Source organism: Ahaetulla prasina, chromosome 5, assembly GCF_028640845.1.
Source record: "Ahaetulla prasina isolate Xishuangbanna chromosome 5, ASM2864084v1, whole genome shotgun sequence".
NCBI classification, from domain to species: Eukaryota; Metazoa; Chordata; class Lepidosauria; order Squamata; family Colubridae; genus Ahaetulla; species Ahaetulla prasina.
The window spans coordinates 103,050,120-103,176,817 of NC_080543.1; the positions used below are offsets into that span (position 1 = coordinate 103,050,120).

A 126,698-nucleotide genomic window follows, 5' to 3' on the forward strand; every position below is an offset into this window, starting at 1 on the left:
GTAGTTCTTCTTACATCTTCAGTACCATTTCTCTTCAATATTCTGAAATATATCTGTAGAAACAACATAGCAAGAATATTAGGAAGCAGTGCACTTCAGCTCATATCTTATATATGTGGCCTTACGGGTCAGTTAATGACCACATTGATTTATTTGCCTAGACTAGTAGTATTTCTATATTAATCAGTCTTTCCCGGGTTAGAAACAGGTGCTTTTTCCAATTCTATATAAAAATGCTGAAGTTGGGATCTTCTACATTGAAAGTATGTGTTTTATATATTATATTATAAGATTATAAGATTTTTTATAATCTTATAATCTTTTATCACAGAACCACCGATCTTAAGCTTTCATTGCTGAACAATAAAATGCTAGTGTCACTAACTGAATAGCTATGATGACTGGTGTAGAGGCTATAATACAGGAATTGGCATCCTGGAGAACCCAGGTGTTGCTAAACAAAGGCTACCAGCATTCACAGAAAGTAGGGCCAGTGGGAAGGAATGCCGCTCTCCTCTAAAAATTATTTTCACCTGAATGCTTCAAAGCATGTTAGCGTAGTGTAATAAAATGAAGGAAGAAAAAGTGCTAGTGAGATGTTCTTCCTTCTATATTGTTCTTCATGGTACAGCCACTCTCATATATTCAAATTGTGAGATGAAGAATCTAAGGCAGTGACGGCTAACCTTTTTGTTTTTCAAAAGCATATGCAAGCGCACGCAACAGCACATGCACGTGCCTTCACCCATAATGCATTGCATGTGCGTCCCCCCCATGCATGCATGCGCAACCCCCTGTGCCCCATTTTGGGCCTAGCAGACCTCCCTGCAGCCTCCTGGGACCAAAACCAGGCCACGGGCGGGCGTGCTGAACCCCCTCGTATTCTCCCCCACCCCCATGCATGGACTCATGATCCCACACACATGCGCACGTGACCCCCCATGCATGCATGTGTGTCTCCCGCATGTACCGTCCCCCCCACTCGTGCATGGCAGAGACCTGAAAATCAGCTGGCCGGCGGGAGGCGCATGTGCATGCGGGGTGGAGCTAAGCTGGGTGATGGCTCACATGCCAGCAGAGACGGCTCTGTGTGCCACCTGTGGCAGGCATGCCATAAGTTCGCCATCACGGATCTAAGGGATACTTAAGTCAAGTAACTTAGGATATAATCTGCCATTGAAATGAATGGAAGCAGATGAATATTCATTTGGGCTGCACAAATTGTATCTAAATCAAGTTTTACATCTCTTGGTGAGTCAGTGATTGAGAACTAAGAATTTTATGGGACATTTATTGACTGTTTCACCAAATGAGTAAATCTTAAAGTTTCATGCATATATTAATTCATTAGCAAGTGGGAAAATAGGCACAATTTCCCAAACAATCTATTGATTAACAGATTTACTCTCTATAAAGGATTTGCATTTTTTAAAGAAAGGAATAATAGCAGGAAAACAAGGGATGTTATTTCTAGAATTCGAACCAGCTGCCTTTGCAAGTGTGTGCCGCTTCCATCTCCACTAAAACTTCTGGCTTAAGCAAAATAACAATAGAGAAATAGCACCACTATAAAGATGGTGAATGGACTACAAACTAATTGAGCTCTCCTACAGCCTTTGTTCCCATGTTGAGCCTTGCAGAAAACTCCAATTAACTTACATCATAACAGTCACTGCAAAATTTCCAGCTGCTTTGAAAACTACCAGAGTGCTTTCTGTAAAGTTCACTAAGATAGAAAATAATACAGCATAGTCTAAGCAAGGCCAAACAGGGGAAGGTCAATGGAATTTTATTTTCATTCATTACACCAGTGGTTCTCAACCTTTATAGTGCTGTGACCCCTTTAATACAATTCCCCATGATGTGGTGACCCCTTTAATACAATTCCCTACGATGTGGCGACCCCTTTAATACAATTCCCTACGATGTGGCGACCCCCAACCGTAAAATTATTTTCGTTTTGAATTTATCGCGCCTGAAGTCATATTGGCTAGCGATCTGAACTGCTTGCGATTGCCTTGAGGACGGAGGCATTAAAGCGGAGACTCCTCCCCTATTAAGTTTATCGTGCCTGAAGCCAGATTAGGCTAGCAATTGGGAGTGATTGCAGCTGGCTTGAGAGGGAGACATCAGAGCAAAGATTTCTCAATTTTTTAATTGATCATGCCTGAAGCCGAATTCGGCTAGTGATTTGAAGAGCCTGCAGCTGGCTTGTGAAGTTAACCATTGGAGCGCGATTCTTCAACTTGCAAGTATACTTTCCATATTTCTGATGGTCTTAGGCAACCGCTGGCAAATCGTCATTCGGGGTCCCGACCCACAGGTTGAGAACTGCTGCATTACACAATTATTATGCAAATGGCAGATCACAAGGCCCAGAAAAAGGGGCAAAAGATGGACGTTCCCAATTAGTATAGTCTGTATATTAAGATACTGATATTTTTCTCTTGCACAGCATTTGCAGAAAAATATAACGGTTAATAATATGTAAATTCTAGAAATATTAAATTATCAACATCAGCAAAAATTAACATCTGATAAAATAGAAAGCTACAGTGGGTCCATAACAAGCCATAATAACCCCAGAAGGATAATGTGCTTTATTAAATGACTGGGTAAATTGCTCCATTATTTAGTGAAGTCTAACACCAGAATATAAATCACATCATTTGCCTTCTGATGTCAGGACACAAACCTCATAGTTTGCTGTTCTTCATCTCCCAGAAAATGCTTGTGTTTCAGGACAAACTAAATTATCTCAGTTATCTCTACTGAATAAGATCATAATACTCTTTCAGTTTAGCAGGATACATAATATGCTTACATTTCAAAGCATCAACCTAGTCTTCTTCATCTTCCTCCTCTTCAGATTCACTTGTACTCTCTGTATCAGCTACACTTTCTTTATCTTCTTTTTTCTTTTTCTTTTTCTGGGCTGACAAGTTTTCCGTGCCACCTAAACAACTTTAGTGACATTCAATTATTTGATATTTATAGTTTTAACCATGTTTCCCTTTTTCTTCTTTTACTTCATGCCTTAATATTGTTGGCTTACAATCTCTTCTTTTCTATGTCTTGCATTGCATAACACTGTTTATCCCAAACAGAAATAGTATGATGGTATATAAGTATGTCTGTACATTTATTAGTAGTTTTATTTATTACTAAGTAGTAATAAATAGCAACATAGCAGTATTCTGCAGTGGAATCTTGCTTAATTGGTGGGTTTCAAAATAGGGTAGGAAACCTAGGATTTTTCTAAAGTTCATTACCAATTCCAAAATGACAAGCTCCTGAAAATCAGTTTGTTTATTACTTTCACTAGCCTGCATAGGCATTAATCACCTATTTGTGTCTTGAGCTTGGACTGTCCAATACAGGAATATTATGAAAGTAATCCTGGATTTTGTAAGACCTAAAAATCAATTCATCTACAACACTTATTTTCCAAACAAATGTTACCTGCATTTCAGCTACAAAAAATTATCCACCTTTATGATTAGTCATGATAAGCAACCTTATGTCTTAAGATATTTAAGTATATGTATTTGTGTGTGTGTGTGTAATTTCTTTATGTTTTAAGATATTTAACCTTATGTGTAAAGATATTTACCGTAATAGGGCTGTATTACTATTATCCCTTTCATCTTTTCATCTTTAATATTACTACTATTACCTTTTCCTATTGATTATAATACTTTGTTGGTTGTATGTACACTGAGAATTGATATACCAGAGATAAATTTCTTCTGTGGCCAATCACACTTGGCCAATAATTCAATTCAATTCTATTCTATTCTATTCTATTCTATTCTATTCTCCATATTCTGTATTATACTCTACCCTACCATATCCTTTTTTTTTTTTTTTTTACATTTATACCCCACCCTTCTCCGAAGACTCAGGGCGGCTTACAATGTATAAGGCAATAGTCTCATTCTATTTGTATATTTTTTTTACAAAGTCAACTTATTGCCCCCCCAACAATCTGGGTCCTCATTTTACCTACCTTATAAAGGGTGGAAGGCTGAGTCAACCTTGGGCCGGGCTCGAACCTGCAGTAATTGCAGCCTCTGTGTTCTAATAACAGGCTTCTCTATTGCCTGAGCTATCCCGGCCCCTATCCTACTCTATCCAAGGGCTACGCTTAAGTGTTCTGGAGAATTGAAACATCAAAATAATTGAGAGTGTAATGCTTGTTTTGTTCATATTCTGTGAAGATATGAGGAGTCCTACAATACAGTCTTCATGGTTTTCTTGCCTCAAAAGGATGAGAAATTGGTCCACCAATTTTTATCAATATTGAACAAAATGAAATGCTCAATACTACATAGCCCTGGAGTCTTTGGCTGCTATTCCACTGCCATAAAATATGATTTTAAAATGATGCATTAGTCTGAACATTAGTTTAAAGAAGGTGCATCAAGCTATATAATGTGCTTGGGTGGCCAACCTGGAGTCTTAGCTGCATCTGGCCTTCAAACCAATATTTTTCTGAGTTGTACAACCTTCTTTAAATGTGATAACCAACTATTGGTGACATGATTTCCCACTATTCTGAGACATACAACACATAGAAACTCTAATATAAATTATGACTGCATAGATAGTCCTTGACTAACAACAATTTGTTCAAAGTTACAACAGCATTGAAAAAAGTGACATAATCATTTTTTATACTTGCAAATGCTTGGGGGGAGCATCCCCATGGTAACCTGATCAAAATTGGGATGCTTAGCAATTGGCATGTATTTATGATGGTTGCAGTGTCCCGGGGTCATGTGATCACCTTTTGTGACCTTCTGACAAGCAAAATTGTGGTGATTTACTTAACCATTGAGGCAAGAATGGCTGTAAAATGGGACAAAATTCACTTAACAATTATCTTGCTTAACAGTGGAAGTTTTGAGCTCAATTGTGGTCATAAGTCACAGACGACCTGTACATTGCTTTGGCCCTAAAGACCAAATATAAAATACTATCTATCTATCTATCTATCTATCTATCTATCTATCTATCTATCTATCTAGTAATATATATATATATATATGGGCATTCGAATAATATCTCTCAGCAACTCCTTGAAATAACTGTCTCTCTTCCTAGCATTGTGTGGCAACTGCAACACAATCCCAGGAAAAGACACATTGGTTTAAGTTGCACAAGTGCTACCTGTGTGTTCTGGTCCAGTAACTTTTTGCATTTGAATTGGGGGTACTGTTCTGTGCTTGTGTAAACTCTAAAATAATTTAACATAGTTTTATAAAGTAACCTCTCTACCACTCGTTTGATTACAAAATAAAAAAAACCTTAGCCCAATCAATGTACATGACATAGGCCTGTGCACTTTACATCATTATCTTGCTCATTGTGACTTTCAACTCTCTTATGTGCAGCCTTAGTCCCTAGCATGGTACATTACAGGAATCAAGCATTTATGCTTAAATAAAGCTTTTCACAAGTAAAATAATGCAATAGAAATTTCATATAAATGTATAGATACTAGACTGACTTCTTGTAATATTTTAAAAAATTCCTTTATAAAAAATTACATCCATCAGAATCCATCAATGTACATATGCACACATAAACATGAGCAAAAAAATCTTCCTTCTCTGCACTATATCCTTAAGAATATTTTCTTGAATTTTCTTTTCCTGGAATACTGCCAGTAATCCATGGAAGGTCAACTTCTGAACAATCAAGCCTATCGTATTTAAATCATCAGCTTACCTTTTCAGCATAAATATAGTGAACACTGCCAGTATAATAACTATTAAGGCAACAAATGCTTTCATATAACCTAAAAAAGTGAAAGAAAAATAAAAATAGAAACACTTATTTCTAAAATATCAGTAGCTTTTAATGATTGTAGCACTACCTGCATAATAATAAAGCTAAAATAATGATCTGTGAATGGTGATTCTAACCCATGGAATTTGCACAGTATCATTCATCATTCCACAACTAAGGATGGACGTGACCACCTGGGGATGATTTTAAAAAGCCAGAATATTCCACTCAATTGTAATATACTTTCCTTTATTTACTTATTTGAAAAGAGTGGAAGATGACTCTTCAAAAAAGAAAAAGAAACCAGCATATTAGTCTATATATTACAAAAAGTTGTGTTTTAAGCCACTTACTATTTGAAGGAGGGTGTCCTGTACCCATTTAAAACTAGACAAGCATAAAAGAGAATAATATTCCTAATTCTGCCAACAGGTATTCAAATCTTCTGAATGGCTGGCTAATTCCTTTTTTACCTAGGGTTTTCCTCACGATTGATTGTGAATGACATATAAGTACACATACTAAATCAGTAGTTCTCAACATTTTGTATTTTATCATTCAGGATCATAGAACCTGGGTTCTTCCAGTATTGAAACAAAAGGCTCACTTTTTAAGAGAAAGTCCTCCTACAAATGAAGGCTAATTAGAATAAGATTATTTTATTTCATTCATAAACCCAGACTTTCCAGAGGCTCTTCCAAGGAACAATATTTAACAGGAGATGGGATGGTCCCCTCCCCTCTTTCTCATTGGCTCTTGGAAATAAGGACTCACAATTCCTCTCAAATATTTCTGCAAATCACCATAAGACTACTCTGATCTTCTGTATAGTGACAGAGGACTTTGTCAGGACATGGTTAAGACAGAAACTGTGTAGATTTAATTCAGTCCAGCAAAGCCCATGTTCATTTGCTTTTAAAGTATTTTACAAATTTCTGTCATTAAATTGCAATACAGTCAAGATATTCAGTGTAAGTGCTTCTTAGGTAGTTTATAAAGCCGCTTGACTTGTCCACTCCTTGACCGCACCTGAACTGCTGATTATGGACTTTTATATTAAGTTCACAGCCTTTTAATCTGCCAGATCCAAGAATAATAATATATTTATTCTACAGCATTTCTAAGCCATTTAAAGAGACTCTGGGGAGTTTAGAGAAAATGGAGATGTTATCTTAAAAACATAGTAATTAATTCCTTAAATCAATAAATAATTACACATTATTTGTTTCAAATATTATCCAGAGAATTCTTATTATTGGGCAGCAAATAAAGACAAGTTCTTTAGAATGTTATATTCTGTATCTTTTCTGTTTTGGCTAATAAATAATTCAGAACTTTGTTGGCTTAAATGCCTGTTTGTTTATATGAAATTGAAGAATCTCTATCATGAATCAGACACTGCCTTCTGTCATCCAATGCTAACAAAGCAAGAAAGAAGAGAAATGGAGTACGAAGTTAACCAAAACTGCCTTCATAAAGTATAAAGTAAATCTGATTGTAAAAATTATGACAGAGAATTGTTGCCCACCCATTAACTCCCAGGCCAAGTAAAAAATGGGCTTTACTAGACTGAGCTTTTTTTCCTGTGCTTGGCAAACAGAGCTCTGAAGGAGAATGTTATCTACTGTACTTTTAAGTAAAACTCTCCTTCATGACTTCCTGCCCAATGTGAAAAATCTAAGGCACTGGCACACCTGCAGGGTATTTATGAAGTTTTGCTATCATTTGCAAAGTGGAGAAGACTCTTGTGAGTCCCTTGGACTGCAAGGCGATCAAACCGGTCCGTCCTAGAGGCCAACCCTTACTGCTCTTTAGAAGGCCAGATCCTGAAGATGAAACTGAAATACTTTGGCCACCTAATGAGAAGGAAAGACTCACTGGAGAAGAGCCTAATGCTGGGAAAGATTGAGAGCAAAAGAAGAAGGGGATGACAGACAACGAGGTGGCTGGATGGAGTCACTGAAGCAGTCAGCATGAGCTTAAATGGACACCAGAGGATGGTAGAGGACAGGAAGGCCTGGAGGAACGTTGTCCATGGGGTCCCGATGGGTCGGACACAACTTTGCAACTAACAACAACAATTATGGTTGTTTGCCTGCTCACTAATAGTCTTCCAGAAAAGGAAAATGTTTTAACATCCACTTGCTTTGCGGCAACACTGGTTCCTCAGAGAGAGAAGAGCAAGGTACATTTTGAAAGCAAGAGGAAAGGGGGAGGAGAGATGACGTTTCCCGTTTTTTTAAAAATGGGGAAGATTGATAAATCCATTGTTTACCTTTTCTAGCTTTGTTTTGCATATTTTTATGTCTTTTTCATTTTATAAAAGAGAAATAACTCAGAGGTTGTAGAAAAACATCCTTTTAAAAGGTTCTGGCGATCAGGCAACTCAGCTGGGATCGTCAGAAGCCTTTCAAAACATTTTTTCTACAAGCTGTTTGGCGGAAGAGGCTGTAAAAAATGCTTTGAAAGGGTTCTGGCGATCAGGCAACTCAGCTGGGATTGTCAGAACCCTTTCAAAGCATTTTTTCTACAAGCTCTTCAGTTGAAGAGGTTGTAGAAAAAATGCTTTTAAAAGTTAAAAAAAAAAGGTGGCCATGTCCACCCACTCACATTACCCCACCACCACCAAGTCACGCCCACAGAACCGGTATTAACAAATTTTACATTTCACTCATGTTTAGGACCCATGTTTGTAGTCATCCCAAATTTGTAGCTGTTGTACATTATAAAAATATATCAGTTGTTTTAAAGGATACTTAAAAACAATTCCTATTTATTTTTATTTATACTGTCTTAATTACTTTTAAACTAATTCAAGGTAGTAAACATATCCAACATACCTTCCTCCTCCTGTTTTCCCCACAGCAACAACCTTGTGAGGAATAAGAGAAAATGACTGGCCCAAGGACACCTAGGCTAGGCTTTTGTAGCTAAGGTGGGAGTAGAACTCCTGAATTTCCAGTTTCTAGCCTGGTGCCTTAACCACTAGATGAAACTGGCTTTAATATATATTTATGTTGTACAATATAAGTGTCTCTTTTCACCTTTATTCCCCTTAATATCAGATCTGTTTTCCACTTGAAACAACAAACAATAGCATTATATTCATTTCAAAAATTAACAACCTTACTAAGAGGTTGCAAGAGTGTCATAGGGAGGCAAGTGATGCCATGTACATCATGCAACGTTCAAATAAAAAAGATTTGTTGTCTTTTGCATAGTGTCATGACACACGTGACATCACTGTAGTTTCTATCAAATGGATATTGTTAAACTACTGTGATAATTACTTACTTGGTACAGCTTTCTTATAGCATGTCTCTTTGTGGTAACAGCATCCTAGCTCTGTACACTCAATCCTTGATACATTTGTCTGGCACACTTCATAGAAAGGAAGTTCACATACTTCAAAAAAGAGAAATACCTGAAGTTGTATGTATATATATATATATAGATACACACACACACACATACACACACACACACATATACATATACATATATGTAGGTCTTTGGTTATTCGGGTTTTCTCCCGCGTAAAATTGGAAGTGTCTTGGCGACGTTTCGACGAAGTCTCATTCGTCATCTTCAGGCTTCAGCTTCGTGCACCAACTGTGGTGCAAATGTTTACTGATTGTCTAAATGTAAAATATTCCATATTTTGTCCAGGAATTCAAAACAGCATATATATCACTCTCTACTCTGACTTTTTACAACTAAGTTGTAAAAAGTACAAGAAGCAGGAACACTGAGTTGAGAGCCAAGTGTATGAGCCCAAGAGATTCCACGGCTAAAGGCAGGTTTGAATTTAAGATGCTCGTGTTCAACAATTCACTCTCCCACCCAGACTCCTCCTGGATTCGCATCTCCTGCTTGAGGAACAGAGAGCTGGGGTGGCTGGGATGAGCTTTGCAGAATTTCATTTTGTGCATCAATTGCGCCCTTTCCTGGATCAGAAGGCTCGGCTAATAGTCATTCATGTCTTAATCACCTGCTGGTTGATCTATATGGGTCTGTCCTGGAAAACCATCCTGAAGCTACAGTTGGTTCAGAATGCAGTGGCATGCAGGGTGTTTCTTGCTTGACACAACTACTCCACAAGTTGCATTGATTCCCAACTGGTTTCCAGGTACAATTTCATGATGCTAATTATCATGAAGCAGTGGTGGGTTGCTACCGGTTCGCACTGGATCGGGCAAACCGGATCAGGCAAACCGGTAGTGGTGGGAGGCCTCGCCCACCTGTCCAGATGCTTCTGTGCATGCGCATAAGCTTCTGCACATGTAAGAAGCGTCGCGCACATACACATGCACAAATCTTAACCCTAATCCTGCCTTTAAGGCCACCTATGCCATAGAACCAGGTTATTTGAGGGACAGACCTCTCCCAGTGTTATTGCCTACCCTATGTGCTCTGATAGAGAGGGTGCAGTTCAAGTCTTTTCATTGAAACAATGTCATCTTGAAGGACCCATAAGGTATGCATTTTCAGAGTTGGTCCCTATTTTACGAAGCTACCTTCTTCTTGATTTATGGCTCTGATCCTACTTTTCTTTGGAAAGATATCAAAACCTACCTCTTTACCTGTACCTTTTAATTATTAAAAGCCCCAATTGGATAATGTGCTACTGATGCTTGAATTGCATTGCTTTAGTGTTTCAGTGTTTGTAAATATAATGATTTTGTATATATTTTGTTGTGTTGATTTTTTTTAAGAACTGGGGTTTCAGAAGCCAAGAATCAATTTGTTTAAGTTGATAAGTCATATAAATGTTTTAAATAACTTAAAAAAACCACATTACTTATACATTGCTTGGTAGACAGGTAAGAGGATATTGATGGCCTAGTTCCTGGCGGTCATCCTACCTTGTGAATTCTCTTGATGATTACATTGATTTTTTTTTACTAGTTTCTGTATTTCTCCCTCTTTCCATATTTAGATAGTTCAATTATTAATGTTTGCCCCAAGGACTATGTTTTCATCAGTAGCTTCTATGTTTAGGGCCTACAACTTCAAATGCTTTGGTACATTTGGGGCTCGTAACATACATAGCATTCAAAAACAACTTCTTAAAACATGTCATTTCCAGGGATTACATGGGAGCTGCAGAAAGCCATATAATCCTGCTTTAAGGAGTTGCTAACAGGTGCTACTAGAGCAGAGGTCTCCAACCTTGGCAACTTTAAGACTTTTGGACTTCAATTCCCAGAAGTTGAAGTTCACAAGTCTTGAAGTTGCCAAGATTGGAGACCCCTGTACTAGAGCACTTTGTTCTGAGGCCCATTTTTCCTTCCAAAGCTAAAGTATGACAAAGGCCTACTATCTGGAGGCAGGTGTCTGCAGCAATGGTCACTTAGCTACAAGTAGACAAAGTCCTGGCCTGCCTTTTCTGAAGGGTATTTAAGTATTAATTTTTTACCTTGCAATTTTGCAAGGTTAAGTTATAAAATTATTTCAGTTATATATTTGCTAAATTTTATTGTATTCAGTTCTTATTGTATATATATATATATATAGATGGTGTAACCTGTCCAGAATCCAATTGGATTGAGGTGATGAATAAATTTCAGAGAGAAAAAGAGATGGAGAGGATCTGCATCGTCAACACTTTTGATTTCAGTGACTGCTAAGAGTTCCAAAGAATTAGTCAGTGGTGTGTTAGCTTTGGAAGCCATACTAGGGCGAAAGCTTCCATACGCTGCCACAATTCTCCTCTGTGGGAAAGGAGGGTAGTAGTGCAAGGGATGATTAGACATAACAACATATTTTTCCTGCCGGTCAAGGGCAGGCTGGGTTCGCATCTGGAGAAGGAGTGGCTGGAGTGATGTTTCGACATGGGACGATTGAGGATTGGAGCATGTGACCGGCAAAGGGGTCATGAGGGTGGAGATTTTGGGATTTGTATTACTGAGGGACGAACCAGAATCCCAGTTTCGGTTTTCACCCAACTGTGCCAGTTTACCTATGCTAGTAAAAAGAACTTTGAAAGATGTTGGTTTCGGAGTCTTTTCTGCAGGAGGGGTTTTCTGGAACGCTGACATTAAACTGACACGGTGATAAAGAGAATACAATAAACTTTCACTTGAAATTAGAGAGGAATGGACATAGAAATTTAAATTTCACATTGTATCTGCTTTAAAATATTTTATGTACCCATAACAAAATTTAAAGCCAGAACTCTTAAGAGGAACTTGCATGTAGAGCCTCATTATTAAATTAGTAAGAATTTGTGCGCTCTTCCTATTTTCAGAGCTTCATCCTATTTATGGTAATTCAGATTTTTAGATAATTACCACCAGAGAGCGCTCCTCGGCAGTTTATAATATCTGAAGAATTTAGTCCACAGATCCTAACTACTTAAAGGGTGTCAATGTTAAAAAATGATGGGAAAGTATTCTGAAATCATTATTCATAGAGCCACCAAGTTCATAGCAATTTTATAGAATATAGATGAATTTTAGATGAAAGGGATAATAGCTTTGGTATATATTATTGTTCATGTTGCTACTATAAAACGTCATGATTATTCAGCTACCATAGTACCAACAGTCATCAGCTCCAAACTTACCTGCAAATCCATAGCGAAGAAAATTACTTCTTTTTTCTAGCTGAAGAACCCTTGATGGTGACTGTGTTCCATTGTTGAACTTAAAGGACAATTTAACGCATGCACCTGAAGGAAGCCACAGTAGGCAAGGTACTAGAAAAATAAACATTTGATTCTGATCCTGTTTTTCTATGCATTTCATTAATGAGGTTATTGAGATCAATCTATAAAAAATACCTAATATCGCTGTGAATAAAAAGAGATGCAGGTGGAATAGCCATTAGCTTGCTTTCAGAAACACTTAGCAAAATCAGTATTTACATTTACAAGTAGTAAGACAATTTAAGAAGTATAGCCACGCAATTGGCTCATCAACTCAGTCTACTTAGTCCTCTCCTCCTATTGTGAGGACCAGAAAATGTAACTGTGACATCACAGTTCTGTTTTGTGTTGTCATTAAACTGGTCGCCAAGGAAACTGATTATTGAGATGACAGATACAAGGGGGAAAATGGAAAACCAAAAGGAAGAGGGTCTGGTTTACTCTAAGAAAGATGTAGAATGAAATGTGTTGCAATTAGAAGGCTCCTCTGAGTATATCAGCTGACAGATAACTAAGGAAATGAGTAGGACTGCCAACAGGTAGGATGAGAGTCAAATAACCTCATATGCTACAGTATAGTACACCTAACTCAATATAGTAAACTAACTATTCCCAATGCTTTCCTGATGGCATATTTCTTATGAAAACCATGAGTTCCATTATCTCTTTTTAAACATTTCATTTTCTAAAATGAAAACATGTAATCAGCAAACTAATTGATGACCAAATGCTATTCGCCAGCACATTTTTCATATTTAAAATGTTTCTGGATGGTACAGCCCCTAAAGTAGACAGTTCACTTTTTTAAGGAATATAGCCAACTATTTAGAAAAAGTGTACATTGTGGACCATATCCAAGACAACAAGGAGTCTAGAAAGATTTTGGCTGTCATGCTGCATATGCCTTTAGGCATTATTATCACTTTGTCTTGTGCAAAAAAATGTTTTTTTGTGGGTCTTTTGGCTGGACAACATGCTTAACAACCAGCTTGCATTTTCAATGGTTAGTGTCTTGCAGTCAGGTAATTACACATTGCAATCTTCCTAGCTGGCTTCCAACAAGCAAAGTCTATCAGGGAAGCTGGATTCACTTAACGGCCATATGATTCACTTAATAGCCATATGATTTGCTTAACAAGCACATGGTTCACTTAACAACTTTGGTAAAAATGGTTGAAAATCAGGTTTAGTCACACAATGACTTGCTTAATGAACACAATGCTTAGTGACCAAAATTCCAATTCCAATTGCAATCATAAATCAAGGACTACCTGTAATTGTTATTCAAGCTGATTTCTTATGCTACATAGTAACAGCTTCAAAAAGGAAAAAAATGATACAATTTGTATAAAAGAAATTGAAGAGGGGAATTTGATGATTAACTGATTTTCCTTTAATTTGGCAATTTTTTGATTATCTCATTAATTGGGTCAGCTATTACTGGGCCCTTCTATTTCCATGGCCTCTAATCCTGTCTTTGAAGGATACTGGACAGTTCCCACACAATTGTGATATTCACTTTAATTAAGGTTGAATAAAGCTATTTTATAAAATAAGAATCCACCTATGCCCTCTGCCGTGACAGCTGTCATGATAATTTTTAGTAGATATTTTAAGTTGTCATCACTTGAAATAATACACAGCTCAAATCTTATTGCTTCATGAATGGAGGAGACATGCTTTACTATTTTGCTGAATACAAGAATTAGACAGTTATAAATTATGACAAACACAGAACTGCCCTTTTATAATATGGCCATGCTGAATTCTCACCCCACCCCACCCCCATTACATGAACCAATTTAAAATTTATATTGCGTTATAAATACGATGTTTTCCCTATTTCTGGTCATTAGCTGAAGTTTGAAGGTTTTACCAATTCCAGATTAATAGCTGACAACAGAACTTTATGAGCTAAAAATGTGGAATGTAAAAAAATTAAAATATAAAGAAGGCTGGCAGGGAAGAACGTTTCTCCCAACATAATGTGAAATCCAATACTGAGAGACTAGCTTTATTTAAAAACTGATTTATTCCCACTTTTTTTTTCAGGGCTATCACACCTTTAAGTAGAACATAGTTTTATACTATCCAAGAAGCAAGAAGAAAATTGAAAAAAGAAAAAGCTGCTTTTAGCACACATACAGTTTGTGCATTATTCTTAGTATATACTTGCCTAAATTCAGCAGAAAGTTATTCTTAAAGTATTATAACTAGATTTAAGTTTTCATTAACTGATTTTGAATACCAAATACCTTAAAAAATTATGGAACATTGAAAAATGTATTACATGACCAAAATGTAATTTAAAAGAATCCATAAGTACTTTCCCATATCTACATGCATTTCAAACAATCAACATAAAGTTACAGCACCATAGATGACTGCTTTTCAGAAAGCCATTTTTAGTGTGTTTTTATATATATATATATAAATAGAACAGAGATCAGAGGACTATTATTTTTTTTAGATCGTAGAAGGAAAAAATATTATGTTTGCAGTAAAATAAGATTTGACTTTAGAACACTACAGACATACGTTAACCTAAAACTTGCTATGTTCCTGCTAAAATAATAAATAAATAATACATTTATTTCACAAAACAAACACATCATGGACTTGTACTTCTCGTCTGACAACAGTACCAAGTGATTCATTAAAACATTCACCAGTTGTTTAATATAGGCACAGCTATTGCAAACTCTAATATACAAATTATCTAAAAACTAGCCACTAAAAATAAGAGCAAGCACATTTCTCTTAACTTGACTATTCTGCATTTTAACATGCCAAAAAGAAACATGTAAGTCTTGATTCTTAAAATATTTACCTTTAATATGAAATTATGCCAATTGACACTTTACTTACTGCATTGACAGTTGGTAGTTTTAAAATTCATGTTAAAATGGTGTCTGAAGGTTTAAACAGACATAAATAAATTTAATTAAATTATTAAAATAGGCTGAATACTGGGAAATATGATGGGAATTACCAAAAATGTTTCCTATCTGATGCCTGAGAATGAAAAATTCAAAACAATTCATCTAACAGTATATAATTTTCAGTAAATGTTAGGAGCATATCATCAGCCAATGCTATGCTTGCTGCTTAGCTGAAATCATTACAGGAAGACAATAGAATACTATATCAGTCCTGATACACGGATCACATACAAATTCAAAATTACAAATATTTACAAGAGGAACATGGATTTTTTAGCCAACTGTTGCACTTGCTGCAAAATGAGGCAGTTTAAATGGAAATAAGTAAAGATAGCTCAAGTTCAGGGTCCACGCTATCTACACTTAAGTAAAGACAGCTTCATAAATGGACTGAATTTTATTATATATAGAGAGAAACACAATTCAATCCAGTTTAATCCTGGTTTGAAGTGCTCTATATGCAACACTGACTAAATATCAGAAGGTTTCCACAGTTAGATTTGACAACTGGTCTTTCAATAGAAAGAAAAAAAATAATATATTTTTTTTATAAATTGGTTTCATCCCAAGAAGGATCGTTCATACTCTTTAAAACTTTCCGGACAAGCTTTTCAAGCTCCTTGCGAGCTCTTTGCTCTTCTTCCAGTGATTTCTTCATCTTTTTATTATCCTGACAAAAACAAAAAACCCACAATACATTATGACGATTTGCCTTAAATGAGTAAAAACATGAAGAAGTTGGCTTCTACAATGAGGAGATTTTCAGAGTATATTGCTATAGATTTGTGCTCTCTTGAAATAATAGCTTGGGGTTTAAAGAAATCTTGTTTGTTTTGTTCTGAGCTCAGCATAATATTTTCATTTTGTAAAATCTTCTAAAAATGTTATAAATGCAGATTAGGAAAAGAATTATCTTTCTTATTAGGAGGAGCTCCAGTTAATGTTTGATAGATGCAAAGTGAAAAATAAGATGAAACATTACGAAATATATTTTACAGGAAAATAAGGAGTCAGAGTAACAAAGTAATTCTCATGTTCAAGATTTTATTAATTTAAAAAATCATTACTAGCTGAAATTAGAGCATGTGCTCAAGGGAAGATATTTCTTCCACCTCAAATAATATTTCCTGCTGACTTGTATTTGTACCACATTTTGACTCGCTGACTCACCCCAATCTCTTCATCGAGCCTTAAGAGCCTTCACTGAGCCTTGCAGCTGTGTTGCTCAGTCCAGTTTCTGATAATCCCTATCTCATCCATGATCTAATGTTCTGATATATAGGTGTGAGATTCTACATGAGCTTGTGCCTCAGAGATCAGCTGGAGTTGCTGTTGCTACTATATCAACCCCCCCAATGAGTAGCAGCTTTCATGCTTGTGTTCCTTGTGTGATATCTAGACTGGCAGTGCAGTTACTGGGCTTAAGTTGTTGGGGGACACCATCCAGCTTTTTGTAAGTACAGACTTGGAGGCAGACAAGATGTTCATGGCTCTCAGAGCAACTATGAACTTGATCCAGTTTACTGAGGGCCCAATCCACACAAGATCTGCTAGGCCTGGGTTTCATTTCAGGATAATAGCAATATCATCTGGAATTGAGGGATATTGTTATCAGTCCCTTGTAAAGGAAGAATCAGTCCCTGTTGACGCTGAAGTTTTCCCTGGGTACTTTTCACTGCAAGGAAGAAGGACCTAATTAATCTGTTCCAGAGATATAATTTGCCTAATAGGATTTCCCAAGAAATTTGTTTCTAAGGCTTTAATCAGTAGTGGGTTTCAATTTAGTTTGCTACCGGTTTGCTTGTGCTTATGTGATGCTTCTGCACATGCGCAGAAGCTTTTGCGCATGTGGAGAAGCGTCCTGGCGGAGCCTCCTGCTGTTACCAGTTTGCCTGATCCGTGGTGAACCAGTAGCAACCCACCACTAGCTTTAATGTATAGTTGAAGTCAGGTCTTAGTGGCTGAAATGATAGGAGATGACCGTCTTAAACTGGATTGTGCTTGGGAGGATTCTCTCTGCAGAAGCTACAATTGGTGCAACAGTGCACTCATAAAACACCACTATTATATTAGTGTGTTGGCTCCAAATAAACTTCCAAATGCAATTTAAAGTGCTGGTTATCTCTAATAATTCCTAGGTAACACTAGACCAGGTTATTTGCAGGACTGCCTTTCCACAATATCAGCCAACCCACTTATTCTAACCAGGTGGGCACACTTCAAGTCCCTTCTCTAAAACAGGGCCATCTGTTAGGACTACAAAGGCATTCCTTTTTTGTCAGCCACCTGTCCTCTGGAATTATCTCTCCCTTCTCTTCTATATTAGTCTGTTCCTGAACCCATCTATTTCCTTGGGCCCTGGGGTCAGGATGATGAGTCTCCATCCGATGGAAGTTAATAACTGAATTGAATATTTCCTTCCGTTTTAACAGAATTGTCTACCTATATTTTTATATTCTTGATTTATTGTAAACTGTCCAAAATCATAGTTAGGTGTTCATACAAATTTTATAAATATTGAATTCCTATTCATATTTTTACTTATAAACTACACACGCACAGCTTAAATTGCCAAGATTTATAATACTCGTGTTGTCCTGAAAATAAGACCCTGTCTTATATTTTTAACACAAAAGAGGCACTTAGGTCTTAGTTTTTGGGTGGGTGTCATCCACTGACTCACCTCACTTGCGTGTGTCACACCCAGCCTCCTTTTCCCTATCAGAGACTTTCAGGAACTTCTTCTGCGGCCAGCAAGACCGGCAAGGTTTTCCTGAACGCCTCTCCAGTCGATAACAGAGCTTTGGATCGGATAACTCTGTTGTCAGCTGCAGAGGCCGTCAGGAAAGCTTTGCCGGCCACAGAAGAAATGGGCCAGCAAAGCAGATTCAGGGTGTGCAAGGCCTGGTTGCAACTGTCCGAAGGTTAAGTAGCAGGGTAGCTCCACCCCCACTATCCTAGCTTAATTTTTACCCGTGCATCCTGGAGCGGGCAGGATCTTAATTAGGGCTTATTTTGGGGGTAGGGCTTATTTTGGGCACATGTGTAAAAACCAAGCTAGGACTTACATTCGTGTTAGGTCATATTTTTGGGGAAACATAGTATTAGATTAAATTACCTATACGATCCATTATGCATGAAGGCTACTTAATTTCTATTTCATTAGAGAACTAATATTACATATTGATTCTGCTGCCAATTCTGAAGCACAATTCTAAAAATAGCCACCCTGTTTTTGACATAATTGCCATATTTTACCATCTTTTTCTTAATTATAAAATGTATTATAGTATGTTTTACTAACCTGTCTTAATTCCTGTACTTCATCCTTCAATGCATATACTGTGTCAACAAGACTTCTAAAACAGAAAATTAAGATAAAATACTATAAACATATATAAAGTTGTAAACAAATATATAAAGTTGTATCAATACAGATGATTTTACATCAAAAAGTATATAATGTGGGATGAAAAAGACACAAAAGAAGCTATTGAACCTGCCCTATTTGCAGTAAATTTAGGGCTTTTCTGGTATTTCTTTAAGTAAGACTTTTGTGGGCATGGGAGAGGAAATAAGCTTATGAAGGTAATTACTATAAAGTAACCTGGATTAGGGACGGATCTGCTATTAAATGCTGTTCAAGAGCAATTCTATTTGTTGCAAACTTTTTTTGAAATAAAGCAGCTCTTCAGATGTACATTTATATAAAAATAATACAATTGACCACACTAAAATGCCTGCAATCCTACATACAAATAAAAACAGAAATCCCAGGGTACTCAAGAATGCCACCTTACCACAACATTGATCAATCCCCAGCTGGCACAAGGACAAAGGAAAAAAGATGCAAAAGAAAAGTTAGAAAACCCAAGATTCTTAGAATTGGTCTAAATGGGCAACAGTGGACTGATGATCCATATTTTAGGCAATTAAGTAATGAATTTCAATAGGATATACATATATACAGTCACATAAAAAGTAAGTACACCCCATGTAAAGTTTTTTTATTTTTAGCATATGGGGACATATTAATATTTCACCTTCATTCAAATAGCATTTAAAGATAAAGTTGATGTAATTTAACAATAAAACTATAAAAACTATGACTTAATAATCATTTATTCAATAAAAATTTAACAGATGTGCCATTTCCTTCTGTGGAAAAAACAAGAACATATTTGGCAATAATACCTGGTATTACTCCTTTTTTAGCAGAAATCACTCCAGGTAGGCATTTCTTATCTATCAGCCTTTGACAATGATTGGGAGGAATTTTTCCCTATTACTCCATGCAGGATTTTTTCAGCTATGCAATTTTCCCTACATGTACCAACCATTAGATCTGGTCCTTCCAGAACTCCATTTCTCTCTTTTTTTTTAAGCCATTCTTTGGTAGATTTACTAGAATGTTTGTTGTCATTATCATGATGTAAAATCCACTTTCAGCTGAGCGTCAGTCTTCTGACAGATGGCCTCAGCTTATCCTCAAGCACCCTTTGGTATAAGGAAAAATTCATAGTGGATTCTGTGAGGGTTAGCTGCCCAGGCCCTAATGAAGCAAAGTAGCCTCAAATCATTAACATTTTCACCAATGTGCCTTACCGTTGGTGTAGATTCTTCTGGTGAAAGGCTATCTTTAGTTTTGCCAAGCATATCTTCTGGTATTATAGCAAATAACTCTAGCTTGCCTCTATTGCCCAGAGTGCATTGTTCCAGAAATTATAAATTTTGCCTATGTATTCATGAACAAACTTTTGTCTTGCCCTGATTTTTTTCTGGGCAGCACAGGTTTCCTCCTGGCATACTTCCCATGTAAAAGTAATTTATGCAGCATCTTTCAAATGGGAGATTCATGCATTTTGACATGAATAATGTTGAGAGCCATCTGTAAATCAGATGACAAAACTCTGAAGTTCTTATGAGACTTCTTTCATGCATCCTATGTTCTGCTCTTGGGTTGAACTTATAGGGACGACCACACCTGTGCAAGTTGGCAGTTGCTTGAAATCTCCAGTTGCAGATGATTTTCCAGATTGTGGAATGGTTGATATCCTATTGCTTGGCAATATTTTTAAATCCCTTCCAAGACTCATAGGCATCGATAACCTTCTTCCTGAAAATCTCAGAGAGCTCTTTCAAATCTAGGCATGGTGATACTTCAGCAACAAAGAGCAAATCAAATTAAATGTCTGAGGTTTCAGTAAGACAACTTTGTCCCTAGCCTCTCAAACAATATTCTAATCATTGGCACCTCATCTAGTACACCAGATTCTAAGGTAGAATTTTAGATATGAGAGGCAGAGACAAATGTAGAGTGTACTTATTTTTTCCACATGTGAAATCTTGTTTATTTAAACAAATGGAGTACAAAATGTAAATGGTGCAGGATATGTTACATTAGATCCCCTTTATCAATATTGTTGAAATGAAGATTAAATATCTGTATGTTGAAATATGATGAAAAAGTCAACAATTTCTATGTGGTGTACTTACTTTTGGCACATGACTGTTTATTCCATACTTCCTTATTATTGTGATATGTACATGACTAATGCATAAATTGTACTGTAGCATTGTACAAAAATACAATACACTGTACAATATATATATATACTGTTTAAAACTTTTGTTTTAAAGAAACCATCTTACTTTTCTTCTATCACAGTTTGACCATTACTTTTTGTTTCTTCTACAATAATTTTCTCTTCCTCTGGTAGTAGTACTTGGGGAGCAGATTCTTTACGTGAGTCTAGTATAAATAATAGATAATAGAATTAAAAGACAAAACATACTTTTAGGAAGATATTATAATTAAAGTTCATAGGAGCAGTTGATCTTTTATTTGCTTGTTCTCTATTTTATATGTAGCAGTCACTATTATAAGTTTATTATCATTGGCTTCAGTAAGAATGGTCGACAAACGATGATTTAGGTTTTTCAACCAGTATTAAATTAGTCAAAAACTGCCAAGTTAAGCTAACCGTGTAACTGTTAGATATAAAGCTAGTAAAATAATAAGCAATAAGCAAATAATAAGCAATGATGATTGTGAAATATTCTGTTGATCAAGAAATTATTATGTTATTAATAAATACATTCAGTGAAGATTATTATTTTAGAAAGTGTTTAAAGATGTTGCTGATAGCTCTAAACCTGGTTATATATAAAAACAAAATTCAGATTAGTACTTCACTGCTATCAAACACAATTCAAATTAAAAATTACTAGAATTGACTTCAAGTGCCTAAATGTCTTGAACTTTAAATGTCTTTACAAATACGATAACCATATTTTCCTGGGAAAAGGATAAACCTGAAAAGGGGGCAAATCTGAAGGAGGTTCATAAGGATAAAAGCAAATGTTTATACTTATAACTTTGCTTTAGAGAAGAAAATATAAGAGCAAATCCAAAAAAAAAAATTACAAAAATGCATTTTCTAATAAAACTATCCAAATCAATTTATGTAAACTCATTTTTAAAAGACAATTCAATTTCCATATTTTTCACATAGATGTGAATGGCTGTGTATCAAAATCAGTATACTGTTGTATGTTAGAAGTTAAATAACCAAAATAGAGGAGAAAAGAGATTTTTTAAAAAAAAAATCTAAGACAGTTTTGTGAAATAAAGGATTGTTTTTTTATAATAAAAGACATACGGTCCCTGTTCATAATCTCCAACCAAAATAACCATTTGCTGCTTCTCTTCCCACTGTTTATTCTGTGGTAAAAGACTAGTACTTTATTGATAACATTTTCAGCATATTCAGAGGTGCTATTCCACTGCAAAAAAATATTACTATCACATAACCTGTAAAGTTAGCTTGTATAACTAATTATAATTCATAAGTGTTGTGATAGCAATATTTTCCTGCAATGGAGTAGCATTTCTAATTCGACAGAGTTTTTTTATACCTGACATGAAGTAATATTCTATTTATCATTGGAGAAAGCATCAACTTATCGATTATATAGCCGGGAAAGGCTCATTATGATACAGACTGAGTCAGAAATATTTTTAAAAATATTAATTATGCATAAAGAATTAAAATAAAACTTCTACGGTACAAACATAATGCAAGTAAATTCAAAGCAAAAACTTAAAAGTGGGGATAGGTAGGTTGAAAAAATAGTGATCTGTAGCAAGACAGATGTTAACTGAAGGACAAACTACATAAACAATGTTTTAATGCTGTTACTCAAACTACTCAGAAAAATTATTTCAAATGTAAAAACATGGCAAAAAGCAAAAGAGATGGATTGAAATTAAGTAATGGAGGCACAATCCTTGGTTTATGAGAGAAAAACTCAACAGTATGTAAAACTATTACTAGAAAAATACCAATAATTTTAAAACAGGATAATTCCTGAGAAAAAATATTAACTTTATTCTGAGAGCCACACATAATTCACTTAATATTAAAGGAGGGGGGGATCTATTATCTTACAAATGGTACCACAACCCAGTTAGCCTTTAAATAAATAGTAATTTATATCCATTGAAATTAATAAGAAAAGACATTTAATAAGGTATATAAGATCAAGTTTTCAAAGAGGTTGATGACAGTCTGTTAATGCAAGCCTCAATTAATTCACTGTTACTTAATCCAGTCTTCCTTGGAAGTGTGTGAAACCATGTGTAAATGTCATTTCTGCTGCAAATACATATTACCCAATATAGAAACAGGTTTAAAGTTTTGATTCCATTAACACAGAAGGAAATTTCACCAGGGAATGTTTTGCCAAAAAATCCAATAAAATATAAATAATACATGACTGAACTTCAATATACAATGCAATTTTCAAAATGGCAATTTCCTTCTGCAATATAGCATAAACTTCCATTCCTACCTGCTATAATCCTCATTATCACATAAACACACCTGCTCAAGTACTTTCCGCTTGCAGGTTTAAAAACATCCCTCTTAATGTTACCCTTAGTTTCAACCTTACTGCAGAAATAAAGGCAAAAGACAAAGATAAAAATTCCAAGAACCTGAAAGAAGTCTGTAGATAGCAGCACTTTATTAGTAATTGATTAGCTCAAAGGAAAAAAAAGAACAAATTGTTAAGACAGCAAATAAAACAACCACAATAAAAGCCAATAATTATAATACTGGAACAGTCAAAATATGGCTTATTTTAAAAATAGTAAAACAAAATTTAGCTAGATTAAGGGAAATAACATCACAATAATTTATTACAAACATTAATAAACTGGATCTAGATAAACTGGAAATCTGACTAGATGGGATATTATTACCTGCTGGGTGTCTTTATAATGTCAGCAATATAACAAAACATGGGTTTAATGTTTCAGGAAGTCTGTAACATATTGTCCAGTAAAAGAATTTTTGCTGCAAGCCCTGAAAAATAAATGGCTGGTATTTAGGATTCCTTTATTCCTCTTAAAGTATGATCAGGCAACCTTTGCCAAGTTGGTTAGATATATATATTAGATTATGTATGGATGATCTAGAAATCTATTTCCTGTATGTAAAGAGTCTCTTGGATTTTCATGATGGAAAAGAAAAAAAATGCAAGGATTCTAGCTCAGGGTTTCTCAAATTCTTTTGTATCTGAATCCCTAAAATGAGATACAGATTGATGTGAATAACTCTATGTATTCATTGGCATTTCAGATTGAAAATTTATTCTCAATTGTTAAATTTTTATGCTTATGGGTTCTCAGACTTTGTAGAACTGCCTGCTTCAGACTTGCACAGACTTCACTTCAGACTCCCACTCTGCCTTCACAAGTCTAACCAGATTAAACATTAAAAATCTGTGGACTCCCCTTTGTTTTGTGTGATTCCCCAAAGATCCCAATTTACTTCCTTAGATTAACTTTTTAGTGTAATTACAGCATGCCAGGAGTTGTTCAGGATAAGCATACCCATTAAAATTTTAAGTTAGGTGGGATTAATAAATACAAATACTTGTATCACAAAGCACTCACACTCAAATATTCCTTAGATAGAGATAACTGACATTTAAAAAGAGGAAACATATTTGATAAGACACAGTGGCTGTTATAATTAATGCATTTTGCCAAGCATCTGTGATGAATTGAAGAACTCCAAGAGTGAGATCTATGTCTACGTTGGATCACAGCCCCAGTGGAGCATAAATCTTATTCTTCCATACATTTCTGTGTCCCTAGTCATTTATTTCCAATGATTGCCCTACTGTTGCTGTCAGTGTTCAAAATTTAGGCCTGCTAGCTTCATCTTGCTAGAAAAAGAGGTTTAATTGAATATTGTAACAATATTGGACAGGACAAATAAGGCATCACAAAAGCTACTGTATATCTCACCAAATAAGTCTTCTATATTTTTGATAATAGAGTGAATTTAGTAATTGCTGTTGAGAAATAAATACTTTGGAGCTTTCACAGAACAATTTATTCAGACAACTCTCTAAAATTAGATGTAACCTATATTAAAACCTGATACTGGAAAATGTCCTTGAGGTTCTTGATGTGGATTCATGTCTCTATGAGGAAAATGCTAAGATATGAGATGCAGGAGCCGATGATGGACATGCGTGTATGTATTCTCTTAAAGTAATGCACTTCTAAGCAATCCAAAAAGCAGAAATGAAAACCTGCAGGTTTTTCCCCTCATATTTTGTAGAATTTAACATTTTTCCTATTCTACGCATTTCCTTTTAAAATTTGCTTGAAAAGGAGATAAGACTAAAGCTTAACCTCTAACCATGTTTTGGAAAAAGCTTTGGCAGTAGTGTCATTGGACTAGCCTATTATACATGTGTGTTTGAAATCTGTAACTAAGATAATGTATCTTTGGATTGTCTTAATGTAGCTATATTTATGAGCACAATATGGTTCAGAACCCAGATACATCTGTTTGGAGGAGGAGAAGAGAGGATGAGACCACAGGAATCAAAGTGCCACCTAAGGCACTTTCTTTCATTGGTTTCACTTCATCAATGGGCACAGTTTCCAGATCTCTTGAATGCAACAATAAAAAAAATTTTTACAAATAGTTTAAGACATTTAACAGAGATGAAGTACCGATTGCAATACTTTCTTTATTGCAACTTATTATTCTTTAAAAAATGACTTACATAGAAAGTTTAATAGGGAGATAGAGCACTTTGGATTTAAGCCAAAAAAAGATCCTTCAGAGCATTCAGACCTGTTCAACTAACACTGTCAGAACTCTTAAAAGAAGCAGCAAAAGTGATTTCGCAGTGACAGCTGCCCCACAACTAATGACAGTATTGTCCACAATAAAAATAATAGGCTAAATTAAGGAAAGTACAGAACACAGGACACAAATAGACCAACCATATTCATTTTATTCACATTAGAACTAGCAGTCTAGTATTGTTAAAGTACTGTATCATCCCATAAAAAAGGAACTTTGAAAAACAATCATACATTTAAAAAGGAATATTCTTAAAATGGAATTAGAAGTCCACAAACTTGGTTTCAGCTTGGCAATCAGATAAATAGTAACAAATGCAGAGTCAGAATCCATTTGAAGACATCCATTTTAAAATATATCAAAATTAACGTTCACAAAAGATTCAAAGTCCCCATCTTACATCATCAAGTTTCAATTAAACCATGAAAACAATGAGAGAAAATGGGGGGGAAAGAGAAATGGAACAATTTTCAATCTGTAGAAAATTATCTTAGAAGCATAAAGTCACTTAAATTAAAATAATACCACCAGTGGGTTTAAGACTGTTCTTAGGATTAGTCTTTTGTATATAAGTTTAATTCTCTACTGAGCACCAAAAAAAGGGAGATGAAACATTTTCGGCATATCTCTAAGAAAAATCAATATACTAGTAGGCACCATCAAGGCTTCACTTACATACAGATTGTCCCTGAGTTAAGAACATCTGACTTAAGCTGAAACTTCACAGGCTTTCAGGAACCATGAAACTGTTTTTAATATACAGCCTGTTTTCCTGAAAGCATTACACAAGTTCAGCACTTCACTGACTAGAGGAAGGACCATGCTGTCCACCGTTTTTAGTAATTCGGCAATCTGTTTTTAAGTACAAATTCTGATTTAAATACAAATTCAAGTTAAAAGCAGAGTTAAGGAATGGAACGGTTCTTAACTAGGGACTGTCTGTGATATAAAATTAAATCTGTAAAAGTATGAGTAAGTCCCTAATATAGGTTACGATGGATTATTTATTTATTTTTATTTGAACAAAGAGCAATTCAGAAGCTATGTTTTGACTTATATGGAAAACTGTTTGTGGTTGTATAAAACTCATTAATTTATTTCCATTCTTGCAGTTAGGCTTTTCCAAAGCAGTGTTAATAGTTCAGAATATTCTGCCAAAATTTGGATAAATATTTGTATTTGGTATAAACGTAGAAATGAAATGGATATGTATTTCTATTTTATCTACTTTATTCCACTTAAAATAAGTGTGTTGAATTTTATTTTTAAAAAGATGGAATACCAGAACAAATATAAGTTATTCAAATCAGAAGGGGTTTCAAGATGGGCCTTTCATCATCAATAATTAAAAATGATCTCAGCTGCCCATAACTTCTCAGCCTTTTGACTAAGATCAAGTAGTATCTCAGTTACTACAGTTTTCTTGCTTTGGGCTTAATGAAAGTATCATTTATCCATTTTTGAACTGACAGAGAAATATCAGTTTAAAAACTGCTGCCCCATTGCTGATTCTGTCCTGACATAATTATTTTCTTAATTACAATATTTAAATACTGTTAATTCCATAAGGTTTTTAAACATCTAATGTAAAATCAATACAAACCAACCAATACAAATTGATCATCTACAGGACAAGTTAAGTAAAGGGACTGGTGGATTTCCCCAGCTGTTTTCTCTCATCAACTATTATCAGCTAAACAAAAAATATTCACTAATTAGTCTCAGGTTTTGTACAATCATTTTGCATGGGGGGGGGGTGTCCAAAAACAATCCATGAGGTGACAGAGTGGTGGTTATCAGGTGAAGCAATAGGAAACCCTCCCATTGTACTACAACTCTCCCAATATCTATTGGACTACTAACAGCTAACAGGAACATGGAGTGGTTTTGAGGTATGGAGGAAATTTCCTTCCTGCTTCACAGCATAGCCTTTCACTCACCCATAGCATCCAACTGAGGAACTTTTGAATTTAGTCCAATTTAAACATTTGGTTTCTCCCGCAACTCACAGATTTCATGGGAGGGGCATGTCCCGTAGCAAACAACAGTAGTCAACAAATGTTGGGCTGATTCAACCCCCTAAGACAGAATGTTTGATGAAGCATGTCAAATTGTATCTACAACTAAAAATATTTCAGGATAAGAGAAAAACTTTAACATGAGAACAGCTAATGCCCACTTATAGTGCCTCAAGAGTGAGAAAGGGATCAAATGAGGGCTTATGGCATCAGAAAAAAGAGAGGAAGGGCATTTTTTAAATAATGAACCAAGTAAGAAAAGACCCCTAAAATAATTTCTGCATCTACAATCCTCTGACAGTTGAAATGCAATCAACCAAGAATCGAGGACATACTTTTCAGTGGAAGGGAATAATCAAAATTACTTCAGCTTAAATGCACCATTATCATGCAGTTAATTACAAAATACAGACTCCTACCCAAGCCAAACTAGAGACAACAAGAACAACAGATGCAAATCTGTAGATAAAGCAGCTGGCTTATTTCCTTTATTTTGTCTCTGATGATTAATTAATTCAATAAGTAAACAAATAAAATATATGATAAAGCAACTGAGAGGAACACTTTTTTCATGTAGGATGTCATAGGTGAAATCACTAAGATGATCTGGTAATGATTTTTCACCAAAATCAACATGACTTTGGACCAATCTCTGCCAATCACCCTATCTATGCCATGAAATGGTTGTTGTGGGGAAAAAAGTAAAAGAAATACTATGTATGCTGTGCCTTGTACTTCTGAACAAAAGATGAGATGTACTTCTAAATCAAATAAACAAATAGGCTGTATAAGCTACCCCATGTAGCTACAAAGAGAATTAAGGCTATATAGTGCTAATTGAAAAGCAGGATCATTTATTACTAGTTTGCATTATTACATGTACTAGTAAAGGAATTATTCTGGGAGTTCCCAAACTAAATATACTAAGACCTCATACTTTTTATTTATCCATGTGCACCATCCTGTTCCTATAAGTTGATGAGGTAAGTTGACAATCTACCTCTCAACTTTCAAATCCAGTTTAAACATTCCTGATTAAATAATTAATTCCCTGTGTTTGCTGGCAGGCAAAGCTTACTTTCATTGATTACAGCCTTCCCTGTCTTCCCTGAAACTCCCACCCTCAGATGTTTTTGGAAATTGAGGGTGCACTGGGAATAGTATCAAACTACAGGTGAAGAGGTTTCTTGTAAGAAATAGTCACCTTTAACATGAGTAAAAAAAATTAAGACGAAAGTTGTGATATTTAATTCTCAGACACTTTCAATGTCAAATGTTCAATATATAAACTTACTTTTTTAAGGTGACTATAAAAACTAATTGTAGAAATTAAATTTTGAGATCTACATCTTAACAAAAAATATTTTAAGCATCTATTTGCACAATTGATTTTTTATTCATTTTATTCTACTTACAGTGGTTGTTTCACCTTCTAATCAACCATCTTCAATTTTTAGCAATGAAAATTTTCTTGTGAAAATAACTATCAAAATCCATGTAACTAAGCATATATATTAGAGACCATTTTAAGGCAAACAAGATTACCAAATATTCTTTATTACTAAGAATGAAACTGGGCATAGACTCAATAAAAGTTAATAAAATTCACTGCCTGATCATATGCATGCTTACTCATAAACACTGTCATTTGATAATTAGTAATTAAATATATAAATGATTGCAGCATAACAATATACACTGCTAAAATTCTATATTTACAATAATAGCTCCTAATACTTTGATAATTAAAAAATAATTTCTCAGATAAAGTTACATTCTTTTCACGTTAGGAATGAACAGTAATACTTCAAAATGGTACCCAGACCATAAATCCCTAACTGATGATGTTCACATAAAAAACAAACAAGGCAAATTGTATTAGTATAGAGGGGTTCCCAACCCCTCAGGATAACTGAATGTCTGCATATCTGAATCTTGGACAGTTACCCTGGTTTACACAAATCAAAAGTTTAAGAACAACGATATAGTCAGCAATTACTTTACAAATCTACGTAGCATGCTGATAATCTTACAAATATTAAAGAGCCCATTTGTGAACATGCCTCAATCCAATTTCTCAGAGATGCCATGTTGGCACTACCATATGCACAAATCCTCCCTCTTTCATTTGGAACTGTACTGTGAATGCAGTTTTGCTTGCCCCATTAATAAACTACTGAAATAACTGTCAGAAAATATATATTCCCTGGACACCATACAAGTGTCTCACACTTCAAAGAACTGACCCATATTAAATGTGTGCAAGTCTTCCATATGATTTGTTCAATGCACTTGTTTGGACTAACCAAAAAAGACTAGCTTCTCTCTGGGGGCATGCCCATCTTTTCTTTTTCAAACTCAACAATGTCATCTGAACACAGATGAGCTGTAATTCATCTTAACTCTTAAGAAAGAAAGAAGCAAATATAAAATCAGTTTATCAAACAGGCTTGATTTCACTAAAATGGATAAATTAATCACAGCTAGTTTTATAATTTGGACAAAATGATAAAAAAAATTAGTTTTCCACTTTGCAGTTGGGGGGGGGGGCAGAACAGGGAAGATTTATCTTGTTTTGCTAATGCATCTGAATGAAATCAATGAGATTCTCCTCTATAATATTAGAAATTAATTCTGTAAAGAACCAATTTTCAGTAAGCTAAAAGTCTGAAATCTAAAAAAAAATCTGTTTCAGCATGAAATAATTCCTCAAAATACAGAAAGCAGCTACTCAGATATACTCAGGTCCTAAATTAATTATTTTATTTTTGGTTTCCATTCTGGCCACCTTCAAAAGATTATTTTAACAAAACAATATTTTAAACCAGTCTGCTTTTTCTCTTATTTCTTTTTTTTTTTTTTTTGGCATAATAACTTCAATAAAAGCATAAACTAGTAAATACAAAATGTATTAAAATGTACATAACAAATACTTTAAAAAAAGAGTAAAACACGTCAGCTGTTATAAGCTACCACACACAGTTAAATACAAATGTACAATACAATGCACATTCAGATATACATCTATATTTGCTTTCAAACGTCTATAACTTACTTTTCCATTCACAAATAAAATGCAAAGTCTCTCTCTCTCTCTCTTTATATATACATATATTTTTATATCACTATGTACACAATATATTGTATTTTGGCAAGATGATACAAAACACAAAATTAATATAATTAGAATTATTATAGTAAATATGAATTGAATGACAATACCATTTAAGCCATGTGAAAGGGACCCACAACGGTTCACACTTACTTTCTAATTCTTAACTCATTCATTATAAATACTGACTATACATTCCATAACATAAAGTACTCAGTGTTATCATACAGGTTCCATAAAAATAATAACTAAAAATTCGGGCTGAATACAGTACAACAATGTTAACACTAGAAAGTTTTTTTAATGCTCTTGCATTAGAACTTCAAATCCATCAAAACAGCCAGCAGTCTCCAACAGCAAAAACACCAATAGGGAACTTTAACAATATAGTTACACTGAAGAAAACTATTGTAAAGATCCCATCCTATGGTTCACAGTTGTTGTAAGAATTAATTGTGGGAAATTATCAGAATTTGAATATTTTGAATAAACATTCTGAAAAAGAATACAAAGCTTTAGAGCAACCACAGTAATTCAAACTTGTAATACATCATAAAATCAATAGATTTTACCCACTGTAAAAAAAAATACTTTCAAAGCCAAAACACTTTTGATTAATGACGGCATTGACCTATAGTTCAGTATTATTCATATAATATTTTTAACTCATTTTAATTAAAAAAACTATGAATAATACTGAACTTTATTAAACTTTTATTAAACTTTGAAAATATAAGAGTTAAGGAGGCTTACAAAGCATTCATCCACATGGAATACACAAACGTTCCCATATCACTGTGCCTTCACAGCAGAAACTAGATTTTATACAGCAAAAGCATATAATTTCCTAACTTTTTGTATGTATGAAAAGCAGCAAGGAAGGATACATCTGAGCAGGAAAACAGCAAGGGAGGCCATTAACTCCTTTGCCCAGTCATTTTCACACTCAAGTTGCTTCTTTTTAGGTGTTCGTAATGGAAAGATACTGTGTTTGAAAAGGAAACCAGGCCCAATGGAAAGGATTAAGAATCTCATTTCCTAATAGAACCCTAATCCCAATGCTACTGGAAGAGTCATAATAATGTAATGCCACATTAATTGGAGCTTTGCAGAACAGAAGCCAACGCCTCTAAGGACTGCTATTGTTGATTCATCTCTGTGGGTTACAGTAACTTAATCTGCTCTTAGCTTCCTTTGGGCTATACAGTGGTTCAGTTCCCTGTTTTATTAAGCCATTTTGGAGGCAGTGATAGTTATTTAGGTCATCAATGTAGCACAAAATAATATCAATTATTTCATGGCTAGCAGGTAAATATGTTACCTTAGGCTTTTATTTAAAAACATGTATTCATAAAATGATTTATGTAGAATTAAAGTCAAATAATTTTACATTTACTTTCTCAGTATATCAGCTCAAATACTTGCTTTTATTAACCAATATACTATCCAATCTCCAAGCAGTAGAAATTGTATGCATATTTACAGGTTCAAGATTTGTGGCATTCTAAGGACTGGTACTCTGGGGTGTACCAAACAGCAACAATTGGTCTATTTGATTAAATTTCTTTAAGTAGTAACTTAAATTGCTGAACTGAAAAAGTGGTTTGACAAATTCAGCATTCTTGAAAAATAATGCTTTGAAGATTTTTGTACCAACTGAAATACTATTAGACTGCTTTCTTTTCTAAAATGAATTCTGGCAATAATTTTATTCAGCAGACCTGTCATGAAATATTAAGATCTTTTGTTAATGAGCTAAACACAGAAAACATTGCAAAACTTTGCAAGAGTATTACTGACGGAAATTTGGATGGCTTTTAAAAGTGTGCTTATAGAGAAATTAATACAGTTTTATTTACATTTCAATGACAAAGCAAACTATGAAAATATACCCCTACCGTTCAATTTTAACAGAATGGGCTTAAATTGCCAGTAGGGAAATATGACTTTGGCACTTCCAAAATCTGGATGCTTTTCCCGCCCAAGGAAATGTATAACTTGCTTATTTTTAGACAGAAATTAGCCTATCTCCTTGTAGTACAATACAGTACAATGTAGTACAATACCTATGATTTATTATTGTACACTTATGTCATAAAATCTATATTTAACATGCCAGTTACAGTTCAATGTAACATTGCAGCTCAGAGAAACTTGCAAAGATTCTAGTGCATTGTTTTATGTTGAGCTGGCTGCACAATTTCTTGAACGTATCATTTCTTTACCTTTGCAAAAATCATAGCAAAACTCAACTTGCTCTCAGAACAGTGTTTTGCAGCCCTGAAGTTTTCCATGCTTAATTCACTTGTTCAGTTTTTGATTCTTCCAAAATTTAAGAAATGTAGATAGAATGATGCAGTATTAATTAGTAATATACTAAATCTGCTTATTGTTTTAAACAATTAACTTAGACATTTATCACAAACATCAAAATATGATATTCTCATTTCTGGCAGTGTTGGTCTTTGTGGTAGGAGGTTTTTTTAGCTGCTATGGTTAGTTTATTCTTAAGTTATTTGTTTTGTTTAAAATATGTATAAACCCAAACACTGTAAGGCTTAATAATTTTCATGTGAATGGCACAAGTACCGTTTCAAGATACAAGTATACAGTATATTGCAAGGATCAGGGTGGGGGGAGAAGTGTTGTAGCTATATTGAAATCTTAAAAAAAGTAAACCATTCATAGCTACATACCAATATTTGAATCTTAATATAAAAAGATACCATAAATGTAGAAGGTGTGACTCAAGTCAGAAGTTTCTCCAAAAGATTGTTAAAATATCACATTAAAAGAGACAAAGAACTTCAAGAAAACATCTAAGAAAAGCAAGCTGTGATACAACAAGCATTTGTTAAGAAAAGCTCAGAAGTGCATTAGTTCTGGTGAGAGATATAGGAGCAACAGCTCTTACGAGATGTAGAGCCCATTCTGTAACTATGAGCTGTCCATATACTGTCATAGTCAGAGTCTTCAGAGAGGTCGGAAGGCTCCAAACGAGAAAGGCTACTGCGACGACCCAAGGAATCTAGACTGGATTGGTCATCATCAGCCAAGACGTGATTATGCATCAGGTCAGTGCCTTGCCATGCTAAGGATGTATGGGTGAAATGAAAGGGAGGATGGAGACAGGCAGAGGTGTGATGAGGAGGAGAACATACAGGATAAGCCACAACCAAAACAGATGAAAATAAAAGCAAAAGGTGATGGGAAGAAAAGGAAAAGAGAAAATATTGTTAAAAAAGCACCAAATCTTTTAAATCCCTATTTTGGTTGGGTTTTATCTACAAAATATTTTTGGCACATACATTTATAGACGAAAAAAGGGAACTCTCTGAATTGGACTCTTGCTTAGAATGTGCATTTGCTTTCATGTTGCTTCTAATATTCTAAGAAACCATGACTGTAACATGAAAGTTTTTTTTAAAGTGGGGGAAACTATTACATTAGGATTTTTTTAAAAAGTCTTTTGAATCAATTCTTAAAGTTGGGCTTGATGATATTTCCAGGGAAAAAAATCTGCTCAAGTATGCCGGTATGAACTTTCCCCAACTTGCAACTTGAGACATTGGTAATGCAATACATTTGGAGAATGTGCAGATTGAAAAAAAATACTACCTAGTCATATTTAGTACATTTAGTACATTTTCCCCTTATAAGCCAATTTTGATGATAGCTTTCTTTATACATCTGTATCTGGTATAATGCCCAGGGGGGACTAGAAAAATGTCCTTATGAAAAAGGAAATATGTGACTAGGAGTTGTTAGCATTTTGCCATCTTACACAAAATTCCTATCAGAAATTACTATCATGAGTACTTATTTTTATAGAAATAGTCCAGACCAGAAGCACGGGAGAAAAAAATTAACTTGTACAGGAACTTTTAATTTAAAGAGAATGTGCCAATATGAGAGAAACAATTTTCAAACTGAAAAATGCCAAGAGAAATTGACAACTATTTATGCATGCAACTAATACTAATCAGCTTGATTTAGTGAAAGTAAAGAAATAAGACACTTAGGATCAATTTGCATATACAGTCAGTGTCCAAAATAGTTGTGCCCAGGCATTATCCATATAGTTGCAGCCTTTTAGTGACACTAATATGAATTCTTCAGCAAAGAAGGTTTGCAGTAGTTAAAACTGTAAGTTACATGGGGAAACGTGCTCACCAAGTAGCTTACCACATAGTATTGCCTCATTCTCCTTAGGCTCTCAATCCAGCTTTCTATAGGATGTACATGTGAACAGGGCCATTTGAGACTGCCCTAAATGTCTCTTTCACATCTATAGAAGATGGAGCTGGGCATGGGTGAAACAAAACCAGACAATTCACTGTGATATTTAGGACAAGCTACTACTCAGCTTAATGGAACTGGATTTTCTTACTGCTTTTCCAATCCTTTCAAAATTATATAAAGGCCTTTTCACATGATAGTAGACTTACAGGCCTACAATGGAAATCCTGAAATTATCTGTTCAGTGAAGACACATATTGTCCACATATAATGAAGGAAAAAGATCATTCTGTTTCAGGAGAAAAAATATGAATATTAGCTATCCCTATTTCCTTTCAAAGTGAAATACATCAAAAACAAGAAGTGCAGGGAAGATTTACAAGAGAGAAAGAAACAAAGAACAGGAAAGCTAAAAACAATTCATAAAACAAATAATAGGGTAGCCCCTACTAACTAGTTATTCTTGGATGGATATCGTCATGATAGTGCAGGACTTTAGGCTTTTGGTTCTGAGATATTCAAAATCATCTCAGAAGAAGGCAATGCACAACACTACTTTTGCCAGAAACAATTATATGGGTGAATACCGTATGTCCACATAATCATAAGGAGTTGAGCTACACTTGCCCTCTACAGGATGCTATGTAAGATCTCCTGTGTTGGAGATCCATAGCACAGGATTCAAATTGATAATTAACATAAAAATCTGAAATATACAATGAACTAATCAAAGCAGTTTAATCCAAAAAATGTAACATCTCTTTAAAAATAAGAGACTAGTGGAATGTGCAATCATATTCCATATGATAATTTTAATTGCAATGAATGGCATATTCCCCATGCAAAAGTATTTCTTTTGTCCCATCAAAAAGATGAAACTCAGGAAAGATTATGTGTGGATTGTGTTCAAAGAAACAGAATATTCTTATCTTGTGAAAAGGCCCAGTTATATGCAGAGGTTTAAGCATCATGCTCAAACTGTATGACTCCTTAAAGCTGACACAACTCTCCATGGAACAAAATTAAAAATGACATATCTTGAATGTATATTTGCTATTTAAAATAGAACAGTGAATATAACAGGTACAGAAGTTTGGGTGTCTTTCCAGACATTTTTTGTAACCTGCCTTTGGCAGAAATAACAGCTTCCAAATATAATATGTAATGTAATATGTACAGTGACACCTCAGCATTCAATTGCTTCAAAACTTGTTGAATTTTGTATTCGACGAATTTTGAAGCAAAAATCTTGACCCATCACTCATTTTTCTCCCAGTAGTCAACGCACAAGGAAGAACCTGCTGATGTCAAGTGCCTCAAGACTCACTATTTCTTCCATCTGAAATTGTGGGTCACGTGATAAGTCATATGGCTTTTCAGTATTAATCAGTTTTAGTATTCATCGCATCTTTCAGAGTAAAATATCAACGAGTACCAAGGTACCACTGTATAGTGTTTTATAAGTAAAAATAGGTTGGATAAGTTAGCAAGACAATGCATCAAAATATACTTTCAGTCCAAAAAGGGAGGCCAGTCAAGAACCAGGCATTGCAGGAATTCTAGGATGCTACTTATTATTGTAAAGGACATAATCCTGAAATCCAGCCAGAATTACTTTCTGCCTCTTTTATATCAAGCAGACTCAAGATAGGGTTGAGTTTCCTTCCCAAACTTTCTCCTTTCCCAGAGTTCAGTTTTATCTTATTTTTCCTTAACTGCATGTCTTCTTCAAGGTTATCTATGCATTTATCCACATCAAAACAACCAAGAAGCAGTTACAGGAAAGGAAGACAAATATTTATATACTATACTGTGTCTTTAGTAAAAATCTTTGGGTCAATCTCAAACATGCAATCCATGTAAGAGACTTAAGAACATTTTTGAGCTAGAGAAGTTATGTAAGGAACAGTGAGAAGAAAGGAACCCTGATAATTAAAGCATTAACAGAGAGAGTATTAGCTAACTACACACATTTGAAAACTAACAGGAAGAGTGTAGCAAGTTTTGCATTTGCCATATTCACTTTTTTCATTCTGAATTAGTAAACAAGTACCCATAAATAGTACAGATACATTCAATTTCACAGAAAAATGTCATTTACTTCTTACAATAGAGAGTTACATGCATCAATTTCTGTTCCTTCAGGGATACAGCAAATTGTACAGTTTCACCAGGTTACCTAAACTTTTGCATACAACTTTGTCATCAAGCTAAAACAGAGATTTAAACAAGAAACAGATCAAAGGAAAGGAAAGCCATCTGCTAGTACTTCTCTTCAAATCTCCGCTCTCCCAAGTTATTTTCCAAATAATGTTTCTTTATATGAAAATTTAAAAGTATCTTCTGTCCTACTTCTTATTGTTTGCCCTGTCATGCTGAATTTGCATTTCCCAGCAGCACCCCCAAAATGATAAAAGGATGATGCTACTAGCAGAATTGCCAGATCTGCACTTTGAGGAACAGGCAGAATGCGAACATAGAGGTAAAGAGACACTAAAGGACATTGAAACATGATCTAATCTCCTGGATTCATAATGAATTTATTTACAATGCCCAATCTCTTAAAATACACTTGCTTTTGTGAAGTTCTGTTAAATTGTATGGGGGTAGATTTTAAAAATAATAGTTTAAACAAAATCAGCAATCTTGAAAAAATAAGCCGTGCAACAAATTGCTATTATCATTTTCCATTGCAGAGAAACACAAATGAAAGCAGTAAATTTTTTGATGTATGCAATGAAATTTCTTGCACTATGTATACTTCTAAAATATACATAGAAAAGGGAAAACAGCAAAAAGCATTTTGCACTAGTTCTGTGTTTCAGTAAGGACACACTTGCATGAACTAAAAAGAATATGCTCACATAAGACTTCTCTCACCTTCTACATATTGGTATATAAAAATATATTTAAATGACAAGCACCAACTTAGCACAGTTGTACCATTTGAAGCATTATCAATTCATCTTGTCCCACTCAGTTCAGTCATCTATAGAATCATAATAACTTTCAGTTAATTGTAGGGCTAGTATCAAATTAAATAATAATGTCTGATTTAGAAGAGAATTATAAAAAGGCCCGTACAAGAAGACATAAAATCAATGATAATTTTATATCAATAAGTACCAATCATGCGTGCCTATGGTTCCATAACAATACAAAGTATTTTATTAAGGTTCTAGGGAAAAAAAAGTCAGTAAAGCAAAAGTAGTTCTAGAATAATTAATCCTATTATTAATAAGTCGAACTCCATTCACAGGATACACAAAAGAGCTTTACGTTATTTTTTTTAAAAAAAGAATGTGACAGTTAACTGTCAAATATTAGCACATAAATTATTGTCTACAATATATATTGTCTAAAATCTAAAACCAAAATAAGCATTAGAGAGATATATTGGACAAAAAACCCTATCAGTGTGTATATTGATTTCTTCCTGTACAAACCAACTTTGACTATTCTGAAGAAAAATTAGCCTTAACTGCCGACCACTTTCCTCATTAATGGCAAAACTGTGCAAACTGATTCAAATCAAGAAGAGTATTCCTTAGGTACAGGTTACGCATGCGGGCAGATTGTCCGATTAGATGCAATGCTTTACTTACAACAGAGGATCTCCACCATTGCAGCCTTGTTTAAGATTAAAATAACCTGGGTCCCCAAGACATAGTGAAAGTTGAGCATGTATCTGAGTAACTGAAAATAGCAGCTTTGCTCAATATATAAAATATTAAAAATATAGAAATAAAAAGATACTATTAATAACTATAATAAAAACAATTTTTGCTATAGATGGATTTTTCTATCATATCTCTCATTACCGTTTTTGATAGAAACAACCATAGTAAGCCAGATTTTGGGGAACCCTGACTTACCATGAATGAGCCATGTGTTAATTAATACAGTTGTTCACTCTTACTTGGCTACTCCTACTAGCTTAAGCAAATAAATAAAACAACAATTGTTCGTTTAGCACAAAGCTTAGGGTTAGGACTTCTATATAAAGATAAATGAATAAAAGGCTGCACTGGTGGCAGATGAATCCTTGGAAGACAATTGGAGATATATCTGTTATGCCTCCTTTCTTATACATTACAAACACAACCACAAGAACGCATTCACTAATGCAATGAAGACAGAGCCTGATCCAAATTGCTGGTTCACCATTGCTAACGGTAATGGTAAAACAACAAGCAGGAAGTGGGGCGAAGGGGGCTCCTTGACCCTCCACAATGTTATCAAAACTATGTAACTTGAAGGCTGCCTTCCTGCAATTAAGCATATTAATTAAACCTTGAACCTTGTGCTGTTTTTTATACAAATCATAATTATCCGTTAGGAGTTAACAGTTTAGAAATTCTAGTTTGCACAGAATGTAAAAAAAAATCTAAGCCAAGTTTTCAAATTAGATAATAAAATTAAAGCATTTCAGAAATGTTCAGCAGGAAAACACTGACTCAGCTCATACATAGTAAGCCGAAATTTCCCAGAATAGTGGTCTATCATTCTTAGTTTAAGCGGAACTTTAAAAAACATCATTTAAAAGGTAAACCATATCAAACCATATCAAGCATTTAATATTGACTATTATAAGAGAGATTTGGCTTAAATAAATTAAAAACAACCGAATCAGTCAATCAAGATTTATTCCCCATCTATACTATTTGAAAACTTGTATGTGTCTAGCTAAGCAGCAACCCTGGCCAATTTTGAAAAACTAAGCAAGGCCATATCCAGTTGAATGAAAAATCAGGAAAGATCCTAAAAGTGAAAAAGCAAAATCCTGTAAGAAGGCAAAGGAAACCACTTACATTACATGGATAAGTCTAAGATATGATTTTCATCCAAAAGAGACTATCTTTACTTAAATATTGCTATAGTAAACATATATTTAGGGGTTGAGTTTGGAAACTTCTGTGATGACTTTATCATCCATGTTTACTACTATTAAATTAAGAAAACATAATTATTATACATAAGCATTAGATTAGAACAGAACTGTTCAGAGTGATGATTCTCACTTTACAGCAAAAAAAAGACATATATTCTCAGCAGAAACATTATCCATGCAGTATCAGGAGCTCTATTCATTTTCTGTGCGAGTGACCTCTTTTCAGTCCGAAGAAACTGCTCAATGTATTCCATGATGCAGTAGAGAGGCTAGAAAAGCCTTCCCCAACCTGTTGTCCTCCAAATTTACTGGATTCAGTTCCCATTGCCAAAGCAGTGTCAGTAACCATACTGCACATTCATTCAACAAATCTGGAGAACACTAGATTAGAAGAAAATGCTTGTGAAACACTGTCACTGCATAAGAACATGGTCTGAAATCTGGCTCATAGGACAAAGGGAAAGGCATGATGTTGACAGTGGCATTCATTCAGCTGTCTCACAATAAAAATGGTGTTGCTTGTGAGCCGATCAAGAAAATGCATACCTACCTTTTTGACTGTCAAGTAAAGAATGCCTCCAATTCTAAACCAAAAAGAAACTATGCCTTAGGTATTAAAATGTTTGCAAGAACATTTTTTTAATTAGAAAAGTATACAAAGCCTAGTAACCTTTCAGTAAGTACAACTGAATGGTTTAATGAGATGGTGAATGCACTAAAAATGAACTTCTAAAACTAAATCATTAGCATGTATTATTCAAGAAATTCAGTAAGACATCATAGCAGTGTTGCCGTCACGTACATTTCTTACTGCTAAATCTGGGAATCGCAAAGCACTTCTAAAAGATCAAAGGATCAGTGCAAATGCACATTTGCTCAAGTTCCTAATGAATTTATTTATGTACTATTTTCATCACTTACACCTCACTTTTCAGACCATACAAACCACTGACAAAAGTAAAAACAAAATTTATCAAACAACTGCTAGATGGCTAAGATAATTTTTCTATTCATATTTTTAAAAAAACTTACTTGAGTTTAATGTTTGACGTGTTTTGGCACTTGTACAATAAGCTTCAATGACTTTTAGAATCTGAGCATCTTCTTCTAATGCTGCTGTACCTATGAAATACCCAAAAGACATTAATTGAACAATACAATTATGCGGGATACTGACACTCAAAATGAACACTGTGATTAATGATTTATAGTGATGCAGTCATTAAGTGAAAGGTCACGTGATCCCAATTTGCAATTTTACTGCTTGCTTCTCTATTGACTCTGCTTGTCAGAAGTTGGCTGTGAAATGTGCACATGTTGATAATGTGACTGCAGGATGCTGCAAAGGCTCAATGGCAACAAAGGGCCAAAATCACATGACCCCAGGGATGCTGCAACAGTTGTAAGTGCAAAGATCAGTTGTAAAGTTATTTTTTCAGTGCCATCACAACTTTGAATGCTTTCTAAACAGGGCAGCTGATCACAAGGAGCACCTGTAATCATAGGTGTTTCTGAAGTGTCTTATTACACTAATGATGATGATAGGATTTTGGATTTGGCAATAGTAGCTTTCTATATCTTGACATAGTAAACCATTTTATAACTGTTTAAGATATGAATTAACAATCTGCTGGCACACATAGTTCAATAAAGCCAGAAAATAAATTAAGGAAATTGGGGGGGGGGGTTTGATATTAAATTTTATATGCTAGGTTATTCCTATTATTTTATTAAATAATAACTATAAGATTCCTGGTAGTACAAATCACACATGCATAAAAGATTTTGAAAAATCCAGAGTAAAAGATAAGCAGAAGTCAAATTACAATTGGCATACAATCTAAAAACAGAATTCTTCACAAAAAGAAAATTAAGATAACATCACCTTAATTAAATTTAGGACACTCTGGAAGAGTGGTCTTAACCAGCTTCTGAAAAGCTGTAGGAACTGGGACAAGTCAAATTCTATAGTGTGGGCCCAATGATGAAGAAACATTCTTTAACTTCTTCCTAACTTCATAGAAGCTAGGAATTACAGACACAAATCCCATCTTGGGATGTGTATCTTAGGTTGATATTAGATGAAAAAAACCTATCCTGAAGTACCTCAACACTAAGTCACATAGTATCTTACCATTTGTAAATAGTACTGTAAATTATTCCTGGAATCCTACTGGTGATAAATCCAGAGCCCATATCACAAGTCTAATGTACTCCTCAAAAGCTGAGGGAACAGAACTGAATTCTGTAGTTATGTTACCTAACCCTAGCCCTCTTTAGTTTTAATTGGTGTTTTAAACAACTGAACCTTTTTCCCAAAGGTGCTTTTTCCAAAAGGCAACTAGACTTTCTTGGGGAAACCCCCCCATCCCTTGAAAATGTTTTACTTCTCACCAAGAAGCTTTTTTTCAATTCTAAATGACTGGTGGGGAAAGGAAGGATTTATATTCTTTCCAGCCATCTGCTCATTAGCACTCTTGAGAGTAGTTGAAGCCACTTGGGGCTTTATCTGTATCCTCAGAGTCACCTGAATCAGAGTGTAAATGAGTGTGGAACATCCTTGGGACTGCTCTGATTCAGGTGACTCTAAAGATACAGATAAAAAGCACCTCTGAGACAACCATGACCTGGATGATTGAAACTCTCCACAGACCACTGATCATTGTCCCCCCACTTCCCCTAAGAACTTTTAGATTAAAACAGTCCTGTTTCGGAGAATAACTCCTTTCTGGCTATAAAAATATAGCTGTTTTATTAAACTAATCCTGAATTAAGTAATTTTAAAATTTGTCCAGCAAATTTTACTTTTTACTAGTCAATACTAGTAAATTTATTGGAGTTTAACATCTAAGGATCTTTTTAATGTTATGCCTAGCTAATTAATAATAATTATTATTCCCTATAAAACGGAATTAATCTTTCTCATTTGTTAGCAACAATTTCATGAAAAGGCATGCTACATAGAGGGAGAAGAAGACAATAAATGGAGTATTAGGTATTTTAGATATTCTATATCTAAATATATTCCTATAATAGCAAATAAAGCTATTTGGACATAACAAGATCAATCTAATGTAATGTAATGTAATGTAATGTAATGTAATGTAATGTAATGTAATGTAATGTAATCTAATACATTTGAATTATTTGTTTTATTAAGTTCTGTGATATGGCTGTATATCCCATTTCCTATGACATAACAAGATCTATAGGAAATGGAATTACAGATAGAAAATGGGATATACAGCCATATTACAGGACTTAATAAAACAAATAATTCATGTGTTAGATTACCATGATGCATAGTGCACAAAAAATCACTACAGTTTTCTCTCTCATCTGTCCAAAGTATACTTACTTTTTCTCAGAGCAAATTCTTCTTCTGATGGTTTCCGTTCTGGTTTTCGCTTAGGCAACAGTTTTTTCATGGTTTTAGGGCTTTTGCTGAGATCCTGTTTGGATTTTTTTAAAAAAAGTATATACTATACATAACTGACATTTATATGTAAAAGTTCAAAATATAAAGATATGTCAATGAAAACAGTGATTTGTTATTATAAATTTTACAACACACTTATATAAAGTTTACAACACACACCCACACACAGAGATCACTTTAATGATCAGGAAATCAGTGGAAATCAGCATAGAGTGAAGTATATGACAAGGTGATACAGTATCACTTATCCTTTTTTCGGCCTGCCTTGAAGAAGTATTTCACAGACCAGACTGGGCAAAAAGTGGAATAAAAATCAATGCCCCCTATTTAAATAATTTAAGATTTGCAGATGATGTTGTTCTCTTCTCACAAGACCCAGAAAACTTTCAAAGAGCTACATAAAGCAGAATTATTTGGCTTAAAAATAAACCTGAAAAAGAGCCAGGTTATATTTAATAAATTCACCAAAGAAAGAAAAAAATTATATCTGTAAAAGAACTACATTTAGACCACTACATATACCTTGGCCAACAGATCTCAATCAGTATGTGTGCTACCTCTTCTAGCATATTCAGTAAAGCATGAACACTAACCTCATAATCGATACAAAAGCTTTGAGTGACAAAGAGCCATGGAAAGATACATGCTCCAAATCACAAGACAAGATAGAAGGACCTACACATGGATTAGAGAACAAATGGAAGTATATGATATCATCAAAGAATTGAAATGGAATGGACTGGTCACATAGCAAGAAGAACTGATGGCAGGTGCATCAAAGTAGTCATAAAATGGATTATACTTGATAAAAAGTATTGTGGGCCCAATTGGCAAAAGAAAGCTCAAGACCATATTGGTTGGAAACATGCAGAAGAGGCCTTAATCCTGAAATGGATAGACAATAGATAGGATAATGATGGTGATGGTGATGATGATTTTGTGTGTGTTTGTGTGTGTGGTATGTGTGTGTGTTTAGCAAAAAAAAACAAAAAACACAACCTTCACATATGTACGGAAACTCTTAAATAGAGGCTGAAAATAGCTGTTTATCAAAGGGGTTGTAAAATTAATTTACAGTCCTTGTAATATAAAGAATATTAAGTACTACAAAAAATTACAGGAGCCAGAAGTAGTAAAACACTACCCAGCGTCAGTGTATGCATTTGGCAACTATATAAATTTGTTTTAAAAATAAAATATATAAAAAAGTTATGGAGAAATCTAAAAAAGTTTGGGGAGGAGGATACCAAATGACCTCTGTAGACTATAGCTCCTGAAAGACATTTTGCAACTTTTCTGGAGTTACATGGAAATTGATTACATAAAGGTGAACAATACTCAAAAAGTGATCCTAAGAATGAATTCATTTTCTGACAACTGGTATTATGAAATCTGTCTACCTTTGTGTGTACCATGGGCATTTAACAATACATGTAATATGGATTCCACTTCTGCTTCAGAACATATGAAACTTTTCATAAGGGAGGCTGATGCAGATGTGGTAAAAAAAAACATTGGCACACGTCCACTTTTCTCTAAACAATCCCAATTTGCCATGAAGTAAGTTGAAACTGACGTAAGTAAATGGTATCCAACCTTATTTCATAGTCCATACAGCAAACATTTTCCTTATGATGTGTGACTTAATAAATTCTTGTAAAGAATAAAAAATAAAGTAGCCAATTTTACTGGACATGGCCACTAGAGGAAAACTAACCCCAGATTATACAGAAGGACAATTTAAATTGGGAGAGAACAGAAGATTGTTGAGGCATTCTGGAGTGAAACATAATGCCTAATCTTAGAAAACTTTTGTCTCAATCACAGGTCATGAGTTCTGCAACAGGATAGTGATCCAAAACATATATCTAACTGAACCCAAGAGTAGCTGAAAAGCAAACAATGGACTTTTCTGAAGTGCCTGCTATGAATCCTGACCTGTAATAAAACATCTATGGAAGAGCTGAAACTCAGAATTGGGAGAAAGAACCCATCAGACCTAACACGACTGGAACAGTTTCATCAAAGAAAAGTGTGACAAATTGCCAATTAAAAAGTGAACTCTTACTCAGAGCTACAGAAAATACTTGATTGCAGTTACTGTCTCGAAAGGGTATGCCACGAAATACTGTATTACATTAGTGGACAGGAACCAATACTTTTGGCCACACCTGTATATTTGCCCATTGTCACCTTCTGAATAGCAGCTCAACTAGAACCAGAGAGTAAACTTCCATTTGTAGTCATATAATATGTTGAAAAAGTATCTAGTGATAGTCCAGGAAGAGGGGGACATTTCACTGTAATGAGCATGGAAAATTCTAGCTTTAATTAGTTTGAATGTCTTGGTCCCAAACCCACTGTTTAAAATCAGCTAAAACTTTATTAAGTATAAGGAGAGTTATTGCCAGAATAAGAAAGTCATACCACGCAAGGCCATTATTAGTTTAACATTTCAGGGAGGAGACAAGCCAATCTGGTATGGTAAGATGAATCAAGAAAGAAAGTTGAATAGTTTGCTTTGACCACAATCCGAGATGTCTTAGATGAGCTCCAAAGAAAATGCAGCCCAATTCTAACCATATGAAAGCATTAAGAGACCCATTTGATTGGTTTTAAGAATTTTGGTTGGATGAAGCTTGAGGTATCTTTGTGGATGCAACACTGAATATGATATAACATCAAACTCAGAACTTTAATTTTAAATAATTTAACTGCTGCTAGGACATATTTGTAACCATATAGGCTTCATTATTGCAGATAGTATTTATAGTATTTCTTACTATAAAAACATAAAACACCAATGATTCTCTGCTGATCATACTATTCTTAGGAATATTGCATTCAGGATGAAAATTCCCCCATCAAAATCATATCCATCTCTTCCTAATTAAATGTGACTTAATGATGGATGAAGCCTAGTTCAAAAGTTTTGTAAAGTGGCAAAGAATGTACATGGACAGAATTAAAAACAAGCAAGTTCTTTCATGAGATATTCATTCTCACCTCTTTATAACAGAGCGCTGCTGAAGGCCTTAATGGAGGTGCAGGTCGTAAACAGCTCAAACTCCATGGCTTAGAAGTTTTAGGCGGCTCCAGTGGTCCCCAGTTTATAGTGGTGTGAGGTGTCCCATGATGTGAAGGGTGTGGAAGGGTATGATAGACAGGCGTCATCGGCATTTGCTTGCTATCTGCATGCTTGCTAGATGGTGTTACAGGATGAGATGGAAGCTGCCCATTTGAACAACAGAGTCAGAAAGGACCAAAAAAAATGAATACAATGAATATCATCAGATTATGGATTTTGGCACTATTCTCATGAACAATTACTCTACCTTATTTATGCTAAACTAGTAAGTAAAAGGTAAAGGATTCCCTGTGGATTTTACTCTGCTAGTTGTTGCTGACTATAAAAGGTGATGCTCATCTCCATTTCAAAGCTGTACACCGCCCTGAGTCCTTCGGGAGAAGGGCGGTATAAAAATCGAATAAATAAATAAATAAATAAATAAAAGCCCTTGAGCCAGTGCTGTCCAAAGACATTTCTATGGTCATGTGGCCAATATGCTATCATGGAGCACTGTTACCTACTCACTGAAGTGATATCTACCCACATTTGCATGCTTTTGAACTGTTAGGTTGGCAGGAATTTGGGCGAGGACAGGAGCTCACCCTGTCATGTGGCACTGAGGTCTTGAACCTAGGCTGCCAGCTTTCCAGCTGACAAGCCTAGTGTCTTAACCACTAAGCCACCATGCCGCCCTGCTAAATTAGTTATTACCCGTACTATTAAATATGCAGCAGGAACATGAAATGATATACAGTCATGGCCAAAAGTGTTGGCACCCCAGAAATTTTTCCAGAAAATCAAGTATTTCTCACAGAAAAGTATTGCATTAACACATGTTTTTCTATACACATGTTTATTCCCTTTGTGTGTATTGGAACAAAACAAAAAAAGGCAGGAAAAAAAAGCAAATTGGACATAATGTCACACAAAACTCCAAAAATGGGCTGGACAAAATTGTTGGCACCCTTAACTTAATATTTGGTTGCACACCCTTTGGAAAAAATAACTGAAATCAGTCGCTTCCTATAACCATCAATAAGCTTCTTACACCTCTTACCCGGAATTTTGGATCATTCTTCCTTTGCAAACTGCTCCAGGTTTCTCTTATTGGAAGGGTGCCTTTTCCCAACAGCAATTTTAAGATCTCTCCACAGGTGTTCAATGGGATTTAGATCTGGACTCATTGCTGGCCACTTCAGAACTCTCCAGCGCTTTGTTGCCAACCATTTTTGGGTGCTTTTTGACGTATGTTTGGGGTCATTGTCCTGCTGGAAGACCCTAGATCTTGGACGCAAACCCAGCTTTCTGACACTGGGCTCTACAGTGCGACCCAAAAGCCTTTGGTAATCCTCAGATTTCCTGATGCCTTGCACACAGTCAAGGCACCCAGTGCCAGAGGCAGCAAAACAACCCCAAAACATCATTGAACCTCCACCATATTTCACTGTAGGTACTGTGTTCTTTTCTTTGTAGGCCTCATTCTGTTTTCGGTAAACAGTAGAATGATGTGCTTTACCAAAAGCACATCATTGGTCTCATCTATCCACATCTATCTTGGTCTTATCTATCCACAAGACGTTTTCCCAGAAGGATTTTGGCTTACTCAAGTACATTTTGGCAAATTATAGTCTTGCTTTTTTATGCCTCTGTGTCAGCAGTGGGGTCCTCCTGGGTCTCCTGCCATAGCGTTTCATTTTATTTACATGTCGACAGATAGTTCGCGCTGACACTGATGCTCCCTGAGCCTGCAGGACAGCTTGAATTTCTTTGGAATTTGTTTGAGGCTGCTTATCCACCATCCGGACTATCCTGCGTTGCAACCTTTCATCAATTTTTCTCTTTCGTCCACGCCCAGGGAGATTAGCTACAATGCCATGGGTTGCAAACTTCTTGATAATGTTGCACACTGTGGACAAAGGCAAATCTAGATCTCTGGAGATGGACTTGTAACCTTGAGATTGTTGATATTTTTCCACAATTTTGGTTCTCAAGTCCTCAGACAGTTCTCTTCTCCTCTTTCTGTTGTCCATGCTTAGTGTGGCACACACAGACACAAAATGCAAAGACTAAGTGAACTTCTCTCCTTTTTATCTGCTTTCAGGTGTGTTTTTTACATTGCCCACACCTGTTACTTGCCCCAGGTGAGTTTAAAGGAGCATCACATGCTTGAAACAATCTTATTTATCCACAATTTTGAAAGAGTGCCAATAATTTTGTCCAGCCCATTTTTGGAGTTTTGTGTGACATTATGTCCAATTTGCTTTTTTCTTGCCTTTTTTTGTTTTGTTCCAATACACACAAAGGGAATAAACATGTGTATAGCAAAACATGTGTTAATGCAATACTTTTCTTGCAATTTAATTATCAGCTTGTATCAAGCTGCAGTTCTAGTTATAATATAAATATGTTTTCTTCAGTAGCTCCTTCATAACAGTTTGGGCTTCAATTTATATGTACTAGACTAAAGACAGATGTCCTCTTACCGTATGAGAAGGAATAGAATGTGGTTTAATTGCAGGAGTCCCAACAGTTGTTACTTTGGTTTGTTTTTGCAGATGATCTACCCACTCATGCAAATCTTGTTGATTATTACAAGATACCAATATCCGCTCTATCATATTGCCTAGAACCAAATAGAAAATGCTGAACAAAAAAAGTAAAAGAAATAACTAACTTTTTAAAAGTATATAATGCTGAATTGTTGTATAAGGTATAGCAAATACCCATATATTTTAATCCTTCTATACCTATGCAATAAATTAGGTGTCTTCTCCACATTTTGGTACAAGAATTTGTGATAACCTTAATACCAAATTTATGTTCCTGCTTCCAAGAATTATGAATGTCTAATCTGGCTTTAAGATTTGTGAGAAGATTGCAAGGGCACATTCATACCTGGAACATCTTTCCTGGAGGTTGCCTTATTGACAACTATTTGACCTTTAAGATGATGGCCATTTCTTATATTCATCAGTAAATCTTAGAAAAATAGTAGTTGCTCAATTTGGTAATCTGCAGAAAACTCATTGGTTGCCAGTACATTTTCAAATACAGGCCAAAGTTTTTTCTTCTAAAATCCTAAAAAACTCAAATGGCACTATAATGCAAGATCAGCTAAGAAAGTTATGTTCCAAATGCTACTGTATCTCTGTTAGGCCATTAATGATTTGAGAGAAGATTATTTCCTACAATGCCCTAATTTCTTCAATGATTTTATAACATTGATATAAAAACATATTTATTCATCCAAGCGGGACTGGCATAAAAGGATTGATTTTAAATTGGGTTTTAGTAGTATTTTAAATTTTAAATTCATTTTAATTCTGAGCCATTTAGTAATTTTATATTTTAAATTCGTTTTAATTGTATATATTTTGTATTTTATTCTGGCTGTACACCGCCCTGAGTCCTCCGGGAGAAGGGCGGTATAAAAATTTAATAAAATAAATAAATAAATAAATAAATAACATATCTTTCTCTAAGCCTACAAATTAAGTGGAGTTTATTCTAGCTGTTGATAATATACTTCTATTAATTTTAGATTAGTTTACATTCTAGGATTTCTGAGTTGCAATGAACCCTATCTTCAGTTCATATTCAAAGAGAAAACAAACATAGTACATTTAAACTAAATAAATTTTAAGTGGGATGATGCAAAACTAGAGCGAGAGCTTATACTACAGGTGAACCTCAAAAAATTACAATATTGTGCAAAAGTTCATTTATTTCAGTAATGCAACTTAAAAGGTGAAACTAATATATGAGATAGACTCATTACATGCAAAGCGAGATAGTTCATGTCTTGATTTGTCATAATTTTGATGATTATGGCTGACAGCTTATGAAAACCCCAAATTCACAATCTCAGAAAATTAGAATATTACATGAAATCAATAAAACAAGGATTGTACATAGAACAATATCGGACCTCTGAAAAGTATAAGCGTGCATATGTACTCAGTACTTGGTTTGGGCCCCTTTTTTATCAATTACTGCCTCAATGCAGCGTGGCATGGATGCTATCAGCCTGTGGCACTGCTGAGGTGTTATGGAAGACCAGGATGCTTCAATAGCGGCCTTCAGCTCTTTTGCATTGTTCAGTCTCATGTCTCTCATCTTTCTCTTGGCAAAGCCCCATAAATTTTCTATGGGGTTCAGATCAGGCGAGTTTGCTGGCCAATCAAGCATAGTAATCCCATGGGCATTGAACCAGGTTTTGGTACTTTTGACAGTGTGGGCAGGTACCAAGTCCTGCTGGAAAATGAAGTCCGCATCCCCATAAAGCACGTCTGCAGAAGGAAGCATGAAGTGCTCCAAAATCTCCTGCTAGACGGCTACGTTGACCCTGGACTTAATGAAGCACAGTGGACCAACACCAGCAGATGACATGGCTCCCCAAATCAACACAGACTGTGGAAACTTCACACTGGACTTCAAGCATCTTGCAGTGTGTGCCTCTCCATTCTTCCTCCAGACTCTGGGTCCTTGGTTTCCAAATGAGATGCAAAAGTTGCTCTCATCAGAAAAGAGGACTTTGGACCACTGAGCAACAGACCAGTTCTTTTTTCTTTAGCCCAGGTAAGACGTTTTTGACATTGTTTGTTGTTAAGGAGCAGCTTGACAAGAGGAATACGACATTTGAAGCCCATGTCCAGGATCCGTCTGTGTGTGGTGTGCTCTTGATGCACGGACTCCAGCCTCAGTCCACCCTTTGTGAAAGCCCCCAACATTTTTGTATGGCCTTTTCCTGACAATCCTCTCCATGCTGCTTGTGCACCTTTTTCTTCCACACTTTTCCCTTCCACATGACTTTCTATTAATGTGCTTTGATACAGCACTTTGGGAACATCCAACTTCTTTTGCAATTACCTTTTGAGGCTTTCCCTCCTTATGGAGGGTGTCAATGATGGTTTTCTGCACAACTGTCAGGTCAGCAGTCTTTCCCATGATTGTGATTCCTACTGAACCAGACTGGGAGACCATTTAAAGGCTCGGGAACCCTTTGCAGGTGTTATGGCTTAATTAGCTGATTAGAGTGGGACACTTTGAGCCTAGAATATTGAACCTTTTCACAATATTCTAATTTTCTGAGATTGTGAATTTGGGATTTTCATGAGCTGTCAGCCATAATCATCAAAATTATGACAAATCAAGGTGTGAACTATCTTGCTTTGCATGTAATGAGTCTTTCTCATATATTAGTTTCACCTTTTAAGTTGCATTACTGAAATAAATGAACATTTGCACAATATTCTAATTTTCTGAGTTTCACCTGTATATTGCTGCTGACTTAGAAGACTTCCAATAGGTTTAGAACAACCTTTCTTCTGCCTGAAAAAACTGTGGACTTACAATACCCATGTACACCCAAGCCTGTTAGACCAGTGGACATGCTTGCTGGAGATTATGGAGTTGAAGAAAACTAAGTTGGAGAACAGTAATTTAGAAATGAACAGATGCCAATTCTGGTAACATTGTTTGTTGCATATTTACAAAAAAAGCCCAGAATGAACAAAAACATTACCTGATATTTCAAATGCATTTCTGTGATTTTCACTATCTTCTAGTTTTGTGATGGTCATCCCTGTTAATGGAAGCTTTCCCTAAAAGCAAATGCACGATTACTATTTCAATTAATTCATCAAATATGAATTTTACAGAAGAAATTTTATCATAATTGAAATTAAGACATATACATTCTGATACTGAAGAAAGTTTTAGATGCCTAGACATGTTTAATTATATTCACCTAAAAAGCCCTTGCTTGCAAAAATGCCATAGCAAGATCTTAGTTAAATGATACAAATGGTTCAATAGTTTGAAATAATAATTTAGGTCCACATATAATTATATCTGAGTTATGTCCATTGAAGTAAATCTCAAGTCACAAGAACAAACTTCACATGCAGTTTAAGTGTCCCTTCCTCTTCCCTGTTCCATCCTCCTCATTCCCATGAACTGTTTCACACATGGTTGAAATCTGTTCTGAAAAAAATCAAGACAGATCTAAAGAATGCATGGAGAGAAAACGAATAGTGTCCTGACTTCCAATTAATGGACACAACTGGTAACCTACTGAAAATTTCCCAAGCTTCTTGAGTTGTTTTCCCCCTAAGGATTCTCATCCACTGAATCCTTCTCAAGCTCTCTCTAAGTTTATTGAAATTAGCTCTCTTAAAGTCCAAGACTCTAGTTTGACTTTGTTCTATTACCTGTATTTGCTTAATGTCAAATTCCAATATTGCGTGGTCACTTGCCCCCAAGGTTCCTGTAGCTTCAACACCTTCTATCATTTCATCTCTGTTAGTGAGAATTAAGTCCAGTATGGCTGATCCCCTTGTTGCCTTCTCTATTTTTTGGGAAACAAAGTTGTCTGCTAGGTTTGTTAGGAACCTGTTGGATCTTCCACTTGGTGCAGAGTTTGTTTCCCAGTTGATGTCAGGGTAGTTAAAATCCCCCATTACTACTGTGATGTGCTTCCTACATACCTTAGTTAGCTGACTAGCAAAAAGTTCATCTACTTCCTCTGTTTGGTTGGGTGGCCTATAGTATAGACCTATGGAAATATCGTTTTTCACCCCTTTTATATTGACCCAAATACATTCAAGATGATTTTCATCATTGTTGTGCTCTATTTCTGTAGAGATGTAGTTATTTCTTATATATAGTGCAACTCCACCTCCTCTTTTATTTGGTCTATTTCTTTTAAATAATTTATATCCTTCTAGCTGTATGTTCCATTTGTCAGTTTCATCCCACCAAGTTTCCGTAATGGCAACAATATCATATCTGCCCTCATTTACTTGAATTTCTAATTCACCCTGTTTATTCCTCATACTCTGTGCATTGGTGTATAGACATTTGAGTCCATTTGGATTGACCTTGTGTTTACTGTCTACATAACCTGTGTTGACTGCCCCTACTTTCTTGCCACCTGTTGGTTTAGTGCACATGGTATGGCACTCACTGTTAAATGCTTGGTTTTGCTTGATAGCAGGGCTGATAGTCTTACCCATACAGACATCTATGTTACATGCACTGATAACCCTTTTAGTTTTCGATTGCTGGGGACAGAAATTTTCTGTATCAGTTAATTCTCTGTCCCCACTGTTCAGTTTAAATGTTTATCCAGAAAATCTGTGAATGTATTGCTAAGTAACTCAGTCCCTTTCTTTGATGGATGCAATCCATCTCTTTTGTACAATTTTTCATTGGACCAGTTGCAGACATCATGACTAATAAAACCAAAGCCTTCCCTTTTACACCACTCCTTTAGCCACACATTAAACTCCACTACACGCTGGCCTTTACCTTTTTGTTCCTTATGTACTGGTAAAACCTCTGAAAAGATAAACTTATAACCTATGCTATTAAGTTCATACCCCAAGCTCTGGGAATCATTCTGCACAGAAAGTACATCCTTTTGGGACATAAGTAATACAGTAATACAGTAATATTGGGATAAGCAGCACAGAAAGATGGTCAGAAGAGCCATGGTGAGGGAGGGGAATAGTTTTGATTGCATTATTGATGTTAGAATAAGCAACATCCAATGTATTCTCACCTCTGGTTGAAAAAGTATGTGCGAGTTGGGACTAATATTTCTAACACTTTGTTCTTGAGCACAAGTTGTCCTCAGAGCTGTGTCCTAAGTCAGCTGTTGCTCACTCTGCTGACCCATGACTGTCATGAGAGGTTTGCTACAAACCATATTGTGAAGTATGCGGATGATTCAACAATAGTGGGCCTTATTCAGGATGATAATGAGGCTGATTACTGGAAGGAGGTAGAGGGCTTGATGAACTGCTGTAATAAAAAGTGCCTGGTTTTAAATGTAGTTTTCATTGTTGCAAGGCAGGCACAGCCATACTCCTTTGTGTATTAACAATTCAACTATGGAGGTGGTTAGTAATACAAATTGTTTAGGTGTGCAGCTGATGAGCAGGTTAACTTGGTTGTTCAACAGTGAGACATTGGTGAAGTGGGCACAGCCGTGTCTGCATTTTCTGCATTGTATGAGAAGAGCACATTTTCTTTCCCTGTCCTTGCTACTTTCTACAGAGCTGTGATGGTGAACCTATAGCACGCGTGCCACAGGTGGCACGCAGAGCCATCTCTGCGGGCACGCGAGCTGATGCTCAGGTCAGCTCCACCACGCATGCCCACGCACCTCCTACCGGCCAGCTCATTTTTGGATGTCTGCCGGGAGACTCATGCGCATGCACGGGGGGGTCATGTGCGCATGCGCAGGGGGTGGGGGTGCAGTGTCCCCCCCACGTCCCATTTCAGGAGGTTTCAGGGAGGTTTAGTAGCACAAAAATGGGCCATCAGGAGGGAGAATTAGAATTTCATTTTTTAATGTGTTGCCAGTGTGTTCACAAAAAAAAGTGACAATAAAGATTATCTTATCTTATCCTATCCCAGAGAGTAAAATTGTACTGAAGCGTCTATTACCTGATAGATAAAACCACTCATCCTTGGGCTGGCAGACAACATCAGCAAAATGTTAGGAAAGAGAAGAAGGTATCTTTCATTTTTGTCCTTATTAGAAAGAAGAAAAACCAGTAACGTATGAAAATCAGATTAAGGCAAGGTTAAATAAAATGCAGATAAACAAATGAGATGGCAATCGCAATACTTCTCAAGTCATCATTATTAAACCAGTACTACGTTAGACATCTTTAGAACAAAATAGGCTAACAGAGTTTTAGGACAGACTCCCTATAGAGAATGTAATCTTATTTGAAAGAAAAGGCTTGTCTCAGACAGAGAAGTACTGGTTTTTTAATAAAAGAAAATGACATCTATTACTATTATGATAAAATGTTTATTTCTCTAGTAAATGTGAAATTCAAAACATTTTAATGGCATAAATAAGACAAAGATGAGACATTTTTAAAGAAGACACTCAAAAAGGCTACAAGTAACTATTTTGAAGGGGCAAATGTGTTGTATTGGCTCTTCTGTCTAGATTGACTCAGTGAGTGTATTTTTAACGCCACCCACTTGCCAAATGATTCTGAATGGCTTAGAAGAATTAAAAACAGTAAAAACAATTCTGGTACTAGTAAGTATAAGCAAAACCTGACATACCTCACTGCCAGCACACTGAATCATGACTTGTGACATGTAAATTACAGTTCCTAATGTTTTAATGTCTTCTCCTTCCCAGCACCGGATGGCTTCAGTTAATATCTGAAGTTCAAGTTCTTTTCTTTTCCGTACTTCTTGGCACTGTGCCTATAGGACCAGAATAAAATATCACCATATGTTGTATAGCTGTAGTAGCTATGAATAGTTGTTTTAATACAGGTAGTTCTTGACTTACGACCATAACTGAGACCAACATTTCTGTTGCTATGTGAGACAGTTGTTAAGTGAGTTTTGCCCTGTTGTGTGACCTTTCCTGCCACAGTTATTAAGTAAATCACCTCAGTTGCTAAATTAGTAACACAGTTGCTAAGTGGATCTGGCTTCCCCATTGATTTTGCTTGTCAGAAGGTTGCAAAAGATCATCAGATGATACTGCAATCATCATAAAATATGAGTCAATTTTGTTTAACAACTGTAGTAAAAAATGACTTTAAAATTGGATAACCATCTTGCTTAACAACCAAAAGTCCCAATTATGGTCATAAGTCTAGGATTGCCTATAATGGAAATGTCCATGTTTTATTTCACCATTGATATGCTTTGTTAACTTTTTTCTTTGCTACCACTCCAAAGAAAATGGTCTTCAAAAGCTACTGCTCTGTTTTTTGAGTTCTACAAGTTACTTACAGAAAGATTTTTGAAAGCTGTCATGGATTTCTGAATGTCTGGTCGGTCAGGATGATAATCCTAAAAGAAAATTCAAAGGGAATGGCTTTTCAACTTGTTTTGGAATTAATGTCATTTCTGCTAATACTGGATTAAACACTTAAGAAACTTTTCTCTTAACTACTTTGATTTAAGCAACTAATCTCTAAATAAGATCATGCCAGCAAGAAACAAATAATTTTGCAAGGAAGTTTTTTCTTGTAGGAACCAATTTTATGAATGTTTATCTTTTCCTACAAAAATACTATTTAGACTGTAATCTTAGAACAGAAAATAAAACCTGGGCACTGTCAATTTTTCAAGAGATAATGATGTAAATCAATATGAAACAATTAAAAATATGATTAATGGCACAATGTGCCAAAATTCCCAAACTGAATATTTAAGTTTAAAACTAAGATTATACACAAATTCATCTATGTTCAACTAAAGCTCTTAATTCTATGTTTAATACTGAAGACTGAGCCTTCAAGCAATACTAAATAATATCTAGCAGATAAACCGACTATGTATTGTATAATAAAACTACAATGGGACACTGCAGAATAAACTCAATGAGTTTTAGCATGGGAATATATAAAAAATATATGCTTCGCAATTCTCTCTTGAGCTTTTTAACATTCAATTATCAAACATGTTCAATCATCTCTTCCTAATCTTGCAAAAGCATGAAAGAAAGCCAAAAAATTTAGGAAAACGGAAAAAAATCAGAAATAAATCAGCCCAGTGGCATTTATATTGCATATTTTTACAATGCACTTTCATAGTTCTGAATCATAGATGCAAAGTAAAACTAACTTTACTCTTGTGTTACAGATTTCATAAGTCAACTGAAGTGAGTATTAGTTTAGGATCAGAATGTATTACCTTGTCTTTGAAAATACAGTCAACCTTAAACATATAATCTAGCATTCCCAAACAATTACTTCTATGATCTCAGAGGTGTAAGAACAAACTACTGTACTTTGTTTTCAATCATCTTCGAAATGCTATTTTAAGATGTTTGTCGAATCACTATTAATCTGGAATGTAAATGCTGTGAGGATATACTGTACCTCCATGTGTCTTTCAAGCTCTTTGAGTAATGTGGGATATTTATCTAGACGCATAAAAGGTTTGCTCAGGCCTGTGGTCAGCACAAGAATCCCAGGACTGTTGGCTCCTTTTAGCTCCATGAATTCTCCTAACTCTTCACTGTATATACAAAAAGTAAAATAAACAAATAAACATTTGAAGTTTAAATAGGGAATTGCAGCCAGCCATACCTGTAAGAAATTTTCAAAAATATTCCAGTACAGTATCTTCTATATGTAGAGCTGCACAATATTGCAGCGTGCCGTGGCTTGTTCCAAATGACAAGTCAACAGAATTAGAGCATACTGTCTGACTATTTCCCCCCAAAATCAATAGCTATGACTCAGCCTTCATTTATTTAGAGCAAAACTAGGCCACCCACAATACTAGTGCTTTAAATCGCCTTCAAATCTTTTTTATGCAACCTGGGGAAAATAGGGCGGGGAGGAGACCAAGCTTTCAGTGGAAATGGAGGGTCAAGAACTGGAAAATCCTGAACCATGCCTGCTTTGCATCTTCCACGCACCCTCTATTTTAACATCCCAAGACTGATCACTTTTTAAAAACAATGCAAAAAAAATCTATTTTACTTTTTCTTACAATCCCTAAATGTTTTATATTACTTTTTCTTATAATCCCTGAATGTTTTTCAAAACTCTTCTCTCCACAGGGAAAATAACCAAACATTAAGAGAGAGACTTGATACTGTCACTACTCGTTTTATTATAAAAAGACAACCTATGAGAACTATCAAGTACATTTTTTTTTTTTTTTTGCTTTACAAGAAGGACAAATAGAATTTTAAGGTCTACCTGGATTATGTTTAGATTTCTTGCAGAGCTTCACTGATCTTCCCTAACACAACTTTGAAAGACAAATAGAAAGAATGCTTTAAAAAAAGCTGTCAATATTTCCATGAAGAAAAGAGGTAGAGAAGATGAACAGGTCTTATTCACTAATATTTTCATGACCAAGACAGTTCCCTCTCTGTCAGTAACTATTTTGATTCTTTAGCTAATGAAATTGAATCCACTTTTTATGAAAATATAATATAATTATAAGATAAATGTATCTCCAAAATATAAACTAATCTGCACCACTAACAAAAACCACGAATATATTCTGAAAAGTTTATATCATACTATTTTAACAAAACGTTTTATTATGCACAGAACTGTGATTTTATATTTGCATAAAATATTAAATACTTGAAGCACAATTTTGATTTACATATTCACTATTTCAATTTGTTTTTCTTGTCAAAGAACTTAACTTTGGGATTCAATATGAATCTTGGAATCTACAGAGATTTAATCACACTAGAAAATCTGTTTCCTTATATGATGATTCTGTTCACAAAATTAATGTGTATATAGTTCAAAATCATAGCTCTTTTAACAAAGATTTTATGTGAGAAGCATTAAACAGCAAATTCACAATATACTGGATTAAAACAGAAAATAAAAAATAAGGCAAAACCAATTCTTTAGTTGTACAAACAGATCCCTGTGATACAAAAAATAAATTACTATCATTTACTCAAAACAGGTTAGCTACATAGAATAAATAAGCAAATTATGACTACTGGCTAATATAGAATTACTGACCTGGTGCAGTAGATCTTTGCTATCTAAATAGCCCTCATCATTTTCCACTGTTAAGTTATACACTCTTAGAACTATTTATTAACCTTCTAAAATCACTGAGACTTATTTCTGAATGCATGAATACAGAACTGTAATTTTCAAAAAGAGCTAAAGAAGTCAATTAATTAAAACTTAAGTTAAACTTGCCCTTCAAATTAAATCTAATCAATTATCATTTTAAGGTATAAAATCGCTAGAAATTAAAACGAATGTTTTTAAACCTCCAAGTACTTTCATCAGAAATCAGTCAGTAAACAATAGAACAAGAATAAATATAGATAATTATAGACAAGTGCAAAACACTCAAAGCCATAACTTACACTTCCAGTTCCTGCCTATAATACATAGAACATGAACTCTCAGAACTGAAAGGTCTAAAGATGTCACATAGACAATGCATGCTCGAGACCCTCCAGCAAATCTTTGACTCACTAAACGATCTGAGCTCTTGACTGCCGTTCCACACTGACTGCCTTATTCTGAGGCTGTTGCTTCAAGTATGACATCACCCTTTATTAGCAGCCCTTGGAAACCACATGAGGGAGGGACAATAGATTGTCTGCCTCAGATGCTTATCGGGATCCCACATGCCAATTAATCTCTCATAAGTTTGATTTTCCAAGCTTCCCATTTTGAAATTTGATATTAAAAGCAATGAAACTAATGCAATAGTCATGTCTAATTAAGCTCCAGCTTTATTATCTAAGTTTATGCAACTATAGTTTTAAGAAAATAGCAATGGTGTCTTTATAGATAGGATTGTTACTTTGAAGCAATGCATCTGCAGTATTGTATGCTTTACACATTATTCTTAGTTGTATTAATTTTTGATCAATTATATGCTATCAAATAATATTTTACTCCTAGCAGCCATAATAACAATTAAAATAATGCTATTTTTTTTTTTGTATACTAGCTTTCATACCCAGATTTCCCCAGGAAACATATTACAATAAAACCATAGCATAAAATGTTTGAAAATATACACTAAGACATGTGCAAAGTATATCTTTTCTTCAAAATGTATTCTATTAACTGTACTTTCACAGGCAGCCAATTCATCTCAGACAATTAAACTGGCTGGCTTGATGACATCCCTTATAATATAACCAACAGAATCCCTGAAGTGAAAAATAATGTGGGTGTCGTATTAGGATGGCTCCATGGAAGTGCTTTTATTAGAAAAATCTGGACAGAAATCCTTCCCAGCCAAACCTATTTGCATTGTATTGTGTTTTATCAATTATTACAATTTTAGATACCGGAAAAGGCAATGTTCTGGGATCATTCTAAACCCTAGAATGGCCACCAGGAAAAATTCTAAATTGAACATGAAATAACTCCATTGAATGGCTGTTAAAGCAAGTTCAGCTACTTGCTACTAACTCTTAAATTCACAGCACAATCACCTTAAAAGAACTCTTTACACACACGCTTTTGATAACAATGACAATGCTCCCGTGAACATTGCCTAGCAGGGAATCTTTAGAAAAAGTAATTTTTTCCACAAACTTCAAAACTACCTTGGTGTACATAAATACCAGCACTTTTTCCAACAATCAACTGTTATCAAATATAAAATCTTAGCCCCACTTGCAATAATAGCATGCTACTGAGCAATCTCTTCATGCATTAACTTGAAAAGGCTTTTTAAAAATACATAACAGCAAGAAGAAAAAAAACAGTTGCACTAGATCAGACCAAAGGTCCCACAAGCTCCCATGAAGCCTCTGATAGTGGCTAACCAGATTCTTCCAGAAAGTGCACAAAAAGGTTTTTAGGGCAATAATCCTTCTGCTATTCCCTTCCAAATATTTGGAATTCTGTGGCATTCAGCCTCTGAACTGCAGTGTTCTTCACAGTCATTTCTTTGTTTTAATTATTTATAAATTATCTCTCAAACTACAGTATTTTTCTAAGGGAACATACAAAATATAACATTAAAAATTTAAAGTAATAATATTAAACGCAAAGACATGCCCAAACTCAAATAAAATATTACTTCAACCAGACATTCTACTCATAAGATCTAAAAACAGATTTTCTCTCATGTATTTATTAGATCCCTACCATCCATAAAAGCCATCAGAATATTGCTTTAAATGTTTTAAAAGACATAGGCAGAAGATGATGCAAATCAAATGAAACATTAAGTAATTTAAAAGGCTAAAAATAGAGAGAATGCTCGTTTAAAAAACTCTAAATGAAAAAAAAAAGTCCATTGTTGATAACATTGGAGAAGGCCTTTTCCCCACCTAGTTAACAAACTGGACTTCTAAAAATGCCTATTGTCTCCAAAAAGAAATCTCTCTTAACTCTCTTAAATCTCTCATAACTAGAATGTTTCATAAATTATCCTAAAACAACAAAACTGCTAACCTAAGTTTTTAAAACCAAATGGAAAAAACTTTTAATGCTTGGTTTAAAAAAATAGGAAAGAGACCGTTATCTTATATCCATTTGCCAAATCATCATTTATGATGAATCCATAAGCAAAGCTTCTTTTAGGTTACATTATAACTATCCAAATCCTTTGGGAAAAAATACAATCCAGAGGAACATATACAAAGCAGTTTTTGCTGAATCATTAAACAGCCTTGGTTGTTCAGTTGCCCATATAGAGAAATAATCAAGAACAACCTTTGAAGCAATTGCATGATGTTTTAACTATTCAAAGAGAGGCACTTTGCATGCATTCTGCCTTATGAAGCACCTCTTTCAAAGGATTTGCATGAGCTAATTAATATTGGTGCAAAGAATATACTAAGTAACTCAGTCCCAAACCATTCAAGATTTTAAAATTTAATACCAACAGTATTCATTTTCTATGATTCTATATATGAATATACTAGACTAGAGAGATTTTTGATGAAATCCAGCAGGGCTCTTTAATTTGAAATAGCAAACTTTTATTGAAGAGAATGTCAAGCTACATATTTTAAAGAATATGTATTTATTTTCAAGTCTAACACAAAAACATTGTTATTTATGACTCAAACTTTTCAAATGCAATTTCCACAACAACCAAATGGAAATACTAAGGCAATACACTTATATTAATTGCCAACATTATTTCTGAAACAGAGAAAAAGAAGCAAAACATAAATGTATATACTCTTCCTTATTTGTATCATTTCCAGGTGCACATACCTGTGTTCTGTAAGAACAGTTACTGCTGATGGGTGATTGGCACAATACATAAGGTATAAGTTTTTCATTTGTGGCATGAGATTTAGAAAGCAACCCCCAACCCTCTGCTGGGCTTCAGGCAACCTGAAATAAAACAGCATCAATGTACATTTTTAAAATGATCTAAAACGCCTTCAAATTTATCAGGACACATGACACTGATCTCAAAAGTCATATGAACATTCTTATTTGGCTAGAAAGATAATGAAAGAAACAAGGGTAGCAGGAAATACTGTAGTTCTATGAATTATTATTTAACATAAATAATAAAATATTATTTTCAATTAACAATTAAAATACAGTAAACAATGTTATATTTTACACAAATTACTATTTGGTAGAATAATAATTTGATTCAGACCAAGCCAACGATAAATTTAAAAAGTATGAAAAGGGGGGGGGGGGAAATAAACCCACTCTTAAAGTGAAGCTGGGTCTTCATTAGCTTCTGAAAAAAAGTAATTATACATGGTTCCTAGATTTCAAGGAAGAGAACATTTCAGAGTGAAGGAGTCAGCACTACAAAGGTCCATGAGGAATCCAAGGTTCTTGTCATATGCTGAAAGTCCTCACCACAACCACAGTAGTGACTTATCTACAATGCCAAAAGTATCTCAATCCCAAATTATTTAAAGGTATATAAATAAAAAATGAAGAGTTGGTTGCAAGATGAGTGGCTACGGTATATGTTTTAAAAAATAAAATAAAATAATTTAAATAAAATAAAATAAAACAATGCAAAATATGAACCTGGCTATCTGGCTACCAGTACACCTGCACTACTAATTGTGAAAGTAGTGTACAGCCACTTATCCACTCTGAAATGGTACTCTTGAAATGCTTGGGGGGAAGGTGTATTCTGTGGTTAAAAAAAGATTTCAGCAAAGACTGTTTTATTGTTTACAAAAAACAGTCATGCTTAATAACAGTCCTATATAAAACAGGTTTCATTTTTAAGATTATATCCCGAAGCAGTACATTTTGGATGTATATTATCATTCCACTGCAACTATTTATAGGGAGATAGTTGCAATGGAATAACAGTAGAGTTGGTACACCATTTCAATAAGAATAGAACAAATATCTCACAACTACCCAACAAAATCTTAGCAAAATTGTCAACAGAAGGAAACATTTTTGACTTAGTTACTTACTTACTTACTTACTTATTTATTTATTTATTAAATTTATATACCGCCCTTCTCCCAAAGGACTCGGGGCGGTTTACAGCCAGATAAAAACAGATTACATAAAAATTAAGAACATTTTAAAAATCTAATTCAACGCAGCCGAAACAAAATTTAAAACTATAATAGAACCATGATAAAACCTATATTAAAATTAAATCAAGCCAGCCCTGCGTGATAAAACAACAAGGTCTTTAGCTCGCGTCTGAAGGTTCGGAGGTCAGGGAGTTGACGAATCCCTGGAGGCAGCTCATTCCAGAGGGCAGGTGCCCTCACAGAGAAGGCCCTCCCCCTGGGGGTCGCCAGTCAAAATTGTTTGATTGACAGCACCCTGAGGAGACCCTCCCTATGGGAGCGCACAGGTCGATGAGAGGCTATTGGTGGCAGCAGGCAGTCTCATAAATAACCCGGTCCTATGCCATGGAGCGCTTTAAAGGTGGTAACCAACACCTTGAATTGCACCCGGAAGATCACCGGAAGCCAGTGCAGCCTGCGCAGGAGAGGTGTTACATGGGAGCTTCGAGTTGGTCCCTCTATTACCCTCGCAGCCGCATTCTGGACCAGTTGGAGCCTCCGGATGCCCTTCAAGGGGAGCCCCATGTAGAGAGTGTTACAGTAGTCCAGGCAGGAAGTGACGAGGGCATGAGTGACCGTGCATAAGGAATCCCGGTCAAGGAAGGGACGCAACTGGCGTATCAGGCGAACCTGATAAAAAGCTCCCCTGGTGACAGCCGTCATATGCTCTTCTAAAGACAGCCATATGTCCAGGAGAACGCCTAAATTGCGGACCCTCTCCATAGGGCCCAATGACTTGCCCCCAACAGTCAGCAATGGAATCAGCTGGCTGTACCGGGATGCCGGCATCCACAGCCACTCAGTCTTGAAAGGGTTGAGTTGAAGCCTGTTCTTCCCCATCCAGACCCACACAGCCTCCAGACACCGGAACATCACTTCAACAGCCTCGTTGGGGTGGTTAGGGGTGGAAATATACAGCTGAATATCATCAGCGTATAGATGGCACTGCACTCCAAAACCACGAATGATCTAACCTACAGGCTTCATGTAGATGTTGAATAGAAGAGGCGAGAGCACCCCACACATGAGGTGCCTTGCGGCCGATCTCTGCCCTCCTGCCAACACCATCTGAGACCAGTCAGAAAGATAGGAGGAGAACCACCGAAAAACGGTGCCCCCCACTCCTAAACCCTCCAACCGTCACAGCATGATACCATGGTCGATGGTATCAAAACTGTGGTGAGCATGTGCTTTTTTAGAAGAAAATACTGAAATAATTAAGAAGTAAGATTAAACAAAAAAAATTGAATGTGCTCCTGAAATGGGATTATATATTTTCAAGGAAATTAATGCTAAATTTCATAGTAAGGAACCATATATATTTTTACACCAAGCAGCTAAACCTATGTCATGCGTGCTGGAAGCAGCAAGCGAAACCATCCTGCGATGAATGCACGGCCTCGCCGGTTCCTCTTTGCGATCCTGTGCTCAAACGCACACCGGTCAGCTAGCTGTCATGCCCATGGGGTCGGCAGACACCGAAAGAGCGGTGGTCCATCACGCATGCGCAAACCGGCACCTGACCTTCCGGGTTGACGTCACGCGCATGCCCGATGGCCAGCTTTTTGTTGGATGTTTGGGTGCTGGCTCATGCATATGCAATGGATCACTGCTCTTCCAGGGTCCGCCAGCCCTGCCTGCGCAACGGCCAGCTTACCGGCACGCAAGAGGAGCCGGCAAGGCCATGCATTCATCGCGAGATGATTTCACGTGTCGCTTCTGGCATGCAGGCCAGCACGCGAGAACGCCAAAGGTTCGCCAACACTGTTTTAGGGGATGCCTTTGAAGATCACCTGGAAGCTACAATTGGTCCAGAATTCAGCAACATAGGTAGTTATGATTCTTTCTCAGCATGCCTAGGTAGCACTGTTACTCCACAAACTGCATCAGCTTCCAGTGAAATTATAAAGCCCTACATGACATAAAACCAAGTGATCTGCAGGACAACTTTTTCCAAGTACATCTGTGTTTCCTTCACACTCCAACAGATACAGAGCACACTTCTGATTTTGAAACTTTTCAATTTTCAATTTTGAAACTATCATTTTATGGAACCTAGAGGCATTCTTTTTTTATGGTGGTACCTGTCCTCAAACAACCTCCTCCCCTCCTCAATTTATGGCTGGCTCCAACAGGCCTTTAAAAGACAGTGAAGACATGGTTCTTTCTTCCACATTTGGATAAGCATGAACAAAGTTCTCATCTGGGGACACTGAAAACATTTTGATTCCTGATTTACCAATTAACAGGTTTTTAACTAGCATTGGTATTTTGCTTTTGGCATTTTTGTTATTGGTATTTTTTGCCTGCTCCCAAAGTGATCTTGTCCAAGTTGAATGTAAATGAATGAATGAATAAATAAATAAATAAATAAATAATCAACAATGGAAGTTCCTCAATAATTTAACAATTAAAAATGGCATGATAAGGTATGGTTAATTGCTTATGTTGCAAAAACAGTCAATTGCATATCTTTAAAATCTGAAAATATTATATTATTACATTAACACCTGTAATTTTAATGAACTTTGTGATCTATGGAAACTATGGATGAACCTTGATTTATGCTGTTATTGGAAGTAAAATGAAAGTAATTTTAAAAGTTAGTGATAACACAGAAAATACAATGAATAAAATAGCTCTCTGAATTTTTAGGTATATAATTATATAGCTACTTTGACGTTTTATTTGCCTATATGTTTCTAAGCACAATGGCCTCAGGCTATAATAAAATTTAATTTAAACTTTATATTAACTTAAAAGCAAGTTTTATACAGAAGAGAAATGGCTTTACATCAGCCTTTAGGCAAATACAACTTAACCTCAAAAGGGAGAAGGAAATGAAGAAGATGCTCAAGATCGCCTTGTCTTAATTATCTTGGTATAAATTCAATCTGTTTCCTGACCTGATCTACCTCAGAGCTGAGCAGATTCATTTTTTGACTGGTTTTTAAATTTATTTTATTTTTTTATTTAGAAGATTTACATGGCCACCCACTCTTAGTGACTCTGGGCAGCTTACAAACAATACCCAACATAAAGGAATAAAAAACAGTCTTCCCCCCCCCCACACACACACACACTACTTACTTAGTGCATTCTTCTAAAGACTGTACAAGCATTTGTTGAAAAGAACTAATTTCTTCTAGGTTTCCCATTAAATATGAAGTATCTGCAGAATTTAATCTGTAACCAAGGAAATAAGGATATTAAAACAAAATACTTCTTTAAAAAAGCAACATCTTCCAAATTAGTAATTTGGAAGCAGCATCTTCCAAATTACTGCACTAGTAGGCAGTGTGCAGGGCAGCCAAAGGACAGTTATGGGATGGGGAGATAAGTGGGTGGAGGGAGGTGGAGGTGGAAAGGCCTTGCTGAGGCTCTGGGCCATGAAGGACCAATCCTGCAATCCGACTTGGATTGGGTGGGCACTCACTTAACAACCCATAATTCTCAGTTAATGATTGTAATGGGGAGTGTTGAAATTGCTATAAGTCAGTCGGATCACATAGATGTCTTGCTTTATGACTGCATTGCTTAGTGGAGGAAATTTTGGTCTCAATTGTGGTTGTTAGGACTATGGTACTAACCACATCCAACACTGGCTCTGAATCTCCCAACTAACTCAAACATTTTTTATGATCAAATGCACTTACTTTTCACTAGTTTGTAAGGGTCGTAGATAGCTAGAAAGCATTGTCTGCAATTCCTTAGCATATTCATTTTCTGTTTCCAGAATATTCTGTAGCACCTACAACACATAAAAGTTTAAATCAAAATATTACAATTATAAAGAAAAAAAGAAGTGTTAGACATAAAAATTCTTTGAAAATGTTTTATTCTTCAGAAATGGCTATAATGTGAAAAAGTGCAAATTCTCAAGAGTATGCAATGAGCACAGAAAAGAGATAAAAATTAGAAAACTTGTAATAACTCAAAAGAAAAACGTGATTTGTAAGCATAAGGCTCAGCTTCAGATAGGCCTGGGAAACTCTAGAGAACTCATCTTTATCAGAATTATATCAAAATTATATTATAGCATCTTAATAATATATTTCACAATTTAAAGAAATCCAAAATAAACAATCCAATAACTAACATTTTGATAAAATCAATCAGACTGGATCAGTCTCCCAGGAGTCTTATAATCTTCAGATATTATACAATGCAGCCAATTTATAGCCTGCTTGGTGTATCAAACAGTTATTCATGCCTGAATGAAAACCTGATGAAACAAGGGACAGACTAAACTATTTAAAACTGAGAATTTGTAGATTCTTTCATTAGTGCTGCTGAGCTCAGTTTGGAGGCCTTGAATAGGCCTATTCACTTGAAAAGGGGAGGAGGAAGGGAGACTATTTCTGAGTTCATTCTTTTGTTGGTAACTTGACTCCTGCTCAAAGATTAAAATGCCTCCATTCTGCACTAAGCACTACGAATGACAGATGTTGAATGACAGATGTTACAAAGAACCTATAAACTATGAAAACAGCAGTTTCAAAGTACAGTACAAAAAAGATTTGAAAACTACAAAAATCAGAAATGTTAGACCATTTAAATTTAGGAAAGCAAAATGCAATAGCATACAATCAGATGATTACTGAAAGGAAGTTAGGCTAAACAACAGAAAATCAGCAAACCATTTTCTAATCCAAAATGAAATTAGGTAATAATTGACTTAAATTGTGGGAAGGGGAGTCTAAAACAAGGAAAATGAAGCAATTCATCCAGCTAGGTTACTACTACTAATGCACTCTGTTGTGTGTTCTAATTGCACAGATCAAATTGCTATTTAGACAATAATTATAAAAATGCATTTAATTTAAAAATGTTTTGCATTCAACTATGTTTTTAGAGTTTAATAAAGTATTTTTGAAGTTAAAATAAATACAGTTATCCTCTCTAATTTGAACAAAGATTATATCAATAATCAATAACAATTTAATCAAAGCAAAGTGCATCTCCCTCAATTCTCAAAAAACGGCTCAATTCTTTAAATCATTTTACATTTCCCACATTCATGAAAAACTGCTTGAAAAGTCTTTTAATTTTAGGATTCATACAAACATTTTCTTCAAAAATTAATGCATGTTAATGCATTAATTACACAGATGCCATATTTATCACCAATGCAGAGAAAACTGAGCACTATAATTGCAGCAGTAAAACTGTAAATGCATTAGTACGGCACATTTTACATGGCTGCACTTAATAATTTCTGATGTCCCCATCGTGTTTCCACTTTAATAATCACCTTTCTCCTCTTTCTTGTTTTCTGCACATTCAAACTGCTACAAGATCCCATTATATTCCAAACCTGATTCTAAAAACTTCATCACCAGTTCATGAAATTAGGTACTAAATGTGGATTGCTCTCACAGACATGGTAACATTTTACAATGTGGAATATAAATGAAACGCCCAGAGAATCCAGTGTGAGCAATCCAGAAAAAAATAAAGTACATCAAAAGTTCATTCACACAAAGCCTAGCTATTCTCCCTAAAGCAAAAGCTCTGGTTCAGCATTGCTTTAAAACTGAATTTCTTAAGGCGTCTTCTACTATTAGGCATACTGAAAGCCAGATCTATTTCTCAAAAACATGAAATATAAAATATATTTCCTAATGATGAAATTTGTCATTTTACATATTTAGGAACTATTGCTGAAAACAAAGGTGCATGATTTCCCTGCTTCTATGCATACTGCATATATGTCTCCATCCACGGATCAAATCAACCTTTTTAAAAAATCTAGTTTATACAGAATATGAAATGATTTAAATCAAAGCTCCATAACAATCTTTGTACATACATTTCACATTCTGAAATAATCCAATATAAAATTTAACTTTGTAACTCTATACTGAGTTTATTTACTATTAACCTAGGTGATATTATACCCGTTTTAAAAAAAGCTAGAAAAATACTGTATCATTAAACAATTACAATCTTAATTCCTAGGACACTGGCAATTGCACCCACTGTTTTAGCTCTACAAGAGACATCAAAGAAAATGTCTGGATGAATTTTAGTTTTCTGGAAAATATCAGCTAAGCAGGTCTCCTGAATTAAAAAAAAACCTGTTATAGATTTTAATGCACAATCTGTCATATGGCAAAAAGCATTAATTTGTTATTTTGTCAATCACACGGTCTCACTCTAAAAGCTGTTGTGAGATTTTCTATGCTCCAACAGATGTTCAAGAAAGATAATTACTTTCTCCTATCAAAAATGTGGTACAGGTAATATAACCTAACCATCACAGATGACAAAGACAAAGTGACTAAACTAGTAAATACATAATATCTGTTTTTATCCCTTTACACCTACCAGCATCTTGTTCATCTTTTTTTCCATTTTAAGATTATATAGTTGGAGGTTGGATGAAGAAATAAAAACCCTTCATCCTTGCCAATTTTGCCAATTTTGGAATAGGTGGCAAAAATGGTAAATTTTACTAATTTTGCCACTTTCTGAAATAAAAACTGGAAATGCAAACAAGAATTATAGACAATTCTTAGTGAACCATCTGGATCTTCAATTAGCAGAAAAAATTGTGCTAAGAAAATGAAAAATGGTGTTATATCAAAATTGGGGTATTCATGATTATCAACCAGCCCATCTAGTGCATAAAGACTATTACTGAAATGAAAAATTAGAATCAGTATAATATTCCAGTGTATCCATTATACTTGCTGCTAGTTCTCAGGAAATTTCTAAAATCAGAAGATAAATATAGATAGAACTGTAAAGGTAGGCTCATTCTATTAATAACATCAAAAAGGTTGCATAGAGACAGCCTCTGGGAGCACAGCCCCTGTCCAGTAAAAAAAAAATTACTACTAAAGCAAAATGCTTGATGCCAATGATATTGACACATAAATGATGTTATATAATAGCTTTGCGACTGATGAGGAATATTCAAGAAGCAGAACAGTAGTACAATTCTGCGTATGTCTTATGGTACCAATTTAGCAATGCTGGGTTTTTAAGATAATTTAAATGCAGTATTTGGTATGTATCAACAGTTATCCATAGTTGTATTCTACCCTCAGCAGTGTTCAACAAAGACAGTATTCAGAGACAGAGACAAGACTGTATAGTATGTGAATCTTGGGCTCTGCAACTAATAGGAAAAAGTTGGGGAATGCAGGAAATAGTTTATATGGACATCTGCAAATTCAACAGTGACTGCAACTTTAAGGCCTCATTTGCAGAAGATTGATGGAAGACTTGGAAGGTAATAGCAGGGAGTCAGTTCAATAAATATTTGGCCAAAAAGGCAGGAATCAGAGGGAGTCACATACTCCCAGAACAAGACTGAAGCCTCCAGGTTTATTAACCAAAAATGAAAGAGTATAAGTAACAATATAAGTAATAAGCAATAAAAATGGAAAATGGAAAACACAATCAGAAAGCAGAGAAAGACAAACTAAAAAAAATAGGCATGCGATTAACTTCAGAATGAGGAGCAAATGAAGTTTACACAAGGCGGCAAATTCAGCACTCAAATGAGAACTTATCTGGAATACAATGTGTTTTCTGAAGTGAAGCAGGTAGATTTCCAACCTCTCCCCAATAAACACTCCTGACAAGTCATCAAACCTATCTGCTGCATGAGACCATAGGGAAATAAGGGCTAACAGTGGACATAACCATGCAAAATATTATTCAGCCTCAGCCTTCAGTATTTATTATACAATTTTTTACTATATAAATTTATATAACCACCAAACTCACAAATAGGTGACCCCAGGTGGCTTATAACATTAAAAAAAAATACGCTGCATAATTTTTAAGGTTGGTCCTTAAACACATGATCTGTGGAATACACAAACAGAAGATGGAAATGTATGCCAAGTCTTCTGGATTGTAAAAATAGATGAGAGATGAAATTCCTGGGTCTTGGCTGGTCACAAGGTAAGCATGGCTGATTTTTAAGGTACAGCTGACTTTCTTTTTTTAAGTATGTATAGGTCCTGCAGATTTCTATCCTTTGGAAAAATACACCGATTTCAATGAACAAGCCTAAACAAAAACCAACTGTTAAATAAGATTCACATAAAGTCACTCACCACATTGTAATAGCTTTTGCTAATAGCAGTTGTATCAAACCCTTTTGGAGGACTTTTCAAACTTCCTGATTTGGGAGAGACAGGTTTTTCTGAAACAAAGATTATTTCAGCAATAAAATATATTTTCACATCTTAAAACCTGATACTCAAACAACGCACTCAAGACAATATTCAGATTGATTTACTTTAAGTTACATATTGAACTTACATAAGTTAAAGTTATTATTATGCAAGTTCAGTGGGACCCAGTCAAGATATAGCAAAACCTTTTTGCCTATGAGCTCTATTTCACCCTTCCTTTTTCAATAAGGGAAAGATGCAGAAAAAAACGCCAGAAAATTTTTATTGAACATGTTTCTCAATATATTTCATCCCAAAAAAAAGTTTCTCACTTGGCATGCAATAGCACGCTATGATTAATTGAAGCAGCAAAAAGGAAAGAGAAATGAAGTCATATATATATATATAGAGAGAGAGAGACATAAGTATATAGTCATAAAACCTTTTCTTGATTTATCTTAATTACTCAAGGTATTGTCTAAAAAGATAATCAGGTCAATTCAGCAAAATACAATTTTAAAAAACCTTACATGGCAAAGCATGCAAGTATTTGGTGATTAAAAACAACATTATAATACACAAGGAATACAAATATATGAAAGTCACTACCAAAAGAACTTCCACTTTAAAGATGAAAATGGCTTAGGGCCTGGGTACTTACGGGACCGCCTGCTGTTACCACATGCCTCCCACCGACCCGTACGCTCTCACAGAGAGGGACTTCTCAGGGTGCCGTCCGCCAAGCAATGTCGGCTGGCGGCCCCCAGGGGAAGGTCCTTCTCTGTGGGGGCTCCCACCATCTGGAACGAACTTCCCCCGGGTTTACACCAAATACCTGACCTTCGGACATTCCGTCGCGAACTGAAGACACATCTTTTTATTCGCGCGGGGCTGGCTTAAATTGATTTTAACAAATTTTTAAATTCTTAGAAATTAATTTTAAATGGGGTTTTTTAGCTTATTATATATTTTACTTCTAAGGCCAATTTTAAAATAAGTTTTTTAACTGCATTTTAAATTTGTATATTGTACCGTCTGTTTTATTCTTGCCTGTACACCGCCCTGAGTCTTTCGGGAGAAGGGCGGTATAGAAATCAAATAAATAAATAAATAAAATAAATAAAAAATATGTGCTAACAATTAAGTGACTTGTAACTGCCTTTATATTTGCAGAAACCAGTACTTTAACAGAATGCATTATGTCTCCTCCCCAGATTAAAAAAAAAACATTGCAAGTGTCACTCTTCCAGTATTTATGTCTTTTTACAAAGAGATGTGTTGCTTTTTTTGTCAAAAAAATATATTTCATTCTACATGGAATCACTACTATCTTTAGAATTAGAAAACTCTAAACAGCTGTAATCCATCTGAAAGAATCGGATGGGTAAAAGGACCAAGAGGTCAGCCAGAGATTTAGATTTGGCAGATTTGGCATTTTTATCCATTCATCAAATTCTTCCAAGGAACTGGAATAGGCAGATGTTGTTACCTGATAGTGTTAAAAGTATCAGTGCAGGATGTAGGCTATTCTAAGCAGAGCTGCCATCTACAATTGACTAATGATGATTTTGTCAATGCTGGTAGTGCTCCAGATATTCTGGGATTGCACCCAATGTGTCTGTTACTGTTTGTACCTTTGCTTTCTTTCGCTAGTCATTCTACTTCTATTTGAAGGTCTTTCTAGTTTGTGATTTTCTCCAGTTCTTTCTCTTCTCTTCTAATGTCTCCAATCCACTATCCAGACTTTTTTTATCTTTCCTAGCAACAATTGATAAGTCTGGGATGTTCTGTGGCAAGTGCCTGTTTGTTTGAATTCTAAAGTCCCATTGCAGTTTAGTTTCTTCATTTTCTATTACTTTCTATATTTTATGGTCCCACAAGTTCTTGCTTATCTTATTATGTTGAAGATTCATTGCACAGCCAACCAGATGTTTAAACTGGATCTGGCATTGTTATCCACCTATCAAGTTCTTCCCAAAGACCTGGGATTATTATTATTTATACAACTTTGTGAAATCACAGTTGCCAGTTCTTTAGCCGGTGTTGACCTTCATTCGTATCAAGTTCTTCCCAAGTGTCTTGGATATTGTAATGTATTGGCATTATTATATTAATTTATTTAATATATTTCTCCATTGGAATTGGATAGCTAATATATTCAAATAAATAAAGTAAGTAAAGTAAATTTGCATTTATACTCCTAGATAGCTACTAAACTTATTTTAACATTATTGAGAAAGGCAGACTCTTGAAACTTACCACTGGATTTTACTTCTCGCACGTAATTGCTGGGAAACCATCCTGTTTTGCCATTGTGAGTTCCTTCCCACCAGCCTCCTTCTTCTACTCTTGTAACATGGATAATATCTCCTTTTGTAAAAGAAAGTTCATCTTCATTTGTCTGTTGAAAATTAAACTTAGCTCTTACCACTAGTTGGTGGTTGCTGTTATCTGTCATATCCTAGAAATGATGAGACCAATAAAATAATAATGGTTTAGGTACTTTTCAAAAGAAGAAATATTCAGATAAAAATTTAACAATGAATTGTAAGGTAAAGCTACCTTATCTGCTTCTTCAACCTACATGCATATATGATTCTATAATTTTAAATATATATATATAATCAACCTTTCAATTATATATAACCCTAATCAGTTACTGCTTTGATAACATTAACTGCATTAGAACTTTTTAAGTTCTAAATTATAACACCATGGCAAATCAAACTGTTAGCTATTTGAACAGTATTATCATTTTGTCATATGTGTTTATCAAGCAGTTTATCAACTGTTGTTGATCTGTTCTGTAGGAACTTCATTTTTAGCTGAAATTGAAACAATTAACCAATATTCCAGTGATTAACTGGTATATTTAAGACTTTTTAAAAACACATTAAGTATACAGATTTAGGATGATGAACGGTAGCTCATAATGAACAAGATGAAATTAAAATTGTTGTGCCTACAGTAAAAACATTCTAGGACTCCCTGGCTATATTCCAATACAGTTAAATACACCGAAGCTCATTTATTTCAAAATACTTCAGCATAAATTAATATATCTAATCTATCTAAATGCAGCGGTATCTGAAAGAAGATATTGCGTCTTGTTGTGCCTCCAAAAAAAAACAAACCAACCCAAGAAAAGCAAAGTGTAAAAATCTTGGACATCTTAGGTGAGAAACAAACTATCAGCTATCAATCTGGGATAAGTTTTTCACTTTGCAGCTCTGATTAAGGAAAATAAAAAGCTATTAAAATATGTTAATGCTTACCAGACTTCTATACTGGCCTTGAAAAAGTTTTGAAGTTCTACTGTGTAAAGACTGGGATCCCAAGGAATCAAAAGACTTTATCCGGTGAGATGATGGCCTTGCACACACAGAATCACTTCCTAAACCAATATCTGCAAAAAATGGCATTTACATAGGTATAGGTGTATTTCAATTCACTTATTCCTTAAATTTGTAAATTGGATGTCCGTCATGAATATACATTGCAACCCAAAGTGTACTACATGCACCAGGGAAGATACAGGATGGGAGATTATCAATTGGAAGGAATTCAAAAAGTATCCAAAAAACCCAAAAACCCTGCTACTTCCTAACTTTTAAAAAATAGTCATAAACTAACCAACGGCTATGTCTGCTACCCTTGTAAAATTTAAGGCTAGAAGCAAAAAATATTGCACAGAGGTAATCTTGAACCCTGCTGGATTTGAAAGTTAAGATGGACATTACTTTTGAGCCTCCAGTTTAAAAAGTGAACAGAAACTGGTTTCTCTATAAACTAGTTCTTTAAACCCAATTTCTCTTCTTACCTAAAATACCCAAATTAATCTACAATGCAATTGCCCTTTCACAATTGAAAGGATTACAGAAGAAATTCACTGAATATCCAAATATGCAATACAATCATTATAATGCTACTTTTAGAACAATCTTCCTTAATGGTGCACTCCCTCAGGCTGAGAATCCTGAAATGTGTTAATATCTGGAGGGCATTGGGTTTTATAATAGCTGCACCAAAATTTATCCATATAATTTCTCAGATTTAAAAGGAATGTTGCTTCTATATGTGATTTTCAAATGGATACAGAACAAAATCTGGGAATGGCAAGGAGAAGCAATATTTCAGAAAAGTAAATTTCACAATTCATTATATATTTTTATTAGTCTAAATCAGAGTACCCCAATTCAACAGTTTCCAGATCAATCACACTATAAATCCCATCATTCAGTCAAAACCTAAGCCAACTAAGAAATGTTCAGTCATTTAACATGTCAGGTACTAGATTGGAAAAAACTGATCTTAATGTACAGCCTATCCTTCCCTCATTTAAATCAGCTGAATTTTCAGCCTCACTTTATTGTACAGAAAAGCACATGCTACTGAAACCAATGGGATTTGTATACACAGAGCAGTGCTTAAATGTATCAGGTAGACTCTGAATCCATTTGCCAACTTACTCTGCCTTCCCTTTGGAGACCAAAATTTAGAAAGTTATCTACAGCTCTGGTACCTGGAACTAGGAAAAGGCAGTAGAATCTCAGTCAGTGCTGAAGCTATTTCTGCTAGGGCTGAGCAGCACTCCTCTGAAAGCAAATGGGTGCTTCAAAACAGAGGAGTCACAAATAAAGTAGCCTCTGTAGCCTTTGAAATCAAGGATGTCCTTCCCAAGATTGCATGGCGGCTGCAGAATATATAGCTAAATGATTCCAAGAAAAGGCATGGCTACTTTAAAGAGTTGCAGACAGATGCTATGTTTATGTTGCCATGTACTTTGAAGCACCGGTATACCTTTGAATTTGAAGTACTAAATACGGTAGCTATTAATTTTGTTGCTAACATTAGTCAACTGAACACGGCTTCAGTGCATTTGTTTTATTTTAAAAAATGATATTCTGCACATGCAGCAGCATCTAAATAGCTTTGGCTGATTTCAAAAAGTTAACTGGCATCAAACTGGATTAGTGTTTTAAATGGAAGTTCCAGGACTACAATTTTGACTTGGAATCAAAGAAATAACTTTTGCATTCTTGTCAGGACAATTGCACAGAAGTGTCCATAAAATCACAGGAGTTGCCTTGGCCTCAAAGGAAAATTGACTGTACAGTTTGCAGCTCACAGTCACTGCACAGTCAGATGGGAAGTGGGAAGAAAGTAATCCCAAAAGTAGAAATGCAGATGATATGGAGTAAAGTTCTGAGATATGTAGCTGAAATCATTCAAACTTGAATCATACAAGTTAACAGAGAAAGGAGGAAAGGTGATTACTTCAATGTTAAGTAACAGAAAATAATCAACTAGAAAACTATAAAAAATGGATTAATATTTACCTGCTGTTACCTTATTTAGTGCCACCAAGGAACTAAGCACTTTACTGAAGTTCTGTCCTTGGTAGAGATCATTTGCATCAAAGGTCTAAAAAAAACACATGATCTTATTAGAATCTAGAAAAAAATCAACACTTTTTTGAAAAGCCTGTTAATATATCGTAACAATCCTCAATATTTGTTTATTTTTATAGAAAAGTCATTATTTGATTTAATTATATATGGAGCTCCACAGGCCTGATTGATACTTAAAAGCAATAAAACATGATTTATAATCCAGCAAGTCCCAGATTCAATACTCTGTAGTATAATGTGTAAATCAGCAATGAATTATGCGAGACTTTGCAGAGCTGTAGCTATCAAGAATATGACAGATTTGGGCTCAAAACCCAGAACAGACAATTAGTGATTCAGATCATCTTAAACCAAGAATGTTAACTTTTACCGGCTGAAGGGCTGCATTAAAATACTGCAAAAGCAGGTGAAGATACATTCCAATCACATACATTTGTGTATAAAATGCTTGGTTTTCCCCAATATTTGAAGTTTTTCTTCGTTTAAACAAAGAAAGCACTGATATACTGAATTAGTTAGACTTGTACCACTTCTGTTTTCCATCATCAGGTGGAAATTGTGCCATGAATTTTCAAGAGCAATAGCTAGAAGAGCTTGCAGGTAGCCCTAAATCACAGTTTGTCACACTTAAATACGTAATGTGGCTTCCTTAAGTTTCATTTTATCTATTATATAACCCATCCTTTTCCTTGGGGAAAACCAAGCATTTTAGCATTGTGGGGAGGGGATGTCCTTTATTTATGAAGGTCCATTAATACAAAAGTATGTCATATTGAAAATTATCATCTGTATAATGATGTCATGTGTGAATGGAGCAACTGTGTCCTATTCAACAGATGGTGTTTAAACCAGGGTTTAGAATGACATCTGAATCCAGTGATCTATCATTCGTATACACCTTGGAAGCTTGTCAAAGGATAGCATATTCCACTATTAGACTGGCCACCTGGTCTTCTGGTTTCTGTGGCGCATGCGTAAGACCACCTGGCCAGTGCACATTTGCATGCCGGAAATTGGAAGATCATCTTCCCAGCACGTGCATGCGCACCGGGCGGCTGCTCTTCTAGTTTCCAGTATGCATGAAGACCACCTGGCTGGCGCGCTGCAACCCAGAAGAGTAATGGGCGACAGCTCATGTGCCCAGAGAAATGGCTCTGCATGCCACTTCTGGCATGCGTGCCATAGGTTCACCATCACGGGCATATTCCATCTAAATCCTTGAAGAAGGGATAAGAAAAACATCATTTCACATGCAAGACCACAAGCAGGATTTTATTTAATAAGCAGAATTTGATGTTTGGACTGAACTCTAAGCATTGCAGTTTACAGTTATGTACAGGGTAGAATTGCAAAACTGTATGTTCAATCCATGTTATTTCCCCTTTGCATTTTATCTCAGATTTAAATAAGTAAACATATAAAGCATGATGTGACTCAAACTTTCAAGTATAACAGTACAGCAACAAGGACATAGCAAAGAACATGTTTATGATATTTCTCTTACATGTATGATTTAGCATACATTACATATGCATCTGTGAAGGAAAACAAGGGTTTATTGCCACTTTTTAAAAAAATTTATATATCATGAAGTTACACACTTCACCAATATTTGTCAATTCTAAGTGGGTCACATATCCTATTTCTATAAATAAAATTAAAACAATACATAGAGAGCTGAATAAAGAGTAATTCCACTTTTTCACACTGAAAAGTAGTCACCTCACAAGAATGCACAATTATAAAATTATGTAAAATTAGTTTTATAACTTGAATGTTCATTGATTATGTAGAAGCCAGAAAACATTCTTTTGAACTCAGAATACTTTTTTTTTTTTACAAAATACGAAAATGCAAATGAAATAAAAAGTATTGATGGCCTGAACTTTTAACAGAATTAGCAGCATATTTTGAAATATTTGCATAATGGAAAAATTTAAATGGCATTTAATAGTATTTGCTTCAGTTTTTTAAAAAGCAAAATTAAGTTATAAACATTATTAGGAAATATTAGCAACAAAGTCAGCTTTGTTGGTTTTTGAAATTGTACATGTATTATAAATATCAGAAAAATGAAAACTTCTATTTTTTTATTCCTATTAACTATTTGTAATGATAACTTGCCAACAGACACATATACAAAAACTCTTAGTTTCATGTAACCTAAATCCACTAAATTAAAAAAATTGGGTTAAAACAGAAAGCTTATTATAATGTACCAATATGCATAAAATAATAGTCATTATAAAATCTACCTTTCTATGCATGTTTAGCCGCATCCAGGTGTGCAACCAAATTCACTCATTTCCACATGCATAGCATTTTCTATTTCATAATTTAAATGCTGCTAGCTTTTCAGAACATTTCACAGCAAACTCTTTTATAAAAGTTCTAAACTTTTTATATAAAGGGCATATAGTATGGACATTATTATTACTCCATTACACCTTTTCATATATACTTTTTTGCAAAGCAAAATACATAAAATGTAATTTACATCCTGCACCTCTTCCATATCTTGTAAGCGTACTCCAATTTTGCTATACCTCTAATAAGAGGTATAACATCAAAAACAAACATCGAAAATACCAAATTGAACATCAGAGACACACAACAGTGGTTCAAGTTTGACAGGTTTTGATTCTATTAAGTAAACATACTCAACAAAAAATATTTTGCAAATTGATTCCTAAAGTCTATTAAAAAAGGAAAACTTCTGTTAAGTTTTTAAAGATTTTTTAAAAATCTAGTTTTTATGTTTCAGAAACTGTTAAACAACATGATGCAAAATTAAGGCAAAAACGTGGTATCCTAAAATGAAAATTTTAAATAACAAACTATTTAAAACCAAGAAAATTTTCTAAAATAGCAAGGGGGAAAATTAGATTTAAACTCACATCCATTGTAAATTCTCACTCAGTAATAGTTTACTAAACCAGCATTAAAAGGAGTCATAAAATAACAGGATGTTAAGGGGCTTATGTTTCCTGTCAGACTCAGACTATCTGGCATATTGGAACAAGTTGATTGGCTCACCCGAACTGAAGCATCATCATCATCATCATCTGCGTTCTGCACCTTGCATGTGCAGGAAAACAAACAGGATAAAGGATGGGGGAGGGAAGAAGGAAATATCTATATGTACTGCACTGATTATATGAAAGTGATTTTATGACTTATCAAAAACCTCTTCATGTAAGACAGTAATCATATTAACAGAGACAAATATTTAAGTAGCTAATACCCAAGGACTCAAGATCACACCAAGAAAGGCAGCCTTTCTTTGTATCACAGAAAGGAAAATTAAATGACTCCCTGCCTATTTTTCTCCAGTTGCTTCTCAGGAAGCAGAGCTGTGAAGACTCTGGAATACTACCTACAGATCCTTCTGGCAATAAACTAAAAAAAATAGACTATATGGGTAGAAATATCAATTCCTAAAAAAAATAAGTAGAACACGCCATAATAAAAATATCCATGCATTTCATTACATTTGGGAGAGTTTCAGCAGACTATGTTGTAACACAGTATTTATATTCAAAACATGATGGTTGATAAACCATATTAGTGCGTATTTGGTGCATTTCTTTTGTTTTTTTCTTTCCCATTATTTCTGAAACCTCTATTTCAAGATTGATTGCCAACTCTAAAGTTACATACGTAACTATAAGGGCCGTGGTGGCTCAGGCTGTAAGATAGCCTGTTATTAAAACACAGCAGCCTGCAATTACTGCAGGCTCGAATCCCGCCAGGCCCAAGGTTGACTCAGCCTTCCATCCTTTATAAGGTAGGTAAAATGAGGACCCAGATTGTTGGGGGGGCAATAAGTTGACTTTGTAAATATACAAATAGAATGAGACTATTGCCTTACACACTGTAAGCCGCCCTGAGTCTTCAGAGAAGGGCGGGATATAAATGTAAATTAAAAAAAAACTATTACCAGTATATAAGAGTTGCCTTTTGAACTTGAATTTTCCTGTGTCACTTTTTTAGCATGGACAATACTACAGCATCTAACATTCTAGTATCTGTCCAGAGTAAATCTCAACTTCTGTAGATCCATTCCAGATGCCCTACTACATCTGGGGTTTTAAAAAACAAGAATTCCTATCCCTCATTTACAATAAGAACAGGAAAGGTTTTGGATTGGGTTGTTTTAATTTCATGGCACATGTACTCCCTAGGATATCTGGCAGTCTAATATCTCACTGCTTTATAACTCAATCTCAACTGAAATCACAGACCAGGACTTTCTCTTTGGCCCATTAAAAACTAATTCAGTTCTGTATGACTAGCTTTCTAGTCATTAGGCAAAAACCCTAACAATAATAAATACAATGCTACATATCAGTCGATCATTAGCACGGCTTCAAGAGGCAGATATTACAGTGTAAAGGATGGCACTAAAGCATTAGGAGAACAAAGCTGTCTGTTCCTTATACCAAACTTAGTATTCCATCACCACATATAAGAGTCTCCTGCATGTGAATTATGCCACATAAGTTAAAATGTAATTTGTAGTTGTGGTGGAGGTTTTGTCTCTGGAAGTGTAAGTGGTTGCGCTATTCTAAATAATGCTCAGTTTTAACCATTTTGAACTGAATCAAGTCTATCATTCTTGGAATAACTGAAATAGATCTCATGAGTTTTCAGTTAAAACTAACTGTATTCTTTTTCCATCAAGCTTTTATATTTCTGGTATCTAATGGTATTAAGATAACATGTAAGGGCATAGGAAGATTCCTATAAACTATCCTGTAATATCACAGCTACTTTTTATTATTACATAATGTCAACTTTCTTGGGAGTCCTTGCATGGATAGTATTGAGAAGCACTGTTCTGCAGAATTCCAATTCTTCTCAGAACTGAATTCTAAAATCTGGTTTAAAGGGATTTACCTTCTATATTAAAGTGTTATGGGTGGAGCGTGTTGCAAATATGTCTCATCTCCAATGCTTTACATGTTTCCATTTTTTTCTCCATTTATAATGGTGAGAGAGAACTGAAGTCTTTCAGATTTCCTCTCCCTGATTTACATAAAAGATTGCTAACTGAGATCATATAGAAATTTAGGGTATAGAATCTTGATACCTGTCTTTTATTTCTATCTGATTTTAGTCGAACAGATGGCGGGAACAGGAAAAATGTATGTATCACAAGAGGAAAATGCTGTTGATAAATTTCCATATGATCTGATCTAGTCCTCTACACTAAATAGAATAAATAAAACTATAGCTGCAGGTTTGCACCGAGGTTATTTATTGCAATGCAAAGTGGCCTGGAATACCTTCTTTTACCTAAGACTGTTTTGCCAACTGTATCATTTGCCAGAGACATAGCACTTGTCCTGATTTTTAAGCTAAAATGATTTGATGCTGATTTTCTCTGGTGGAAAAATGCTGAGAATCACAACTTCTTTAACATGTGATGTCAGGGCAAAAAATCTAGATAGAAATTCCTCCACTCGAATATTTCAGCACTACTTTATTTTTAATCTTACTACTGGTAAGATGCAATTCTGTTCTGATTATGCACCGAAAGTCCCCAGGGACTTGCTCAGGCATGGATGAGTTTTATTTATTGAAATTATTTATTCTCTACAAGTCTGATCAGCTATTTAAAAAAAATTTTTTTTACAAACTTTCTCTAAATTGCTTGTGAATCTCTAGGGGATGCAGTCCTTGGGTTGTGCCCCCCCCGGAGTATACCTGAAAACAAAAGGAAGAAACCCGCCCCCCAAAAAGAGGAGGAGGGTTCCGCCAGATAATGTGGCGAAACTCCCAACCGGCCAAGGTGGCAAGGCCGTCTGTAGGGACAGATGAGGACACGGCAAAAGGTCAGCAGAAGCAGCCTTGCGCTCTGTGGTCCCAGGAACACCCCACAGAGAGAGCCACCAGAAACCCGATCAGGCGGTTTGGTGTCCCGTCAGGCCCATTCTCACTAAGGAAACCGTCAGTTACAGGAGCCCGCTGGCTGAGTCGACAGTTAGGAGGAGACCAAATCCCCACCAGTTACAAGGAATGCTGAACAGGGACCATAGAAGGCCGTATGAACACTTGACCCTAAGGTACCAGTGCGGAGCAGTCATCGGGGATGGGAGACCTAGCCTCCAAGCAACCCTGTGGTTGCCAGATGCCCGTCCTAAGTGTAGCATGTTGCAGAGAACCCTAGAATGACATAAAATCCAAAGCCAGCATGCAGGGAAAGGCCCAAGCTGGATTCCCCGGCGAAGGCTGTCCAGGCAGTCACAAATGTCTGCCAGTGGGATGCATTCCCAAGTCCTTGATGACTGGAAGAACCCAGAAGGAAAGAACTTCAGCCCATGACCCACCGGCAGCGCCGGGCGGACAGCCCAAACTTCACAATCCAAATGGATCAGAAGCCCAGATAGGTGGAAGGGAAGCAGAAGCGTGCCCTCCCCAGGCCCTGAACGTGAGACCACACTCCCTTTGACACTTCAGTGGCCGACCTGCAAATAAACCGGTAGCTGATCCTGGTCAGTGGTCCACCAGATCAGGATTGGGTCCTGACAGTAAACACCAGGTGCTGGAGGAGGTACCGAAGAGGGCAGCAGTGACTGGCCTCCTGATGTGGTAGCATCAGACCAGCTGTGAAAGGTATGTCAGAACCCTGGCAAGGACAAATCCAGAGGACGTGCCAGTCCTATGCAGTGTTCCAGAACTCCTGCAGTGCCTGGAGTCTGGCCCACAGCCCCGGTCCACTGTGAAGCCGGGCAAGATTGCCTCTAGGTAATAGGACTGGAGATGTCCGCCTATCCAGCCAATGGCCGTTGCATAAAGGAGCACTGGGGCTATTGGAGTCATGAAACAAATAGTTGGAAGTTGCATCCTCGGAATGACAGTCGATTATTTGTCAAGGAAATTTCAGCCTTGGAAGGCAAGGTTCCCCCGCCCAATTATGGGCAGGCAGAAGGCCCCCTGCAGCGTATATAATTGGCTGCACCATTCAGGCATGGCTTCACTGCTGACCTTGATGCCAATCCAGACTGTACAAGCATGTTCCACAAAAAAAAGGGGAAGAGAGACCCTAGCCAACCTCCACTTACCATGTAACTGTTGCCAGCCTTTGTCAAAGACAAGACTGAGGACTGGTTGCCACCCAGGCAGCAATCGACATGGTCACCAAGTATGCTTCACCAAGAATGGCCGTATCCTGAACTCAGTGCCGGATATCACCTCATCAATATCAGAAAGTTAACGCACAGCGTAAGGGAACTCCTCCCATGCCGATGGAACAGCCCTAAGGGGGGTCCCACCACAAAACAGCGAGGGGGGAAGATGGCAGCTGACGGTGCTATAGCCCCGACGGCCGACTGGTGTGCCCAGCATAAGGCACCCCTGTCCTTCTGTTTGCTGAGACCCGAATGCCCTTTTGGATAAGAAAAAGGCTGAGGTTGAGGCTGCCAGCACGGCGCCTGCCTCTAGCACCTGGGTTGAATAGGTCCACCTGTCGGAAATAAGATGGGCTACGTAATTAACGTTCTCCTGGCAGGCGGTACCGAAACTGCAATCGGTCAAGTTCATTGCCTTGTGGAGGTGTCCAGCTGAGGCCAATGCCCTGCAGAGCATGGACCTCAATGGGACAGACAAATGGCCCAGTAAGTGGGGCTAGCCAGAGTCCCTGCCGTCTGCCTAAACAACTGGGGACTAAGAACACCATTGGTTCAGTAGTCCAAATCTGTCTGGAGAGAGCACGTGGAGGAAGAATATGGCAGGCCACCCTGTGATATTATAGATGCCACAAGTGGCCTGGAACTGTGTCTATTTCTGAGAGAGTGGGGTGTGACACAGTCCCGCAAGCCTCTCCTGGCCATAGCCGGAGAAGTAGATATTCCTAGCCGGCCCTTCCTGCCAGATGCTCCTGCTCCCCTGGGAGGGATCCCCCCACTTGGGGGTGAAAGTTGTGTTATTTTTTAATTATTATTTTTATTTTTAAATTTTTTTCAACAAACAAAAAAGAAAATACATTATTACACCCTTGTGCTATACATAAAAGGAAGATTTGGGTCTTCGGATATATCCTCATGATTGCCAAAATCCACGTTCTCGAGGTACAGGTACTGAAGCGTCCAATTTTCCAAGCGCATAGTCCACAAATGGTTTCCAAGTCTTCCAGAAAATATCTTCTTTATACACACCACTTCTAATTTTAATATCACATGTCAGTTTATCATTTAAGGCTAATTTCCACATTTCAGAATTCCACTCTTCTATTCTAAAAATCACATCTAATTTCCAATATCTAGCTATTATAATTCTACCTATTATAATCATAATTCTAATCAATTCTTTTCATATTTTGTTAATTCTATTTCCTTAATTACCAACAATAATATAGTTTCCACTCTCAATGTTATTACTTTCCCCATCATTTCAAATATCATTTTCTCCAATTGTTGCCAAAACTTTTAACCTTATCACATTTATACCACATATGTTCATAAGTCCCCAATTCCATCTCACATCTCCAACATTTTTACTAATTTTTTATCCATTTGTGACAATCTTACTGGAGTCAAATACCATTTCAAACAACTTTATAATTGTGCTCTTTAATCCTTATAGATAAAGTTCTCATAATTCTACTCTTCCAATTCACATTCCAATCTGACTCTGGTATTTCAATATTAAGATCTTTTTCCCAATTTGTCCTCATCACTCTTTGTAATTTTTCATCAAATTTATAATCTTATAAACCCTACTAACGAGTCCCTTTAGCCCAATTTCATCTTTCATAATCCGAGATACTAAATATTCAAATTCAGTTTCACATCTATTTATCAAATAATTTTCCTTAATTTTTTGTCCATTTTCTATCTGTATTTTTCAAACCAACTTAACCCTAATTTTTCAATAATTTCTTTATTCCTCCTTTCATTTTCCATAACTTTTATCCAATCTCTAATAATTTCTATATTTTCCTCTTTAATCACTTCATTACGTTTTATATTATTTTTAATCGGCCAATTTCCAATTGTCTCCCCCAAAAAGATTATATCCGGAATTAAAATTTTAACAAATTTATTCCACATTTTTACTTAATCCTTTAACCAATAACTTCTAATTACACATTTTAAATTTGCTTTATCTAAAACCACCTTGATCCAAATTTCTATATCCCTTAACTCTAAGTCTCCAATAGTTATCTTCACCTTTAAATATTTTTACCACTATCCGGATACCATACGCACAGTAATAATTAAATAATTTGGGGATTCCTAATCCACCTTCCTTTTGATTTTGATACCACATTTTCTTCACTAATCTAGGTCTTTTACCACCATTACAAAATTTAACCAATTTTTCTGATATCCTTCAATATCTTTCTCTGTCAGATTTAGGTAGCATCTCGAATACAAAGTTGAACTTGGGCAGCAACATCATCTTACACATTGCAATTCTACCAAACCAAGACAACTTTAACATTTTATATTTGTCTATCTTCTTCTCAATTTCATTAATCACCACATCATAATTAAGTTTTTTCAATTATTTAACCTTGAGTGAAAGCACTATACCCAAATATTTCAATGTATTTTAATCCTTATCCCAAATTGTTCTTGCATATTCTCAGACTCATTACCATTACTATCCATCAATAATTCTGACTTTGACCAATTTACTTTCAGACCTGTCATTTCCTCAAATTCTTTCAAATGCTTATATATCTTTTTCAGGTCTTTCTCTACATTTTTCAAAATCCGAGATACTAAATATTCAAATTCAGTTTCACATCTATTTATCAAATAGTTTTCCTTAATTTTTTATCCATTTTCTATCTGTATTTTTCAAACCAACTTAACCCTAATTTTTCAATAATTTCTTTATTCCTCCTTTCATTTTCCATAACTTTTATCCAATCTCTAATAATTTCTATATTTTCCTCTTTAATCACTTCATTACGTTTTATATTATTTTTAATCGCCAATTTCAATTGTCTCCCCAAAAGATTATATCCGAATTAAAATTTTAACAAATTTATTCCACATTTTACTTAATCCTTTAACCAATAACTTCTAATTACACATTTTGAATTTGCTTTATCTAAAACCACCTTGATCCAAATTTCTATATCCCTTAACTCTAAGTCTCTCCAATAGTTATCTTCACCTTTAAATATTTTTACCACTATCCGGATACCATACGCACAGTAATAATTAAATAATTTGGGGATTCCTAATCCACCTTCCTTTTGATTTTGATACCACATTTTCTTCACTAATCTAGGTCTTTTCCCACCATTACAAATTTATCCAATTTTTTCTGATATCCTTCAATATCTTTCTCTGTCAGATTTAGGTAGCATCTCGAATAAAAAGTTGAACTTGGGCAGCAACATCATCTTACACATTGCAATTCTACCAAACCAAGACAACTTTAACATTTTATATTTGTCTATCTTCTTCTCAATTTCATTAATCACCACATCATAATTAAGTTTTTTCAATTCTTTAACCTTGAGTGAAAGCACTATACCCAAATATTTCAATGTATTTTTAATCCTTATCCCAAATTGTTCTTGCATATTCTCAGACTCATTACCATTACTATCCATCAATAATTCTGACTTTGACCAATTTACTTTCAGACCTGTCATTTCCTCAAATTCTATCAAATGCTTATATATCTTTTCAGGTCTTTCTACATTTTTCAAAATAATTAAAGTATCATCCATACAAATTTATCTTATACCCTTATATCCTTCTAATTCTTCATCTTTTCTATCATTTTGTCAATATTTCCATAGCCAATAAAAATAATGTTGGGGACAGGGACATCCTTGTCTCGTACCAGCTTCTAATTTTATCTCTTCAGTTAATATTCCATTCACCTTCACTCTTGCACTGCTTTTTGATACAATTTTGAAATAACATGTATAAACTTATTACCAAAGCCTAAAGCCTCCACAATTACTTTAATAGTTTCCCATTGTACAGAATCAAAAGCTTTAAAATATCCAATGATACTATACCAATTTTATCACCATTATATTCAGCTACATCTATAATATTTAATACTCTTCTAACAATATCACTCATGTATCTACCCTTCACAAAACCTACTTGGTTATAGCTTATATATCTATCTATAAATCTATTTAATCTGTTACTTATAATAGCAGTAAATATCTTTGCATCCTGATTAATTAAAGAAATGGGCCGATAGGACTCAATCCTTTCTAAATCTTTATCTGGTTTAGGAATTAGGGATATCACCGTTCTATTCCATGACGAAGGTACTTCTCCACCATGTAATATTCCATTGAATAATTTTTGCAATCTTGGTATTATTAATTCTTTAAATTCTTTATAAAACTCAGCAGGTAATCCATCCTCACCTGGAGCTTTCCCTAATTTTATTTTTGTATAACTCCATTAATCTCATCTTGTGTTATATCTTCTTCCATCAATTCCTTATATGTTTGATCAATTTTCACCACATATTTTTCTAAATAGCTTTGCAATTTTCCCGATTAATTGGTTTCTTTGAATATAGATTCTGAAAAAATTTCTAACCACTTCACATTTCTCTAATTTTTTATAACATCTTATACCTCTATCATTTATCAAAACTCCAATTTCTCTCTTCTCTCTTTTATCTTTCGCCATCTTTGCCAATAATTTAGAATTTCTGTTACTAAATTCAAAAAAATTCCTATTTAAATATCTCAAATTTCTTTTTACCAACTCTGTATCCTCTTCTATCATTTTATTTCTTAACATATTAAGCTCCTGAAGAATTTTTTTCTTTAGTAAGCAAAATTGATTTTCCAATTCTTTAATCTGATTTTATCTCTTTCCATTTTAATTTTATAATTTTTATATTTCCTACTTGATAATTTAATACTCTCCTCTAAACACCGCTTTCATCGCATCCCAAACAATTTCAAATTTAACCTCCCGTTATCATTTAATCTCCAACTTTCCTCCAATTTTTAAGTATCCATTTTTATCCTTTTCATTTTATACAATTTCTCCTCATATCTCCAATAGCTTCTTTTTCTCAAAATTAAAATCTAAATCCACCATAACTTCTGCATGATCAGAATCTTTAAAATTCCCACATCTACCTTATCCACATTATTCAACAAATCTTTAGAAAGAAAAATATAATCAATTCTAGAATATGTATTATATATCTTAGAGAAAAAGTATATACTCTTTCAATTCCTTTAACCTCTCTCCACACATCCACCACGTTTGAGCATCCACGTATTTAAAATCCCCATTTTATTTGCTCCTCCACAGCGGTGGGATTAGTACTGTCTATTTTATCTCTGATTAATTAAAATCCCCAGCCACAATTACTTTCCTACACTTTCATTCTCCAAAATTTTTGTTATTTTTCAAGAAATTCTCTTTGTTTTCATTCGTAAATATAAATTAACAAATGTCACTTTTTCCTCATTAAGATTTCCAACAATTATTACATATCTTCCATCCTCATCCAAGATTACCTGATGTTTTTCAAAATACACCCTATCTGATATCAGTGTTGCAACTCCTCTGGCTTTTGAAGTTCCAAATGCTTTTTCATATATTTGCATACCTTTTATATACATTCTAGTTGTGTTAGGCATGACTAGGTCTCCCCAGAGGGAGCAGGTTCCCGGCTTCAGACATGGGCAAGCTGCAGCTTAAATATATCAATCCTTTAAATGTCTTAGTCTGACCCCTTCTTGCAAGCTTTGTAGCCGGCGGCGCACAGCTGCTTGAAGCAGTCATACCCATAGGGAAGCTGCCCCATGGTGGCAGGAGCTCTGATAGCTTACATAGGAACTCCGACAGGTGCCTGTGACCCCGGCAGACTGGCTAACTCTAGGCAGACCTGTGTCAAAGAACGACTCCTGCCCCAATTCCCACTCAAGAAGTGTGAGGGATGCCTATCCCTTGCTTCCGCTGTTTCTGGGCAGATCGGTTCGCAAGGATCAGATGCCGGCTGTGTGTTATATCCACCCACCATGTTGTTGCCAGGCAAACTAGCAGGCCAGGCGTAGCCAACATAGCGGCTAAAAAAGGGTGCTCTTTTTTCATCTTTTGTGGATCAGGTCAACCAGCTCTCCTGGAGCCCTATTGCTGTGCTCTAATGGTGCCAGGCGCTCTCGCCACTAAACCTCTGTGTCATCAGGCAGAGTGGCTTGAAGGGAGCTGTTCTGCTGTGACTACCATGGCACAAGGCACCACCACTTGATCACTTCCTGAGACAAGGCAGGACCTGAAAGGAGTTTTGCTGCTGCGGCAGCTAGCTGCTAGGTTTCTCTTATCTACTGCCAGAGATAAGGTATACTGGCTCAAAAGGAGCTCTCCTGCCGTGGCTGCCTTGGCGGTGGGGGGTGTTGCCAAGCTATCTCATGAGCCCCGATAAAATGGCTCTAAGGGAGCTCTCCTGTCGTGGCTGCCCTTGTACTGAGCACTTCGCCAATCGTACATCCTAATACAAGACAGACCGGCTCAAGGGGGGATGCCTTGCCGTATCTGTAATGGCACCGTGTGCTTCCATGTTTCTAGGCTTATGCCAGATGGCAGCTTAGCTCGCGAGGCACTCCTTGTCGCTGCTGCAATGCTCCTGCGCACGTCAGCCTCATTACCTGTGAGATGGGGCAGCCTTGCTCGCCAGAGCTCTACTGTTGCAGTTGTAAAGGTGCTGCACATGTTGCCGCTAATTGTCTTGACGGCTGAGGCAGACTGGCTCGAATAGAACACTTCTGCTGCGACTGTGACTGTGCTGGGCTCTCCCATGCTCGTCAAGCTCCAAGGGAGGCACCCTGTGCGGCTGAAATGGAGGTTGAGTGCGGCTGAAATGGAGGTTGAACGCTGTCACTGCGTCTTCCAGTGGAACTGGGCAGTCTGGCTCGTGAAGAGCTCTCCTGCCACAGTGATGATGGCAGACATGTCAGCCGCTTTCCACTGTGTAATTCCAGGCAGACAGGCTGACAAAGAACTCTCCTGCTGCGGCGATAATAGCGCAGAATGGCAGCCAGTTTCCACGTTGTACTTTCAGGCAGACTGGCTCACCATGAGCGCTCCTGCTGTGGCTCCTGAGGCGCTGAAGGCGCTGCCGCTGTCAGTGTGCCTGGATGACACTAGGCAGAGACTGAGTCCCTCTCTACGTTTTCAGACTAGTGCCAGGGGTAGCCCGTTCAAAGGCAATGCCCCCTCCACTGAGCGCAGGAGCGACAGGGACCTCGACTGATATCCAAGCTGGTAGGGAGGGTTACCAGCGGACCAGTAACCCTCCAGATCACAGTCTAGCAATCACTGAGCCTTGCTCGGTAAGAAGTTTCCAGTAATTCAGTTTATTTCTCTAATTAGGATGAGCCTCTTCTTTCTCAGTCTCAACTCGTGGAAGACTGAGTCGAACTGGGGAGGACCCAGGCAAGAGAGGCGTGGCCAAAAAAAAACTAACTCGGTTTCCAAGCAGAAAAGCAGAGTACCACCCATTCCTGGATGATCTTCCCCGACACAATGGAGAATACTACAGAGGAAATGCTAAGATCATTAGCCTTAGTACTTAAATATTCTTGTTCTCCTTTCTCTACTCTTATTCCTTTGATGTCATTTCTTTTTAGTGTGTAAGCTTGGAAGGCAGAACAGACTTTTTCTTGATTTTCAAGCTACATTGGGAGCTCTTCCAAGTGAAGCGCTGGCATGCTTTGAATAAATAATTCCAGAGTTTCCAGCTGGCATATTTATAAATCTATTCCTACTTGCTTATTTAAACAAGGAAAGTTTTTAGATTTTAAGTCAAGCAAGGGACTAATACTTTTATTGTCATCTCTCCACATCCCAAATTCAGCACACTAATTCTGAAAATGAAAAAAAACCTAATTGATTTTCATAGAAACAGATGCCATGTGTACCAAAACTTTTTTGAACAGGTGATTACATTCAGAATCAAGAGTTCATGTTGTGAACCCTCTTTCAGAATTATTATGGGGGTCCTTCCCATTCACAAAACGACTATCAATACAACCACTCACAAAATACCAATTTACCAGCATCCCACTTTATCTTTGTACTGTGCTTTGGATGCTTCGAAGACTGAAGTACAGAGTTTATGTTATACTAAAGATTTTAAACTTACAAATATCATCAGGAATCTGCTTCAGTACCACTTGTTTATTGTGGAGTTCCAGGGAAGGCGAGTATATGGAAAAACTAAAAGGGACATCTTATCAGAGGGTAGTGTATTGGCTCCAAGCCTTTTTAATATTTAACCAATGATCAGCTACTCCATGAAGATACTAACAACTATATGTATGCTGATGATCAAGCAATGGCTGTACAGGGAAAATCATTTGATGAAGGTGAACATTGTTTAACTGAAGCTCTGGTAGAGTTGGATCGATACTATTGGGATAACCAGTTAAGGCCAAATCCAAAAAAATTCAGGTATATGCTGTCAGAGTATGAATGTTCATAGACTGGAATAGACATGGTAACAGGCCAATGGGGACTGTTTGGAAACTGAAACATAGTATTTGTTTGTATGGGACCATAAAAGACAGTTTGGAGTCTGGGCGTGGCTTAGACTTGCTGAACTGTATATAAGAGTTAGTTTGGCCTCTGTAAATGTTGCCTCTGTACAATATATTAGCCTCTGTATCTCTCTACTCTGTAATGACTTACTTCTATAAATATTGCTTCTGTGTTCCTGATATTGTATGCTGAATCCTGCTGAAGTTCATTTACTTGTGTGCTGGTTGAATGTGCTGCAAACTCTGACATATGCCTTCCATTTTTGCAATAAGCAGGCTGCTAGAGCGCTGCAAATTATATGGAAGGGATGCTATTGGAGCATTGCTACAGCCCTAAATATTTAGGGGATGACGCCAGATAGCGCCCTAACAGGTAAGCAGTACTGTACCAACTCTAAACTGAAGGTCAGTGAATGAAAATACATCCTCAGGATATTAATGAGCTCTACCTGGTGTGCTAAATTAAGGGTTTTTACGACAACAGCTTTAGTTCTTTGCTACTCAGCAAGTGAATATGCCTGTCCACTCTTTTATAAATCAGCACATGCTGGATGTTGCTCTGAATGAAGCTAGCAGAATTATTACTGGATACCTTAAACCTACCCGTCTAGATAAGATCTATTATCTACCTGGCATTGCTTCATCTGCTGTCACAGAGAAGCAGCAACCTATATAAGAGGCTTAATTCAATATCTAGACAACACCCTCTCCGTGACCTAAAACCAGTTCATCAGAGATTAAAATCTAGGGAAGGCTTCCTTAGATTGAAAGAAGGCTTCAAAGAATTTAAAAGCAGAGAGGACCTCTGGAAAGCTACAAAGAGCCATCACTGGATGGAACCAGTGGAGAAGCTGGCACCTGGGTCTGGCAAAAGCTGGGAAGCATGGAAATCATTGAATAGACTGTACATGGATACAACAACATCCAGAGACACTCTCAACAAATAGGACTAACAGGTAGCTTCTGCCCTTTATGATTGTGGTGACATGCAGACAACAACACACATGTGACATAGGGTCCTTGAGTGGCTCAGACTGCTAAGACAGTCTGTTATTAACAGCAGCTGCTTGCAATTACTGCAGGTTCAAGTCCCACCAGGCCCAAGGTTGACTCAGCCTTCCATCCTTTATAAGGTAGGTAAAATGAGGACCCAGATTGTTGGGGGCAATAAGTTGACTTTGTATATAATATACAAATGGATGAAGACTATTGCTTGACATAGTGTAAGCCACCCTGAGTCTTCGGAGAAGGGCGGGATATAAATGCAAATTTTAAAAAATGTATACTTGTCCTTTGTGGATCTTGTGGCAGCGCAACAGAATGCAATTAATGTTGCTAGTTTCTAGACAAGATTAGCTTAACTTGTACATATTTTAATACTGTATTTTATGTTTTAAATTTTGGGTTGTATTGTATGCCATGTGATGCTTTGGACATGAATAAATAAATAAATAAATAAAATCTTTGTACTTTCAGTGGGCAGGTCAATACACTTGTAACACAAGTAACCACCCATTCTTATTTTCTAAGAATTCCCAGGGTCAGCCTTGGAAATAATTATGATGCTAAAAAAATGATGCTTCGCTTTCTTAATATCAACTTCCATTTGTTTGATTATACTTTTTAATGTAAACAGTCAGACATGGAAGATAGCCTTGTGGCACCAAAGAGAACATCTACAGGCACACTGGCACTCCAGATATAGCATGATCCCTGACATAGATAATTTTAAGTCGATTTCTTAAATCACTGGCTACTAAATAAACAACTCCCTGTGTTGGTCCAAAATGCTAAGACATATAGTTTTGCTATTAACTCCTAATAGTTGAACTCATACACTGTGCTAACATAAAACCAAACAAACGTATGAGTGAAAATAAATGGAATGCTTAGTAAATGTAATAAACATTTATGATCCAGAGTAGAGAATGGAACAATGATATATGAGTTCTCCTTGATTATTTAAGGTATTTTATGGATTCTTATGTAATAAATACTTATGGTGACATACAGATTATGTATGTACAAAATAACTTATCTTTTCATGAAGATGTACTGCTGCTAGCTAAATCCTTATGATTTATACCAAACATTAGATACACAAAATCAATGTATCGAAGATCAAGGTTTGAAAGTAAAAATACAGTGAATAAGTTCAAGTTACACACAAATGATGAAAAATTAAATGTGTTTGTACAACTTTATAGATTAGTATATCTTTAGATGCACATCCTTACACTAGAACATTTACTAAAGATGAAAAAATGAAGAACTGATAATATGGTTAGATCATAGAAAATGGAGGAACAAATTGCAAAATATATCTATGAAGGAAGTAAAAATGTGTTTAGAAGATAGAAAAGACCAAGAAAATAGTGGTTAGAGGGAGGTGACAAGGTCCTCCAAAAGAGAAAAATGATGAGTTTAAAGAACAAAAGGTAACATATAAAGCAGAGTACAGATACAATGTTTGCAAGAATAGAAAGCAATGGAGAAATAGAGATCACAAAATCATAGATGTAGTGAATGATGTTATTAACTAAATTTAATTTTTTTTTTCTTTTGAAGAGCAACTTTTTATGCCATATGAGACAGCAAATGTACATATGAAACTACAAATAAAAAAAATATGCAACTAAGTGAAAAGCTTACTAAAGGAATTTTGGACATGATAGAAATATCATTTTATCAATGAGTGGGCACTTTGGTTATGGAGGACTTCATCTACAGAAATGCATTAAAACATGTTTAATAGCAGAACCTTTGACAGAAAAGTCAGACACACCCATAAATATATAGGATGCCCTAAAAGACCATATATCCCACTTCGCTTAATTTGGTCAACTCAGGACACTGAACACACATAATAACCCTTCCTCCTATTTTCCCCATAGCGACTTTTTGAAATGGGTTGGGCTGCAAAAGCATGACTGGCCCGAAGTCACCAAGCCAGCTTTCATGCCTAAGGGAGGTTTAGAATTCATAATCTTCTGATCCCTAGCAGCACTTAAACTATACCAACCTGGTCTCAATTCCCCAACATGAAAAGAGCTATCACTAAATTACTCAGAAGGTCAAAACTGATTATATTTACACAACAGGCTTATCCAATAAAACGTTACTGAATTAACTCAGGTGCATAACATACCACACCATAATCAAACAGCACAGGCTAGATTTTCACAATATACAGACACTTCAGTGTAGTGGGCTAGAGATTTATGAAAAAAAAGCAAGGGAATACACAAGGTGAAGGTTAACTTTTTTCTCCAATCTAAGTACCTTACTGGTTCTCTAGCAGAAACCACAAATGGGATGCTTTCTGCTGTGAAGCTAATACCAGTCAGGAGCAGCCTGGGCATTGTAGGATAAGTATTCTCGGCCCCAAGACAAGCATTCCCATGCAACTCAAGAGTTCTCCAGAACCACAGATCTACCATAACTTTCCTAACTTGCCCTTCCACCAGAGTTCTTTGTAGGGAATACTTTAAGCTGGATTGCAAAAACACTGTTCAAACAATGCAACAGCAGGTGGCATAAATTATGTTTTTTAAATAAAGAGAAATTATAGAATTGATCCGTGTGAACAAACTGATTTATAGACGTGCAGATATAAATCATGATATTAATACCGGGCTATGGACAGCCTCGCCTGTGTAAAACAAGAGACAGGGAAGTTTCTTGTTCCCAGCCACTCCGTTCCGGCTCTTGCACACCCCGATTCATTCTTTTGCAGAGATTTTACCGCCGCGGCGGACCTCCGCCACCCTCTCCCCCCCCCCTCCCCCGACGCTCCACAGGTAGACATGCCGTCGCCTCCCATCCCGTTTCCTCACCTCCAGGCGAAGAGTGGCGCCGCATGCCCGAAGAAACTCGCGGATATTGCTCAGGCACTCGCTCTCGGTGCGCGGCTCCGGATAAACCTGCAAGAAGAGGAGAAGGAGAAGCAGGTCATGTCAGATCGGGCTTGGGCTCCAACTGCGTGAAAGCGCTCGAGAGAAGCCACGCCGGACTTAGCTTCCGGGACAACTCTTCCCTGTAGTCCCATTCACTCCCCTGCTTCTCCCGTCTTGGGCTTCACTTGAAAGCAGCGTTTGATTTGCTGTGCCCGTGACGGGAGAGGTGAACCGGGAAGTAAACACGAAAGCAGGAAATGGCGTGTGAAGAGGACGAGGGAAGTCTCTGTCCACCCACCCCGGGTCATTTGCCCTGCTGCCTCTCTCCCTGTCCCTAGCCAATAGATGCTTCCCAGCCTGAGGACCACTTGGTCAAAAAACAAACAAAAAAAAACGCGCCTAACGAGTTTCGCCCCCCCCAACCCCCACCCCGGAAAAAAAAAGCCAAATTTGCTCGCACATCTCTTTTTTCAGCCACTGGGGAAAAAAACAACTAATACGGTTGCAAATGAAAGTGGTTCATTGTTCCTCTCCCGAGCTGCTCCCCTTCCCTCAAAGGTTTCTGCATTTTTAACATAGAATAGAATAGAATAGAATAGAATAGAATAGAATAGAATAGAATAGAATAGAATAGAATTTTTTATTGGCCAAGTGTGATTGGATACACAAGGAATTTGTCTTGGTGCATATGCTCTCAGTGTACATAAAAGAAAAGATACCTTCAAGGTACAACATTTACAACACAAATGATGGTCAATATATCAATATAAATGATAAGGATTACCAGCAACAAAGTTATAGTCATAAGTGGAAAGAGATTGGTGATGGGAATGATGAGAAGATTAATAGTAGTGCAGATTTAGTAAATAGTTTGACAGTGTTGAGGGAATTATTTGTTTAGCAGAGTAATGGCCTTCTGGAAAAAGCTGTTCTTGTGCCTAGTTGTTCTGGTGTACAGTGCTCTATAGCATCGTTTTGAGGGTAGAATAGAATAGATTTTTTTATTGGCCAAGTGTGATTGGACACACAAGAAATTTGTCTTGGGGCATATGCTCTCAGTGTACATAAAAGAAAAAATACGTTCATCAAGGTACAACATTTACAACACAAATGATGGTCAATATAAATCATAAGGATTGCCAGCAACAAAGTTACAGTCATACAGTCATAAGTAGAAAGAGATTGGTGATGGGAACGAGGGTAGGAGTTGAAACAGTTTATGTCCAGGATGTGAGGATCCTGAACATCCTCACAACATTGCCTTCATCTTATCCCAAATGAGTGAAATAGCTTTAAGACATTCCAAATGGAACTAAGGTCAAAAGTAAAATTTATCCCCTTATGTCGAAGGCATCCAAAAGCACCATCTATTAACAGGAAATTAAATGACTGGCAACGATTGGAAATAGAAGCAATAACAGCAGGACAGGAATTGGCAAATGTCATGCCACTATAATTTTGTTGCTTCAAAGATGACCAGAAAACGCTATACCTCAAGAGTAGAAAAATACAGTGTTCCATATATTATTAAAACTGGTTTTTAAAAAAGACTTAAGTGCACATTAGAGGCATCCATTATAACTGGATCATATGAAGCAAAAGTTGTGTGACATATTTTTCAAAATATGCTTTTCTAGATGTGTACAAGAGAGTTGGCAATCATTAAATCATGAACTACATTATAAAACCTAATATCAAAACAAATCAGAATAAAAAACCCCTTAGTTAACAGAGAATAAACTGTCTTACCCAATTTCAGGACATGAAAAAAACACAAATGTTCTCAAGCTGACTGACAAAACTGGAGCTACCAGTAAAAAGCCGTTGTGCAACAATCTGAACCCTGTTCTTTAGGAGAAAGGCAGAACAGATTTCTCAACCCCAAATAGGATCATGGTCATGTCTGATGAAGCATTTGCATTATGCATCTTTAACAGAAAAGTAGAGACTATTGTAGCTAAATGGCGTCCCCAACTTTTTGGTGCTAGGGATCAATTCCATGGAGAGGTTTTTCTGCAGATAAGAGGAGGCATGGTTTTGTGTGCTGCCTGCATCCTGAGCATGCATGGATGGGGCTCTGCTTGTTTGCGTGGCCAGTTTCTGGAGTGCCACAGCCTGGTGCCTGTCCATAGCCTGGGGTTGGGGACTGAGTAGCCAACATTTTGATGGGCATTGCTCATTTTTATTCTATTATGCCAGGACTGAAAAAACATCACTATCTAGTTCTTATCAGAAATGTATCAAACAGTTTTGGATCTAACTTGGAAACCCGGCGAAGCTTCCAGAGAAATGAAGTCTTGGACCTTTAGAGTTTCCAAATGTTGTCAGCCATGGTCAATACAGGTTAACAGTAAGGAGTGATGGAAAACCTATACCAGGGGTTCCCAATCTTGGCAACTTTAAGTCTGGCGGACTGAATTCTGGGAGTTGAAGTCCGCCAGGCTTAAAGTTGCCAAGGTTGGAGACCCCTGGTCTATACCACTAATATAAGGAAGATCTTAGTTATCTCTGTACCATATAAAGCCTTGTAGCTAAGACCATGGTAACAATGAATTCCTTACATCTAGACAATTTTTCAGTGCTCATCTATCTTTGATTTATAGGAAAATTCAGTCTGGATTTTTCAGTCTTGATTTCTCAGTACTTGAAGCAATTGATAATTGACTCTAATGAATAACTTCACCTGAACTTATAAGGAAAAATATTTTAAAAGTTCAGAAATGTGTCACATGTTGTCCCTGTAAAAATACTTTAATGTATGCATGATCACCAACTTTTTTTAAACTGCTTCAAAAATGAATTGATGAATAAATTCCATGAAAGTGCCAATAAGAGACTGCATAAGAAACCTTACAATAGAAAAGCAAATTTGGAACTTTTTCCTTTTACAGGGTAAATTCTTCTCATTGATTATTTAAAATATAGACATGAAAGACTGGAAATTAATAGCCATCATTCAATAGTAAGAGGTGGCCTCATATTTGCATTCATTCATGAGTAATGCTGGCAATCAATTACTGTTCTTTGGTACCCATATTAAACAGAAATACTTTATTGCAAAAAGAAGCTGCATAGACAATAATTTCACTATGCATGTCAGCCTTATTTGTGATAAAATGCAATCAGTTAGCAAGACAATTTAGGCTGCCAAGCTAAATATTTTTAATATTCGGCCTTATTTAATAAGTTTTTTAATTGGTGTTTTATTTTGTATTTATATGTATGTTTTTATTAGGCTGTAAACCGCCCTGAGTCCCCCGGGAGATAGGGCGGTATAAAAATGTGATTAAATAAATAAATAAATAAATAAATAAATAAATAAATAAATAAATAAATAATAAATAAAAGATGAGTAACTTATTGCAAAATGGTTTTTAACAAAAGAAAACATTTGTGGCTCAGGGTTGAAATGAGGGATTCTTGGTGCTCTCCAAGTTTGGTTTTCTTGCTAACACTGATGATATTACCTAGTTTGGGTAATGAAATGTCTACAAGAAAACAACTAAATTCAGAGAGCATCAAGGACCCTTCAGAGTGGTTTTTATATATGCCAGCAACCGAAAATAATTTTGTGGTGCTAACAAGCACTGTCCTCCAAATATGCATTTGTGAACAGACCAGCTATCAATAGGAACATCATTTATCAGAAAATAAGGCTACCTTTCCCGCACATTATGGAAGCAAATAATTCTTTATCTAAACTTTTTTTGTGGGAAGGGTAGTTCTTAAATTATGGTTTTTTGAGTAAATGCAATACACGTGACGTCTCAGTTATTTATATCATTCCCTTCTAATGTTAACATCTCTGTCTGTTTCCACAGACATGCATGCGCCATGGCCATGGCTCCCACCCAATGGTGAGATGGTTTAGAGCTTAGACCCTGGTTGTCCAATCTTTTGACTTGTCTGGTTCACATTGAATAAACAGGAATAGTCTTAGGCTGCATATAAAATATATGATATAGGTCAGTGATAGCTAACCATTTTTGCCGTCGCATGACAAAAGTGGGGGGTGTGCGGGGGTATTGTGTGCGTGTGTGCCCACACCCATAATTTAATATGCCCCGCCCCCCATTCATGCATGCTCCCCAGTGCTCCCCCCACTTTTGGCACATGATGGCATAGTGGGGTCATTTTTCGCCCTCCCCAGGCTCCAGATCTCTCAAGGAGCCTGGGGAAGGTGAAAACGGCCTTCTCCCCCCCACCCCCCGGAGGCCCTCCAGAGGCTGGAAGCAGCTCGTTTCCGAACTTCCAGTGGCCTCGGAAGGCCCGAAAATCAGCTGGCTGGCATGCACGTGCGCTGGGAGCTGAGCTAGGGCAATGCTCACATGCCCACAGATATGGCTCCGCGTGTCACCTGTGGCGTGCCATAGGGTCGCCATTACGGATATAGGTAATGTATATAAATAATAAACTTCCTTTTTATATATATTATCTTGTGAGAGGTATTCAGGGTCACATGCGGCCCGTGGGCCAGACATTGGACATACCTAGCTTAAACAGATTTTGCTGGATATTTGAATCACAACTTGCACAAAATATGACCTCAGAATTAGTTGCTACTTTTTAGTTGATTTGCCTTTTATGTCTTTTGACCTGAATAAATTCTTGCCAGGTTCATGCTAAGATACAACTTGTAGCTGCAAACCAAATTAAACTACACTATGGCTAATATATGAAACCAACTTTCATTTGAATTTGATTTGAATCTTTTCCTCCATAGCCATTTTTTTTAAAAATTCTCAGCATGTAGCTGGTAGAGACAACAATGCAATTTGTTGAGTTCATTCAACAGAGAAAGAAGAAAATGGAAAAACCATCTAGACATAAAAGGCATGTTCATGACTCCTCAACCCTAATGTGGTACTATAGACTTACTCAATTTTCTGATGCTACATAATTTAAAAAACTGATGATAGAACAATTGCATTCATTTTGTTTGATTCTGGCACTGCACTATCACTTCCTAGTGCTTGCTTACTTGTTTTCAAATCTTTTTTAAAAATCTTGGTTTAAAAAAACAGGCACTACAGAGAAGCAGCAGTCAACAACTATTTTATGCATTTGGGTGATCACACAATTTCACTGCTTGCTAATCCTCCAAAATAAATACACCAATGACATTGGCTGAATCTTGCATCCATATCATCATCACCTTAGATCTTACATAATTCCAAGTGTTCTTGCCTGAGTTCTCATTAAATGGAGGATATGTATGCTGATATCTCATGCAATTTCACAAGGTTGGGATAATTTCATTTATTCTTTATTTAATGTTGGCATTAGAGCATCACATCAGCAACATACTGCCAAACTCTACTATTAGACAAAGCAGAAGCAGCCAAAGGGAATGAAAGATGGCAGGAAGGAGCCCAATGATGAAACTGAGGGTTTCATGGTTAATTACAAGCCCAGCACACCACAGACAACAAAAGCAGTTGAGATTGTTGGGGGGGCAATAAGTTGACTTTGTAAATATACAAATAGAATGAGACTATTGCCTTACACACTGTAAGCCGCCCTGAGTCTTCGGAGAAGGGCGGGATATAAATGTAAAAAAAAACAAACTGAAAAGAGATGTTCTACTTGCAGTTTTTCTATTTTCAATTTTTTTATAATACACAGGGGTTTTGTATACCTAGTTCATTTCCTAATAAAAATAGGAGATGGAAAGTAATACTATTATACAGCCAGCTGCCAGCAAATTTCAGAAGTGTAATCTTGAGGCCATGGAAGTCACAAAACAGAATTGAACAAATGCCCATGACCCTTTGACTGCCTACCTAAGCCATACTTTTTCACCAAACTCTGTTGAAAAAGCCACAATAGTTCATAGATAAGACTAAGTCATAAATCATGACTGACATATTGCAGCTGATAATTATACATTGTGCTAAGTCACGTTATGCTTTAGCACAATAAGGAAATTTAGATGGTGCCTCTAAAATGATATATGGTAGAGGTCAGCTAACAGGTGAAATTTGCCCAAAAGCTACAGTAGAACTGTAGCCTTAAGAAGCAATTATCATTTTGCTATTCCCTGAACTACCAGGACAGCTGGTATACAATTTAATTTGATGTACATTTAGGAAATGTTTGTCTCACCAGCTTTCATAGAATTAACATTGTAAATGACAATAACTATGTGCACTGTTATTCCCTGAACAGACCAAAGACAGCTGCCCCATTCAGAGTATTCCTGCCAGAATACATAAATCTCTATAGGAGGCTGCATATCGTCACTATTGTCAGAGAAAAAGACCATATGGTTACAATCAGCCCTATGATGTTGTAGAAACGTAGCACCCACCCCTCTCCTAGAAAAAATGAAATATTCTAGGAAATATTAAAAAGACAGAATATTATATTTTCACTAAAGGACAAACATGTTTCTGAAGACAAATTCAGAGCGTCAGCTCCCTGTCCCCATCCCAGCAGATATTTTGGTGCCAACCTATCTACAAGACAAAGGCTGGGCCAGTTTATCTACAAAACAAATGACATGGCCCTCAGGGCATGATAGGATTAGCCCTCACTCAAGATCCAAACCAGGACAAAACCATTAAGCCATAATAGGAATTGCCAAAAGCCTCTTCATTACATCATCACCCAGCAAGATTCAACCAGGCCCGGGACTGAAGACAACCTACAAAGTTACCTTTGCATGGCCCAATGGGAGTCTGACAACCAGAGTACATTTCTTACACATGAACAGGAAACTCCAAGGTGGGGGCCAAGAGAGGGTATAAATCTCTCTCCCTCTCTCACCTATGTGCTCTTTTTTGTCCAGGACATCAAACCATGTAGTCCTGTCCACCATTAAACCATCTTTCCAAGCAGTCTCCATATTTCCAGTGTCTTTCTTCCCACTTGGAACTGAATCCAGATGGACATTTCTTTCGGCAATGTTTTTGATCAACTGTCGCAGAGAATTCTGTATGGGGGCTTTATGTCAATAGAGTTGCAATATTTTGGTAGCTACTTTCACCACAGTGGTATGATTTACAGGTCAATGGTATGAGATCAATTTCCTAGTATAGTTGCTGCTTTGTTATCAATTTTATTCATTTGCTTCTTCATCATGCCATTTTTTTCTCTGAAGTGCTTCTCATTACTAGATATGCTATCATTCCATTTTGACAATCCATATTCCAAAGGCAAGCAAATGTAAACAAAACACATCAAGATTCATACAATGCAACCTAATTTACATGACATTATAAAAGTTTCCTTAGAATTCTGGCAGAAATGGATTGTCCTTGATTGAAAATAGGGAAGGAATTACATTCACTAGTATGAATAATAACAGCATTTCTGGGGAAAGGTGACGCTGAATTCTCCTAGAGTAAATTTCTGCCACCTGACCAGGTACAGTCCAGCATACTAGGAAAGTAGCCCCAAATGGGACTTTTCTTAAGTATTGATGAGTTGTTCCTTCTATTTTAAGATGATTATGGTCAATTCCAGATTGGGATGCAGATCTAATCCCAGATTAATTTAAACTCCTAACCATCATAAACCACTGCTGGGTGCTTGCTTACCCTTGCAATAAATCCTGGATTAAGGATTTATCACTCATAAATTTTTTGCAATCTAAGAACATTATCTTAAAGCATAAACTATCAATGCCAAAAAAGCAGCATTTTACTGCATATTCTTGCTAAGGCTTCTCTACTTAATCATTGAAGGAGGAGATCTAGTTTGGCTCACTTTCTAGTTCCTTGGTATCCCAACATGGGGGTTGGACAAAAATGGCTAAATAAAGGGATCCAAACATCAAGGCAGGCTATTGGAAGGGAAAGCTTCCCACCTTCACAAGCTCGAAAATGAGTTGTTTCTCTTTTACTTTGTTTATAGAGAAAGCAGATATTTGTTTCTCGGGGCAAACCCAAAAGGCCAATCTGAGGCATTCATTTCTAACTTATCAATGACCCCCCCCCTCAAATAACTGAGCTCCCAGTACTCAAATATTGTGACTCTTGGATCTTTGTGAGCACTAGGATTTAAAAACAAACTAATATGCCATGAAAGCCAGTTTGGACTGATACTAAAGTACCAGGCTAGAAATCCACAGACTGTAAGTTCTAGATTCACCTTAAGCACAAAGCCATCTGGGCAATACAGGTACAAATTTTAGGCAGATTGTTTAAAATTTCTATTTTGGGGGATGGTGGTGTGCTAAACCTGGCAACTTTGCAAAATAATTTATTTAAAAATCTGCAATCTGCCATTCAGTTTCTATTTCAAAAAGCTGTAGGAACCTGATAAATGTCTACCCACAGGCTTCAAAAATGGTTGTCTCCATTCATGGACTATGGTTCAGCATATGTGAATCTAACCATTACAATTTCTAAAACAAATAGTGTTAATGCAAACTCTTGCCTTTTTTAGAAAGAACTGGGACTTTTACATATGCCATGCTGAAATATGGCTGGCTAGTCTGTGGCTGAGTGACCTGTGCTTAGATGGTACACTTAGCCATGATTAATTGACACCAAACCAAACAACTATATTTTAACCTACCATGATCTGCAGATCCAGCCTCTTTGGTTAGTCTGTGATTCAGTGAAAATCCATACATTTGACTTAATTTACTATAACATGATTCCATGGACATCTACAAGAGGGCAAGGGGGAAAGTAATGCCACGTATATCATGACTTCATCATGCAATTAACAGAAATTATTTGCATCATTTGTCTGACAATGTCATGGTACGGGTACTGTAACTTTCACTAGATGAGTATGCATTGTTGCCTTGTATGAACAGAACCAGCTTGTCCTTCTGGAATGTGTAGGTCTCCTGCTTGGACAAGGGGTTGAACTCGATGACATGCAAGGTCCCTTCCAACTCTGTTAATCTGTTAAATAACAGCAAGCACTTTTTTTCCCAGTAAGGCCCCTGTGTTTTTTTTCCTGGTGTGTGCCAAAGCAAATGCAATACTGACAGGTAAATGCAAAATTAGTAAAAATATTCTACTTGCTGCATTTTGGCATGGCATCAGGCTTTTAAAAGAATGGGAGCCATGCCAGGAAAAAAATCCATTCAATAGAAAGATTATTTAAAGCTGGCTATAGCTTTCTGTTTTCTATATAAATATACGATCTGTAAATACCCAAAGAAAATCAGCAAGAGAAAATGGCTGACAACACAGTACTACTGTATTCCTACCTATTCAAAAATAAATTCTGATTTTAAGTTATTTTTTTTAAAAAAATAGTTAGTTAGTTAGTTAGTTAGTTAGTTAGTTATTAAAAAAAATATTAGACTGTGCAGAATGTGATAGATTGAAGCTAGAATTAAAAAATAAAGGAGACAGAATACTATGAGATTTGGAATAGATTTTATCAATGGTTGGATTTGAGAAATGGAAGTCGGAACAGAAAAGAACTAGGATGTGTAGATTGAAAGATGATGTAATATATGTAAATATAAGTGTATATAGGGGGTCAAATACGTGTATATAATTAGCAATGTATGCTGAGTATATAAGATACTTGTGCTATACTTTAGTCTGTATAGCGGAGATAACGCAGGACAGTCACACCTTGTCCAATTTTTTAAAAATATGATATAAATAAAATTTCTTTAAAAAAGACATTCTAGACTGACTTAGAACTGGAACAGAACAACAAGGAATATGAGCATATTTTCAAATGCTTAAAATAATGTTGGCAAAGCCAATCTATACAAATGGTTATTTTATACTCATTGCCCTATGTACTATCTTAGGGCATGGTTTTGCGTGCTGCCTGCATCCTGTGGATGGAGTTTTGCTTGATTGAGTGGCCCAGTTTCTGGCATGCCACAGAACTGTGCTGGTCCATGGACCGGGGTTGCGGACCCCTGTATTATCTAGTACTACATAGCACTGGGGAAGAGTGATTAGAAGTAACTTTTTAAAAGTAAGAACTATTTAGCAAAAGAACAATGGTTGGATCCCTCTCCCTGGGTGTGTTCAAAAGGAGACTGAAGGACCATTTGGGGTACTAAGCAAGGAGTTAGACTAGATGATCTATCCAACTGATTATATGTCATCAAAACAATGTCAACTTTTAATGGCAACGTAGACTGCCTTTCTTCACGATCATCTGTCCACAACCTGATCTTTCAGACTACCAGTAGTGGACCCCTTACTGCTAAATTGTACTGAAGCTTATCCATCTTGCTGCAGGACACCCTCTTTTCTATTTTTCCACTTTTCCCAGCATCACTGACTTCTCAAGAGAGTTAAGTCTTTGCGAAATGTGTCCAATATATGATCATTTGTGCTGGTCATTTGTGCCTCAAGGGAGGACCTGACACATATATTTGCTTTCTTGGCCTTGAGTGGTATTTGAGGCAGTCCTCAGCTTACAACCATAATTGAGCCCAAAATTTCTGTTAAGTGAAACATTTGTTAAGTGAGTTTTGCCCCATTTTATGACTTTTCTCACCACATTTGTTAAGTGAATCACTGCAGTTCTTAAATTAGTATCATAGTTGTTAAGTGAATTTGGTTTCCTCACTGATTTTGCTTGTCAGAAGGTTGCAAAAGGAAATCACATGACTCTGGGACACTGCAACCATCAGAAATGTGAGTTAGTTATTAGGCATCTGTATGTTAATCACATGACAATGAGGCTGCTGCAACTGTCTTTAATGTGAAAAATGGTCATAAGCCACTTTTTTCAGTGCCATTATAACTTCGGTCACTAACGGAACTGTTGTAAGCTGCAAGAAGAGGCTGGTCCCTTCTGGCCCCTGGCAAAGGCCGGGTTCTTACTAGAGATGCAGGAGACGCAGGGGGCCCTAGATACACTTCACGTACCTGAAGGCAAATGTGGTGAATCTTTGCTTGGGATTGGGACTGAGAGGAGGAGAGGCAGGGGGAGATTCTGGCTTCCAACCCACTGGGATTCCCAAGTGCAGTTTCAGGCCTGGAAGCCATCTTGCTTGCCAGCAGATGGCAAGCAAGGGCTGTGAGGTTCCACCACTTGCATCGCCCCTCCGACAGCCAATCCTCGCCCTCCCGTCCTGTCAGGTTGTGGGAGACCCGGGCCCGAAAGACGACGGAGCCTCACCGTGTCGTCGTCCCCAGGTGGCCCTTTGGCTGAGGGAAGCAGGCCTGGAGCTGCTGGTCTCCTTTCCCTGCTGTTGGCCTTACCTTCTCAGGCCACGTGAGGAGTGCTACTGCCACCTCGTTTCGGGCTGGCAAAGAGGCAGCAGCTGGAGGCTGCTCGTGCCGGCAAAGGGGCCCTGGCTGCAGGCCGTTTGGGCCTGCAAACAGGTGAAGGAAGGCTCACCAGGCAGGCAGGTAGCTGGGCCGCATGGGGGGCAGAGGAGAATGGCGAAGGAAGGCTCGGCAGGGATCTGGGCCATGTGGGAGGCCGGGGCTAAGGCAGGCAATTGGGCTGGGCCCGCAGGGACCATGTGGTTGAGGCAAGCAAGCTAGCAAGCGAGGGAGCCAGAAAGCAGCAGATGCTATGCAATGGCTAAGGCGGGCGAGGTGAGATGGGGTGACTGGGAGGGGCGGGCAGAACTAGCCAGTGGTGTGATTAGCCTTTCTCTGAACTGCACAAAAATGTAACAATTGGTTCGCCCAAACTGGTCCAAATTGGCTGAATCCCACCTCTGATTTAAATGTTCTATCTGGATTGTGCCCTAACCCAAATTGCCTAAATTATTCTGATAGTTTCTTGCGAGGAAGCTGTTTTTGTCAAGTGTCCAAAAGATTAATTCCAAACAGAAACGTGCACTCAACTTACTCTTTATGGAGTAATGGTATAGCAGCCACATATCGTATGTTTGTTTACTGTGGCTTTATCTCAAAGCCTCTTTATGTGGTTCACATATAATTACCAATTTACATGGATAAAAAAGAAAAAATAGAGATTATCATACACTACTCAGACTTATCTTTCAGCTTGCATTCATTTCAACACATTGGTTTCCCAACAAACATGCTTATTTTTTTAATGTGCATGTTGCACTGTACTAAAGTAAAGAAGGACTGTCACAAACTGATCTTCCAGAAATTCCACTGTGAACTACGAGTGGGTCATGTCTGACTTAAACTGGGTCATACTTTCTTTCTAAACAGTTAGGACAAAGACAAGATGACAGATTTGGACCACAGATTTCACTAAATCACAACTGTCTAGATTTACACATTGTGACAAGCCATAATGTGGTTTGATCAGCTGACTGGGCGAATCTAACCATTCATAAAACATGATTTATGAAACCGTACATGTGTTTGGTCATTACAAGAACAGACTGATGGTCTAGATGGATTAAGCATCCCATCTAATAGTTCTTTAACAAATCATTATGGCTTATGCATCTTCTGAACTCTGAAATAACTATTGTTTGGAGTGCCTCAAAATCAAGACTTCAACTTAAGACAACCTAGTATAAAAATCCCCAGTTTTCAGAAACATCAGAAACGGCAGCGTCTTCTAATTTAAACAATATGGAAAATATGAAGTTTATTGGAAGAATCATACAAGAACAAGATAGCATGGTGGCAAACATGCTCAGTAAACAAATTTTCCAACTGATTTGTTTTGAAATTATAGCCTCTGAGAAAGAAGAATCTGCATTTTACAAACTAATACTTGGAAGTTGCCAAAATTGCATTCCACTAGAATAGGTACAAGTAGTCCTCAACTTATAACAGTTTGTTTAGTGACTGTTCAAAGTTACAGGACTAAAAAAGTGACATGACTGTTTTTCACATTTACAACCGGCACAGCATCCCCATGGTCATGTGATCAAAATTCAGATGATTGACAGCTGACTCATGTTTCTGACAGTTGTCGTGTCCTGAGGCCATGTGATCACCTTTTGCAATCTTCCGACAAGCAAACTGAATGGGGAAGCCAGCTTCAATTAACAACCTTGTTACTAACGTAACAACTGCAGTGATTCATTTCACAAATGTGACAAGAAAGGTTGTAAAATGGGGCAAAGCTCACTTAACAAATGTTTCATTTAGCAACAGAAATTTTGGACTCAATTTTCATCATAATTTGAGGACAACCAGTAATTCTCAACCTACAACCATTCGTTTAACAATAGTTTAATGTTACGATAGCTTTGGAAAAAGTGACTGATAACATGTTCTCAAAGTTATCACCCCATGTCACATTATTATAATTTGGGCACTTGGCAACCAGCTTGTATTCATGCCAGTTGCAGTGTCATTTAATTGTGATTTGTGATTTTCCGAACAAGTGTCTGACAAGCAAAGTCAATTGGGGAAGCCAGATTCACTTAAAGACCTCTGAATCGCTTAACAGCCACATAATTTGGTATCATAGTACCATATTGTGCTGTCCTGCTCACTCACACATACACGTAACTGTGGTTTAGTGAATTTATTAATATTCCCCAGCAAATCCCTTCACCAAAACTAAGCAATGGCCAAAGAGTCCATAAGGCCCTTGAAAGTTTCTCTATCAAAATAAATCCAACAGGCAAACTTAAATCCACAACACAAGGGTTCATGAGGCAAGAAAATCCAGAGTTTCCAAGGCATGATCAAAGTCAAGGCACGGTGTCAATCCAAAGAGAGGCAGGAATCACAATGACCAGAAAATATACAAGTTCCCAGCATCGTCTTCATCTGTCTGCTATGCTAAATAGCCAGTTTCTGGTGCAGCCCATCAAGAAAGAGTGAAGCTTTCTCCTCACAAGTAATCTGACTGATCTTCTCAGCTCCTGCCTTTTCTCTGCCCTATGTGTTCTTGGATCAGGCGCAGAAGGCAGTTCCTCTTCCTCAACATTGGCCAGCTGCAGCCGCATGTTTTCCCAACCTGGAGCCTCAGGACTGTTCTGCTACAGCTGTACTTCAGCCAAATCCCTCACAGATGGCTGCTCGGAGCCATTAATCAACTTCCCTCCTGACATGCCAGAAACTGGTTCATCCTCCCCAAAGCTGACATCTAAAGAGTTATCTGGAGAAGCATCTGGTGGAAGCATCACACATATCTATGTACAAAACTGTTGGAGCTTACTTCGCAACAACGCTTTTGTCATTCTAATGAAAGTTCTGGATTTTGTGGACACTTCTCATCTGGAATCATCTACAACCTAAGATTCTGATATCATCAGAATCTTTTGATCAAGCTTTGGTACCTCTACCAAGAGACCATTAAAAAACCAAAACAGACTTCCTTGTTCACTTTGGGAGATTACTAAATAGTATTAGAAATATTAATAACAATCAGAATTTAAAATCAATTCATATTGCTTTTAAAAAGACAGCTTTAATTAACAGTGGGCCTTAGATTCAACTGAAAATTCTGATGTGATCCTGGAAAACAAAAAATAGATTTTTCCTATTTAATTCTGGAGGAAGACGTAGGAGTTTTTCTTTGTTTGATTATTTCGTTTTGTTATTAACTTCTAATTTGTTTAGTTATTCTTTCTGCAAAAGGAAAGAATAATGGGAAATTTATTTATTTATTTATTTTAAATTCCATTGTTTCAATAAAAGAACTAGTTACTCTTCTGCTGCCTGTTATCTTCCACATGCTGCCTGTAACTTTCATCCAATTTCCTGAACATCTAGGGCAAGGGTGTCAAAAGGGTGGCCTGCAGGCTGGATGCGTCATGCATAGGCCACGCCCACCCCAGCTCCGCAAAGGGAAAAACATTGCAATAAGTTGTGTTAACAGCAATGTGACGCCATGAGTTTCACAGCTGTGATCTAGGGCATTCACCAGGAGTCAAAAAAATCAAGATAGCAACCCTACCCCTTTTAACATGCATCAGAGCCACACCACTGTTAAGATTAAAGATGGTATCCAGAAACCCAGTGATATGCTTTCCTCCCTAAGAGGGAGGAAATTATTTTACTTGGAAATCCAATTCCTCTTGTTGTATCTCTCAAATGAGAATGGCAGAGGAAAAGAGGTCCACTATTGCTACCACTGTCAGGGGAAGAAGTCAGCAATGAAAAGAAAGGGGGAGTTCTCCTCTCTGCCTGCCTCCCCTTCCCCTGTCCAACTCTCCTTTGCTGCCCTTATCTTCCCCTTGATCTATCACTGTTCATTATCATGCTTCCTAAGTGATCATGATACTTTCTAAGAAGTACACTGAGAAGAGAAGGGGCACCACAGGGATAAGAGCAGGAAAGGCAACTGTTCTGCATTCGATGAGGGTAAATACAGGTAGGAAGATAAGAAGAATGGAGAAGGGTTGGCAACATTGAGAAGACTGTTGTGGTACAAGACAGCAACAGGCTGCATGGAAGTTACTGTTGGAAAGTAACTTTCCATACCAGTAACTTCCAAGGTTCCACAAGGTTGCTATTTCTTTGCTCTTATAGAAGACATTTGATTGCTGGGTAAATTCTAATCCAGGGATGTCAAACTCAAGGCCTGGGGGCCAGATCTGGCCCGTGGGGTGCTTAGGTCTGGCCCACGGGGCCGCCCTGGAAACAGCAAAGGATCAGCACATGGTGCTTCTGCCAGCGAAAATGAAGCTCAGGAGGGCCACATGCGGCCCCACCAAGCTCCATTTTCACTGGCAGATTGTTGCAGGAGGCTGCTGCAGCCAGAAACTGAGCTTAAGAGGACCACGCACAGCCCCTCCCCACCAAAGCTCCATTTTCGCTGGCAGAGGATTGCAGGAGACCATCGCAGCAAGAAATGGAATTCGGGAGCTCGTTTTTGCTGGTAGAGCGCTCAGGTCACCAAAGGCACCCCTTATTCGCATGACATCAAGCTGGCCATGCCCACCTCAGGCCCCCGAGGACAAACACAACCCTGACGCAGTCCTCAATGAAATCAAGTTTGAAACCCCTGTTCTAATCTCTTCATCAATCAAAGGAGAAATGGTCACAGAAACTGGATGGATGGGAAGGTCAGCTGGATCTCCCTTAGGCTCCTCCTCAAGTTGACAGAATAGCTTCATAAAGAAGAAACTGTACAGTTTTCAAATGAAAAAACACTGGTTTTTGGCTGGTACCAAGAGGAAGGCTCTGAGGACATGTCCTGCATAAATGGTAAGCAAGCATTTTAGCATTTAGCAGGAAGTGTGTACAATGAATCCTAAAATGAAATGAGTATATTTGGTGGGCATTAAGATTTCTACTATTTTGTATGCCTAATATTTCACCAGGCTTAGATATATCTCAAAAAGTCAGTTCAGTACATTTGCTTTTCATTGATGCAGTATTATTGGTCATATTAATTTTAAAAATGAATGGGTATTGACACAAATCATTCACCCAAAATTTAGGCTGATATTGAAATGGTATAAATCCTTCCAAAATTAAGTAATGAAGATAAAACAGCAAATGAAAAATAAGAAAGTTCTCCTATCTGAGAATGTTAATATCACAATGAAAAAATTGGACAATCGTATATTTAAATTAGTAAAATACCAATGAACCTTTTGCCTATACATGAAGCATTTTCACTTCCCTCTTATCTCAAACTACAACTCTTTTTTTCCAAAATCCTCTAATATTAACTTTCCAATTTTGCTTACAGCCCAATAAATATAGTGGCAAACGTTAGAATGCAGAATTATTGAATGAAATCCAGAGAAATCCCATTTGTCATTATTTTCTGTAAAACTGTTAGATAATAACAAATCCCATGCTATCTTAAATCACACATAAACCATTTAGGATTTTCTTTTTTGAATTGCACTCCTACATTATCCAAATTAATGATGAGTAAGCACATTGCAGATAGCCATTCTTTCACAAAATGCCTTCAATTTCCATTCCAAAAATTTTTCTTTAGTGACAACGATACACAAGTTGCAAATTTCATTCTACTTGCTTACTGCCTTATTTTCTCTCTACTCCTTATTACTGTTAATTTCAAAGAATGCCAGGACATTCAACAATTGCTGAGTATCAATCATTCTTTCATTAGACTTCAGGTCTAGTCAGTCTGACAACATGTCCTAGCCTTGAAAAAGATGTATTTTCAAGATATGTGGCAAGATTACTGTAAGCATAATTTGGATCTCAAAAAAGTTGAATATGAGTCCATAAGTCTTAGGCAGCCTCTATCAAAACCATGTTGACCATTGGGCTAAATATGTTTGATTTATACTTCATAATGGTCCACAAATTATGCTAAGGCGTGGTTTGCTTAAATCATGGTTTCTTGAATAGATCACTTTTGACTGGCTTCACTAAATACACAAACCCATAAGGCATATTTTATATAACAGCCCAGACAGTACTCTAGTCTATACCAAACCATACATACCCAGGCTGACGCAGGAAAGTGGGTGTGGTTTTCCCCCCCTGCTGTGGCTCTTATGGGTAGGAAGCAACTGGCAGAGTTTTTAAAGAAGATCTAGACATAAGGAGGAATTTCCTCACCATGCAAGCTATTCAGCCATGGGAAAGCCTCCCTCCTGGAGCTGTGAGGGCCACTGAAAGCTTTCAGGCAAAAGTGGGGCAGCCATTTGTCCACCATGGATTTCTGTCCTAGGGAGTGGTTTGGATTAGAAGACTTCCAATCCTGTGAATCTGTGATATATTCAGAACTTCCTCAGGATGATCACTGATAAATTTATTTACGTTATAAATTCCTGAAGAGGACTCAAGATTTGTGAGAAATAGTCTGTGTTTTTATTAATGCAAGATCTATAAATCTCTAAAGAAAGGAATTTAAAAATGCAAAGGACTTTTCTACCTCCCAGGCTTCATGAAGGCTATTGTCCAGAGTGAAAAAGTAAAAAGTAAATCAAATTTCAAATTCATAACCTCTCAGGATATAACTAGGAGCCACCTTCCATAGCAAATCCACCCTCTAGTGGCCATTACTATGCATCTAATATTCCGATTGCTTTAAAAGAGCACCAAAAGTTCTTTTCATTATCTTTTCATTAATCTTTCACTAATCTTTTCATTAAACAGTATATACACTTTCCCAGCCCCTCATGGTTAATTCACAGCTATTGAGATTTCCTCAAAACATGAAAATGCTCAGTTATGCATTCTCATTTAGTCTCTCCTTAATTAGAATAAAAGTGCAACTTCAGTCAATATCTAGGTCAAAGTGCATTGTACAGTACATACTGAGGGGGGAAGAATCAATGTGTAGCACTATTGCCCCTTCCTTCCTCCCTACAATGTGGTTCCTAGTAGACAGAGAAACAAAAGTCCAATCTGCTGATCTAAGTAGATTTGTATACATGTGGGAATAAACATACCCTTCTCTCTTGCAGAATACATGGAACCTTCTCATTTCAAACTATTGCTTGAAAATGTTCGAATAAACAATAATTTGAGGAAGGAAAGAGTTTTTAAAAATCATTTCACATGCCCAGTAAAAAATTTAAAAAAACTATGTCCTTGGTTTTTCCCATCACACAGTGCTCCATCTGAATATCAAGATACTAAACTTAGACTTTAAAATAACACAATAAATCACAGGAGCTGCCTTGCTAACTAGGTCATCATTTTGCAATATGGGCACCTTAAGAAATTTCTCACTAAGAAGAACATATTCAAGCACTAGGAATGGGAGTGTCAGGGCAGAACTGAAATTAGGTGATTTTTCTCATTTCCCCCTAAAAATAGAAGCCTAGATTGCATGTTGAAGTGCCCTTAACATTTGTGTGTGTGAGGTTTGTATAAAATAGTAACTATAATATAAAAACCCTGCACGATCACACCTACAGCCTCAGTACAAAATTGTGGTGTGGAAAATAATTTCAAAGTAAAATTAAATATGCCTCCATGTCTATCAAAGCAAAACAATTTTTACATTTCACTAGTAGTTAAAAAGATACATAATGCATACACCAAAAAAAATCGTTGAATCTAAATATTTTATGAAAAAAGAAATTCTTTCTTCTAGAGGTTCATCTTTTTTTTCCCCTACACAAGCACACAAATTACATTACATTAGGTGATAATTTTAGAGGCTGATGGATGGCTTAATGTGTTTTTGTCCTTTTTGGTTCGATTTGAGGATAGGAAGCCTGGGGCACTTCTGCCTGAAGGCCAACGAGCTGAAAGTGTAGCTGCCTTACTATATTTCAAACTCTGCTCCCAATTCGGCCCACCTCCCCACCCTCTCCCTCAGTTTCCATCCCCTCCTTCAAGCTTGACAATGGAGCCTCTGCAGCTAAACAGGAAGGATGTGTCCGCGCAAGAGCCTTCCCACGGAAAAGGCCACACGCTTCCTGCCTTTCCAAGGGTGGGGAAAGGCTGTGTTGGGGGGGGGGTGAGAGACCCTGGACAAAGGAAAGTGAGGGGATCTAAGCGAGTCCCGGGCTCAGCTCACTTTCCGACATATCCAGAAGAGAAGGAGCCTGACGGATTGAATCCAGGCGTGTCATGCGCTTTTTTTTTTTTTTAATCTGCCTGAGCCTCTCGGTATCTCTGCCCAGATAATCCGGCAGAATCGCAAAAGAGCTGCCAGCCTCGCTTTATGCAGCCCACCGCGCGGGGTTTTAGGCTGCAATGATTGTAAAAACCCGCACATGCTGGAAGGGCAGTTTGGTGCGTTCCTTGCGTTATGCGACGCCCTGGCGGTGAAGCCCAAGTAAAACCCGATTCTCTTATGGGGCCGGGCCGGCATAGGCGGCGGGAGTGGTTGGGGGGGGCGGGCGAGGGGAGAGGAAAAGATTTAATGGGAAATATAGGCATATTAAAGACACTTACTTTATCTATGGTACCCGGCAGCAGGCGATCCAGCAGTCTGCAAAGAACCACCCCGTCTTTTAGAGATGCCTGCAAAAATCCCTCCGGGTCGGAGATGCTTTTTTTGGGCGACTCCAGCACCCCCAGGGTGATCAGCCATGTAACGGTTTGCTCGGCTGAATTCATGGCTGCTGCCGCTGCCAAGAAGAAGCTTCTAATCCCACCGACGAGCCAGCGCGCCAGAGACGGGGAAAGCAATGCACCACTCGAGGAGGCGAGGGTCGTATTTTACGGGGCGCTGAGAACTGTTGCTCTCCAAGCAACGATTTCTCCCCGGACTTGCACCCAACCACCCCACCCTCCCCCTTTCCCACCCACCCTTGATTTTTTTTTTTTTTTTGGCTTGGGGTTTCACATGGAGGCAGCCGCCGAGTCGCGAGTCGCCGGCGCCGCTGCTGTTTCTGCTGCTGCTGCCGCCGCTGCTCCCCCTCCTCTTTTCTCCCGTAGTTGCAGATGATGACGACTCGATTTACGAAATCCAGGAGGTTCAGTTTCTCCCTCCCGTGCTTTTTGGCAGATTGTCAAACGCCTTTTCATTATGTACACATGAACCTGCAGCGCCTCCCCCAGCCGGCTGCCTCTCCATGACATCATTCAGGCAGCGGGAGGCGGGGGAGTGGGAGCAAAATAGACCCTCGCCTGCTCCGCGCCTCGCGACGAGTCAGCGCCCCCCGCCGTCGGGCGCGCGCGCGACCCTGCAGCCTCTCTTCCTGCCGGGGAATCTCGACTTTTAAGCGACGCCGAGCCCTTTTCCCTCTCAAGGACGCCCGTAGGCCGGCGGTGCTGGGCTCCCATCCCGCGAAGACGCATGCACACGTTCGCGGGTTGCACGTGAGTGCGCGTGAAGAGGCAGGGTTGGCTTCGCTTCTGCGGCCTGGCGGAGGTCTGCGAGAGCCTTGGAAGCGTTCGTGTGTGCATGTGTGTACATAACACAGGGAGAGTACGTAGAGATTCCATGACCCAAAATGATCGGGTGGGCTATTCAATATAAACATTTACCAGATGACTGGAAGGAAATAATCTACGATCATCTCCTGCTGTGAGGGTAGGAGGCTTTCCCAGTGACTTGAAGGGAGACCCGCGGAGAAAAGGGTGTTTGAAACCAGACGACTTTTTGCACTGAATATCCAGAATTGATTTCCATCTGTACAATTCGCTTTTAAAGAAAAAAGAAAAAAACAACAACTCCCTCCCTCGGCCAAGAAAAACAAGGCGTCCAACGTGGGTGGGTGGGGGAAGAGAAATAAGAGGCGACGTATCTTTTAATCCTTTTCGGGAAACTCCCAAACTACAAATTCACCGTACTACTGAACGAGGGAAGATGCGGGAAAATAATCCGCCTGGCTTGTTGTGCAACGGAAAGAAGAGAAACTTTCTTCCCCCCCCCCCCCAAAAAAAAAAAAACCTTTCGCGTTTACGACGGACCTTTCCTTGAGCTCCAAAACGGTTCAAGAGCTCCGCTAACTACTGTACAGTGCATTCAATCCTGAGGTGGTTTAAGCTGTTCTTGCTCGCGGCGCCCTCCAGTGGTAGGTGCGTTTATTTCTATCACAGGATTCTACCATTATTTATGAACAGTAACACGAATAAGCCGCCGTGCGGTTTTTGTGAAGGAAAGTTTCTTGTTTCTTTTCCTGCTGACTAAAAACGCAGATAAGCCGCATAAATAAATATCTTTCTTAAAATCTAAGATAAAGTACTTTTGAAATGATGGGGAAGAAAATTTAAAACCACCAGTTGAGGTGTTTTTTTAAATAAAATGCTTAGTATCACAGCTGTCGGTGCTAAATTATGGTACAGCCTAATAAAATAGGTTATGATTTATAAAGCATACTTTATTTCCTTTTCATTCAATAAAAGCAATTTTTAGTTTAAACACAACAGTAGAGTAAGTATTCCTAAAATCAGACTTTATTTTTCTCTACATACAAACTTTATTTATTTATTTATTTATTTATTTTATTTAATTTTTATACCGCCCTTCTCCCGAAGGACTCAGGGCGGTGTACAGGCAAAAGTAAAAACAACACAATATACAAATTAAAATACCATTTAAAAACTTATTAAATTAGCCTGAAATTAAAATTTTCCGTACTAAAAACCCCATTTAAAATTAATAAAATTTCCCATTAAAACTAATTTAAGCCAGCCCCGCGCGGATAAAAAGATGTGTTTTTAGTTCGCGACGAAATGTCCGGAGGTCAGGTATTTGACGTAAACCCGGGGGAAGCTCATTCCAGAGTGTGGGTGCCCCCACAGAGAAGGCCCTTCCCCTGGGGGCCGCCAGCCGGCATTGTTTGGCGGACGGCACCCTGAGAAGTCCCTCTCTATGGGAGCGTACGGGTCGGTGGGAGGCATGTGGTAGCAGCAGGCGGTCCCGTAAGTACCCAGGTCCTAAGCCATGGAGCGCTTTAAAGGTCATAACCAACACCTTAAAGTGCACTCGGAAAGCCACAGGCAGCCAGTGCAGCCTGCGCAGGATCGGTGTTACATGGGAGCTACGTGTAGCTCCCTCTATAACCCGCGCAGCTGCATTCTGGACTAACTGAAGCCTCCGAGCGCACTTCAAGGGGAGCCCCATGTAGAGAGCATTACAGTAGTCCAAGCGAGAGGTAACGAGAGCATGAGTGACCGTGCATAAGGCATCCCGATCAAGGAAGGGGCGCAACTGCCGGACCAGGCGAACCTGGTGGAAGGCCCCCCTGGAGACGGCCGTCAAATGATCTTCAAACGACAGCCGATCGTCCAGGAAACTTTATACCAATGAAACTTAATTTGAATACATTAAACTATTAATTAGATTAAACTATATATTTTTTCCACAAATAATCTAATATTTCAATAAATTCTGTGGTTTTTTTTTATTATTTTTGTCTTGTACTTGTAGCATTTTGCCAAAAGAGCTTTTAATAAAACACAGATTTGACAAGAAGAAAAAGCAATATCTCTTCCCTTTTCTCTCTTTGTTTCATCACATATCTATTACATTTATACTCTACCGTTCTTCCAAAGATCCAAGTTGTCCTTTCATTTGAGTCTTGCAGCAACAGTATGATATGAAATTTGAAAAAGTCAGCTTGCTCCAAAATCAAGAGCTCTCCACTTTTCTTATTTGCAAAATCTGACCAAAATAACCAATATTTCAAAATTGCTTTTGTTGATATAACTACCTATAGTCTCTTCATGGTTTTCCATAGATAGCAATGCATATCTATATACTACTAAAACTCTTGTTCCCATAACCCTTAACTGAGTGAAGCGGTATATCATAGGCCAACAATTTTTGAACCACGGTACTGCAAATGGACTAATTTACAGAATGGATCCAAAATCTGGGACCCACAACTTCTGTGAAATTGAAATTTAATCAATTTTATAAAATATTTTATGACATAAAAATGATCAGAAAACAATTTATGACATCATACAAAATATCATATGTGCTCTGTACTGATGTTTGACTGGGCTATCCAGTTCAACACGGGCTATTTTCAAGGCAAATGTTCATCTCTGAATATATCCCAACTTTTCAAGTGCATCAGAAGCTCTGCCATTGTTAAAGTCATTAAGGAATCTAGTAAGGCAATATCTCTGAAATGATGACCATGGGCTTACAAGTTGTCTAATTGCTAATGTTGTACATCTTAGCTTCTTAATGTGGTCAACCTACTTCATTTGTACTTCATGGGCATAATCACCATTGGGTTCTCATCCTTCTTGTCATCTTTTAGCAGCTATTCCACTTGGTTGCAACAGAGGGAAGAATTACAGTGCAGAGTCTATAACGATTCGTTTAATGTCTCTTCCCCCTCATTTATTTCAATGAAAGTTGATCATTATAACAACTTCATATATCATTTGAAGAGCTGATGCCTGAGTTTGCTTATTTTGTTTTTACTCTCTTCCTCCTCCTTTTGTACCACTGTAAAGTACCACTGTCTCTGTATGCTTAACTTTTCAAAAATTAAATCATCATTCCAAAGTTAATTGTGAAAACCAAGTCTTCATGGTGAGATCCTAAAGAGATTTTCACAGGGTATACAGCTGTAGGAACTATGGTGGATTGCGAGATCCTAATAGGCCCAAAATCAAAAAGTGAAGCTTTACTATCAAGTTAATGAATCTCTTAAGTCTCTCTTCAGTTTCAGCTTAAGGTTTTAACCAGCAGTCACCATCTTTCTGAAGCTGAGTGATACCAGATTTTGTCTAATGCCAGATGTGAATAGCAACGTAAATTTAGAAACCAGACCAAAGACAAAGTATAAGGCATTATATTTTCATTAAAAAGTATTTTATTATTAACTCTTTATTAAACTATTTTATTACTGGGTGAATTTTAGAAATCCAGAATATTTGGAACTCTCCTTTTTCCATGGCATTAGACATTATTTAAGTGTTAGAGCCAGCTTTGTTTCAGAAAAAGAATTAGGACCTGAAGTACATTTGAGATCCGCCAAAGGCAGTCACTGAAGACAACATTTAAAAATCAAGATCAGATATCTAAATAGGGTGAGATTGATAGCTGAACCTTGGATGTTCTGAATTTATGCAGTTGAAAAATACAGAGATATGTAATAGTCCTGCAGATCACTGGGCTAACTAAAGTTTCAGCTTTTTATTGTAGACTCTCAAAATCATTGCCTATTAAATAATTTAAAAGCTGTACATTTCAGGAACAGCTAGACACTCCAAACACTTGTTAAAATTAAACTCATTTTGTAAATGTTTTTTTATACAATTGTTATGGCTGCATATCTCATTCTCATATCTCTGAGCAGTTAACAATATATTAAAAACCAATATAAACTAATGTGAATTATTTGCATCATCTCTGGAAAAGAAAGCAATAACAAAGAATATCTTATGGAGAAACAGCTGTGTATTTCTGCAAGATCTACAAAAGTTAAGAGTTCCTTTGCTTGGGATTCTTCAAAATTGACTAATTAATTATAATTAAAGGTAGATAATATGTATCCATGTGTTAGGGATTTCAAAACATTTGTTTTTAACTCAAAATCATAGAGGAATACAGATGCTACACAATACTAAATTTAGTATTAACTGAAGGAGCAGCAAGGTGAAAATTTTGTATTTTGATGAGTATTTGTAGGTTATTGCAATTATTTAGCTAAAATTACTACACAAGAGATTATAAAGAATTAACAGAGAATTTTATATTTACCTATGATATTTTGCTGGATCAGTTTGATTCATTCATTCAGTTAGTCAGTCATCCATTTAAAACATTTGTGTAGCAGCCTATCTTAAATCAAACCCTGGGCAGCTTGCCTTCTCAGGAATGCTAGTCAAATAAATGCTTTGATTTATTTGATGGATCCTTTGTACTTTTAATTTGTTCCAAAAGTTGCTAATGTGCAGAAAGAAAGGGGGAAAAAACCTATTGGCAAGGGATAAAAACTTAGATCAAGAAGTCTCAAACACCTGGACAAAATTGTGGACAACTTAAAAAAGGATTGCATTTTCTTTAAAACTGATTAGGTGCTTGCCCAAGCAAAATTGGAATAAGAATCCTAGTATTTGCACTGGGATTTGCACGAATAGGACCATATTTTGAGAGTACTTTTACTAGGCCAACATAAGTGTGCACAACTTGAACAGGCAAGGCATAAAAAATATTTATTCTCAGTTCTGACTACTTTGCTTTGCTTGAACAAATCTGCAGCAGCCATTGTGATAGAAAAATTGAAGAACTGTGATACAGAATATCATAAATCATAAATTACAATCAACAAAGTGATAAACCACAGGATACCAATAGGAGAAGGTAATAGGAAAGATGAGAAGGCTAACAGCAGTACAGCCCTGCTACATGGCTAATGGACAGCTAACATCAAAAACATCATTAAAAAAGGACAACAAAGAATGTTCTTTCTGCGCCAACTCAGTAAGCTCAAACTGCCCACGGAGCTGCTGATCCAATTCTACAGAGGAATTATTGAGTCTGTCATTTGCACCTCTATAACTGTCTGGTTCGGTTCTGCAACCCAACAAGAAAAACACAGACTTCAGAGGATAATTAGAACTGCAGAAAAAATAATTGCTACCAACTTGCCTTCCATTGAGGACCTGCATACTGCACGAATCAAGAAGAGGGCCGTGAAAATATTTGCAGATCCCTCGCATCCTGGACATAAACTGTTTCAACTCCTACCCTCAAAACGACGCTATAGAGCACTGCACACCAGAACAACTAGACACAAGAACAGTTTTTTCCCGAAGGCCATCACTCTGCTAAACAAATAATTCCCTCAACACTGTCAGACTATTTACTGAATCTGCACTACTATTAATCGTTTCATAGTTCCCATCACCAATCTCTTTCCACTTATGACTGTATGACTATAACTTGTTGCTGGCAATCCTTATGATTTATATTGATATATTGATCATCAATTGTGTTGTAAATGTTGTACCTTGATGAATGTATCTTTTCTTTATGTACACTGAGAGCATATGCACCAAGACAAATTCCTTGTGTGTCCAATCACACTTGGCCAATAAAATTCTATTCTATTCTATTCTAAATATCTATACGCATGACAGTGCTGTGGAAATAAGGTGTTTAGCAAGAGTGATGGCATGTGGGGGGAGGAGACGACTTTGGGTCTAGTTGTTTTGGCCTGCAATGCCATATAGCAAAGTCCTGAGGGAAGGAGTTGAAACAGTTTATGTACAGGATATGAAGTGTCTGTAGATATTTTCTCAGCCCTCTTTCTGGCTCGTGCAGTATACAAGTCCTCAGTGGAAGGCAAGCTGGTTGCAGTTGTTTCTTCTGCAGTCCTTACTATCCGTTGAAATTAGTACATGACCTGTTGGCTGTGCCAAACCAGCCCAAATATCTCATATGTAGATTAACTTCCATTATTACAGATTTATTTCTTATTCTGTTCTTACCGCAGTGAAATCATTTGATGTTGCAATACAATAAAATTAAGGCCCTGTCTTAAGTAATTGCCATTTAGTGTCTAAAATACTTTTTAAAAGAGTGTTTTTAGGACTTCCTATTTTGACAAATTTCAAAAACTTAAAGAGATCAATTATATTTTGCGAGTTCTAGGGTGATATTTGTCATTCCCCCCCATCTGAAGTCAGATTAGCCAGAAAAACCTTTCAACTCCTAATGGACTGAGGAGCAACTCATTTCTTTTTAAACCATCACCATCAGAAGAGGCATTGCAGTTTTTGCTGTCACCCTTGGAAACGCCTTGTTGGCCTTGGCTTAGAAAAGGGAATCAGCCACCCTGAATAGAAACCGAGGGCTTTTCTTGCTCAAGTGACTTCAGATAAAAGAGATGGGAAAGCCTCAGCTAGAGAATGCAGACATTTTGCTTCTGTTTCTAAGGAAAGATGTATTTGTGCTCACTACAGATGAACATTTGGGAACTCTGCACTTTTTTTGCTATCTGGCCCAGTGTTTATTTTTTGATAGTGTTGTCTGTGTGCGTATTTCTTCCATAAAAGAAAATCATGCAGTTCTTTGGTTCCTTACCTACACATCAATATCTTTTTTATTTGTGAAACAGAAAAAGGGTGGAGCTTTTGAGTTCCTTACCAGAAAATTGTCCATTTCCTTGCAGAAGAGAGAATCAACACAATCAACTTAGTATGTTATCTCATGCTGAGTAACAGAAGATGTCTTGGCTGCTTTATAAGTTTGAAGATGTTAGGATAAGCTCCCTTTTTTTACAGGGGGAGAGAAAAATAATAAAAGAAAATAGGCTAAAAATAACACACACATTTTATATTATATTCGGCTTCTATACATCACACACATACATACTTTAAAAACATGATTTGATCCATTGGAATGGACTCGCTATCCTTATTAATTCTCCCATTTTCTAACAATAATGCATAAAAGTAATTTTGTTTTCTGTGCACTCATAAGCACAGTATAGGTAAATAAAAATACACACTATAAAATAATATTTGTTTTAATACACACGAAAACTATTGTATTTATTCTTGAATAGTAAGCATTCTCTAATGAAACAGACAAAACACTTCTTAATACTAGTACAACATAAAATACATTTGTAGTGAATAATGGCTTGAAAGAAAATTTTTCCAGCTTCATAAAGATTCTGGAAAAAGGAGCATTTCAAGGGTCCCCTCTAACTTCAAGAGATCTAGCTCCAGACATAATTCAAATGGATGATGATTCCAGAAAGTAGGACTATATGGAGAAAATAGCAGAAAATATGAGACGGCCATTATAACACAAAGAAAAACCAATTGACCTTGATTGGATGATTAAACCCAGTGCAAAGGAACATGAATCAAGGTGTTCAGATAACTGGAACAATAAAGTCTAGATGAGATAGAAAATTTACAGGTATCACAATGCTAAGAATCACTCTGCATACTTTTTAAGCTTGTTTTTTTCAAGGCTAGTCTATGACGTCCTCATAGCAACTGGGTCTAGAATTGAAGATAATAGATATTGTGACAAGCTTCTCCACCTCAATCTTCCAATGATCTGCCAGCATGATTTCTGGGTCTGGCAAACTTCATTTTTTTCAAGTTTTACAGCTAGGATATAAAATGTTGTATCTCAAATGTTGCAAAAAGTGTGCCAACTCTGTCCCCATTACTCATATCAATATTTGTGGCAAAGAAAATGATTATCCTAATTGTGATCTGAATATAAAGCTGACTATATATATATTGATTAGATTGTACTGACACAATAATATTACTACTATAGTGGGAAAAACAAAGTCCAAAGCTACTTTCATGCTGTCTGTCAGCAAATCCTTAGGCCAGCCTGTAACACAACTCTGATTCTTGAAATAAAATCAAAAATTCATAGTGGTACTTTCCTAATCCAGCCATTCCAGCAAAATGTTGGAAGATTTGAAGTGCAGCATTGTATCTCACTCTGGGGTCTCAGAAGAGCACACAACTCTGGGGCTGGCTAATACCCTGAAGGTAGTCTCCCCACCTTTAACTAATTTTTCATGTTCAGTTTTGACTATTGTTGTTGTTAGTTGCAAAGTCGTGTCCGACCCACCACGAACCCATGGATAACATTCCTCCAGGCCTTCCTATCCTCTACCATCCTCTGGAGTCCATTTAAACTCACGCCTACTGCTTCAGTGACTCCATCCAGCCACCTCGTTCTCTGTCGTCCCCTTCTTCTTTTACCCGCAATCTTTCCCAGCATTAGGCTCTTCTCCAGTGAGTCCTTCTCATTAGGTGGCCAAAGTATTTGAGTTTCATCTTCAGGATCTGGCCTTCTAAAGAGCAGTCAGGGTTGATCTCCTCTAGGACTGACTTGTTTGTTCGCCTTGCAGTCCAAGGGACTTGCAGGAGTCTTCTCCAGCACCAGAGTTCAAAGGCCTCAATTATTTGGCGCTCAGCCTTTCTTATGGTCCAACTTTCACAGCCATACATTGCAACTGGGAAAACCATAGCCTTGACTATACGCACTTTTGTTGGCAGGGTGATGTCTCTGCTTTTTAGTACACTGTCCAGATTTGCCATAGCTTTCCTCCCCAGGAGCAAGTGCCATTTAATTTCTTGGCTGCAGTCCCCATCTGCGGTGATCTTGGAGCCCAGGAAAATAAAATCTGTCACTACCTCCATTTCTTCCCCATCTATCTGCCAGGAATTGAGAGGGCTGGATGCCATGATCTTAGTTTTCTTAATGTTGAGTTTCAAGCCAACTTTTGCACTCTCCTCCTTCATCCGCATCAATAGGCTTTTTAATTCCTCTTTGCTTTCTGCCATTAGAGTGGTATCATCTGCATATCTGAAGTTGAGTTTTGACTATAATTGCCTCTTTTAAAAAAAATAAAATTAAGTTTTATATTCAGCTATTTTTTAACATTTTATTTGTATACTGCCCAGGGTTCTTATTTGAGGGAGAAGGGCAGTTTATAAATGTGATAAATAAATAAAATAAAATATGAAAATGGCATGGCCTTAATCATGCAGACTTACATACAATAATCCTACTCATATAAACACTGTCCTTACTGACTTATTTTTCTTTAGGGGCATCCCAATACAGAGTGTATTGTAATAATCCCATCAAGAGGTAGCTGGCATGGATAGTTATTACAAGGTTAAAACCACTGCAAGAAGAGAGCTCTTATGCTGCTAGAAATATAGGTGCATATCACTCTGCTGACCAGAATACCCAGCGATGGTATATGTTCAAGGAGCACCTTACTGCAATATGCATGCTCTCCTTCAGGGATATAACCTTATATCTATGATGCCGAATCTATGGCACGTGTGCCGGAACTGGCACACAGAGCCATCTCTCCGACACACCAACCGTCGCCTGTTGCTCTTCTGGGTTCCAGTGTGCACATGTGTGCCAGCCAGCTGGGCTTCACACGTGCATGCAAGACCAGGTGATCGGTGCACATCTGCATGCTGGAAACCGGAAGACCAGCTTCCCAGTGAATGCATGTGCACCAGGGAACTGCTCTTCCAGTTTCTGGCACTTCCACACGCAGGGGAACTCTTCTGGTTTCTGGTGCTCCCCTGTGTGTACCTGCGCGCTTCTATTTCGGCATTCAGTGCCAAAAAGGTTTGCCAACACTGCCCTATACATTACAGATAAGATCCCATTCAAATCGAGAAAGATTTTCCCAACTCCCACCCCTCTGCCTTCTCTGGATTCAGATTGAATCAGTGGTGGGTTGCTACTGGTTCGCCCGGGGTCAGGCGAACTGGTAGCGGTGGCGGGAGGCTCCGCACACCTGCCCAGATGCTTCTGCACGTGGGCAGAAGCG

At 36.8% G+C, this 126,698-nt stretch overlaps 1 protein-coding gene across 6 annotated transcripts; it reads right to left on the reverse strand.

Moving 5' to 3' along the window:
• Positions 1–14,089: 14,089 nt before the first annotated feature.
• On the reverse strand, positions 14,090–116,213 carry ARHGEF7 (Rho guanine nucleotide exchange factor 7). 6 transcript variants are annotated; one of them, XM_058185325.1, is made up of 22 exons: positions 115,891–116,213; positions 96,200–96,286; positions 76,793–76,877; positions 74,729–74,859; positions 73,713–73,914; positions 71,394–71,482; positions 66,975–67,069; positions 66,409–66,504; positions 62,018–62,140; positions 57,203–57,341; positions 56,109–56,168; positions 55,422–55,568; positions 54,783–54,869; positions 51,853–51,931; positions 48,812–48,951; positions 46,265–46,489; positions 43,178–43,271; positions 40,852–40,941; positions 33,604–33,780; positions 21,037–21,136; positions 18,689–18,743; positions 14,090–16,054 (listed from the first exon to the last, which is right to left on the reverse strand). In XM_058185325.1, exons 1-22 carry the CDS (start codon positions 116,053–116,055, stop codon positions 15,932–15,934), a joined length of 2,589 nt encoding a protein of 862 aa, XP_058041308.1. In that variant the 5' UTR covers positions 116,056–116,213; the 3' UTR covers positions 14,090–15,931. The 6 variants fall into 6 exon arrangements, 4 of the variants coding, with proteins under 4 accessions (XP_058041308.1, XP_058041305.1, XP_058041306.1 ...); XM_058185322.1 differs by lacking the exon at positions 33,604–33,780 and having other exon boundaries at positions 14,095–16,054; XR_009155351.1 differs by lacking the exons at positions 14,090–16,054; positions 33,604–33,780 and adding an exon at positions 40,370–40,403 and having other exon boundaries at positions 18,729–18,743.
• Positions 116,214–126,698: the final 10,485 nt, after the last annotated feature.

Coding starts and splice junctions, on each gene's coding strand:
- ARHGEF7 (XM_058185325.1), bottom strand. CDS start 116,055: ATGAATTCAGCCGAGCAAACCGTTACATGGCTGATCACCCTGGGGGTG. Junction 76,878..96,199: donor GCGCCACTCTTCGCCTGGAG/GTGAGGAAACGG, acceptor TGTTTTTTTTAG/ACCTTTGATGCAAATGATCT. Junction 67,070..71,393: donor GCAAAAGCTATTACAATGTG/GTGAGTGACTTT, acceptor TATGTGTTGTAG/GTGCTACAGAATATTCTGGA.